Consider the following 141239-nt stretch of genomic DNA (forward strand, 5'->3'; position numbering starts at 1 on the left):
TGGCCTGGCCTGGCCTGGCCTGGCCTGGCCTGGCCTGGCCTGGCCTGGCCCTGGCCCTGGCCCTGGCCTGGCCTGGCCTGGCCTGGCCTGGCCTGGCCCTGGCCTGGCCCTGGCCTGGCCTGGCCTGGCCTGGCCTGGCCTGGCCTGGCCTGGCCTGGCCTGGCCCTGGCCTGGCCCTGGCCTGGCCTGGCCTGGCCTGGCCCTGGCCTGGCCTGGCCTGGCCTGGCCTGGCCTGGCCTGGCTGGCCTGGCCTGGCCTGAGCTGGCCTGGCCTGGCCTGTGTGGCCTGGCCTGGCCTGGCCTGGCCTGGCCTGGCCTGGCCTGGCCTGGCCTGGCCTGGCCTGGCCTGGCCTGGCCTGGCCTGGCCTGGCCTGGCCTGGCCTGGCCTGGCCTGGCCTGGCCTGGCTGGCCTGGCCTGGCCCTGGCCTGGCCTGGCCTGGCCCTGGCCTGGCCTGGCCCTGGCCTGGCCTGGCCTGGCCTGGCCTGGCCTGGCCTGGCCTGGCTGGCCTGGCCTGGCCTGGCCTGGCCTGGCGGCCTGGCCTGGCTGGCCTGGCCTGGCCTGGCTGGCCTGGCCTGGCCTGGCCTGGCCTGGCCTGGCCTGGCCTGGCCTGGCCTGGCCTGGCCTGGCCTGGCCTGGCCCTGGCCTGGCCTGGCCTGGCCTGGCCTGGCCTGGCCTGGCCTGGCCTGGCCTGGCCTGGCCTGGCCTGGCCTGGCCTGGCCTGGCCTGGCCTGGCCTGGCCTGGCCCTGGCCTGGCCTGGCCTGGCCTGGCCTGGCCTGGCCTGGCCTGGCCTGGCCTGGCCTGGCCTGGCCTGGCCTGGCCTGGCCTGGCCTGGCCTGGCCTGGCCTGGCCTGGCCTGGCCTGGCCTGGCCTGGCCTGGCCTGGCCCTGGCCTGGCCTGGCCTGGCCTGGCCTGGCCTGGCCTGGCCTGGCCTGGCCCTGGCCTGGCCTGGCCTGGCCTGGCCTGGCCTGGCCTGGCCTGGCCTGGCCTGGCCTGGCCTGGCCTGGCCTGGCCTGGCCTGGCCTGGCCTGGCCTGGCCTGGCCTGGCCTGGCCTGGCCTGGCCTGGCCTGGCCTGGCCTGGCCTGGCCTGGCCTGGCCTGGCCTGGCCTGGCCTGGCCTGGCCTGGCCTGGCCTGGCCTGGCCTGGCCTGGCCGCCTGGCCCTGGCCTGGCCTGGCCTGGCCTGGCCTGGCCTGGCCTGGCCTGGCCTGGCCTGGCCTGGCCTGGCCTGGCCTGGCCTGGCCTGGCCTGGCCTGGCCTGGCCTGGCCTGGCCTGGCCTGGCCTGGCCTGGCCTGGCCTGGCCTGGCCTGGCCTGGCCTGGCCTGGCCTGGCCTGGCCTGGCCTGGCCTGGCCTGGCCTGGCCCTGGCCTGGCCCTGGCCTGGCCTGGCCTGGCCTGGCCCTGGCCCTGGCCTGGCCCTGGCCCCTGGCCTGGCCTGGCCTGGCCTGGCCTGGCCTGGCCTGGCCTGGCCTGGCCTGGCCTGGCCTGGCCTGGCCTGGCCTGGCCTGGCCTGGCCTGGCCTGGCCTGGCCTGGCCTGGCCTGGCCTGGCCTGGCCTGGCCTGGCCTGGCCTGGCCTGGCCTGGCCTGGCCTGGCCTGGCCTGGCCTGGCCTGGCCTGGCCTGGCCTGGCCTGGCCTGGCCTGGCCTGGCCTGGCCTGGCCTGGCCTGGCCTGGCCTGGCCTGGCCTGGCCTGGCCTGGCCTGGCCTGGCCTGGCCTGGCCTGGCCTGGCCTGGCCTGGCCTGGCCTGGCCTGGCCTGGCCTGGCCTGGCCTGGCCTGGCCTGGCCTGGCCTGGCCTGGCCTGGCCTGGCCTGGCCTGGCCTGGCCTGGCCTGGCCTGGCCTGGCCTGGCCTGGCCTGGCCTGGCCTGGCCTGGCCTGGCCTGGCCTGGCCTGGCCTGGCCTGGCCTGGCCTGGCCTGGCCTGGCCTGGCCTGGCCTGGCCTGGCCTGGCCTGGCCTGGCCTGGCCTGGCCTGGCCTGGCCTGGCCTGGCCTGGCCTGGCCTGGCCTGGCCTGGCCTGGCCTGGCCTGGCCTGGCCTGGCCTGGCCTGGCCTGGCCTGGCCTGGCCTGGCCTGGCCTGGCCTGGCCTGGCCTGGCCTGGCCTGGCCTGGCCTGGCCTGGCCTGGCCTGGCCTGGCCTGGCCTGGCCTGGCCTGGCCTGGCCTGGCCTGGCCTGGCCTGGCCTGGCCTGGCCTGGCCTGGCCTGGCCTGGCCTGGCCTGGCCTGGCCTGGCCTGGCCTGGCCTGGCCTGGCCTGGCCTGGCCTGGCCTGGCCTGGCCTGGCCTGGCCTGGCCTGGCCTGGCCTGGCCTGGCCTGGCCTGGCCTGGCCTGGCCTGGCCTGGCCTGGCCTGGCCTGGCCTGGCCTGGCCTGGCCTGGCCTGGCCTGGCCTGGCCTGGCCTGGCCTGGCCTGGCCTGGCCTGGCCTGGCCTGGCCTGGCCTGGCCTGGCCTGGCCTGGCCTGGCCTGGCCTGGCCTGGCCTGGCCTGGCCTGGCCTGGCCTGGCCCTGGCCTGGCCTGGCCTGGCCTGGCCTGGCCTGGCCTGGCCTGGCCTGGCCTGGCCTGGCCTGGCCTGGCCTGGCCTGGCCTGGCCTGGCCTGGCCTGGCCTGGCCTGGCCTGGCCTGGCCTGGCCTGGCCTGGCCTGGCCTGGCCTGGCCTGGCCTGGCCTGGCCTGGCCTGGCCTGGCCTGGCCTGGCCTGGCCTGGCCTGGCCTGGCCTGGCCTGGCCTGGCCTGGCCTGGCCTGGCCTGGCCTGGCCTGGCCTGGCCTGGCCTGGCCTGGCCTGGCCTGGCCTGGCCTGGCCTGGCCTGGCCTGGCCTGGCCTGGCCTGGCCTGGCCCTGGCCCTGGCCTGGCCTGGCCTGGCCTGGCCTGGCCTGGCCTGGCCTGGCCTGGCCTGGCCTGGCCTGGCCTGGCCTGGCCTGGCCTGGCCTGGCCTGGCCTGGCCTGGCCTGGCCTGGCCTGGCCTGGCCTGGCCTGGCCTGGCCTGGCCTGGCCTGGCCTGGCCTGGCCTGGCCTGGCCTGGCCTGGCCTGGCCTGGCCTGGCCTGGCCTGGCCTGGCCTGGCCTGGCCTGGCCTGGCCTGGCCTGGCCTGGCCTGGCCTGGCCTGGCCTGGCCTGGCCTGGCCTGGCCTGGCCTGGCCTGGCCTGGCCTGGCCTGGCCTGGCCTGGCCTGGCCTGGCCTGGCCTGGCCTGGCCTGGCCTGGCCTGGCCTGGCCTGGCCTGGCCTGGCCTGGCCTGGCCTGGCCTGGCCTGGCCTGGCCTGGCCTGGCCTGGCCTGGCCTGGCCTGGCCTGGCCTGGCCTGGCCTGGCCTGGCCTGGCCTGGCCTGGCCTGGCCTGGCCTGGCCTGGCCTGGCCTGGCCTGGCCTGGCCTGGCCTGGCCTGGCCTGGCCTGGCCTGGCCCTGGCCTGGCCTGGCCTGGCCTGGCCTGGCCTGGCCTGGCCTGGCCTGGCCTGGCCTGGCCTGGCCTGGCCTGGCCTGGCCTGGCCTGGCCTGGCCTGGCCTGGCCTGGCCTGGCCTGGCCTGGCCTGGCCTGGCCTGGCCTGGCCTGGCCTGGCCTGGCCTGGCCTGGCCTGGCCTGGCCTGGCCTGGCCTGGCCTGGCCTGGCCTGGCCTGGCCTGGCCTGGCCTGGCCTGGCCTGGCCTGGCCTGGCCTGGCCTGGCCTGGCCTGGCCTGGCCTGGCCCTGGCCTGGCCTGGCCTGGCCTGGCCTGGCCTGGCCTGGCCTGGCCTGGCCTGGCCCTGGCCTGGCCTGGCCTGGCCTGGCCTGGCCTGGCCTGGCCTGGCCTGGCCTGGCCTGGCCTGGCCTGGCCTGGCCTGGCCTGGCCTGGCCTGGCCTGGCCTGGCCTGGCCTGGCCTGGCCTGGCCTGGCCTGGCCTGGCCCTGGCCTGGCCTGGCCTGGCCTGGCCTGGCCTGGCCTGGCCTGGCCTGGCCTGGCCTGGCCTGGCCTGGCCTGGCCTGGCCTGGCCTGGCCTGGCCTGGCCTGGCCTGGCCTGGCCTGGCCTGGCCTGGCCTGGCCTGGCCTGGCCTGGCCTGGCCTGGCCTGGCCTGGCCTGGCCTGGCCTGGCCTGGCCTGGCCTGGCCTGGCCTGGCCTGGCCTGGCCTGGCCTGGCCTGGCCTGGCCTGGCCTGGCCTGGCCTGGCCTGGCCTGGCCTGGCCTGGCCTGGCCTGGCCTGGCCCTGGCCTGGCCTGGCCTGGCCTGGCCTGGCCTGGCCTGGCCTGGCCTGGCCTGGCCTGGCCTGGCCTGGCCTGGCCTGGCCTGGCCTGGCCTGGCCTGGCCTGGCCTGGCCTGGCCTGGCCTGGCCTGGCCTGGCCTGGCCTGGCCTGGCCTGGCCTGGCCTGGCCTGGCCTGGCCTGGCCTGGCCTGGCCTGGCCTGGCCTGGCCTGGCCTGGCCTGGCCTGGCCTGGCCCTGGCCTGGCCTGGCCTGGCCTGGCCTGGCCTGGCCTGGCCTGGCCTGGCCTGGCCTGGCCTGGCCTGGCCTGGCCTGGCCTGGCCTGGCCTGGCCTGGCCTGGCCTGGCCTGGCCTGGCCTGGCCTGGCCTGGCCTGGCCTGGCCTGGCCTGGCCTGGCCTGGCCTGGCCTGGCCTGGCCTGGCCTGGCCTGGCCTGGCCTGGCCTGGCCTGGCCTGGCCTGGCCTGGCCTGGCCTGGCCTGGCCTGGCCTGGCCTGGCCTGGCCTGGCCTGGCCTGGCCCTGGCCTGGCCTGGCCTGGCCTGGCCTGGCCTGGCCTGGCCTGGCCTGGCCTGTGGCCTGGCCTGGCCTGGCCTGGCCTGGCCTGGCCTGGCCTGGCCCTGGCCTGGCCTGGCCTGGCTGGCCTGGCCTGGCCTGGCCTGGCTGGCCTGGCCTGGCCTGGCCTGGCCTGGCCTGGCCTGGCCTGGCCCTGGCCTGGCCTGGCCTGGCCTGGCCTGGCCTGGCCTGGCCTGGCCTGGCCTGGCCTGGCCTGGCCTGGCCCTGGCCTGGCCTGGCCCTGGCCTGGCCTGGCCCTGGCCTGGCCTGGCCTGGCCCTGGCCTGGCCTGGCCTGGCCTGGCCCTGGCCTGTGGCCTGGCCCTGGCCTGGCCTGGCCTGGCCCTGGCCTGGCCCTGGCCTGGCCTGGCCTGGCCTGGCCTGGCCTGGCCTGGCCTGGCCTGGCCTGGCCTGGCCTGGCCTGGCCTGGCCTGGCCTGGCCTGGCCCCCAAACCCTAAGGGCCGGGACCCAAACCCCAACCCTGCAAACCCAAACCCAAGGGCCGGGACCCAAACCCTAACCCTGCAAACCCAAACCCCTAAGGGCCGGGACCCAAACCCTAACCCTGCAAACCCAAACCCTAAGGGCCGGGACCCAAACCCTAAGGGCCGGGACCCAAACCCTAACCCTGCAAACCCAAACCCTAAGGGCCGGGACCCAAACCCTAAGGGCCGGGACCCAAACCCTAACCCTGCAAACCCAAACCCTAACCCTGCAAACCCAAACCCTAACCCTGCAAACCCAAACCCTAACCCTGCAAACCCAAACCCTAACCCTGCAAACCCAAACCCTAAGGGCCGGGACCCAAACCCTAACCCTGCAAACCCAAACCCTAAGGGCCGGGACCCAAACCCTAACCCTGCAAACCCAAACCCTAAGGGCTGGGACCCAAACCCCAACCCTGCAAACCCAAACCCTAAGGGCCGGGACCCAAACCCTAACCCTGCAAACCCAAACCCTAAGGGCCGGGACCCAAACCCTAAGGGCCGGGACCCAAACCCTAACCCTGCAAACCCAAACCCTAAGGGCCGGGACCCAAACCCTAACCCTGCAAACCCAAACCCTAAGGGCCGGGACCCAAACCCTAAGGGCCGGGACCCAAACCCCAACCCTGCAAACCCAAACCCTAAGGGCCGGGACCCAAACCGTAGGGGGACAGAACATGAGCAGATGGCATTGGGCATATTGTCCCATCCCACTCTTACCACTTCCTTCACACCTTTCCACCATGTTTTGAAAGCAGCAGAGACACACACAGCACAGTCATCTCAAAGTACAATTTTTTATTTGGCAACACAGAATGTTACAATACATCCACCACATACACTGTGGAACAGTCTTATACAGCTGACACACATGATGTCATGTAAGCCTGGCATAGTAGTCTTCAATTACCCTAGTCAGCCTATGGAACGACACATATGGTTTCCTGCCCACATACTCATTGAAAACACGACCTGCTCCCAGTACACAATCTCACCCCACTCCCACCTCTCCCACCTGGTGGTAAAGCACACCACGACTAGCCTGCACGCTCCCTCCCCACCTCCTACAGGGCCAAAAAAGTTAAGTCAAAGACTGTCCGGGACAGCCCCAACCCTGGTGCGGTGCAGCGAAACAGCCGAAAGGCTGACAAATTGCAACAAACGTCAGCCTTGGGGCTGTTTGACTGCACCGCACCAGGGTTGACAATCATCACAGAGATGATTGCTGACAACTGAGAATGCTACTAGGTGGATGACTCATAAGTCATCTGACCTAAATGCAAACCTGACTGATTACAACAGTGCAAACAATACAGCAAAGCATTCCATGTATTAACACATTACTATATCTATCTACAAACATTGTGAGACAACTGTGTGTCATAGTGAACACAGATATAGTCAACACATTACATCTATCTAAGTGACCCCCAATGGCAAAGACACATGTGATTTACAACACCCAAAACATTACACATGAGACTACAGATGTCAACAATGACTTCCAACCACTTCAGCTTTTTACAGAAGTTAATACCCCAAATACCAGTATCCTCAAATACTTGTAGATATTACAAATCTCTACACAATGACAAGCCCATTGCTCCATTACAACCTAGCCCTGAAATTAAGAAGACGCTTCATATCAAACCCAGAAACACACATTATACATTTTAGCTCCCAAAAAAAACAAAAACAAACAAAAAAACACACTGCAATCTTCTCCTACAAACACTCATATCACAGGGTGATCTTCAGCTTCAAACTCCTTGCCCCTGCAAAGACATAGAACATTTCTCAACACCTGCAACCACCACACGGCCACTGCAAAACATCTCAAATACAACCAAAAACACAACTGTGATACCCACTGCCATGCACCCAGTGAAAGACCTCAACTGTGCCACACACAAACATCAACATCAATAAACGTACACACCTAGCAAACCTCTCAAGCGATCCATGTCCATGGAACTAACTTCATCCGCAGCGCACTTTGACTTCAGCTGTTCTTTACCACAGCTGTCCACATCTTCTTACAGAACCTAGAAAGACACCACACATCATGACAACCATTTAACTTGCACGATGACAATCTCTCAAATCCTCTCCAATTATAAATATGAAACCACACTTTCAAACATGCCCTTATCCCTTTCCCCACACTCCAAATGGGATGCTCACGTCCTCTCGAGGCAACCGGCACCGAGGGGAGGACACCACAGAGAGGGACCGGACACCTGTGATTCAAAGCCGTGGTGGGAAGAGGGGACCTCTAAGAACGGAGCATCTCCACTGGCCCTACGGTCCTGGGCCCCGGGAGACAAAGGCTCCCCCTGCACACGGCCCCTCAACAAGGGCTCGGACCCGCCAACCCTTCAGCAGATACGTATCTTTTACGTGCGGATAGCGGCGGCCTCGCCCCAGGCATCGCACTGGGGCATCTTCATGCATGCAGCGAAGCCAGGACGCACGGACGGACATCAGCTTCACGACCCTCGCCGTTGCGGGACGACTCACTACCGGAGGTGGCGGCCTCTGCAAACAAACGGAGGAGGAACAATTTTCACGTCAGGCTCCGCTCACGAGGCTCCACGCGGCACAATATGCAAGGTAAGCGACGCAAACCAAAGCGTCGTTCAGACAACACACCCCCGGCCAAATATCAACATCCCCTCAGACCCCTTCCCACCTCCCTTCGCTAAGTGGGATGCTCACGTCCTCTCGAGGCAACCGGCACCGAGGGGAGGACACCACAGGGAGGGACCGGACACCTGTGATTCAAAGCCGTGGTGGGAGGAGTGGACCTCGAAGAACGGAGCATCGCCACTGACCCCATGGTCCCTGGCCCCGGGAGACAAAGGCTCCCCCCACACAGGGCCCCTCAACAAGGGCTCAGACCCACCAACCCTTCAGCAGATACGTATCTTTTACGTGGGGACAGCGGCAGCCTTGCCCCAGGCATCACACTGGGGCGTCTTCACCGAGCGGCAGCACGTCCGCTGGACGGATGGACATCGGCTTCACAACCCTCACCGTCATAGGACGACTTGCTACTGGAGTTGGCGGCCTCTGCAAACGAACGGAAGAGGAACAATTTTCACGTCAAGCTGCGCTCACGAGGTTCCACGCGGCACAATACACAAGGTAAGCGACGCGAACCAAGGCATCGTTCAGACAACACACCCCCAGCCAAATATCACCGTCCCCTCGGACCGCTTCCCACCTCCCTGCACTAAGTGGGATGCTCACGTCCTCTCGAGGCAACCGGCACCGAGGGGAGGACACCACAGGGAGGGACCGGACACCTGTGATTCAAAGCCGTGGTGGGAGGAGTGGACCTCGAAGAACGGAGCATCGTCACTGACTCCATGGTCCCTGGCCCCGGGAGACAAAGGCTCCCCCCACACAGGGCCCCTCAACAAGGGCTGGGACCCTCCAACCCTTCAGCAGATACGTATCTTTTACGTGGGAACAGCGGCGACCTCGATCCACGCATCGCAATGGGACGTCCTCACTGAGCGGAAGCGCGTCTGCACGCACGCAGTGACGCTGGGACGCACAGACGGACGGGCATCGGCTTCACGACCCTCGCTGTCGCAGGGCGACTCGCTACCGGAGGTGGCGGCCTCTGCAAACAAACGGAAGGGGAACAAATTTTCACGTCAAGCTGCGCTAACACGGCTCCACACGGCACAATACGCAACGTAAGTGAGGGGAACGAAGGAATCGTTCAGCCAACACACCCCCGGGTAAACATCACCGTCCCCTTGGACCACTTCCCATCTCCCATTGCTAAGTGGGATGCTCACATCCTCTCGAGGCAACCGGCACCGAGGGGAGGACACCACAGGGAGGGACCGGACACCTGTGATTCAAAGCTGTGGTGGGAGGAGGGGACCTCGAAGAACGGAGCATCTCCACTGACCCCACGATCCCTGGCCCCGGGAGACAAAGGCTCCCCCCACACAAGGCCCCTCAACAAGGGCTGGGACCCGCCAACCCTTCAGCAGATACGTATCTTTTACGTGCGGACAGCGGCGGCCTCGCCCCAGGCATCGCACTGGGGCGTCTTCATGCATGCAGCGACGCCGGGACGCACGGACGGACATCAGCTTCACGACCCTCGCCGTCGCGGGACGACTCGCTACCGGAGGTGGCGGCCTCTGCAAACAAACGGAGGAGGAACAATTTTCACGTCAGGCTCCGCTCACGAGGCTCCACGCGGCACAATATGCAAGGTAAGCGACGCAAACCAAAGCGTCGTTCAGACAACACACCCCCGGCCAAATATCACCATCCCCTCGGACCCCTTCCCACCTCCCTTCGCTAAGTGGGATGCTCACGTCCTCTCGAGGCAACCGGCACCGAGGGGAGGACACCACAGGGAGGGACCGGACACCTGTGATTCAAAGCCGTGGTGGGAGGAGTGGATCTCGAAGAACGGAGCATCGCCACTGACCCCATGGTCCCTGGTCCCGGGAGACAAAGGCTCCCCCCCACACAGGGCCCCTCAACAAGGGCTCAGACCCACCAACCCTTCAGCAGATACTTATCTTTTACGTGGGGACAGCGGCAGCCTCGCCCCAGGCATCACACTTGGGCGTCTTCACCGAGCGGCAGCACGTCCGCTGGACGGATGGACATCGGCTTCACAACCCTCACCGTCATAGGACGACTTGCTACCGGAGTTGGCGGCCTCTGCAAACGAACGGAAGAGGAACAATTTTCACGTCAAGCTGCGCTCACGAGGTTCCACGCGGCACAATACGCAAGGTAAGCGACGCGAACCAAGGCATCGTTCAGACAACACACCCCCAGCCAAATATCACCGTCCCCTCGGACCGCTTCCCACCTCCCTGCACTAAGTGGGATGCTCACGTCCTCTCGAGGCAACCGGCACCGAGGGGAGGACACCACAGGGAGGGACCGGACACCTGTGATTCAAAGCCGAGGTGGGAGGAGTGGACCTCGAAGAACGGAGCATCGCCACTGACCCCATGGTCCCTGGCCCCGGGAGACAAAGGCTCCCCCCACACAGGGCACCTCAACAAGGGCTGGGACCCTCCAACCCTTCAGCAGATACGTATCTTTTACGTGGGAACAGCGGCGACCTCGATCCACGCATCGCAATGGGACGTCCTCACTGAGCGGGAGCGCGTCTGCACGCACGCAGTGACGCTGGGACGCACGGGCATCGGCTTCACGACCCTCGCCGTCGCAGGCGACTCGCTACCGGAGGTGGCGGCCTCTGCAAACAAACGGAAGGGGAACAAATTTTCACTCGCTACCAGAGGTGGCGGCCTCTGCAAACAAACGGAAGGGGAACAAATTTTCACGTCAAGCTGCGCTCACGAGGCTCCACACGGCACAATACGCAACGTAAGTGAGGGGAACAAAGGAATCGTTCAGCCAACACACCCCCGGCTAAACATCACCATCCCCTTGGACCACTTCCCATCTCCCATTGCTAAGTGGGATGCTCACATCCTCTCGAGGTAACCGGCACCGAGGGGAGGACACCACAGGGAGGGACCGGACACCTGTGATTCAAAGCCGTGGTGGGAGGAGTGGACCTCGAAGAACGGAGCATCGCCACTGACCCCATGGTCCCTGGCCCCGGGAGACAAAGGCTCTCCACACAACGGGCCCCTCAACAAGGGCTGGGACCCGCCAACCCTTCAGAAGATACGTATCTTTTACTTGGGGACAGCAGCGGCCTCGCTCCAGTCATCGCAATGAGAGTTCTTCACCGAGTGGGAGTGTGAGACACGTAAATACAGCAATGCCAGGACGGACGGACATCGTCTTCGTGACCCTTCCCGTTACAGGGCAACTCACTACCGGATGTGGAGGCCTATTGAAACAAACACAAAAAGAACAATTATGAAAAAGTTTTGAAGTTTATCTCCACTCACTCAACTGACTATGCAATAGAAGCAAGGGAAATGAAGTCACATTAAGAGAAAACTCTCCCGTTGAACATTACTAGACCAATCCCTACCAAATGCAAAGACTCCAACCCATACCGGAGGCGACTGCTATGCTTTTACAAGAGTCCAATGCTATTTACGTGTTACTGATATAGCTTCTTTTAAAAAACACATTTATAGTGTCAGAAATAACCCACACTTTCTTCCCCCCAAAGAAAAACTAGATAAGACAGTAATCATGCACACTATGCCCCACCTGAAATCATGGAAAAGTACACTACACACAACTAAAGAGACAAATACAGTACATTATCCACAAACACATCCCATATTCTAAAATGAGAAAAACAACACATGCCACCTTCAACTGTTAGCCCACAGCAATACTTTCCAGGAGACCAAGTGCCATACACATACCTTGCTACATCTCCTTGGAGCACCAAGAGGATGAATGACTCCCTCTCACAGGAGGCCAGCTTAAATACCGCTCAAGCTCCGCCCCAATTTCCCATCATACCTTGCAAGCCAAAGGAAGCTATAAATAGAGGCTCATGGGACACAGAAACCCTTTAGTTCATTCTTACATCAGCAACAGCAACATGTGCTCACCTTCATTGCAATTCAAATTGACAGAGGATTCAAACATTCTCACCAGGTAAGACTATGGTTACCTTATTTCATAATTCCTAAAATGAAGACACTGCCAGGAGGGTGGGGTACAGTCAGGGGTTGCCGCAAGGGTGTGTTTGGACTACGAAGGGGCATTTGCAGGGTGCTGGGGAGGGAGGGAAGATGCCTACCACCTCAATCTCAAGGTGGAGGGCAGTGTCACTCCGGATCACAGTGTCAGGGGAGCTGACACAGGCCAGGGACACAGGTCAGTCAGTACCTCCTTGCAAGCCTCTCCCTGTCCCCAGGGCATGTATTGGTAAGATCCAGCAGCTGAACCTGCACAGCAGGAACCAAGATACAAATCAGCTGCACATGCAGGATAGAGAGCAGACCAAGCAGAACTCTTTCTGATGTGCAACAGCTACTCCACACATTGCCTCTTATTTGACAAATCCACCTGGCCAGAGGATCAAAAAAGAGGCCATGTCCAGGAAAACCCAGACCAATGGTAACCCTTCCGGGCTGACCAATTCACCCAGCATGTCAGAGACACTCCCATTTGAAACTCAAAACAATCCCCCTTCGAATGGCCTCATGTTAAGTTTTGCATTAAAACACAGTTCTGTGTAAGATAATGTGTTACCTACACTTATGCTCCAGCCTCTCTCTCTAAAGCACTGAGGCAAAAAGACAAATGTACAGATCCGGCTGACACACGACATTTACTGTCATTTACTGACCCTCTGTTCTTAACACTACAAATCTGGGACTGGCAGCAACTTTCTAATCTGTGAAAAACAGACCCTAAGCACCAGAACAGGCTCCACTCCTTCCCCGAGGCCCCTCCTCTACAGGTCTCTTCCCCTTCAGGCTTCACCACGACCATCACTCCCTGATCTCTCCACCTCCCGCCCCTTGCCACCTGAGCAGGGCTCAGGGTGCGGCTGACTGGGGCAGGGGAGGGGAGGGAGGTCAGGCTCCAGGGGATTGGGGCAGTAACTAGGGCAAGACAGGGGAGGGAAAGCAGTGACTGGGGGAAAACAGCATGGGGGGAGCCACACTCTAGGGTTGGGGGAATGACTGGGGCAGGGGATGGAGAGCTGCGCTCCAGAGGTGGGGGAGGACAGGAGAAGGGGAGCCATGCTCTGGGGATGGGCGGAATGACTGGGGGAGGATGAAGAAGAAGGAGCCATGATTCAGGGGTGGTTAGGAGTGACTGGGTCAGGACAGAAGAAGGGGAGTTGTGCTCTGTGGGTGGAGGGAAGTGACTGGGGTGGGATGGAGGATGGGGAGCAGTGTCTGGGGCAGGCAGGAAAGGGGAAGGGAAGCAGTGACTGGGTCAGCACAGGAGAAGGGGAGCTGTGCTCTGTGGGTGCAGGGGAGTGATTGGGGCAGGACAGGGGACGGAAAGCCAAGCTCCAGGGACGGTGGAGTGATTTGAGCAGGACAGGGGAGGGGGAGCAGTGTCTGGGTAAGGATGGGAGAAGGGGAGCCGTGCACTGAGGTGCAGGGGAGTGACTGGGGCAGGACATGGGCTGGGGAGCCATGCTCCAGGTATGGGGGAGTGATTTGGGCAGGACGGGGGAGGGGGAGCTGTGCTCTGTGGATGGCGGGGGGCAGTGACTGGGTCAGAACAGGAGAAGGGGAGCTGGCCTCTGTGGGTACAGGGGAGTGACGGGGCAGGATGGAGGAGGGGGAGCAGTGTCTGCGTCAGGCAAGACGGGGGACGGGAAGCAGTGACTGGGGCATGACAGGGGAGGCGGAGAGGTGACTGGGTCAGGACGGGAGAAGGGAGCCGTGCTTTGTGATGCAGGGGAGTAACTGCAGCAGGATGGGGGAGGGGGAGCTGTGCTCTGTGGGTGCAGGGGAATGACTGGGGCAGGACAGGGGTGAGGGAGCTGTGCTCTGTGGGTGGAAGAGGAGCAGTGACTCGGTAAGGACAGGAGAAGGGGAGCTATGCTTTGTGGGTGCAGGGGAGTGAGTGGGGCAGGACGGGGTGGGGAGCTGTGCTCTGTGGGTGGCAGGGGAATGACGGGGCAGGAGGGCGGCGGGGGCGCACTGTCTGGATCTGGCCGGATGGGGTATGGGAAGCAGTGACTGGGGCAGGACAGGGGAGGGGGAGCAGTGACTGGGTCAGGATGGGAGAAAGGGAGCTGTGCTCTGTGGGTGCAGGGGAGTGAATGGGGCAGGACAGGGGATGGGGGGACATGCTCCAGGGATGGGGAAGTGATTTGGGCAGGACAGGGGAGGGGGAGCAGTGAATGGGTCGGGCAGGCCGGGGGAGGGGAGCTGTGTTGTGTGGGTGCAGGGGAGTGACTGGGGCAGGACAGAAGAGGGGAAGCAGTGACTGGGGTAGGCCGGGAAAAGGGGAGCTGTGCTTTGTGGGTGGAGGGGAGTGACTGGGGCAGGACAGGGGAGGGGGAGCAGTGACTGTGTCAGGATGAGAGAAGGGGAGCTGTGCTCTGTGGGTGCAGGGGAGTGACTGGGGCGGGAGATGGAGAGCTGTGCTACTGGGGTACGGGCTGAGTGGGGCAGGACGGGAGAAGGGGAGCCATGCTCTGGCGAATGGGGGGAATGACTGGGGGAGAATGAGGAAGGAGGAGCCACGCTTCAGGGGTGGGTCAGGATGGGAGAAGGGGTGATGTTCTGTGTGTGTGGAGGGAAGTGACTGGGGCAGGACGGGGGAAGGGGAGTTGTGCTCTGTGAGTGCAGGGGAGTGATTGGGGCAGGACAGGGGTGGGGAAACTGTGCTCTGTGGGTGGAGGGGAAGCAGTGACTGGGGCAGGACAGGGGATGGGGAGCCACACTCCAGGGATGGGGGAGTGATTTGGGCTGGACGGGACGGGGAGCAGTGTCCAGGTCAGGATGGGAGAAGGGGAGCTGTGCTCTGCGGTTGGAGGGGAAGCAATGACTGGGTCAGGATGCGAGAAGGGGAGCCGTGCTCTGTGGGTGCAGGGGAGTGACTGGGGGAGAACAGCGGTGGGGGAGCTGTGCTTTGTGGGTGGCGGGGGAGCAGTGATTGGGTCAGTACAGGAGAAGGGGAGCTGTGCTCTGGGGTATAGGGGAATGACGGGGCAGGATGGAGGAGGGGGAGCAATGTCTGGATCAGGCAGGATGGGGTATGGGAAGCAGTGACTGGGGCAGGACAGGGGAGGGGGAGCAGTGACTGGGTCAGGATGGGGGAAGGGGAGCTGTGCTCTGTGGGTGCAGGGGAGTGAATGGGGCAAGACAGGGGATGGGGGGCCACACTCCAGGGATGGGGAAGTGATTTGGGCAGGACAGGGGAGGGGGAGCAGTGAATGGGTCGGGCAGGCCTGGGGAGGGGAGCTGTGTTGTGTGGGTGCAGGGGAGTGACTGGGGCAGGACAGAAGAGGGGAAGCAGTGACTGGGGTAGGCCGGGAAAAGGGGAGCTGTGCTTTGTGGGTGGAGGGGAGTGACTGGGGCAGGACAGGGGAGGGGGAGCAGTGACTGTGTCAGGATGAGAGAAGGGGAGCTGTGCTCTGTGGGTGCAGGGGAGTGACTGGGGCGGGAGATGGAGAGCTGTGCTACTGGGGTACGGGCTGAGTGGGGCAGGACGGGAGAAGGGGAGCCATGCTCTGGCGAATGGGGGGAATGACTGGGGGAGAATGAGGAAGGAGGAGCCACGCTTCAGGGGTGGGGCAGGACGGGAGAAGGGGTGATGTTCTGTGTGTGTGGAGGGAAGTGATTGGGGCAGGACGGGAAAAGGGAGCTGTGCTCTCTGGGTGGAGCTTTGTGACTGGGGCTCGATGAAGGAGGGGAATCAGTGTCTGGGGGAGGCACGACGGGGGACGGGAACAGTGATTAGGGCAGGAAGGGAAAAGGGGACCTGTGCTCTGTGGGTGCAGGGGAGTGACTGGGGCAGGACAGGGGTGGGGGGGAGCAGTGTCTGGGGCAGGCAGGATGGGGGAGGGGAAGCAGTTACTGGGTCAGGACGGGAGAAGGGGAGCTGTGCTCTGTGGGTACAGGGGAGTGATTGGGGCAGAAGGATGGGGAGCCGTGCTCCAGGAATGGGGGAGTGATTTAGGCAGGACAGGGGAGGGGAAGCAGTGTTTGGGTCAGGATGTGAGAATGGGAGGCATGCTCTGTGGGTGCAGGGGAGTGACTGGGGCAGGACAGGGGTGGGGGAGCTGTTCTCTGTGGGTGGAGGGGGAGCAGTGACTGGTTCAGGACACGAGAAGGGGAGCTGTGCTCTATGGGCGCAGGGGAGTGACTGGGGCGGGATGGAGGAGGGGGAGCCATGCTCCAGGGATGGCGGGGTGTGATTTGGGCAGGACAGGGGAGCGGGAGCAGTGTCTGGGTCAGGATGGGAGAAAGGGAGCCGTGCTCTGTGGGTGCAGGGGAGTAAGTGGGGCAGGTTGGGGGAGGAGATGTGCTGTGTGTGTGCGCAGGGGAGTGACTGGGGTGGGGCAGGACAGGGGTGGGGGAGCTGTAGTCTGTGGGTGCAGGGGAGTGATTGGGGCAGGATAAGGGAGGGGGAGCTATGCTCCAGAGATGGGGGAGTGATTTCGGCGGGACAGGGGACGGGGGTTGTTTCCTTTGAAATAAACAGCAGGATCTTATTCAGGGGATAAGGCAATATGCCGTGTTTATTGTGAATACAAAAACATATTTGAAAAAGCAGTTACCTAAACAACTCTCTCTCTCTCTCTCTCTCACACACACACACACACACACAGTTCTAAACAACACTCTCTCTCTCTCTCTCTCACACACACACACACACACACACACACACACAGTTCTGCAGGAGGTATACAATTACCAGTCCCTTGTTGCTCAAGCTGAAGTCACTGGCCAAGAGCCAGGCTCTTGTCGGTCGTGACACGATGCTCCTTGCGGTGTGCAGAACGAGCCTGAAGTCCAGGTTTCTCCTCCCCACTTTTATACTTATCCATTCCCATTCGGGTCTATGGATTTTGCCATGTCAAACAAACAGTCTCCTTGTTTGATGTAGTCATCAATTACGTTTGATACTGCAAGTGTGATAACTTTCCCATCATTCTTTTATTCCTGTTTCACACTTTGTCTTGTTCTTATCCTTGGATGTTAACTCCCCTGTTTTCCGGGGTTATCTTGATCTTCGGCCATCTGGATTGTAAAAGTTCTTTAAACAAAAGCATCTTCTCTCCCTCCTGCCCTTGAAGACTGAGAGCATTGCCTCAGCAATTATTTTCTTGTCGTCTTATCTCAGCAAACTCAAACTGCATTCATTCCTCATTCATACTTACTAAAAATCATTACCGTGGACTCAGAGCAGCCTGAAAGGCCTTAGCTTTAGGATCGCAGGTCTCCAGGAGCAGAGGAGTTGCCTCAACCGAGGAGCGGGGGCAACCAAACAAGAATACGAACAGGGCTTTTTAATTGAAGAAATATGGCTCATTTATTTAGTCATTAATATTATATTAAGTAAAAAGCATAAATAATACAAACATGAAACCAAAGAAGGATACAAAGGCCTAATATTTTTCTGTGCATGCAATCATTTCTCATAGTACACAATTCTACTATTGATCGTTTCACGTTTACAGACAGATGGTCACCTGCAAACTCACTCTTATAGTACACAATTCTATTACTTACTACCTTGTGCTTACAGACAGATAATTGCTTATGAACTCTTAGTTATCTTAAAGCAAGCGTACTTTCATACGTTACCAAAAGTGCTTCTTTCCATAAGCCCCTTGGGCCGAGTCGACTCTGATAAGTGTTAGCCATCCCTTGGATGCTGCTGGTTCATAGAAGGGCTCAGTCCAGCTACCAAGGATCCCAGCGGGCTGCAGTCCAAAGTGCAACCGACTTTCTGGGTTTAAGTACCCACAGGCTGATCACCAAACTAATTAGCTTGATCAGTATGTAACCAACCAGTGAACAGTGTCACTTTTGCAGTCAGCTTAACCAATCAGTGAGCATTTCTGCTGAGTCATCCTGATTTGTAGGCACTTTCAAGAGTTACTTAGCCGGGTGTAGTCAACTCTGGTCAGTTTTTGTTTTTATGTTTGCCCTCCATTTGTGCTGTGCTAGCGCCCGGACAGCCCTTAGCAGGTCCTTCCAGCCCTTTTCCCAAGCTATATACTTTACTATTCTATCTTAAAGCACAAAACCCATTAACTATTCTTTTTATATTCTACGATTACATTCTTATTTCATTTCATTAATACATTATCTTATACTTACTGTGGCAAACAGCCAGCTCCTCCCTAGTGGGTCTCCCTAGTGGCTCCCCTTGTAGTGGGCCAGGGAGTCCCCAGGAACCCTGTCTCCCCTTGGAGGTACCTTGCTCCAGCTTCCTTCTGCTGGCTGGGGCCAGGGGTTTTCTCCTTCTGTAGCTGCAGAGAAACACTGTCTCCTGGCATAGGAGGGGAGGGGGGGTTTCTCCTCCAGCTGTTACCAACCTTCTGGCAGCTTTCTCCTCCTGTGCGTCTCCCCTTCCCTTTAGGGAAGGCAGGGTTTAAGTACACCTGGACTAGCCCTTCATTGGGTCCAGGTGTCTCTAATTGCCCTGCAATCATCTCTCCCCTGCTTGCAGGAAAAAGGGTTTTTGGCCTTCTAGGGCTCACACTCTGGCCCTGGTATGCCCTTTTGAGGCCCTCTGGCCTGACTTTATCGCATTATTTACAAACATAATAAAATCCTTATACCTACACCAATTCTATAATAGAAAATATAAGAAATCTTCTTTGCTCTCTCACTGCCCCATAATTTACACATCAGCCACACCCAATGATACACATTGAACACTTTCCTTCACTTGTAAATTATCACACTTCGATTCCAGGATGTTCCCAAACATTCTCTTACAAGCAAGGCCCCAATGTGTCATAAATGTTAAATCACAAAATGTTTAGGCAGGATGTTCCCCCCCATATGTTCACAAGCAGTCAGTTATCATAGTGGAGCCTGGGGTGTCATGAACCAATGATCAATGTGTCCGGAACATTCTTATCTATAATGCCTATGCCTAGTTTTGTTCTCTTCCCAGTGTGAGGATTTAACCCTTAAGCTCCAAATACGTATCCATGGTCAGGGCCTGCTTTGGTTCAGGCCTACATCACAGTGCTCACAGTGCTGGGGCCTACAGGAGCAGTGACTGGGGCAGGCAAGACAGAGGAGGGGGAGCAGTGACTGGGGCAGGACAGGGGGAGGGGGAGCCATGCTCTGTGGGATTAGTAATGATGGCATTTGTGTGGAATGAGATTACCACAATAGGGCTGCACCATGGATTTAGCACTGCGAGCATTTCAAGAATCCAGTGGGATTCACAGTAAAGGGAGCTAGAAACCCAGGATGACCCCCGAAATTATTTTACAAACATCAGTCACTATGACTAACGCTACAGGAAATACGTAGGCATAACTAGACTTTAATCACACACACACCTCGTTTCAAGAAATGATGCTATTGAAAATGAACCCCTTGGTTCTGCATGGGACAGCATTGATAACACACCCCTTCTTCCAGAAGAAGCATTTTGACAACACACCCTTTGTCACTAGCACTTTTCCTGAAAATAACACATCCCCTAGTGTCGGGGGGACGGTATTCATGATACACTTCTTGTTTCTGGGAGACACTATTGCTGACACACCCTTTGTTTCTGGAGGGGACGGTATTTATGACACACTTCTTGTTTCTGAAGGGGACGGTATTAAGACACTCCCGTTTCCAGGACAAGTGCAATCTGAACAACGCATTCCTTGGGCCGCATGCCGTTCACCACAGAACGACACGCACTTTGTTTCTGCGGGAAATGTGATCAGCAAGACATTGGACACATTTAAATCTAGGAGGAATCATATTGGTGCAGTACAAATTACTCCCTCTGCAAAGCAGACTGCTACTGAAGGGATTAAATTGCTTTCTCTTTCTGGAGAAGACTTTACATGGAATGAAAAGTAGTGTCTTTTGTTAACTATTACTGACTACACATAGGTCATTTCCTCTTTTAGAGAGGATACCAAGGTGCTATTGGAGTATTACTATCAAAATTTACTTCACAAGCAAGAGGATTCTGGTTGGGGCTGCAATCTAATTCATGTTTCAAATAACTGCGCCCTCACATCCATTTGAACCCTATGTGGAGAAAAGCACTCTCCAATTGATCACCGCCCCCTTCCTGGAACAGGGCAACGTATCAGACCTATTGGAGCACTAACTCTCTCACTATCCCTAACCCAAATTCATTCCAAAGGGGCAGGAAGAGGGAACAACATAGATTCCTACAGCTGTGTTTTGTCCTCTTCCCCCAACCCCCAAAGCCTTTGAAGGAACAGTTAGGAAGTCCCTCCAGAAGGAAGGACAATCACCCTGCTGCCTTCCTCCCCTGCCTGGTATGAGCATGTGTGAAAAACTATGTCCCCCCAAAAATTGGCTCCTTGAAATAAGAAATTTCAGTAATAGGATTCCCTACCTCCTTCCACCAACAATTGTTTCTACTCCATCAATGGACACCCCAGTATAAACAAGAAGTAGCCCTCCTCCCATAACCACATGTCCCTCCAGCCTTCACCCTTGAAGTGCCCTGGATTTCATCAACAGTAACCTATCTGAAGAACATAAAATGCCCCTGTCCCATCATTGGTGTACCCCATGGTAAACAAGCAATGCCCCAAATTCACTGTATATAGTCCCCTGCAGCAATAAGAAATGGCCCTTTTACTGGTCTATTCAAAATCTCCACATACAGGGGTCACTGCTGTTGGTATGTGGGCTAAGGACCACGTGACAGCGTATCATGCTTGTTGCTAACATCGGCCAACATTGATACGCCTTTCAGCAGGCCTCTGCAGCCTTGGCATGACTAAGCTAGGAGGGGCAGGGAGCCTGTTTATCAACCTTTGCCTGACCCTGTGCCGCTCCTTGATGCTCTGATGGACGTGCTGGGATTTGTGTTTCAGGAAATGACCAATAAGCTTATTTATGCATGCCCTCTCAGCCAGTGCCCCTCACTCCCAACCCGCAGCTCCCAGACCTCGGCCGGTGCCCCTCACTCCCGACCCGCAGCCTCCCTGCCTCGGCCAGTGCTCCCCACTTACAAACCGCAGCCAATGAAAACTCCCTGCCTGGGGCACTGTCAAGACCAGAAAGCCCTCAGCAAACCTAACGCTTACCTTATGGACAGCGATGGCTGCTCCATTTCCAGCTCGATGGGTCTTGCCTGGCATCAACTATGTTCATGCTCTCACTGCTCTGCGCTTTCCATCTCACCTCAGGGCTGGGCTCTAGTACCAAGGGGAAAGAAGTGGCGGGTCAAACAGGGAAAAACGAGAAAGCAGTCCTCGTAGTGTGCAGTGCCATACAGGCTCTTCTTCTCACTGCTCCCACAGCGCCCTGCTCTACCCTCAATCTCCTTCCCATTACGACATCATAGCTACACTTAGAAATGTCGTGTTGCCTCAACCCCCAAAAGAGTCACTCTGCACAGGTGAATATTGTCCCTTCCGCTGCTCTTAATCCCACAGAGCTCTGACTCACAGCCAGTGATGCCAACAAAAGAAAGCTCAGGACTGCTCATCTCTGATTAGATGGTGTCCCGTCTCCGCACCTGCACTTCTTCCACCTTCTCCTCCGGTAGGGCCTCCTCGACGATTCCCCTGCAAGCACAGCAAATAACCTTTTCTTAGAAACCAAGCACCAGCTAAAGAGAGGCAGCATTCTCGACTCAAACCTTATCAGACATTTATCTTAGCGGCCACTAAGGGTGATGCACAGAGTGCAGCTGTCCTGGAGCAGCAGTGACCCTGGGGGGACGGTCAGCATAATAAACTGGCCCTCATAATAGTCACTCTGCACAGGAGATTATTGTCCCTTCCGCTGCTCTTAGTCCCACCCAGCCCCGTTTCCACCCAGGATGTTCACGGCCTCTAAAGAAACCTGTAGGAGATACAGATGAGGAATACCGTGCAATGACCGCTGACTCACAGCCAACGATGTGGAAGGCAGAAACTGGAGGACTGCTCATCACTGCTTAGATGTACGTCCAGGCTTCGCAGGTCCCCTTCTTCCAGCTTCTCCTCCAGCTGGGTCTCCTGGACGATTCCTCTGCAAGCACAGCAAATAAGCCAAGCATGAGCCATCACTGCCAATAGCTCGACTGGTACATGAGATCCTGCCCTCCACTCTACGTCAGCCCCAATGGATGAAGAGATGGAGAAGGCGGATGGCTCTCTTGGCTGGTCACCCCACCTCCAACCCCGGAACACCAAGAACCCAAAATGATCCTCACTCCCGCCTACATCTTACAGGCTCTGGAGAACACGCCTCGGGGGACACAAACCTAACACACCCACCCTGTCCTATGAAGGGAGATAGTAAAAAGAGAGGCAAGGAAATAGAGAGAGTGTGCTGGCCAACACAATAGACAGGATGAGAGAGAGACCCCACAACCAGGAGGTGCAGAACCAGGCCCGGGTGGGGAGGCAGCTCCGGGGCAAGCACAGCCCTAGGGAAGCAGGAACCGTGGGGGGCAGGCCCCAGGAGCCACGGCCAGAGCAGGTCAGCCTGGGATGCTGTGCAGAGCCCTGGATCCTGCACCTGCCCTGAGCGGTGCAGCCTAGCAGGGAGAGACACGGGCCAGGGGCTATTCTTGGGCCCCCCCCTCACGTCCTCTGAAGCAGGCCAGTCAGTAGAGAGGAGGACTAGGGTGCCGTGACCAGGGGATCTCACCCAGTGATGTGGAAGTAAGAGAATTGGGGACTGAGCATCTCTGGTTACAGGCAGGTTGCTCTCCACGAAGTTACCATATTTCAGGACAACGCCATAGCACCTGTCAACTCCTTGAGAGGGCACAAAGGGCTCCCCCAAGCTTATCGTGCCCCAGTTAGATGGAAGGGCCTTTTCCCAGGGAAATCACCTCATGCTTGCTTAACATTCTTGCCATCAAGAGGTGTCTTTGCAGCCCTCTCTTAATTCTTACCTTAAGGAAATTTCCATTTGCTCTTACTGCACAGCTCACTGTCTGACTGCCATCCCCTGGGATGGGCTCAGGGCACTGTTCATTCTTTCTCTCTGCTACAGGTTCCTCAACCCATCTCTCATCTCCCCATTCTCATCAGGAGTTGAAAGTAAAATAAAACAAAGCAAGACTCAGCCCACCATGGGTAGCGTTGGGATGCTGGGAAGCAGACATACATCCTTGTGCACCACAGATGCAAGGCCTTTACCAGCTCCCCCTGCAAGGGCCCGCACGCAGGGATCTGCTCCCTAGAAGTGACCTCTCACATCTCTCACTGAGGGCTCTAGACACCCAAGTACACAATTTTGGGGAAGCAGACAGGCTCTAGATCACAGCCACTACTTTAGAGGCAACAGCAACAACAGGTCACTTCCCTCCTCCCACAGCAAGTCTATACCTAATGAAGGGCGGCAGGAGAAGAAAAAGCACTGAGTGTGCGTGTTGGCCAACATACAAAAGAAGAGACAGTGGAAGGAAGGGGGAAATAAACTCAGAGCCTGTGGACACTTTCGGGACCCAGCCCTCTATTGGGCAGAGGCATTACTATCTGTCCTGGGCATCAATGTCCCACCCCCCACCCCACGGGACGTTCTCTCCCCCTGCAGCCACAGTTAATCAGGAACCTTTTCCTAGAAACCCAGCCTGGATCAGGGTTAGTGGCCTCCAAAGCTCCCTCTTGTGACCTGGGGTGGGTCTGCAGAACCCTTCCTTGGTTTCCCTGTCTGCTCATGGCCCTTTAACAAGCCCTCACAAGCTGGGTAATTAAAGCATTCCCCTTCTGGGGTCCATTTTAATAAAACCTTCACTTCCCACCTCCCTTCAATAAAGGCTTCACCTCAGTTCCCAGCTGAGCACGCATCCTCAAGCCCCGAACGTCTGTCTTTCCTGCAGAATTAAAAAACACTCCTCTCCCCTGAAGCCAAGAGTCCCCAGCCCTCCTTCCCAGAACTGGGTTCAATTCACTCTCTCTCCTCCTAGCTGGAGCCCCCAGCTCTCCTTCTCAGAGTTGGGTTCTGTTCCTTCCTTCCCTGCAAGAGCCAGATTTGCCCCATGCAGCACACTGCTAGTTACTTCCTCTCTCCAGTTCCAGCTTCTCAGGCATCTGCCCCGCCTCAGACCCACCTAACTGACATAGACAACCACTCAGCCAAAGCATCCATTGGTAACTAACCAGCCAGCCAGTGTTGCAAAAACATTAACAAAAGCTGGTTTTCCCGCCACTTTGTTCTGTCTGTTTATTAAAAACTAAACAAAGAGTAAACATTCTTCACACCTCACAACTAAAAGTAAAACCGACCCTTTCCTTTTCATCTCTGAAAATAAAAAAGGAAGCATTTTGCCTCCAAAAAACCCCAAAACTTTAAAAGTTGTGATTACATTTTTGCATAATCACTCAAATTCAGTATAAATGTGTGTTTTAATTTCTTGTTCTTTCTTGTGTTTAGTCAATAAACTTTCACCTTCAAAATAGGTATCTTTAAGTAGCTGCCAACAAAAATTCAAAGGAAGTTAGGGTCTTTGTACCCCTCTGTATCACCGCTTTTGTGTTAAGCAGTTGCAATATGAACACCTTTAATCTGAGATCCCAGCATAAGAATACCAGCGAGAGCAGACCCTCGCTAGGACACTCTTGGGCTATAGCCAACTTGGTCCCTGGAGCCCACCTCCAGCCCCACCGCTTGGTGCTGGTCGCCTCCCAGCATGGACCTGTGTGTGAACCGTACTGCAGAAGGGAAGGGCAGTTTTGCTGAAGAAAGTCACCAGCACCTGCCTCTTCACCCAGCAACAAACTGGTACAGGCCCTAGGCGCGCACACATATCCCGGGGGTGCAGAGCAAGTGGCCCACGGCCCCACAAGACATGCCTGCCTGGGGGTCACCCCCACCGCGGGGAGACGGACGGACAGGAGGTGCCCATGCAGGGCACAGGTGCACTAGGGTGAGACACACGGAGCCCGGGCTCACAGCCCAGCCCAGCCCAGAGCAGGCGGTGCAGTGACCGAGCCGCCCATCCCCGCTGCCACAGGCGCCGCGCCCAGCGGGCCCCAGGCACCCGCCACTAGCTGGGACAGAGCCTGATGCAGCCGGGGGAGCCGGCCCCAGGCCAGGCGCTAACACGGACCAGGGCAGGGCCGGGCCGGACTGAGGTAAATCCGCCCCTGCGCTGCGCCGGGCCGGGGTAAATCCGCAGGGCAGGGACTGGGAGCACGTGCGCCAGCCGCGGAGACGAGAGCGGGGCTGGAGGCCCCGGCCAGCAACGGCCGCTTAGCGCTGGCCTCACGAGAACTGGCGGGGTGGTGGGAAACTGCGTCTCCCATAGTGCCTCGGGCCCCGCACTGGCTGATGGGAGATGAAGGCCGAGAGAGATACTACCTCTCCCATAGTGCCTCGGGCCCCGCACTGGCTGATGGGAGATGAAGGCCGAGAGAGAGATACTACATCTCCCATAGTGCCTCGGGCCCCGCACTAGTTCAGTTAAATTACCCACAATTCCGCCTTCCTCCGGCTGCTGCCCGGACTCCGCTCAGCCCCGGCTCCCCGCAGCGGCCTGTGCCCAGCAGCCGCTCCGGCTGCCCGCTGTTTGTAACTGCTCCACAGCCGCCATGGTGCGCGGCGGACAGACGTGCACACGCCCCAGGGACTGGCCGGCGATGTTGCCAGCCTGCCCCGCCCCGCCCCGCCGCACCCCTCCCTCTGGTTTGTTACTCGCCTGGCCTCAGGCGCAACTCGGAGCCGACCTGACGGCTGCGACCCGCCCACTCTGAGCGGTGCCAGCACCGGCTGCTCGTGCTGTCTGCTCCGCCCTGGCTGCCTGTCGCCTTTCACCTCCCCAGACAGCCCCGGCGCGTTTCTGCCAGGCAGTGACTTACTCGGGGCCCGGGCATTGTTCCGACTCCTCACGGATTTTCTCTGAACCTGTTCAGTCCGGACTCGTGCTCCCGGCCTGCCTGCGCTCTCACTCACAGTCCGACACCCTGGCTTTCCTCTGCTGGAACTGTAACTAGAGATTGTGACAGGCGGATCTCACAGACTGGGGCTCTGGCCTGTTTACTGGAAGGAAGTCTGTCACCTGGGAAATACTCCACCAGGAAAAAAGCACAAAGATCGAGGCTTTGGTTTACGGGGATGTTCAGAAATAGCCCCACCTTTGCTCTGGCACTGATGCAGCTACACGTGGACTAAACCAGTGGCATGAGAATTGCTAACAATTCTGTGTAGAGAAGGCTTCAGTCCTCACCAGCAAGAGTTGGGGAGACTGGGAAAATACTAGCACCTCTGGGATGGGAAAAGGGAGGGCCCTGTGCTGCTGCAATTACTGTGACAGCTCTTACGTCTCTCTTCCTGACACAGCCAGTAATTCAGAAGAGCAGCTTGCTTGCTCTGCTGGCTGGAAGCGATTGCTAAGGTGGAAGACTATGTGGAAGAGTGCTCAAGAGCTGACTGTGTGTGAAAGGAGGGAAGCTGGTTAAGGGGAATTAAACTTAAATTGTGTGCGGAAAGGGAAATAAAGCATCGTAAGAAAGCAAAAGGAAAGGATTTGACCCTTCTTCCCCTACTCTCATTACTGATGTTCACGAAGGACTAGTGTGTTTTTAGTGAGGAACAAGAACTGACCCTGGGGAAGCCACTTGTGAAGGGAGGGACACTGTTCACGCAGGAAGACGAGTTCTCCTAAAATAAAACCACACTCATTCCGGCTATCATTTAATTTATTTGTGAGAAATTTAGGTTTATGATGCAAAAAGGATGAGGGTCTGAATTATTTGGAAGTTGGAGGGGGCTAATTCCTGGGAAAACTATCACTTTAATGAAGGATAGTAAATAGCATGGCTGGAACCTAGGACAGGCAGAACTTAAAAATTGTTTTTGACTATAAAGCAGAGTCAAGGAGACCTATATCACCAGTGATGGGGTAAGACAGCCATGAAGATGCACTTCGGAAGGGATTTGAGCTTCAGGACACTCCAGAATGTCAATGCAGTAATGGCCAGAAAGACAAGGTTTGGGAAGGAACTAAGATAAATTCCAGATATGTCTGTTATAGACCATTTCTTTTAGCATTTATATAACTTTGTGATCAAAGCCTTGTACAAATATTAACTTTTAATGAATCCTTATTACACTATTTTGAAGAGGTAAGTCTTAAGTCCATTTTAATAATGAGGAAACGGACAAAAAGTTTAAGTAACATGTCCACAGCCACAGAGAAAGTGCGTGGTAGAGCTAGGATTTTAACTCAGGAATTCTTGACTCTCAGCCCTGCACTCATCATGCATCTCTTTGACAGTCAAGTTGCAATGGGACTTAAGAAAAATGATTTATGGCCTACATGAAATGCATTAATGGTGTAATAAGCAGATCATATGGACAGTGTTGATGGGAAATATACAATGATAAAAACAGTATGTACCTTATTTTTTGTCTAACTTTCAAATATGAGGACAGAGCAGTTTAAGGTACACATGTAGGCTCTCCACTTCCAGTGTCCTGGGTGATGATTCAACACGACATTTGAATGGCAAAGCTCTCAGTGAGGAAGACTCCTTTTCTGGTTGGGGATATTGGAGGCATGTCAAATTCTGCATGGAATCAGCTGGAGATCTGTACTCCAGTTCCAATTAGTCAAGTTAAGGCAATGTGATACGCATGACAGTAAAAATACCAAATTTTGTGAAGACAAATATTCTGTAATTTTACTACTAGTATAAAAACCCCTAACTTCCGTCAGGATCAAAGCAGATCTATAACCTAGTTTTCTGAATGAACACTAGCTTCGAACACTTTTGTTCCCCTGTAGGAAGCAAGAAAGGTTTTCCAGCAGATATTTGACTCAAGCAGGGGTTATTTTGGCAGCTGCCTTGATCCTAGTGATAGTTGCAACTGGATGCCAGAGCTAACCAGACAGTTTTTTCTATATTCCCACCATCCCAGGGATAAATGTTTAGTAACTGGCAAACTAGGCAACATGAAACACTCTCTCTTGGAGCACAATTAGCTGTGAAAAACAGATCTTAGAACAAACCATTTTGCAAAGGGACTATGGAGGGCAGGAAATGCAGGTGATTAGCAGTGTCTGCCTTTGATACAAACATCCTGCTCCTCTACCGTCCCTTTGAACTAACTTTGATATGCAATAATTAGGAGTGGCTCAGCCCCCGAGGAGAGGCTGCTGCCGCCCTACCTCCTTGTGCATTCTATTGAATCCTTGTTTTGAACTATTAATCAAACGGCTTTGAAGAGATTTGTTGACGTTTGTGTGGGCTGAACAGGAAGGAAATGAGGGGAGAGGAGGAGGAGATGGAAAGGAGGGCAAACTTGGCTATACAAGCACTACGAAGGACAGAGCTCCTCTCCACAGATTCTCCTCTTAGTTTAGAGATGCAAATTGTAAGAAAAGGAGTTTTCTTCAAGAATTTTTCTTTTAAGAGATTCACAAATATCCCATATTTGCTAAATCTGTATTGCTTGTTTTGAAGCTTCAGCACATTTTAGACAACAGCGGTAAGCGCTGTAGAACTCCCAGGGTGAATCACAGATCAGCATGCCTGAACAATGGTGGCAGTCTTGCTGCTGGGGCTCAGCTGTGTCTGTTCCCCATTGGTAGCCCTGGTCCTAGACTACAACACCATCAAGAGTTCAGCTGAAGTGCAGGGCACCAGAAAGGTGAGAACTTGGGAGCTCAGTTAAGGGTCTGAATGGAATTTCCACGGGTTACATGATCTCAGAATATTAGTAATATTTTGCAAAAATCTCATGATTGATTTCAGTTTTTAAATAGAAGCGTTGCAACTGCTTGGAGTAGTGTTAGAATTGTTAGAGGAAACAAAAAATACTTATATTCCTGACCCTAATAGACCCAGTTATGTGATAATTCGAGATGGATCATCCATCCCAGCAGACAGGATTCTAATATTGTCAGAGCTGTTGTGTATTTCTAAACTGGAAAAATGTGTCCCTTTGGGAGAAGGGGAATGACATGAAGAAATCACCCTCTGAAAATACAAATGAGGAGCAAGTGGTGGTCTGTCAGCAGGGATCAGCTCTTCAGCAGAGCACTATGCTCTAATGCACTGAGTGCAGGACTGGGTGAACAAAGGATGCTAGAGTTCTAATTCTGATTTGGAAAGTGATTTGCTGTGTAGCATTAGACTAGTTACACTAATGCCATGAACAGCAAACACAAACAAACCCTCTTTAATTATTGGTTGGTTGAAAATGAACTGCTTTAAAAAACACGTCAGTTTTGTTCACAAGATGTTACTGTGACTTGCTGAAGATCACAACTGTACTGGTCCCAATACAGGTACAGAGAGGTGCAGCCCTTGTCCTTGAGAGCTGACAATCAAACCGGAGATCATAAACCAGACCCAAGACAAATTATTCCAAAAATAACATGTTGGACTGATCAGTGAAGGAGACAGTAGTTTTTCTAGTGTGAGCAATGTATATTCTATTCTAAATACTGCTGATTTATACAGCATTTTCCCCCCTGAGGAAAGTAATTTTTTTCTTTGTAGAGTTCACAGTGCATGATGGACCAGGACTGTAATGCTAGCAAATTCTGCCTCAAGCCTGAAGATGAAGTGCCCTTCAGTGCTACTTATCGTGGCTTACGAGGAAGATGCCAGTGTGATGCTATGTGCTGCCCAGGGACTGTCTGCCTAAATGGTAAGATAACATGATCTGGTGTCTGTAATATTTAAAGACTGGTAGAGATTAGAAAGAGTCCATATAGATTATAAATACATAAATGGTCAGTGCCTGTTTTAAAAATTCTTTTTTTCCCCCCTGACCTTCTGCTAATGTTGAGGCAATTGAGCTCTCCAGCATTTCTTTAAAACAAGCAATTATCTTTACCGTAAGGCATCTGTAAATTAACACAAATATTAAAAGTCCTATACATGCAGCTGAACACATTTAGACTAGGGAAGTTGATAGTAATGAGTTCAAACTGGTGGTTAGGAACTGCACACAATTCATAAAGGAAGCTAAAGGTATTAATGAAAAAAAAATCTATTGCCATTAGAGTTAAGGACAATCAGAAGAAATTCTTTAAATATATCAGGTACAAACTAAATCTGAAAATTGCATAGGTCTGAAATTAGATAATGATGGTTCAACAAGGACAAGTGCAGAGTCCTGCACCTAGGACGGAAGAATCCCATGCACAGCTGCAGACTGGGGACCGACGAGCTAGGCAGCAGTTCTGCAGAAAAGGACCTGGGGGTAACAGTGGATAAAAAGCTGGATATGAGTCAGCAGTGTGCCCTGGTTGCCAAGGCTAATAGCATATTGGGCTGCATTAGTAGGAGCATTGCCAGCAGATCGTGGGAAGTGATCATTCCCCTCTATTCGGCATTGGTGAGGCCGCATTTGGAGTATTGTGTCCAGTTTTGGTCCCCCCACTACAAAAAGGATGTGGAGAAGTTGGAGAGAGTCCAGCGGAGGGCAACAAAAATTATTAGGGGGCTGGAGCGCAAGACTTATGAGGAGAGGCTGAGGGAACTAGGCTTGTTTAGTCTACAGAAGAGAAGAATGAGGGGGGATTTGATAGCGGCCTTTAACTACCTGAAAGGGGGTTCCAGGGAGGATGGGGCTAGGCTGTTCTCAGTGGTGGCAGATGACAGAACTAGGAGCAACGGTCTCAAGTTGCAGCGGGGGAGGTCTAGGTTGGATATTAGGAAAAAGCTTTTCACTAGGAGGGTGGTGAAGCACTGGAATGGGTTACCTAGAGAGGTGGTAAAATCTCTATCTTTAGAGGTTTTTAAGCTGCGGCTTGACAAAACCCTCGCTGAGATTATTTAGCTGAGGTTAATTCTGCTCTCAGCAGGGGGTTGGACTAGATGACCTCCTGAGGTCCCTTCCAACTCTATGATTCTAAGTTACCAATTATTATGTAGAAAAAGGCAAAAATATTCAATAATAATCCTGGAGAGTAGTACAATGATGTATTAATATCTTAAGTGAGGAAATGACATGTTAACATCTTCCCTATTCCATCAGTAAGTAGGAACAGCAACTATTAAATATTTTTTAAATTGTCAGGACTGGATAACCTGCATCCAAGATTATTAGAGGATCATCAGAGTTCTCTGAACTATTAATATTTAACAAATCTTGGAATACTGGAAAGTTCCAGAGAACTGGAAAATAAGTTAGTGTGTCAATGTTCAGAAAGGGTAACTGGGATGATCCAGAATAACCATAGACCAGTCAGCTTGACACTGATCCCAGACAAAGTCATGGAAAGGATATGGGAGGCAATCAGTAAAGAATTAAAGGATAGCAGAATAACTGGTGATGCTCAAGATGGTTTTATGGAAAACAGATCTTACAAACGATAAAGTGGGTCTGAAATGACCAGGTTCGTTGATAAAGATAGCTGTATTGACATGAGATACTTCCACTTCTGTAACGTTTGTCTTTATCTCATGTGACATTCTGATTAAAAGAAAGCACTATACAAAAATCAATACAGTCCATATTAAATAGATTAGAAACTGGATTAACTGACAAAACTAGAGGGGGAATCATCCTTCTGTGTGGAATGTTTCTAGTGAAGTCACACAGGGATCTGTTCTCAGCCCAGTGGTATTCAGTATTTGTATCCATGATCTGGAAAGAAATGTAATATCAAGGGTAAAGTTTGCAGATGACATAAAAATTGATGGCGTGATAAACGATGGGAATGGGTGAGTTATATAGACTGACCATGAATCACTTGGTAGGGTGGGCTCATTTGAACAATGTGTGTTTTAACACATCCAAATGCAAGGTCCAAACATGTAGGAACAAAGAATGTATGTCACACTTATAAGACGGGAGCCAGTTTTCTGGAAGGTAGTGATACTGAAAAAGATTTGGGAGGAATGGGAGATGCCTTGATCATCGTCTACAACTACCTATATAGGAAAGACTTTGGATAGTGGAGCCTCACCCTCACCCCTCACCCGGCCCCGGCCCCCTGGCCCTGGCTCCGACCCCTCATCTGACCCGACCCACCCAACCCCCACCCCTACCCTTCACCCTGACCCTCACCCTAAACCCCTCATCCTCACCGCCACCCTAGCCCCCCACCCTAAACCCCCAGCCCTACCCCTAAACCCTAATCCTTAACCCTACCCTTCACCCTCACTCTAAATCCTGACCCTAACCCTCTAACCCTAACCTAACCTAACCTAGACCCTCACCCTAACCCAACCCTCACCCTACCCCTCACCCTATAATACTAGAGCTGACATCCAACTTTGGGGAAGGCCCATCTCTAGTAATTATGCCAACAAAGAGAATGTGAGACTTTTATTCTCAGTGGCAGTTCTAGCTGCACATGGACTGCAATTCATTTCACTAGAGGGAGCTATTGCCATTTCATTGCAGTGAGTTAGCAGCTACTTCACCACAACCACAGAGCCAGAGCATAAAGAATATGACTTGGTCATGACAGTAACCTTCAATCAATGTTCCCTAAGTCTAGAGCTTTCCATTTTGTAGACAAGGACCCTTACAAATCTGAGAGGGAGAAACAGGCAGAAAGATGATGATAATTTTCTAAGGAAGTGGCAGTGACTTTGAATGCTAGAGAGCAGAATCATATCCACAATATCTAGAACCATCTCCCACTATATATACCTGGGGGTTACCAGGGAAGGGAAGGCTTGGGCAGGGCAGGGCAGGGTTCTCATGAAGGAGAAAGCTGATGAAAGCAGAGAGAACGGGGTAGGTGAAAATGGGTGGGTGAGGGATGATTGTCAAACCAGGAGGGAGGAAAGTAGGAGCAGGAGACCATCAGAGAACTGCAACTGGAGAGCGAGCCAGTAAGGGGAAGGTTGGGGACTGGAACACAGGAGAGGAAAGGGGGAGGCCAGGAGGAAGGCAGCAGTGAGGACTGGGGTCTGGCAACTCCAGAGAGAATGGTGGCAGAGAGGCGGAATGAAGAGGAAGAAACTGACAGTGGTTGGGGGCAGTAGGAAGGAAGGGGGAATTGGCAGCAACAAGAAAGGAGGGATTGTATATGGAGGTGGAGACAGAAGCAGCAAAGTCTCCTACTGTACAAAGCCTGCGTACTAAAGAGCTGTTGCAGCGCTGCCTCTAGTGAAGTGCCCAGGCAGCCACCCTGTACTTGAAGGAACATTAATACAAACATGCAGCTTTTAGGAGGTTATTGTGTTTCCCCAAATTCTGCAGGTCAGGTTTGTTCATGTTTATGCTGATAAACAGGAAATCAGCCCTGAAAATCTGTCAGAAAAGCCATTCAGTCTTTCTGACGCCTTCCCCATCATGTTTACTTTTTCAGGCTGTCCCATGACCTTTTCTTTATTTCATGCGCTGGTTTCTCAAAAAACAGAAATATTGTGTTTGAATTCACTAGGTGGCAACAGTGAGCAAGTAACTAGCTCTGCAGTTTTCAATCAGAACATCTGGTTCTTTTCTTTCCAAACAAAGGCAAGTGCTGGTTGATCAAATGACCACGCTCCAAAACACTAAATAAAATGTGTTCCCTGCAGATGTATATATATTGTCTCAGTTGGCCATTGCTCATACTGACTGACTTTCACCATGTTTGTCTGGCTTCACTCAGAGCCACCTTTGGTCTGTTTTGATGTGGTACTGAGGCTACCAACTTCGAAGTCTTGAAGCTGTAGCCTTCTTTGCTGCCTGGGAGTAGAGCAATTACTTTCCAATCAAGCAGCTCATGAAAAGAGGAAAAAATCATTCACTTTCTTGGAGCATAAATCTATTACATGTGTTGAAAAGTTTCCACTTTACTGAACATGTGTTTCAAAGGAAGAAATGGGCTTCCTCTTTTCTTACTGTCCTGGGGTAGTGGCAGCTTTAAAACATTATTAACTGAGATTACAAAGGGACACAGTTATTAAGGGATAAAATGTGGATTTTTTATTTTTACTTAAAATACGCATTTCTCTCCTGCTCAGTTGAGAAATTTGTAAACTTCTAGATGAAGCAATATATTAAAAGAAACGGTGAGACACCTTATCTGCTAGTATAAAAAGGTTAAGTTATCAAAGTTACTCCATCTGTTTGTGCTTTCATTTCACACCACTGTAAATCAGCCACTGAATTCTATAGAGCTAACAGTGCAAAACTCATTCAAGGGTACGTCTGTATAGCAAATTAAATAGAAGCCTCGGTACAAGCCCACAGGAGACCTTGGGGACCTACTTGGGTTGCTGGCCCACCCTGAAGTCCAGGCTACCGCATCTTCACTACTGTTTTTACCCATGCTAGTTAGATTAATGCTAGCATGGGTATGCCTACCTCCGCTACAATCACACCTTCATTTGCTATGCAGACATATGCTAAGGAAAATCAAACAAGTGGACAATCTAGTGGACAGGGCATTCGTTGAGGATTCAAGAAAGCAGAATTTAATTCCTAGCTCAGTCACAGAATTCCTTTGTGACCTTTGGTTAAATCACCTAAAATATCCTGTACCTCAGGTCCCCATCTCACAGAGTTCCCTATTCAGACAGGTAAGGATAATATCCATTAATGGTTTTGAGGCACTTATACATAGTGGTGATGACAGCTATATAAGTACACAGATCAAACTGTAAACTAGTGTGACTGATTCTATCATGCTTTCATCTAAATAAATGAGAGAAGAACAGGACTCAGACTCTGATTTGCCTACACTTCTATAGTTTCATTGAGATAAATTATTCTCCACTTCCAGAGAATTCTCCAACTGTCTAGAGTGCAAGGTCTGGTAAATTTTATGTGCATTCAATTTAAGAGGTGGCTGCAATTTCAGTAGAGTAGATGTTCTGTTATTCTGTTCTGTAATGGGCTTTATTCCCAGATCTGTCAGGGGCCTGCTATGTGACCCTGGGTTTCGTTTCTCTCTGCCTCTATTTCCTCCACTTGTAAAATGGACAAAATCAGTGCTTAGCTTGTGCTAGGGCTGAGTCCTGGCACCTTTAGGCACGGCAGTTCATAGCCCTGGCACTTCTGGGTTTGTGCATCAGTTATGAATGTAAAAAAGTACTTGAGTCCCAGCACCTCTTTCATTACAAATTAAGCACTGGGCAAAATTATACCTTCATTGTAGAATGCTTTGAGATGCGCAGATGAAGAGTGCTGCATGGGCCCAATCCCAGTAGTTACTAAAATCAGTGGAAAGACTCAAGAGTTTATGTTAATAATATGGTGTAATATGTTTAACAAAGGAAAGAAGAACAGAAACTACTTATACATGCAGTATGACTGAGTAACTTTAACTAGCACTTTAACTATCAGAAACTCCTGACTTGGAGAGCTCCATCTCAGTTCTTAACAAGGCATTAATTACCAATTAAATACCTCTTAAGCTTGTTACTGTTACAAGCTTGATGGCTTTGCCTGTGGAACTTGCAAGTCTTTTGATCCAAGGAGTGCAACCTTAACATGCAGATATTTCATTTGCCTACCACATTGGGGTCCTGATCTCTCATGCAACTTCTAGCTACTACTGAAATACAAATAAAAAAATTGCAACGCAACTTAGGCTGTATTTAATGTAAAGCAATGAGTAAAATTGCTTTTTTAAAAATTGTGATTTGCTTCTTTCCAATATTATTTGGGTTTATGCAGTCTGTGATATATAGCTGTCTGTCATTTTTCATTCTGCTATTCAAGGCCCATCTAACTATTTTTGTATTTTTCTTGAAAATTCTCTTAAAAGTAGAATTCTTTCATAAAAAATTAGACTTATAAATTAATTAATTAGCATCAAAATACCTAAAGTACAACCCCAGGTTCAGGTAACTAGTATTCACAAAGCATAGTATATGAGATGAGTTTCTGCTCTTTGCATGTTATACTAACATTGCAAATATATTACATCTAATACAAAAATCATAAGTATAATACAGAAGTCTGTGTTTCAGTCATATCAGTATAGGCACTGACCCCTGCACACATGTGAAACCGGTGGCAAGGGTCTGCTCATATAGATCTGATTGCAGGATTGGGACCTATATGTATGCATATACATGATCACGCACATATAAGCCCTAAATTAGAACTGCTGGGAGCAGGTGCAATTCCCCTTAAATCAGTGCAGCTGCACCTGCTTACAGAAGCTCTGGATTTGGCTCAGAGCCTATAAAACAATTTGGCTGGGGTCCTGTTTCATCCGGGTGAAAGAGTGCTATCTAAATGTGAGAGATTGTTGTTGTTATTAAACCTTATCCCTTCAGCTATCTCTTCATCCATCACAGGGTATTTTGGTGCAAGGAGAGAAGATGATCATTAAACTTCAATGGTGATACTAACTTAAGTTATAAATATTTTCAGTAGATGAAGAACTCGTCAGGCCGGTGCTGCCAATAAGATATTAAAAACAAAAAAGTGTTCTCTATTTCTTTGCAAAGCCATTTTTCTCTTCAGATGAGCCATTTCATAATGTCAGTAAGATGCTTAATAGTGATACTTCAGGACACCGGCAGGTGGAAGGTGTTCATACTTTACTCTCATGACTCACAATACATATACACACACACTCCACTGCCATAATTATAGTGCATGTGTATCTTGTTTGAAAGTTTGTCAGCAAGACTGATGAAAAGCCCGCTGAGGAAAAGGGATTCTTTCCATTTACCTCAATGGGCTTTGGATCAGGTCCTCATTGCTTAAATTAAACAAAAATGTTTGTTTAATAAAAATATGGGACTTTCTTCAAAGTACTTTTTTGTAGTTATGATTATACTCTGCAACTACTGCAAATAGCAAGTTCCAGTCCAAAGCACTTTAATTCAGCATTACCACATCCTGATGAGGTTGGCAAGTATTGTACTATTGCCATTTTACAAACAAGCAAAGTGAGATAGAGGTTTAGGGGCCTATTTGTGCTTTTGTTTTACTACTCTAAATTGAGTAATTTCACTGAAGTTAAAATCCAGATTTACACCACTGTAACTGAAAGCTGTATCTGACTTCATTTTAGAACTATGAACCAATCCCAGAGAACTCCTATTTCTTTATAAATGCAGGCAACTTACCCCGCATTCCAGAAGTTATAAAAAGAAAAAAAAGAGAATTTTAGTTTATAAATGAACTCAGGAAACCAATATAATTGAATTTAGAGATAATGTAGGGCATCTCATTAGAGAAATATTGCTAGCTTCTCTGCCTTGGCATTTATAGAGATCCTAATGTAATTAATAATTAGTATAGAATTAATTATTTCATGTAATTATTTGTACATTTGTGGTAATATAATTAATGTGATTTTTAAAATGTAGATGTTTTATTAACAACAGAACAAATCTTGATTGCTTTTTTCAGGGCCACTACATTTTAGCAGAACAACAAGGAGCAGATTGATGGAACAATATAGGTCTCGATTCTTACTCAGCCTTTACTCAGGAACATTTCTGATGGATGTTAATTGCAATTTAGCTTGTGATACAGAAGTTTAAAAATTTTAGGTAAGGTATTCTGGATATGGAATAATAATAAATAATCAGTGGTTACCGGTCAATAGTAAATTAAATTACCATATAAAACCAAAACATGGTAATTCTAATTTAACTGCTGATGGGCTAAATTCTCTGCTGTCACAACTTCCTTGAGGTCAGTGAAGTTATACCTGCAGAGAAGACCGCTCTTTACATCCAATCATCCATTTCCTTATCTTCTGTCATCAGTTCCTTTCTAATATTATAGTGGTTCCTTTCTAATGTTATAGGTTGGGACTAGTTCTCTAATGCCCCAGGCTGCTCTTCCTAACTTGTCCTTTATTATGAATATACATGAACCCTGCTTTGTTGTTAGTTGAAATATTCTCTGCAACTCAGTGTTTTAGTATTCATCTTTGCTGCTCTATTTATCTTAGCAACTTGCCCTTTTTCTTTGCAAAAAACAGATCTCGCTAATCCATCACATGACTGGATTGTTTATATTTTTTGAAAAGCCCTCTCTGTCTACTGCTTATATGGAGCTTGATCCTGCAAAGGGCAGAAAGCCATATTCAATGAGTCACAGGTGGAGGTTGGGGATGAAAGTGCTTCACTTAGGATGATTCTGCTCACGCTGCTGGAAGGCCAATGGTGATTCAATGATTCCTACAGAAATATCGCTTATACACATGGGGCCTACTAAGTACCTCACTTCCATAGCATGGCTGAGGCCTCAGCACCATTACTGCAGCCATACACAGTCTCTTGCTCCCCTTACGCTCCTTTTTGGGGGATATTATAGAGGCATAAAAGCAGGCTCACCCTATTGAACATGGGATGTTTTTCAGAACATCCTACTATTGCAGTCCGCTGAGCATATATGTGTATCAAGAGATGCTCATCCCTCCTCTGCATTCCACTCTGAACCATATGCTGGCCCACAGAAGCCACTCCTTTCTTTTAACCACAATGAGTTTCTTTCAGCTACAGCCTCCCCAGTGCTTTCCGTAGCTATAGGAAAGTGCCTAATCAGTAGGTATTTGACATGTGAGAGAATGGCCCTGGCCAAGAGCACACTATTAAGGAAATCACTAGAGAGTGCCATGCTTGAACCTCCTGCTGCTCTTGAGTCCCGAGCTGCCCCACCCCCATACGTATCTTATCCGCAAAACAGACATTCTGTTCCGTCAAGTCAATACGATGTTTCTTTCCCCTTTTGGTTTGACTCTGATTCTAGTTTTACCAGACAGACCAGAATGGTTCATTGCTAAATTTTCTACTTTGCATTTTTAAGATATTTTCCCCCAATATTAATTCTTAATTACTCAACAGATCAACACACTTCCAAAAAGCCACTCCCAATTTGTGGGTTAATAAGTTTTTAGTGGAGATGCCTCCAGAACAGAGCTGGGAATTTCTCTAGCCTCCTTCGGTAAATATAAACATTAAGGAACAGATTATTTCTCTCAGTCATATTGGAACAGCTCTTCTGACTTCAAAAACAAACAAAAAAAAAAGTGGCTCCATTTCATTTATTTCTTTTTTTCCAATTTAAAGAGTATTTTAGGTTAGAATAGCACTCGGAGTACCTGGGGTCGAATAGCATAGGTTTCCATCACCTTTCTCCCTCCCTGCCCAATCCCCCCCAGGGAAGCCAGGACTCAATTTAGACTCTCAGCTCTCTTCTAAGTGACTCCCCCTTCTAGGCGCACCCAAGGGGCCATTACAGTTATGGGGATTACTTCCTTCCAACTCCATACCCCACCACACCCCCATACTCTGAGGGGAGAGAGGGAGGGAGCAGAGGCGCAGGAGAGAGGGGCATAACTTGCTATACCAGCTTTACACCACTTAGGGACCCAGCTGCCACCATACAGTGTCAGAGAGGCACAAAGAGGATTTAGCAGGGCCAATGATCTAGCCCATTATTTTTTTGAAAAAAATGAGAAACAGAGTGAGAAAATAATATATAGGGAGGGATATCTCTAAAAGGAGAGTGAGTCCATTACCTAATATTAAAACTGTAGCACAAAACAATAGATATTGGCAAATTCAAACATAGGAATTGCAAGACTGGATCAGACCCAAGGTCCATCTGTTCCAGTACCTTGTCTCCAACAGTGCCCAGCATTAGATGTTTCAGAGGAACAAGATGTTCCCAGATTAGATGTTTCAGGTACAGAATAACCTGTCTCCAGAGAGAGTTTCTTCCTAGACCGCCATTAGTTAGAGCTTGGTTTATGCCCTGAAGCATGAGTCCCATAACAATCTTGGATTTCTTTTCATATTCTGCACGGCTGCATTTCAGCCATAGCACCTGTTATTTACTCCTCCCCTCTCCATTGACAATGGCAACACTTATGAAGGGGCCCTCATTCCATGAAAAGTTGCAGCTAACAGATCTTTCTTCTGCAGACAGAGATTCTCAGACATCAGATTTTTCCATGAGTAGCTGTGGAGTTGGCATAGATGAAATGGAAGGACTCTTCTTTACAGTCCTTCTTAATGCAGTGAGTGTTCGACAGTTGGCATAGATCTTATTTTATACAAACCTCCTTGCAGTCCTTCTATTGCAATGGTAAGGTTGGCCTTTTAGCCTAAATGCATAGCCATGTTGAGTCACTTCATTACTGAAATACACTGACTACAAGGTGGCTAGTGACAGGCAGACCAAGTAGCATTTGTAACATAGCTTTAACATTATATATGCATGGCTTTCCATGTTAAATATGCAATAATGTAATAATCACAATGGCAAAAATATACTTTAAAGTGTATCTGTCTCCCTCGTTTTACATCACGTCATAGTAACTATTCTATACGTATTGCTACAGAACAATACAGCTATTTTTTAATTAGCATCATAAATGAGCATAGCACTTCACAAAGCAGAGAGGGCAAACTGAAGTCAATGGAGCTATATGAATTTATACCAGCTCGTAAATCTTTAGACAGGTCCTCAGAAGCATTTGCTCTAAACTGGACAGATTCGGCGCAAGCAATGAAAAGGTGAGGCACAAGGAAGGGGAAGGGAAAGCCATAGTATGTACACGGAAAGGCTAGGTAAAAGAAGGAAAAAAGTCATCTGTGCAGGAGATAGAGCCTTTCTCAGAGGCTGGTTCAATAGTATGGAACAAACTCCCCACAGGAACTATGACCATCACAGATCTCACCACCTTCTGTTCCATGTTCAAGATGCACTTCTTCAATATTACCTTCTCTAATATAAACATGTAACAGCCTGTACAGCTTAAAAAGAAAAAATCAGAAACAAAACCCTACCAGAACAAAACATCACAATGCATACACAATTCTCCTGTGGGGAGAAAATAAGAGAGAGAACAAACCACACATGAGGGCTATTGATCACACTTCTTAGTGTATGATGGGAAGGCATTCAGATACTACAATGGGGAGAGTGGTATAAGGCTCTGAATAGATTTTCAGGAGCCATTTGGAGGAGGATGCTTTGAGGAGGAAGTGCTGGTAGAATGAGGCTTCGAATCAGATGGACAATGTTAATAAAAAGGCCTGGAGTCAGAAGTTGGAGAGGGTGACAGAGGGCTGATCCAAAGCCTACTGTTGTCAATGAGAGGGAAAGTATTTCAAGCAAGAAGGACATACTATTTAGATTCAAAATGGAGTTGAATCTGTAATTTCTTCACCTGTCAGTTTTATTTGTCCATAGAGTACCCTGCACGCCTGTGATGCTGTCTAAGTAAAAACAATAATATTACTGGAGTGGTGAAAAAGGAGACAGATTTCTGTAAGAAGAGCAGGATTTTAGCCAGTCAGAGTAGAGGAAAAAGGAAATATTATCCTCTCACTAACTTCACTGAAATAAGTATCATTTGCGAGGTAGTATGGTCCAGTGGATAGGGAACAGGATTGGGAATCATCAGACCTGCATTTGATTTGCTATACTGTGACCTTGGGCAAGCCACTTCTCTTCTTTGTGCATAAGTTTCCCCACCTATAAAATGGGCAAAGCCATACTTGTCTCCTTTGTGAGATCTACTGATGAAAAGCTCTACAAAAGGGATACATAGGGTTGGCATTATGGACTGGACTCTACACTCACATGTCAATCTGGAATAACTCCACTGACTGCAAAGGAAATACTCCAAATTTACACCAGCATAACTGCAGGGTGGAGTAGGGGCAGTTTACCCTGGGCCCCCCATTTGAGAGGGCCCTCAAACAGAGCGGCGTTGTGACCTGGCTCATGGGGGTTGCAACACCACTCACTGAAATTTGGCCTGGTGGCCCCTCTGTCATAACAAAGGGATGGCCAGGTCAAACCTGCATGGTGCTGTGACCCCACATGCTGGGTTGCATTGTCTAGAGCGGAAGCCAGGCCCAGCCCCACAGGATAGGAGCTGAGCTGCTGCTTCAGAGTGAGTGCAGGCTCACTCTCCAATCACACCCCCCTCTCCTCCCACCAGGGACTTCCCTCAGTGATAAGTTTTTTGGAAGGGTAGGCAGCCTCCATTTCAGATTTTGCCCCAGACCCAAAATCATCTGTGCAGCCCTGAGATACCAGCAGCACATAGGTCAAGAAAAACATCCTTTCACTTTTATTGAATGTTGGGGTTTGTTGAATGGTCTTTCACTTCGTAATACAGAAGTGGTGTTGAGGGTACTGGAATATAGCGTAGAAATGTCTTCTGCACTCTCATGTGTGGGCTTCTTTTCTGCATTCTGTCACCTATCAATGCTATGTATTGCCATATGCACATGTCCAGCATACACATCATCCCAAAGGTGACTATAGAATGCACTGAAGCAACTCAGTTTATCATGAGCTTGAACCCTGTGTGTCACATTAAATCACAGGTTGACAAAATAGAAATGTGTAATCCATTATCTGCATTTCTGTTCATCAATGCAATTCTGATTTCAATGGAGTTACTTCAGATTGCACTAGCGTAAATTCTGCTCCCCCCAAACCCCTTTTTCTGCTCATCTCTCAAGTGTATTTTTGTAACATAAGAGGCCTAGGGCCATCCTTAATGAGAGGGTATTTGTGGGAAGGTGTTGTGCACTGATACCACGCCATGGGGATGCATTCCTGAAAGAAACAATTTTTTGACTTTGCTCATAGAGTAACAAATAACTCAATACAAGTTTAGTAGCATTCCAATCTTACACATGCCCATGGTTTTTATTCAGGTTAAAAGCTAAGCAAGAAGTGCCTAACAGGAGTGTAAAAGGCAGAGGGTAGTCTTTGTAACATCGAACTGAAAAAAATACCCAGATGAAACTGAAGTACGATATTGTAACATCGTCCTTTGCAGTTTGTACAACAAACAGAAACTCATTTTATAGAGGACCAAATTCTTAAACAACATGCAAATTTCCCCTAAACATAAGTGCACATATCCTGCAATATTGGCATTACACTGCACCTAAATCTTGACCAGTAGCAGACACACTCATAGTCTCCAACCTTGTAGATTATTCCTGCTTCCAGCAAAATCTACTTAAGGGGCATAGACACACATAAATATGCTGATCCTACCCACACCTTCTAGAACTGCTTCAGAACACCCCTCTATAATTCTGTCATGGAGACCCTATGAAAGCGGGGGCAGGGGGGCATGTCTCTGTGGACATTGAAAGGAGCCAAGATCTGGGTAGACTATATCTGAGCCACATTCTCCCCCCCTCACCCTTTTTTTTTTTCTGGTTGGTACTTTTCAACAGCATTCTACCAGAATATATTTAGTATTTACTCTAATGCTTCCAAGTAGGTATATCACAACACACAAGGACTTTGGTCCAAGTAGCCCATTATTTGTTATCCTTCAGGAAATACTGAAAAGCTTATCTTTTTAGCCAAGCCTTTGGGAAGGAAGAGGTTGACATTAATGGGAAAGGAAATTGTTGGAGAAATTTTGTTTGTATTGGGAACTGATGTGGTCCTCCAATGCTGTAAATTGGCATGGCCTGATTGGCTTCGATGCCAATTTACAGCTTCTCAGGATCTGGTCCCAAGTCTTGTCTTTCTTGACAGTTATGTTGATCCATCACATATGTGCATGTTAATTTCTGATTGTTGAACTCAAATGTAGGCAGGCAGGGCTGCTGGCAGTATTGTTATCAGAGCTGCTCAAAAAACTTGAAAATGTCCAACATTTTTTGAAGAAAATTCAGTTTTAGATGAACATTAAAAAATTGGAGAATTTCAACCAACTCTGGTTATAATTTACTTTACTTTTACCAAAATCATCAGGATCTTTTTTCTGAGGAAATTACAAAGAAGAAAATGACATGGGCTTTTCAAAAAAGAAAAAGCAAACCAAATCATGGTCGTTTGAACTATTATAATATGAGCCTAATTCACCCCTCTTTCACATCACTTCCACTGGAGCCTATCAGAACTAGGCCCATTAGCTAATTAATCTGCTATCAGTCACACTGGTGTAAATTAGCACTAACTCCACTGAAGCTGAATAGAGTCACAGCAGTGCTAAACTGGTTGAACAGAGAGATGATTAGGCCCTGTCTCTTTCAATTACATGGTTAATCTTCAGATGAAGCAATTCAGATTTAGACAGAAATTCTGTTCTTCTTAATAATAAAATATTTGGAAGGGATGAGCCCTATCTTTGACCTTGATAGACAGATCCCTTACAGGTAAACTTCACATATTAATGGAGTTACATGTCTGCAGGATTCAGCGCATGGATTTAGATTTCAAAACCTCTTACGCCCCTATCTGCACTAGCAGAAAACTAAATACTGTTAATGTTTAGAACTCATTTACTGAATAAGAGTAAACCACAAAGGCTTCCTCTATCACTTGAATGCTGTGGGGTTTCCTGGGGAGGGGGCAAAGACCTAGCCGTCACCTGTCATGGAGAGGGTTATTGCATTGACTCAGCCTATGCCATCACAAAGGAGGTAGATGGGGGTGGGGCAGGAGAGTGGCCACCAAGATCCACTCTTGTATGAATATGAAGACCTAAACCCTGACATGGCATAACCTATTTGCAGGTTGGTTGGGTGTATTCCACATCCCACATCCCTGCTTAGTTCCTCATAAAAAGCCCAATTGTTTGGGCTTTATGCATAGTGCATTTCATCATCAGAGATCTTTGCAACCACTGGATCTGATTCTCTTATGCAGTTTTACACCAGTGTACCTCAATTAGCTTCAATCAGGATTTACTCCTCCTCTGTACCAATGTAGAAACATGCCTCTTAACCAGTAATGAATTTCCTGAGTTAGGTACTATTATTATCCCCATTTTGCAGATGAGGAAATTGGGGCAGAGAGTTTCAGTGACTTGCCCATGGTGGACCCCCCCCTGCAGAGATTAATTCTGAACAGCCTTCAGCCAGTAAAGGATGCTTACTCTTTACTATGGTTATTTATACTGCCTCATAAGCCCAGGCATTTTGTAAAGGAAAGAGTATTTTGAGGTTGTTTCTTAGTGGCTTTTAACAGCACAAAATTCCAGTAACATAATATTAGATTCCAACCCATTTCCTCCTCATCAGAAATAATAACAACTCAGCCCAAGCACAAGAAAGGGAACTTTCATTTTTAACTCCTAGCAGCTCCATGTTACGGATGTTTCAAAAGTTTCAAACTTCTTAGATTTTACTAGAGTGATAATATCTCTTACATGAGTTCTGTCATGAATACAAAAAATAACTGGGGCCAGATCCTCAGCTGGTGTAAAGTGATTTCAGTGGAGCTATATTAGCTTACATCGGCTGAGGGTCTGGCCTGTTATGTTTCTTATGTAAAAGTCTGTCTTTCCTTTCCTCATGCTTTGTCTGATTTTTCATTTGCACAAAATTATTTATCACTAATGATTTACAAAAAAAAAAAAAAAAAAGACCAAGTGTCTCTCTTAAGAACTGGCTCCTGTTTCCTCACAGACACATGAAAGATTTTTAAGTTGGGAGGTCGATGGCTCAGTGAATCATGCTGCCTAGATCTGCACACAGATGCGATGCATTCCGCATGGAACTCTATTTCTAGAGCCCTGCACAGCTGCAGTCCACTTTATATCCGCGGACCATGTTTGTAGATCGCAGATTGGATGCAGATACAAATTTTGTATGGAGAGGTCTCAGAGGTAGCAGTGGACAAGAAGCCATGCTTCCAGGAAGCCAAAGGTATATGCAGGAGACTCCCAACTAGAACTGGGCAAATAATGGATTTTTTGGTTTGCTGGCAATTTTGGAAAATAAAAAATATAAATAAAGGTTAATTTTCGCATCAAACCAAAAATGAGAATTTTCAAGTTTTGGGGGAATTCATAGGTTGAAAAAATGTTGAGTTGTGTCAAAATGAAACATTTCACTTTGATTTGACCTGAAAATGTTCATTTTGATTTTGACAAAAGCAAAGGACTAGATTCACAAAACACCAGGGGAAGGGGAAAGAGAAGGTCAGTTGTGACCTTCAGCTTAGTGGTTAGGGCACTAGTCAGTGGGAGAGACTCAGGTCTAACTTCCCCTCTGCTTGATGGAGAGAACAGATTTGAACATGGCTTCCCACCTCCTAGGTGACTAGCCTAACCACCAAGCTGAATAATTCTCACACTCTTTTCCTGGCCAATGATTATCCATTGTCATTCTGAATGACAATGAAGAGTCATTGGATGAAGAAAAGCGTGCAAGACTGACTCTGTACTCTAGAATATGGGAGACCCAAGACACTGCTCCAATGATTTGTTCAATTATTTATACACAGTGGACCAGTTTCAACAGGAGAGATTGAGAAATACCCAGACTACAATTCCCATAGCCCAGTGGCTAAGGCAATCTCCTACAACGTAGAAGACCCACAGAAAAATCCCTTCTCCATCTCAGCCTTCCATTCTCTCACATCTTGACTGCTTCTGCATCCCCCGCACCCACATCTCTGTACTAGTCATAAGCTATAGCTGATAAATAATCTTTGTTAGCTCTTTCTCCAACTATGTCATCCCCACTTTAAATTGTCCCACTGGCTCTTCATTTTCCAAATTTGAGCTTCTTGTCTTCACCTTCGTGACCCTTCACAGCTTTACACCTCTGTGCTTACCCATTTTTGTCTATAGGCACATCTATATTTGAGCTGTGAGGTGAGAATCCCAGCTCATGTAGACATGTCTGCTCAAGCGAGCACCTAAAAATAGCAGTGTGGCCACACTGGCACAGGAAGCAAGCCTGAACTGCTACTGGTGGACACATTGCTGTTTTTAGACGCTAGCTTGAGTATGTCTACGTGAGCTGGGAATTACATCTACCAGCTCAAATGTAGACATACCCTATGTCAGTGTCGCTCTCTGCCCAGCCTTGATCACCCACGTGTCCATGTCTTCTACAACCATCTCTGCACTCTCAGTCATGCCACCCTTTGCTCATGGAATGCCTTTCCTGAACTGATCCATAAAACTGCTACCATGATGTCCATGGTTTGGACAAAATGTTTGTTGCTGAATGTAAAATTGTTATGAGTGAGGATGGAATGGATGAGTTTGGCGATGTGTTTGGGGTGGATATCTGAGGGTTGTCCATTATCTTGTAATATTTGAGACAGGCAGCTATGCCATCATTGTGAGAGATGTTGGTGTATACGGAAGTGAAATCCATGGTGGCAAGGATGGTGTTCTGAGGGGAGTTTGTGGAGGAAGTTGGTTGTGTTCTGGAAGAAACTGGTCCTTTGTGTGGTGAATGATTGGAGGATGGTATCTATAGTCTCACTATTCCTTCAGTAAGAGTGCCATCGTCAGATATGATGGGTCTGCCTGGATTCCCTTGTTTATGTATCCCGGGAAGCATGGAGATGGTTCCTCAGGTGGGCACATGGGAGATGAGTTTGTAGAGTTTCTCTTGGAGTTGTTTGGGGAAGGATTTGATGATATCCTTAAATTCCTAGGCAAATTCTGGTGTGGGGTTTTCTTTGAGTTCTTTATAGTAGGTGGTGTTGGAGAATTGTCAGTTGGCCTGTTAACGTAGCCAGCACTGTTGAGGACCATGAGAACAGCCCTGGGTACTAGGATGGCTCCCCAATATGCCAACCTTCTCATGGGCCACCTTGAAGGAGAATTTGTGGACAAATGCACCACAAAACCAATGAGATAAGAGAGATATATCAATGATATTTTCATTCTCTGGACAGATGACTTAAACTCTCTCAGAGATTTCCACCATAACTTCAATAACCACCACACATCCATTAAACTCTCTCTGGAACACTCCCACACTAGCAGCAACTTCCTGGACACCACAATGAACTGCAACAATGGAACCCTACAGACAACCACATAAAGGAACCCATAGATCACACCTACCTTCATAAATCGAGTTGTGACACTGTCTCGATGAGGGAGACCATTTATAATAATATGTAACATCAATATTTCAAAACTACAATAATTCATATGAGGTATGCCATGTCAGGTACCGTTAGAAAGGTTATAGTTTGCTAAGTATAATGATATTGTTTATGTGTATGTGTCATATTTGCACTGGAAGTTAAGGATATGTTTGATGTATCTGTATTTCAACTTGTGCTGTGTTTCTGGGTGACTCCCCAGACAGAATGGCAGCAGCAATAAGCTGCTTAATAGCCCATTAAGGGAAGTCAAAGGTGCAATAAGCCCAGGGAAAGAACGCAGGGGCTAACACCTTATGAGTCACCTGTTTACTCATGTGACCCTGGACTCCATCTTATTTCTGTAAATTCCCATAAGCAGCATTGCAAAGGGACATAAAAGGCAGCTGCACACCACATCCATATTGTCCTTAGTCTTCAGTCCTGCTTCCTACTTCTGGATCAACTCATTTACAACTGAAGCTGTGAAACAAAGGACTGAGACTCATCCAGGTACTGGATTTACACCAGAGGGACTATACAAGCCTGAAAACACCACAATTCTCCTGAAAATCTGATATATATGGACTTTCAAATAATTTGATTGCTTTAATCATTTAACATTTCTCTTATAGTTTGTTTCTTTCCTTTTATAATAAACCTTTAGTTTTGGTTACTAAAGGATTGGCTGGCAGCGTAGTGTTTTGGGTAAGATCCAAACTCATATTGATCTGGTAATGTGGCTGACTCTTTGGGGTCAGGAGAACTTTTTGGTAAAGAGTAAAGAGTTTAATAACTTTGCTCTTTACTGGACCTAGTGGCTGATTGGGAGCCAGAGACTGAAGTGCAGTAAAGGGGGCTGTGTATATTTTGCTTTAGTTTCTTGATAACCAGCGTGGGGAATCTGAAGTCTTGTTTGTGGTTGGTTGGGAAGTCTAACTGCAGTGTTACCCACCAGTGCTGAGAGAATCTGCTCTCCTTTCGCAGCCTGCCCTGACCTTGGCATTTTCAGGTGGTCTGCCCTAGGCACGGATGGGTCACACTAGTAACCACCCCAAACATAACAAGAAATCTGTTATCTACAGCCAGGCACTCAGATACCACAGAATATGCTCTGAGGAGGAAGTCTGGGATATACACCTTAACATACTCAAAAACACCTTCACAAAACAAGGGCACTCCACAAAAGAAGCAGATTGCATCTGGAATGGGCCACCCAAATACCACAAGAAAACCTGCTTCAAATACAGAAATAAAATCCCCTCTGACTGCACAGCCCTAGTTGTCACCTACTATCCCACACTGGAACCCAGACAGGGTATCATCAAACATCTACAACTCATACTCGATGGGTCAACTCATCCTGAAAGAAATGGTTCCTGAACTTCCACTTCTGGCCTTCAAATAACCCTCCCAACCTCTCCGAGCTTATCATTGGAAGCAAGCTCCCCACAAACCAGGACACACCAACTCAAAGAGGCATCACACCCTGCATGGATCCTATACATGCCGATCACAATATGTGGCGTACCTCATCCAGTGCACTAAATTCCCCAATAACAAAAACATGGGTGAAACCAGACAATCATAGTGTTCTTGAATGAACTCCTGTATCACCTGTGGGTCAACACTTTTCACAAAGCAATCACTCTATATCTGACCTATCAGTCCTCATCCTTAAAAGAAACCTGCACAACACTTTCAAAAGTCGAGCCTGGGAGCTTAAATTCATGACTTTACTAGACACTAAAAATCATGGTCTTAATAAAGATACTGGATTTATGGCTTATTAAAACAATCTGTAACCCATCAACACCCTCACCCACCTTGTCTCTCTAATATCCTGGGACTGACATGGCTACAAACAAACAAATCCAACACATTTGAAATAATACAAAATACATAATAATGTTCTCCTTGTTAGTCAGTGGCACTGGCAGACAAGATGGCTTCATACTAAACTAAACATAAATAAATCTCCCTGTATTTGTCCTTAGGAAAAATAATGACTAAGGCCCCGCTCCTGGAAACATGTATGGAGGTGCTTAACTTTACTACTATGAGCAGTCCCATTAAAATCAGTGGGACTACTCATGATAATAAAATTAAGCATCTGTATAAGACTTTGCAGGATCAGGGCTGAGGAACAGATACCACAATCCTCACTCAAGCAAAACTCCCATTGCAGTCAATGAGAGTTTTGCCTGGGTTATGACTGCAGGATTTATCTGTTTGATCATTACAAATCAAAGCAAAGAATTATTTTAAAACAATAAGATGACTTTTTCTGGACCTTCATTTGTTGATTTTGTTTTATTTTTATTCTTAACTGATATTTTGTTAAAATGCAGGAAAATGTACTGTGTGGAATAATCACACAATGGTAACGGGTTGTTTGAGATGAAATAGAGGATATTTCATCTCTATTTTCCTTGATTCCCTAACTTAATTGTTTGGTCTGCAAATAATATGTCTGACTCCACATACTTTGGTTGGCCAAAACTCACAATGCAAGTTTTATCTGAGAGAGGAATTTGAGATCAGCTCTAACAGGGCTAGTAGTTTTAAGAAAGCACTAGCTTCCCTGAAGGATGAAGGGAGCCTAGGGTTCAGTAAACACTCTGTTTCTGCTGAATACTCAGAATTTTTATCGTTTTTGGCCTTACTTCCCTCTACATCATATGTATTGACTTACGTCTTAAAGGCCAAAAATACTCTTTAGCAGATCAATAAAAAGGTTATGCAAACAAACCTTCCAATGCAAATGTTGTTATCAAATAGCATCACAGCAAATAAAAATAGTATCACAGAAATAAAAGAGGAAAGGGATGAATTCTTTTCTGGTTTAATTCCAATTACTTCAATGGAACTATTCCAGCAGAGAATTTGGCCCAGAAAACATTACTATGTAGTAAGAAACATTGAGACTGATTCTGATCACACAGACACCAATGTAAATCAGGAATAACTCCCTGTAGTCAATGGAGTTATACCCTTGTAAAAGTGGTGTGAGACATATAAAATGTGGAAAGAATGAGATACATAGAAGGAGGAAGCTACATTATAATCATTTGATTACAATCTCACATAGATTACAGGGGCAGTTGTTTTAACCTAAAAAAATACAATTAGAGAGAAAAAGTTGGATCATAATGAGAGTGGTGTAAATCTGTAGTAACTGCAATGGCTTCAGGAACAATTGGGCCCACTAATTCTGTAATTTTTTTAAAGATCTGGGATAGTTGTTTCGCTTTGTTTTGTTTAATTTAAAGTATGGGATTATCAACTCTGTGATCAGAGCTGGAACCCCATAGAACATCAATGACAGCAGAACATAATAAGGAAGGCACAGAATCCTCCTACTTCAATAAAACAGGTTTGATTCTCCACTCACACTGGTTTGCCTTTGGTGCAATTCCACTGACATCAGTGAATTTACCTCTGATTCACATTGGTGTAACAGGAATGAGAATCAGACCTATTGTGTTTTGTACAAAATAATCCCAAGAAGCAAAACTCACAGCTGGATTCAGACAGATGATAGGAAACACATTGCAGCTGCTGCACTTGTGGGAGATGGATTGTCTCTCTCTCTCTGAAACTTGTGAAATAGTGTTGGGTGGGGACAGGGTCTCTATCCCGCTTCACCTACAGTCTAGATGCACCTGTGTGTGCTGGCAGAGGGGAAGGCATGCAAATAGGCTGAGAAAGGAAGTGAAAAGGTAACCGCTGATTGGCTGGAAGGAGAGGCTGTCCGGGTAGTTAGGGCACAACAGTGGAGGTTACTTAGTGGCAGGTGAGGCGATTTAGATGTGCTCAATCCAAGTGCAGAGGATACAAAACAACGAGCTGTAGCAATTGCTATTCTTTAGCATAGTATCTGGGGGATTCTCTACAGTGCCTGAGCATGCAAGACCATTGGGTTGTGCTAGCTCTTTGCTGGCTGGGGCAGCTGTGTGTGGGTAAGTAGCATCTATCTGCCTGTGATCTCTCCCACTGAAATTCTAGTCTTCCTAGCTTTCTGGTCCATGATTACAAGCAGTGGACTGTCTTTATTTCCTCCTTTCTTAATTTAAAGACTTTAGGGGTCTTTTCCCTCCCTTCCTGCTGAGCTTTGATGGGGTAGAGCTGGGATGATTTGGGATTGCAAATTTGTATTTAAATGATATTGCTTCAAGCTATAAAGGGGTCCCAAGTGAACCTAATCTTGCCCTTGCTCTGAGTTGGTCCAGTGTTAGAAGTAGCAGGAAAATGGGGGAGGGGGAAACCAGGCTCTCAGACTTGAGCACAAAGGTCACTGCAGGAGTTGTTGCTTATGCTGCTCCAGAAAACTTGGATGGGGTGAGGTGGGGGAATGTAGATACTAATCCCTGCCCTCTATCTTTTATTGTATTTTTGGTACTGCTCTATTCTCAAACTGCTTTTCATCGTTAGTCTAATTTAGGAGCTCTACAGAATGAAATATATCCTTTTCTGCTCCTCTACTCAAGGCTTGATAAAACTGCTCTCTAGTTCCACGGGGGAGGACATAGCAGATTTATCTTTGAGCTCATTGCTAGCACTAATTGTGTCCAGAGGTTGCAAGAAGTGACTCTATTGCTTGTGGCTTTGTTCTCTTTCCAGAAAAGAGGGTGGGGTGTGAGAGGGATGGAGCATGGCTCAGAAGTATTCCCAATACAGGGTTTTAACTCACCTTTCATTTGAAATTGTCTTAATATTTAAACTTGTTGGTTATATCTTGAGGGGGAAAAGGAGGGGAAACAACTGGTTAAATATTACACTTTTCTATTTCCTGTCCTCTTTTAGCTCAGAATTTGAGGCCTCAGATTGCAAATCCCAAATTTGCTACAAACAATCCTACCCTTACTACAATTGCTCTAGAGAAACCTTTCTGTGTGTTTGATGGCTCACTGTCTCCAGGCAGCTCTTATGCAGTCTACTTGTATGCAATGGTTGACACTGGTAAGTATCTGGTATTATTTCCTTCCTTTTTTCCCTTCTCTCCTCTGCCCTCTTTGGAGCTATTTAATGTAATTCTTTAAAATTTGATGGCCTCCATTTTGGGTGTGTATGTGACAAGTGTCCACTTGTAATTGGAAGCTAAGGCAAAGAGGACAAGAGCTGAAGAACATATAGAACAAAAGCCAGATCCTCTGAGGGTGTAAAATGGTATACCTCTACTAGCTTTGCTGTAACCCAGCTGATCAATACCATTTGAGGATCTGTTCCCTCTTCTCTGCTAAAACTGGTCTTAACAAAGAAACTTTAGACATAACACTTCAGTATGATAATAATGAAGTTGGTGACGTTATATTGACCATGGCTGACTTGTCAGCATAGACAAGAACTAATAATCTCTAGCATTGTCAGCTAGTCATGGGTGCCCTAATTGTGCTAATGTTGCACGACTGGTCCTTGTCTATGCTGACAACTCGGCATCATGTCAATTAACTGGACTGTTTAAACATAAGTACGCTTTCCGATGAAGGTGAGGCAGCTACTCGTGGTGAGGGGGATAAAGAGGAAGCTTGGATTGCTGCTACTTCCAGCTTTGCTGCTAAAGGATGCAAACTGTAGGGGCAGTTCACTTAGCAACACTTGAATGCGACGTGGACCTCAGAGCCAAACTAATACCAGGAAGCTTGAATCTAGCCAAAGAAGGATGAGCCTTCAAAGAACATGCGAGTACAAACTGTCTCAAATGAGCCACATAACAGTTCAGCAACTGAAGCAGTGTCAGCAGTAACCACAAGCTTCTTTTTCTCCTCAATTCAGACATGAAGTCCTTTACCTTATCCCTCCCTCACTACTTTTACAACCATTGTGTCTCAAAGGCTAGCCAGAGCCACTCCTTAAATTATTGATGAGTGGCATGACACAAGGAACTATCTCCTGGAACCAAATGCAGTAGCCTCTCCAGTAGGCCTAGGAAATGCTGCCTACTCTGGCAGCAATGAACTAATAGCACATAAAATGCAATTAGCTGACACACACCCTGGTTCCTGTGGCTTACTGCACTTCTGGAAGGATGGAAGAGGAGCTGCTTCCTTAGTACTAAAGAACTTTACCTCTGACTGAATACTTGTCATAACTCTTGCAAAAGACCCAACTGTCCTGAGTAGCTGTGAATGTACTGGTATTATGGAATGTCTTAGTCCTAAAACACAACAGTGCACTTCCTGTAGCCATTATGTGAAACAATCTGTGGAAGTTTTTATAATGACTTTCCTGATGTCTGGCTTGGCTCAAAAAATTCTACCTTAAACTATCTGTCAACCCTCAACCTGATCTATCCCTTTTCCATACAGTAAATTCCATAGCATGTACTCCATCAATAAAACACATGCACAGCTTCAAAGGAAGAATTTATCCTTGGAGGAGCTGCATTCAGCCATTCAAATGAGGAAACGTTCCTTGACTACTTGTTGAACTGGGACAATTTCTTCAAAGTTTACCTCTGCCTTAGAAAGCAGCATGTTTCATCATCCTAAAATGCCCCATGGGATGAGGGGAGGCCTTATTGACATGGATTTAACTTTCTCAGATCTGTATGTATGTTGTATAGCCCTCTATGGTTTAGGAGTATTTTCTTGCTTCCCTGTCAAAGAAACCTACTCTGCCTTTATAATGTGCAGAGATCCTCTGCTGAATGTCTGAGAAGGTAATCCCAGATAGGTGTGAGGCTCTATGCTAAATTGATCAGTGCTGAGTTCTTACTAATGTCTGACACATGCATTTTTTTTTCTGCAATTACATTATGGAGTAGATGAAACTTGAGCATGAACTATCCTAGCAGCTACTCCATGGGTGACTCTTTGGGGGGAGGAGGTGGGAGGGAGTTGGAGGACTGATTGGCAAGTTTAAATGTACTACATACCAAATGCTTAAAGCCGGGCCTTAGTGTGGCTGCACTCTTATTACTGACTCTCTCCCTGGTGAGGAGAGGACTGGGCTGATACCTTTCATGGTTTGAAATATTGGGGGAGGGAAAGGGAGTGGGTTCAGATCACTCTCCTTCCTACAGGGATAATCCTGCCACCACCGGCTCTTGGTACAGTCATTCACCAATGGATTTGCAGGGCTCTAAAGATAGCAGCTACATGAAGCAAAGAGCTGTTGCATTCTGCATTGAACCTTCAGCATTGAGGAAAGGGGGTGAATGAGGTGGGGTCTCCCAAAGAACCTTCTGCCATGATTGGTGGTACAGAGAAGCTTGGCGTGGGATGAGGAGGGATTCTGTACTTCCTGATTCCACCCCCACGTATCCTGTTGTCGGAAGGGGCTGAAAGGCTGCTCCTCAGTGTTTGTGGTGGCAGACCCCTACAGTGGCAGGAATGAGCGCGCTTGTACTCCTAAAAGTGGCAGAGGCTCAAGTACAAGAGTGTTCATGGGGGTGCTGCAGCAGAGCTTGTTGGGCTGAGCACTGAGCTTACCCCCCACAACACAAACACCTTCTTGATCACTATAGTGTTGACAGCGGTCCCTCTGTGTGTCTCCTGAGGGTCCTTCGATCTAGTGCTAGGAAGGAACTATGGAGCTTGTCTTATGTATGAATGAGAATTTTACAGCCTTCTCTGAACAAGGGATCCACCTATCCCACCCAGAAGTGGAGCAGAGAAGTCTCACAGACCAGAACATCCACTAGGAAGGAAGCTTATCACTTGAGGGAGAACCTGGTTTAATTAACCAGACTTCCAAGCGCCTTCAGCTTTCCCCTGATGATCCTTTTCAGGCTGTTGGGGGGGGGGGGGGGTAATAATGCCCCTATGATCTACCCCACTCTGAAGGAGAGCAGCCCACAGAGGCACTCCTTCCTTGCCCCTGCCAGTCTTGTGGGGCAGCTACAGGAGCCATAGGGGAGATAGGGGCACAGGTGCTTCTTACTTCCCTTGTGACGGAGGAGACCAAGGTGCCTCAGAGTAGACTGATTCATGGCTTGGGGGGATAGGTGTGCTACAGAAAGAGCTTCCCAACCATCACCACGGCTGCTCTTGGGTCTGTAGCCCTTAGGCATCTGCTGTGGCTGACCACGCTGCTAGGGATGTAGTGGAGGAGTTGGGGGGGGGGGGAATGGGACGAAGGAGAAGAGGGTCTGTTAAAATTGAACATGGTGGGTTTGTCCGGATACTTCCTTTGGACAAAGATGAGGGTTCGGTGAATGTTACAAGAGTCCTTCCCATCCAAACATTATACTGAAGCATCCAATATCTCTTGCAGCAAGTGCCATAAGCTCATCTGTGACTGACAACAGCAGCAAACCCCTCAATACCACTTTCCAAGACACCAATGGAGGACAACTTGGACCTTACAAGGCTGCATTATTTAGTGTACCCAATTGTGCATCTCCACCCAAGATAGCTGATGTTATAAATATGAAAAAAGTTTCAGATGTCTTGAAACAATACCTCTTCAGAATGGGAGATGATGTAACTTGTTTATATGACCCAAACTTCCCAGGTGTCTGTAACCCACCTCTTGCTGAGGATACAACATACAGGTATAGTTCACAATTCTCTCTTGGATAAAGGTGTCATTGTAACAAGGCTAACTTGGTATGAAACTTACTTGCAAGCTCTAGTAATTGAACATAGTGAAAACTGTTCCTTGTCTTAACTGGCTCTTGTAGAAGCCCCTGAATGTCTCCGACACAGTGCCTGGGGGAACTACACTTATTCATCTGCTCAGGTATAATTCACCAGCTGGTAACTTGACTGCTCATCCATGCTGTCCTGTAGCAAGGGAGCCCTGCAGCACTCAGTCTTTAGACACCATCCCAGAAACTTACTGTAGGTCATACTGAATTTAACTGGGACACACTGCTGTTGGAAGGCTGTCAGCTGGCACAGTTAACTAGTGCACTCAGAACAAACTGAAAAACATATCATGACAGATAGAAGAGGATTTTGTACTAACTCTCCTCTGTTCCCTTCTAAAACCTCTGGAACAGCCTTGATTACCTGTCTCTCTATATGTATCTCGAACACAAATTGAAGACTAGGTAACATCTTTTGTCAGCTGGACTGGTTTATATACCAGATTGTCAAAGCTTCTGCTAGAATGACTAACCTTCCTGTCTTTCCTTCCAGATTTAAGTACCTCTTAGTAGATGTAGTTGCAGGCCTTGTGAAAGAACAAACTCCATGGTCTGATCCAATGAAAACCAAAAGGAGTAAGTATCTCCAAAAAAAAAAAAAAAAGGGGGGGGGGGGGGGGAGAGTCAACTGCTCCCTCTTGGGGAAGAATTAAGTATGCTTTAGGACATTTAGCCAGGATCATGGCAGGAGATGACTAAAGAAACAACTTCCAGTCCTCTCTGACCAGAAAACTTTAATGATGCATAAAGTCTTAAGTGGTAGAAATGACCCTCTGGAATAGTACTCCTCATCTGATACCCTCAGGGCAAAAAGCTAAAACCAAACAAAGATAGGTTTTTGTGTAGTGGCTTGAGCTTAGGAGATCTGGATTCTATTTCTGCCTCTGCTGTAGTTACTAGTTAAGTCACTTAACTTCTCTGACCTCTTTGTTTAAAGTGGGTATATTTGCCTATATTACAGGAGTATTTTTGAGGCTTAAACTAATTCTGTAAAGAACTTCAAGATTTCAGATGGAGCATGTGGAAATACCAAGAACTGCAGTACATAGACTTCAAAAGTAATACCAGATACTGTGGGATGGGGAAACCTTGAGCCATTAATTTCCATAGCTTATGCTGTCTACAATCACTCTTTCTGGTCTCTTGGGATCTCTAAATATGTAGAGTAATACTTGCTGCTGTTTTTTGCTTTGTTTTTTTTTTTCTTCCCAATCCACCTTTCCTAGTAAAACAGTCTTCAACAATTGATACCTGGCCTGGGCGAAGGAGTGGAGGAATGATTGTCATCACATCAATCTTAAGCACTCTTATGTTCTTTCTAGTTGTTGGATTTCTTGCCTCCATATTCTTCACTGTTGCGTAAGTTACTATTACACTTTACAGATTGCAGTCTGAGAGCAGAACTATCCCCTACCAAGTGTCTAACCGCTTGAATGATTGGTCTGAAATCTCATTATACATGTCTTAAGCTAGAAAGTCTAACTTCTCAGCAAGTATAGTAAACAAATGTTGTCAGGGACAAAATCAAGAGCACATGTCTCAACCTTCTGATCTTCTCATTGGAAGATACTACTCTCAGGTGGAGGATCATGACAACAGTCCAAAAAAAGCTGGCGATCTGTCCCTGCTAGACACTAAATCCTCATCTAGTTAAAAAAAAAAAAAATTAAATCTTGGACTTAGTACTCACATGACTTAAGTGGGGTGCAGCCCAATAAATCAGAGTTGCACTTGGTTAGTCTGAATGTGATCTTGTTACTAGATAATGGGAACAATTTCCAGTCTCTTGAACTTGGTACAAGATTCTAAAGGGAGGCTGGAGTTCACTTACTAAATGGGTTGTATACAGACCAAATGCTGCACCTCCTAAGGATGATTACTTGGGCCTTAGATCTTCCTGCCTTTCTAAAGACACTAATGACAACCATCACTCTGGAATGAATAACAATTTGATTACACTCCTTTCAAGGCTCCTCTGACGTGAAACCATTCTCTGCATGAATGGCCTCTTGACTTATTAGAGGAGGAAAAGAACTAGTAATCAAGGGTCAGCTTAGGCCCTGTGAGGCTTACTTACCTAAAGAGTTCATTCCCTGATCTTGCATAATGGGTAGCTTTAAAACCTTAAATGTGTAGACTGTCTCACTGTTCTTCCAATGGAAAAAAATCTGTCATTGTTGGAACTGCTGCCTTAAAGTCCTTGTCTTGCATGCCATGAATTCTACCTGACTTTTGGACTAAACAGTATAAGATTAAGTCCTCAGTGCAGTAACTGAAGAGCAAACAATCATCTAAAAAATGAGTATTAGGTCTTTTGATACTTACTATTTTTATCAAGCTTGGTGATAAGCAATACTCTAATCCTTTTCAAATCAAGTGTGACTGGCTAATAGCTTAAGAAACCTCCCATCGGAATTAATAGCTCTTTCTCTTCAAGCAGGGCATCAGGAGAGGCATCCACAGAGACCAGACATGAGTCTCAGACTACCCAGCAGGGTGCTCCAAGATCTCAAGATAGCTCTTAGTGAGAACCAGTGAGCCTTGATGGAAAGAAGAGTCCACACCAAGGCTGAACTTCAGCTGATCAGCTACAAATGTACTAAAATTAAAGAATTGCCTTTTTCTACTGAACTCTGAATAAGTCAAATTGATTTAGATACTCAAGTTCAGTAACTTAAGCTGAACAGCACATGTGCCACAATCTATATCATGTTCTGTCAACTCCTACAGTGTGGCACCACTATCTTCATTGGGCTGCAGTCACAAATTATGGTAGCAGTTAATCTTGTCATGTGGTTAATAGCACTTCTACCCTACAATTTGTTGCTTTTTGGTAGCACACCTCAAAAATGAAGAGTGGTAGAGAGTTCTGAGTGTGGTTCATAGTCCTCAGTGATGGCCTGGATTCGTGGCAGGAGAGAGAAAAAGACCTCAAGTATGTATTAATGTAGGCTAACTATTTTCCTGGCATGGACTAGGGTTATTTTGTACATAATTATCCTTGCTATATGTTAAAATCTAAGTTCTAAAGCTGGAAACATTAGAATCATAAACCTATTGGAGTGAGCTCTAGCTTTTGATTCTTATTTAGCTTCTATCTAGTTCAGAATGTGATGTAGGTAAGGAAAGGCTTCATGTTGAGAACAGTATTTATTTATGTATGCAGTTAACGGCTTGACAGCACCTAGCCTTGCTGATGTGCTAGAGAGCAAGCTCTTTGTTGAGGACCCCATGAACTGAAATTTAGTACCAAACTTTCATTTAAAGAGGGGCAGACTGGAAACTAGAAAGGAGGGATGGGGATGTCATATGGCATCTGCAACTCTCTCAGCTCTGCACCAACCCCTATCACACCCATCCTCTCACTAACTTGCCTGCAAAGGCCAGACTGCACGTCTCTAGTTCTGCATACCTCTCTGGATTAGCATCTGTACACACCACTAAAGCATCTCTCTCTATTAGTAGAGCTAGGCACCCTTATTTCTTATGGAAGTTGTTAGTATCCGACTGCCTGGCAAACATGGGCCTTAAACGTTCAGAGAGCTTCATCTCACTACAGCACTAGTGCTGGGAACTAAAATAGAGGTGGAAGTTACTTCTCCTGGGAGACAGAAATTCACTTTATTTAAAAAACAAATTAAAAGCTGAGTGTCAGACTGTCCAGCCAGTGCTGTTGAGAGCAGGGATTTCCAAGATACTTCATACTAGAGGCTTATTGGAGAAGGATTTGGCTGGTTCTATCAACTGCTAACCCTACTCCAGTAACTTGAACTGTTCAAACAGTGCATTCTCACTTGCTACTGCTGAAAGCAAGTTCAAGCCATAGGTATGCCTGATGTATTACTTTCCTCTATTACGGTTCTGTTCCACTAAATAGTATAAGTGGAAAAATTATACTAACATGAAATTTCTCCTCCTAAGTTGCCCTGAATCCATGTCCACGTTGATATCTCCTAAACCTTATGTATACAAGCAACTCCTACTGTACCCAACTAAGCATTCATGATATGCACATAGCTGTCACTAATACACACTTATAATAAATTTGTCCTAGATTAGTGCTGAAGTCATTTTAAGCCTGTCTCAGATTTGTAAACATCAATCTTTATGCAGCTAACAGTAGAAATGGTGGCTAATGAACCAATCAGTGACACATTATCCAAGTCTGTTAGTCTTATGTTAACATATACTGAAAGAAAATCACATTTTTGTTGGGTTTTAACTGTTAAACTCCCTTAGAAAAGTGTACACAGGGCATTCTTTTAATGTAAAACTTCAGCATAATAAAATGCTTCTTCCTAGACATCCTACTGGCTATTGTGTGTGTAATTTTTGTCTGTAGGACAGAAAAATCAGGTTAAAGATGGGTGTGGCCTACTACAGTTAGGATGACCTATGAAAAAGATCCATGAGACAGTGTAGCATTCGCTTGTGTATTAGTGTAACTAAACTAAAAGCCACCCCAAGCCCATCCCATTCTCCCTAGTCCCAGGACTGAAGAAGTAATAAAACATCTAAACTGTCACTTCATATGTGGGAAACACAAGGTGGGTGAGGTGATATCTTTTATTGAACCAACTTCTGTTGGTGAGAGAGACAAGCTTTTGAGCTTACACAGAGTTCTTCTTCTGGTCTGGGAAACACCTTCAATGTCGCAGCTAAATTCAAGGTGGAACAGATTATTTAGCAGAAGTAATTAACACACATTTTAATATTTCCTTGTTTCTCTAATTCCAGGGACCAAGATGGCTACAACATGTTTCAAGGAACCACTTAAGGTGAAGTGGCCAAGTAATACCCCTCCAGTCATAGGGTTACAGGAATTAAAACTGGAAGGTTAGAGTTAGCCTCCCCAGTCCTAGGGGAGAAAGGAGCTAAAATTCATAACTTTGCTAGACACTAATAATCAGGAAATGAATAGAGACACTGGATTTATGGCATATTACAACAAGCTATAACCCACTATCCCACCCCCACACACCTTTTTTCCCCTCTCCTTCTGTACACTAACCAACCTGTTCCAACTTGTATTTAACTGTGACACTCTGAGTACTTTTGCCAGACCTGAAGAAGATATCTGTGTAATCTCAGAGGCTTGTCTCTTTCATCAACAGAAGTTGGCCCAATAGAAGATATTACCTCACCCACCTTGTCTATCTAATATCCTGGACCAATACTTCAAACTTGAGGTACTCTCATTTTCAGATCTTTGTTATCTTGGGCTGGGGGTGTGTGTGTGTAGAGAAATCTAGGCAATAATAAGGGAGACTGCACAACAATGTTCCATAACAGCAATTAAGATAAAAGGGGAACGATATAATATCATCACCACATCTAACAGCACTTAACACAGAGAATCCCACTATATCCAAGCTTATTTAGGTATATTATAAACAAGTATTGTCTGGATTAGTAGAGAAATTTAGACCTGTGTAAAAGGATTCATGTCCTTTTGCAGTATAATATGGGAGAAGAGGTACCGTATTTCCCCATATATAAGACGCACCTTTTTTCGAAAAATTTGGGGTCTAAAAACTGGGAGCGTCTTATACATGGGGAAATACGGTATATACTGAAGTCTAGGCAGGAGGAGGAGGAGAAATAATCTACTTCTGTATTATTGTAACACCTACAAGACCCAGTCATGGACCAGGACCTCATTGTGCTAGGGCTGTGCAAACAGAAAAAAAAGGTGGGCCCTGCCTTATAGGGGTGTACAATTCAAGTATAAGACAAGAGGCAACAGATGGGGGAGTAAAAGGAAGCAATGAGACAACTTTTTCTAAATGGACCAGACAGTCACAGGGTGGGGGAAGGTGTACAACAGTAGCTCTCAATCTTTCCGAAGTACTGTACCCCTTTCATGAGTCTGGTTTGTCTTGCATACCCCCAACTTTCAGCTCACCTAAAAACTACTTGCTTACAAAATCAGACAAAAATACAAAAGTCTCACAGCACACTATTACTGAAACATGACTGACTTACTCATTTTTACCATATAATTATAAAACGAATCAATTGGAATATAAATATAGTACTTACATTTCAGGGTATGGCATAGAGAGCAGTATAAAGTCATTGTTTGTATGAAATTTTAGTTTGTACTGACTTCGCTAGTGCTTTTTATGTAGCCTGTTGTAAAACTAGACATATCTAGATGAGCTGATGTACCCAGGGGTACGTGCCTCTGGTTGAGAACCACTGGTGTAGAACACACAAGTAGAGTGAACCATGTGATGGCAACAAACAGCAGATTTGTGCCACAATTTTTTTTGTAGGAATGTATTACTTTGGAGGGGGATCCGCTAACTGGGAAGGGAAGGGAATGTGAGGGGGACAGGATGGGGAGAAGAGGTTAAGAGGGGCAGGTGTGGAGTGAAGTTGAGGTGAAGAGATAGTGAGGAGAGAGGGGGAGGGTGGGAGCAAACAGCCTGTCAGCAGAGAGCTGTGAGAGAGAACTTCTACAGTTGTGACTGGAATGTCCAGAGGTCCCTGCCTGGGCTGTTTCTGTTCCTATAGGATACAGTCTCTAGCTGGCTTCTCTCTGTAGTTCCCCCACAAGCCACATGGTGGGTGTGGGAGGCACTGCTGAGCTCCTAGCGCCCCAGTGAAGCAGGGTCTCCCTTGCACAGTTCTGGGTTCAGAGGGCTGCTGAAGGGAGGATAAACAGAACTGGGCCCCATTTTACCCCTTTCCTCTAGTGCATCGGTCCCTGTTTTGGTTACGCTCCTATGGGTTAATTTTCTGTTTAACCAAAAGAAAAACAAGATGTGTGCATACAGACGTCTTGGACATTATGTATAAGCACCGGGCAGTGTTGCACTGACCCTAACAGCAAGGAACAGGTGCCATCTAATTAGAGCTACATGAATCACTGATTTTTCAGTTTGTTGGAGGTTCCGAAGAAGATGAAGAAGAAGAAAAGAGTTTGGTTCAGGCTGAACAGAAACCAGAACTGGAAAACCTGGGAAACTTCTGATTTGGGATTTTTAACAAAAGAAAGGAAATGAAGGGCTAGAGTCAGAAATACCAAGGAGAAAGAGGACGTAGTGCCCAGGAGGCCTAATAGCCCAGTAGTCAGGTCTCTCACCATGGGAGACTCAAGGTCAAGTTTGAACCAAGGTGTCCTACATTCCAGATGAGTGCCCTGACCATTGGACTACTAGGGAGGCATGGCACCACCATGCTGTTTTTGTGAATGGCACCTGAATCCCATTGTGAATCTAGCCCAAACATTTAAAATGTTCTGTTTTGGAAATCTTGAAATGGTTCATTTTGACACTTTCATTCCCCCCTCCATCTCAATTTTTCTAAATTGACACAAATTTACAGAATGTTTCAGTCAATGCAAAGCTGCATTTTTCAGCCAAAAAATTTAGCCTGGCTCTACACCTAATATCCATCAGGAAAATAGGCACTCTCAAATTAGTTACAACACTGAGCTTTAGGGACAATTGAGTACTTCATGTGCATTGTGCACAGCAAGTATTGAATACAATAAATTAGATTCCATCTCAGTCATTCCGAGTTCAGTGTGCTACCAAAATAAACTCTCCCTAGCTTTATTTAGATGAATTGTATCACATATATCTCAAGATTTCAATACCAACTTACTGCTGTTGTTCAAGGTCTAGTACTAGAACTAAAACTATCAGGTTTTCTACCAACATCTGTGTAAAGAAATAGTCTCATTGAGCAGTGGATCAATCTCCCATCCGGAAGAAAGCTGCCTTTAGACAAAAAGGGCCCAATCCTGCAAGTAGAACTAGTCAAAAAAACTGGGTTTGTGTTTTTTGTTTTAATTTTCCAACTCCTTTCATTTGAAATTTGTTTCAATTTTTTCAGGAAAATTCCAAAATGAAACTTTCAAAAATATTTTTTGAAAACTGAAACCCTTCCCTTTTCTTCCTTTTTTCTTACTGAATGAAATATCATGAACGCCTAGGTCTTCGCCTGCCCCTTGTGTCCCCACCACAAGTTCTGTTTTCTTCACTCTAAAACTTCTCCAACTTTTGAAAAGTTAGGGTGGCAAAATGAACTATGTCCCTCTATAAGTTTTCAAAAACTGAGGTAATTTTGAAAAGTTATAAAGGTGAGAAAGGGAAAGAAAACCCCCTAGATGATATTCTCTCCCCCTACTCCCACCAAAAAGTGAGGAAAAAACACCCCAACACTTTGACAAATTTTTGTTGCTCAAAAATCAAAATGAAGATTTCAATTAGAAATGAAGTTTTGTTTAGCTTTGAAATTTCTTGTCAAAATATTTTGATAAAAATACATTTTTCCAGTACAAATTTCACATTCTAACCACCCCATTTTTTAACAGGTAAATGTTTCAGTTGAAAAATATTTTAGTGAGTAGCTCCATCTGCAAAGTGCTAAATGCTTCCTGCAAGATCTTAAATGTCTATATCTACTTATTTCAATGGGAGGTGAGGGTGCTCAACCCATTTAAGATTGCCCAAACCTAACAACGTCATGACAGCGCACAGAATAAGGTCATTAAAGGATACTCAGCAAAACCATCTGCATCTCTTCACTGCTTACAATGCCTCCCCCACTCTGCTCCAGCCACTCACTTGTTTCCCTTCCATTTCTGGTTTCTTGCTAAGTAAAGAGGATGGATGAACCTCCTGAGGCTCTCAGAGGGACATTGTTCTCTCTCTGGATCCGGGCCCAGACCACGTCTCTCTAGGAAACCCAGAATAAACATGAGAAAGAGAAACTATTATTGCAGCTACAAAATGCAACAAAAACACAAAAATCCACAAGAATTAAAGAAACCAAGTGAAAGTTGTTTTTAAAAAAAAATTAAATAAAAGAGCATAAGGAATAAAATCAAGCTCCTTACCTCTTCATGCATCCCTACCCAGACCTGCCTGTACTCCCCATATTGGCCAACCCCCCACCCTCAGTTGGCTGCAGCTCATGAATCATAGCAATTCCAAATGCGGGGATAGAGAAGAGTACAGTCACTATCCCTCATGGTGCATGTGCAAATCTTTGCCCTGGGCAGAACCATTCAAAGTATCCATTGGAACAAACCAAAACTGCACAAAGTGCAAATACAAGGTATAGAACACAGGTATTATGCATCTGCTTCTGACTCTTGTTTTGGGAATTATGTGATAGTCTCACCTATCCCACTGGCTCTGCAATGCACATAGAGTGCTGTAAAACAGGATGACTAGTGTGGCTGCACAGAGCAGAGTTGCAGCTGGCGTTGGTTCAATAAAATTGCAACAGTCTCTTTCTCCAGTGCAGATAGGGCTCAGTGAGGCAATTTAAAGAAAGTAGCAATTCACTTGTTTATCTTTTAGGATATATCCAAGACACTGATATGAAAGGAAGGGAAAGACTCCAATAGTAAACTTGATTCAGTTAAATAAATTCTTCTCTTCTGTTCTCTTCTTACATTTGTTTAACTTTTGAATAATGTATTTGTGAATTAATTTAGTGTTTATGAAAGTTTGGGGCTAAGGGTGAAAATCAACATCAGTGTCAAGAGCCCACACAAGGTCTACACAATGTTGCTCCACTTAAGCCTCACTTTGAGGAAAAAAGTGGTGCTCAGATTTTACCAATAAATATTTATATGATAGTAATGTACAAAGACCCCAGCTGGAATGGAAACTCCATTGTGCTGGCCACAGTACAAAATAATCAGAATAATCTCTTCTTCTTAGGGCTTCTCCGGACAGGAGTGAATAAAAACCTAACTGCATTAACTTGGTGCCAAGCATACTACAGATATGTGCTGCTTATGTTTTCCAACACAGTTCCATAAGCATATTTCAGTCCGGATCTTCTGTTCCTCTCTCGTTCTAGTCCTGAGGCTCTACTGAGCAGCAGAGACTGCCAATCATGCTAAATCATTGCAAACAGAGACATGAAAAAACGGGTGCTAGGATGAGACCACCAAGTATATTTGTGTCTGGAATGAAAATCAAGATTCAAATTCCATTCTCTGAGGGTGAAAGTCAAGCACATTAATTTCACCTCATGTAGCTAATTAGAAAGTCCCCTCAGTTCAGGCTCTAGCTGGAATGTTGTGGAATGTTGTTCTAAACCTGTGTAACAGACTCACTGTCCTGAGACTTGTGGTTAAAAATTACAGCCACAGCGATTAGCCAGCAGATATGTGACCAAACTTGTCTGTGGAGCTTGTCAAGTTTGGGTGTGGAAGGCAGGGGAGTGAGAAGGAATGGGTGGGAGAGTTAGACAGGGATTACTTGTGGTTTCAAACATTTCCATGATTAGACAATGGATTATTATGTCTCCTGTTTTGCACTGGGATTGTCAACTGCTAAAATGTGAGCTACAAAGAGTGCATCAGGTGAACACTGAGCACTGAGTTAGCTAATAGACTGTCTGTGCTAATAATAGGTTCATACTGTGAGACATTTAGGAGGCTATTATGTAGCTTTGTGGCAGGGGCAATCTTCGAAGAGTATCAAATCAAAATTACTTTTATACAGCAAAGGTACACCTAATGGTATCTCAAAACTTGGATAGGTGGAGAAAGTTTTTGTATTCTTTGACCATGCACTATCCCTAAAGATAATACAGATGCACTCTACCTCTACGAACAACCAACTAATTCCTGTATTCCACAGGGAAAATATATAATTGTATATGAAGCATGAAAATGGGACAGCAATGTCAGTGCATGCCAGCCTACCTACATACCTTCAGTTTAGTAGATTCATTTACAGCTTCTTTAACTAACGATTTATGAGGAGTATTGAGAACAGATCTTTATTTGTAGCCACTGTTGGATAAATTAGTTGCTGGATTGTGCTGGATATATTCCAGAGGCCAAGTTCATACATTGTACCGTCTCAGAGGTAACTGGTGAGGCACGGTGTATTATACAGCTAGTCATCCGATATTCATCAAAACTAAGATGTAAATGTAGGGTCTCATATCACTGATGCAAAATTGATATTTTTTAATTGGAGAGGGGGTGGATGAGGCCAGGATGATTATGATACTAGAAGTACCGCAGCCTATTTGGTAAATTAGTTGTACATTTGTTTAGCATAGGCAAAAATACAGACCATTCACTAGACATAGGGTGGAGTAGGCATTGGGGGACCTACAGTGAGGAGAAGGTTGGTTGAAGGTTTTGCTCTGGGATGGAGGCATATTCCCTTTTGTCTGTATTTGAAGCTGGCCTCTTCATTGTTCCTCATCAAGTCTATCCCAAAATCAGGTGATCACTGTCAGCACTAGGCTGAAAACTACCAGTTTTGTTATTGCTCATTGTTACTGAGCACCAACAAAGTGCTTGGTGCTCTACAAATGAATAAGAAGACATCACACCTTCCCACTGAGAAGATTACAGTCTAGTTCAGGCACACACAAAATGGATCAGACACCAACAGAACACAGTTTGGCCACATGAGTTACAGGAGGCGTTAGGGATCTTGCGCCTAACTGAATGGCCTGATTTTCAACAGTGTTGAGCACCCAGCAGCTTTTATTGATTTATGGACTTAGGCATCTGACTTAAGCACCCATTTTTTTAAGTCATGACCCAGGTGTTTTTTCAGCAGAGGAACAAATCTGGAAATTAAATGGCCCCCTTACCTCCTGCTAAAATCTAAATGGTTCCCACTGAAACACACAGATCTGGCTGTAAGGGAGAGCTGGTCCAAGTTCCACTGGCAGACAAAAACCACTAAAACTAGCAAAGGACTGGTTTCCCAAAGAAAGAAAGGAGAATTCATATCAAGTTCCTTCTGTTTTTAAGTTATAGAAACCACAACTGTGCAATTGCAGCAGGATGGTGTTTATTGCCATAATGAATCAAAAGTTAATACAGAAATGACCTTTTACTTTAAAAATATGTAGACAAGTACTGCATATACTTTGTAAGGAAATGTATTCGGTGCTGCAGTTCACCGCCAGTGAACCAGCCAGTGTTGTCACGGACAGAGAATCTGAGCTGGTGATCAGGGCTGCCAGCTCACAGCTGTCTGCAGTGTAAGGCCCAATACGACTGCACAAGTCACACAGCCTTATGGATGATACTGCAAATAGAGTACTTGAAAGTTTGAATAAAAACTTGTACAGTTTCAAAAAAATAATGAATTAGTGCAAAATTGTTTCAATGTGAAACTTCATCTCAGAGTTTTAAGCAGAAATAATTACTTAAAAAGCAGTAGGTGTCATGGAAATCTTTCTGAATATGCTAGGATAACCAATGCGTAGATAACGGCACACATCTGCAGATATTCATCCTAAAAATAATTTAACAGCCTCAGCGAGAAGGAATTAAATAAATCAGGGGGAAATACCCATGCATTGTCACAGAAAGCCTGGGGCCTTGTCTGAATTTCTTACCAGGCTGGTGGAAATAATGGAGTACAGAGTTCAAGACACTCAAACTAACATCATAATTAATAGCAACACCTCAGAAGTGGCTAAATTCACCCTCTAGAGTCTATAAAAATTACGTATGAATCCCAAGAAAACAATGGCTACTTCAGACACCTTCTGGCACTCCATAGTGGGGAGACTGGCTGGGAGCACAAAGTTGTTCCTCTGCACAGTTTCACACTCTGCACTTTCATAAACACATGCACACACAAACACAGACTTTTGTTTTGCTGTGGTATGTAACATACTGAATAAATCAGGGGAAAGTAGCCATGCATTGCCACAGAAATCCTGAAGCCCTGTCTGAATTTCTTATCAAAGTGGGTGGAAATGATGGAGCACAGAGTTCAAGATACTCAATGTAAAACCATAATCAATAATAATTAATAGCAACACCTCAGGAGTGGCTAAATCCATCCTCTAACAATTACCTATGAATCCAGAAGAAACAACAGCTACTTTGGACACCTCCTGGCACTCCACAGTGGGGAAACTGGCACAACTGTTGTTCCTTTACACAGCTTCACACTCTGCACTTGCATAAACACACACACTTATTTTGCTGTGGTATGTAACCTATCATTTAAATAATTTAAATCAGCTTCTGTACCAGATGATTGGAAGATAGTTTATGTGACACCAATTTTTAAAAAAGGCTCCAGAGGTGATCCTGGCAATTGTAGGCTGGTAAGCCTAACTTCAGTACCAGGCAGATTGGTTGAAACTATAGTAAAGAACAGAATTATCAGACACGTAGATGAGTATGATTTGTTGGGGAAGAATCAACATGGTTTTTGTAAAGTGAAATCATGCCTCACCAATCTACTAGAATTCTGTGAGGGGGTCAATAATCATGTGGACAAGGATGATCCAGTGGATTTAGTGTACTTAGATTTTCAGAAAGTCTTTGACAAGGTCCATCCCCAAAGCTTCATAAGCAAAGTAAGCTGTCATGGAATAAGAAGGAAGGTCCTCTCCTGGATCAGTAATAGGTTAAAAGATAGGAAACAAAGGGTAGGAATAAATGGTCAGTTTTCTGAATGAAGAGAGGTAAATAGTGGAGTCCCTCAGGGGTCTATACTGGAATGAATACTGTTCAGCATATTAAGAAATTATCTGGGAAAAGGGGTAAACAGTGAGGTGGAAAAATTTGCATGATACAAAACTACTCAAGATAGTTATGTCCAAAGCAGACACTGAAGAGTTACAAAGGGATCTCACAAAACTGGGTGACTGGGCAACAAAATGGCAGATGAAATTCAATGTTGATAAATGCAAAGTAATGCACATTGGAAACCATAATCCCAACTATATATATAAAATGATGGGATCTAAATTAGCTGTTACCATTAAAAAAAAAGATCATTGTGGATAGTTCTCTGAAAGCATCCACTCAATGTGTAGTGGCAGTCAAAAAAGCTAACAGAATGTTGGGAATTATTAGGAAAGGGATAGTTAATAAGACAAATAAGATAAGATAATAAGAAAATATCATAGTGCCTCTTTATAAATCCATGGTATGCTCACATCTTGAGTACTATGTCCAGATCTGGTCATCCCGTCTCAAAAAAGATATATTGGAATTGGAAAAGGTACAGAAGAGGGCAACTAAAATGATTAGGGGTATGGAAAAGCTTCCATATGAGGCTAGATTAATAAGACAGGGACTTTTCAACTTGGAAAAGAGATGACTAAAAGAGGATATGATAGAGGTCTATAAAACCATGACTGGTGTGGAGAAAGTAAACAAGGAAGTGTTATTTACTCCTTCTTATAACACAAAAACTAGGGGTCATCAAATGAAATTAATAGGCAGCAGGTTTAAAACGAACAAAAGGGAGTATTTCTTCCCACAATGTTCAGTCGACCTGTGGAACGACTTGCCAGAGGATGTTGTGAAGGCCAATACTATAACGGGATTCAAAAAAGAACTAGATAAGATCATGCAGGATAGGTCCATCAATGGCTATTAGCCAGGATAGGCAGGGATTGCTGATTGCCAGAGGCTGGGAATGGCCAATGGGATGGAACACTTGATGATTATCTGTTCTAGTCATTCCCTTTGAAGCACCTGGCATTGGCTACTGTTAGAAGACAGGATACTGAGCTAGATGGACTATTCATCTGACCCAATATAGCCGTTCTTATGAAGTCTGTGGGCTTGCTTGGACTCCTTTCGGATAGATGTATTCCCTTGCCCTTATGTCTTCCCCATATTATCTTGCACCACAAAAGATGATGCAATATCATTAGGACATAACACCAAGGACTATGCCAACATCAACCACCTAATCTGGTGTGCTCCCCCCTCCTATTCTGATCTACCTTAGCCACTGGCTACATTGGATTTTTAGATAAAAAGGCTGAGAAGGAAGATGCTGCTGTCACTACTGCATGTAGCCTTGTTACTAGAGCCTTTTGTCTGGTTTTGTTGATTTTTATTTTCTCCCATCCTGTTTTCCTTTTTCATATTTTGGGGGTTATCTTGGAATTTAATATAACTGAATTTGTCACTGGTTTGCTCTGCAGAGGAATCTTTATATGTTTGCACTGTACCTACCACTGGGCCCTGATTCTGATCAGGGATCTCTGAAAGCTATTACAACACAAATAATAGATCATCTTCTATTGAGCTGTAGGCATTGGTTTTTCTGCTAGCTGTCATGGTATGGTGTTTCCACATTTTGTGTTGGGTCCCAGTTGGGTGGAGGGTCAGGTGGTGGACATTCAGAAACTACAGAGACACTTAGATAATATGACAAAAGGCACCAATATAGAATCTAGATAAACAATTTGGCAGATCTGGCATCTTGGTCATACAATGGCATCTTTTTTTGCCCCATTTCCCCCTTCTTGAATCTTGTCCTTGCTTGCAACATTTGTATGGTAGGACTAGACTCTCTTGGCCCTGCTCTGGAGAATATCCAGCTGCGGTACTATATGACTGTGTGAAATGATAATGGGGAAATTAGTCTTTCATGATAATGGGGAAATTAGTCTTTCATCTCTCCCACAGATCACCCATTCTTATCCAGCCTATGCTGGTTATGACCAAAAATTACTAGACTCTGTCAGTCATGTGATTGTGAGATGAGCTTGTTAGTCTCACATCTCACATTTTGTCAGCACTCAGCCAATAGACGAAGGATGGAGCAAATTTGGAGATTATTTTTTAATCCTTCTTCAATTGCTCTTGCCGAAACCATACTCTTCTCAATTTGTGAGTTATTGCAGGGTCTGCTCCTCAACCCCTAAGAAAGAAAACAACTTTCAAGTCTGTGCACACTCAATTTGAGTGCTGATGCTGCTCCTTGAAGAAATGCTCTGACCTTTAACATATTTGCCTGCAAGGGCTGCATGCCTAAGTGAGCATAATAAAATAATTGAGACGCAATTATCTCTCATGCTTATATCTGGGCTAAGGAAAAAAGAATTCCCCAAATGCAGTGAATTCATCTTTCAAGTTATAGGAATGAAAGACCAAAGATTATGTGATAGATACATACTAGGGTGTAGCAGTCTGTTGTATGCTGAATGCTAGGCAGAAGTTTCTCTCAACGTGCTATGTAAATTCAGGGTTTTCCATTTGAAAAATCAAACAACCTATTTTAATTCCCCACAAAACCAGTTTTAAAGGAATGTTGGGAACAGCCTGCAGTTCTTTCCAGGTGTCAGTATTTATGGATGGGAAAAGGAATTGCAGGTGCATCATCAGGAATTTAATTGAGCAATTACCATAAATATCCCACATTCTGATGCCACAGAGGCACTATTAGCCCAACTCCTAAGTCATCAGGTAAAAATATTAACAAATATGTAATATGATCAGACCCACCCGTTACTGCAACCCTACTAAGACCTGAGATGAACCATGTCTCACATTTAGTTGGGAAGGTAATTAACCTGCTAAACAGAACAATCTGAACAAACTGTGACCATCTGGAACTGCTAGAGAGAACAGCTGCTGGCTCATTGTGTTCACACAGTGTGAATTACCCCGAGTTGAGGATTCTGGATGATAAACAGGAAAAAATGAACTATTAACTATATAAGACTTTTCCTCCAGAGGCATCTCAAAGGGCTTTATAGTCAGCATACCCCCACACCCACCATTGGAATGCAGCAAGCTCTGGAGTGGAATGTGGCAGGCATTTTTTGCTAGCACCACTACATTACACCATAAGCAAGAGGAAAAGACCTATGCAGTGATGTCTACAACATTGTGACAATGGTGAGGTAGCTGGTGTGTTGTGACTGCTGCTTATTATACTTATCATAATTTTCTTCCTGTTACATTGTGCTACCTCCTGCCCCCATCTGTTTGCCTACCACAGTGGTTCTCAACTTTTCCAGACTACTTTCCAGACTCCCTTTCAGGCAAAAATTTAGATGAGCTGATATATCCCTGAAAGATCTCTGCATATCCCCGGGGTATGTGTACCCCTGGTGGAGAATCACAAGCCTAGCACAATAGGCCATTGATCCCTGACTGAGGCTGCAAAGGCACTACCACAATACAAATAACTATTAATAACCTTTTCGCCAATTGACCCTCCTGATGGAATTTACATGAAGAGAATGAGATTATCCGCACTGAAGTTTGACTAGTGCACTGGGATCAACACTTCCATTTTGTGCCTTGTGACCCTTATCAACAGAAATGGATTTCTTGTTTCTTACCTCTCATCTGAAAGACATATCAGGCAATAATTCATTACAGTCTCATAGGATAGACTTCCATTTAGTCAGTTCCATTTACTCATGAATTTCCAGCACCAATGCCTACATACAACACCACTTAGCGTGAAGACCTTCCGTCCTAGCTAAGATTAGTATTCTTGATCCAGAAGTGAACTGGAACATTTGACTTTTATTCTACATGCAGCTTCATCAAAAATCTAGTAGGATGTTCTAAGCAATTGCTTCCAATTCCTCAGTTTTCTCTGGAGGATTGGAGAATATGTCATCCAGGCTTCCTCATTTGTCCTAGTTTATAGCAGATTCCAGAAAATGGGTATATTATATTATAGCACTGAGAATTTTGAGTAGGCTATTGTTTCATTGGTATGTGTTTTACATCAGCTGTGTGCATCATCTTTAACACGAGCACCTTCTGTCCATTTTATTTAAAGATGAAATTGGGTTGTGATTTTCTCTGTGAAATGGATCTGTTAGCTGAATGTCATTTAGAAATTATTTCCCATGCAAAGCTCTCTGAGCACGTTGGTCATCTCCAGTGGGCAGAAGTCCTCTCGCTGCTCTGTTGAGCTTTTAGGCCCAGATTCAGCAAAGGACTTAAGCCCCTGCTTCCAAGTCCTTTACTGGATCGAGTTTTTAAAGTTCCCATTACCTTTACACCTATGTTGTTGCCTCACTGTGTGGCAAGCATTGCAGCTTTATCTAGCATATGCATCTCCCTTGTCTCTTCCTTTTCTCCCATCCCTCTTCCCTGCACCTGTTTAATGAATGCAAACCCCTCCCACTTGTCTAAAGCAGAAAATCTACAGACCAAGAAACATACTTCTCAGTTGTCCAGCAAGCTAGACTAATCCCTTCACATTACAGCAATGAAGCTAATTCTGCTGATGTGCTTTGCTGGCTGCCTTGGAATAGGATGGGCTGTTCAACTGTCCAGTTTAGACAAAATCTGTAAGTACCACATTTCTATTCCAGCAGTAGCAGCTACATTGGGTTTTATGCTTTGAATTAATATATTTATGTTTAGTACTGCTCAGCTGAATTAATGCTGTAACAGCACAACCAAGGTTTAGATGAGCAGGAAACAAAATTGCAATATTTAGTTTTATTTCAGATGTTGCTATTATTATTTATGTAGAGCGGTACATATAAGGAGTTTTACAGGCAAATAAATGTCTGTATTAAAAGATATACTTATTCCCATACGAATCCTTGATTATAAAACATAATTCTATTTGGTTCAGAATTTTGAACTACTTAGGACTAAATTCTGCCATCATTTACACCAGCATAGGTCTGAAATATCTCCATGGACTTCAACTTCCACTGACATAAGGTGGGCAAGAAATTATACCTTTTTATAAAGTTCCAGAGGGGTAGCCATGTTAGTCTGTATACAGCAAAAACAACGCGAGTCCTGTAGTACCTTAAAGACTAGCAAATTTCTGCGGGCTTAAGCTTTCGTGGGCTGCAGCTTTCGTGCATCTGACGAAGTCGATTGAAGCCCACGAAAGCTTATGCCCACAGAAATTTGTTAGTCTTTAAGGTGCTACTGGACTCTCGTTGTTTTTACCTTTTTATAAGAAATTTACTTGTATGCACAGCTCTGTGCACACATATGGCATTACATAAAACAATAAGAATAAGGAATAATAATAAAGTTAAAAGTTACTCTGGATTTACACAGGTGTAACTGAAGAAAATAATTTTGTCCTTTAAATCTGATATTTGTGTGTGCTGAACAATGAAAAAAATTAAAACTCCATGCTTCATGAATAGGTCAAAAGAAATCATCTACATTGAAGCCAAAATAAAAACTGGTACTAGGAAAGTACCAGAACATATGATCTCCTTTCTCCTGTAGTTTGTAAGAAGAAAGGAAAATGTGCCTGAGAAGTTGTTGGTAATGTCCTGCACCGTCTTATTACAGGGGAGATAAATAGTGCTCATGCTTAAGAGAAATGTGTAATGTCACTACATTTATCTATATAAGCATTTCAGTTATGACTCCAGTACAAGTAGAACAGATAGAGGTCCTATTATTCTTTATAGGAGTGTGACATTTTTAAGGTCAAAGACACCTACTCTTGATCCTTTCCTTCACCACTAATTCAGCATTCATATAGGTCTTAATTTTCAGCAGTCATTGGAGCTGCAGGCGTTCAGCACCTCTGAAAATCAAGTCCACAGCATATTTCATTATGCATAATAACATGTTCATTTAGCACTTAATCCAGTACTGCCTGAAGTCAATGAGAGTCTTTCCATTGCTTTTAACAGGAGTTGGATCAAGTCTTTGATGTACGTTCTTTAAAACTCCGATTCCTTCTGAATGAAAGGAGGTATTGGAATATAATGTACTGTTAGTATTTCATTAATAGCATTATTTAATTTTACATTTTGGGCCAGATTATGCTCTGTAATACACAAAGTAAGTCCATTCAAGCCAATCAAGTTGCTCTGAGCTTATACACGTGTAACTCAGAGCTGAGTCCAACCCTTTGGCTCCAGCCCTGAAGTCCTCAAGGAAGAAAAATTACATAGGAGTTTTGCCTAAAGACTGAAAGATCAAGGTTTTCAGTATAACAAAATAAGCACAATTGAAATCAGAGTGCCAGTGTGGGTGAGATAATCACTTTTACTGGGCCAACTTCTGCTGGTGAGAGCAGCTTTCGAGTTACACAGAGCTCTTTTTCAGATCTGGGAAAGGGACTTCCAGTGTCACAGCAAAATGCAGGATGGAACAGATGCTGGGAGTTCCTTTCCTAGACCTGAAGAAGAGCTGTGTGCGTACTGGTGTACCGAAGGTATCCGGTGCCTGGGGGCCAAGCCTACATCTGCTTCCCCCGAGGCCTCACGCCCTCCCCCACGCAGGGCAGGACGGGTCCTGGTGCCGCCCCAACTCCCCCGGGGACGGGGGGGACGGGGGGGGGGATCATCTGTAACTGCCCGGGTGGAGGAGGGCGTGAGGCGCAGGGGTGTGTGCGCAAATTCAGGCTTGGATCTGCCACCCCGCTCTCCCTGTACTTACCCAGCACGCAGCACCCACCTCTCTCCCTGCAGCAGCAGCCCTGCAGCCCAGCGCTGGCTTGGATGGGGCAGCTTGGATGGGGCGGCCTCACCCCCACAACCTGGGGGAGGGAGGGTGCCGGGTTGGCCCTCCACAACAGCTGGAGGGCACACGAGGTTGAGGGGTGGCTGCTCCCACTTTTGCTCCTGAGCTCCACCCACCGCACATCATGAAGGGGGTGAGGCCGACCCCGTCCAAGCCAGCGCTGGGCTGAGGGGCTGGAGCAGCAAGTAGGTGCGCTCCAGGACAGCCTTTCATGGAGGGCAGAGAGCGCAGAACTGCCTTCTGTGCATCGTGAAGGGCCAGCCCGGAGCCCCCCCGCAGGTCAGTGCCCTTGTCCACCCACTACCCCATTGGTACACCACTGTCTCTGTATACAACCAGATTCTGGTCCAATAAAAGATACCACCTCACTCACCTTGTCTCTCTAATATCCTGGGACTGACACAGCTACAACTACATTGCATACAACAATTGAAATCCGTACATCAGAATGCAAAAAGAAAAAGAATCAGCATTATAACAAATGTCCAGAGGGCATGTAGAGAGCACAATGAACTGGCTCACATTTCATCGGTATCCAGGCTGACTAAAATGCCATACCAGTTCTTCCAGCAACCACAGGAGAGTCTCAGGCTTTATCTCAGATGTGGCTAAGGAGAATACTGTGGGTTAAAGTCACATGTACAAAAAAAAGTCATTTCTTGTATTACTAAAAGTACATAAGAGGGTTAAAACTGAATATTAAGGGCCTAATTCTTCACTCTGTGACATTAGTTTTAGGCCCAGTTCAGCAACATACTTAAGCACGTGTCTGACTTCAGGCATTGAGTAGTCTCACTAAAGTCAATGGTAATATTCATGAGCTTAAAGTTACATAGCCTTAAGAACTTTGCTGAACTGGGGATTTATGTCAGATAGTTTTCTGGCCACAGTGTCAGCAGAAAATCTAATTGACTTTCCATTAGTTAGGTTGTCTATTCACACTTTGCATTTCATTCATCTTGGAGAGTGAAATTAGACTAGATCATTCATTTTTCTTTGTAGTCCCTTTCTAGTCAGTTTCACTTTCTGGTTCCTTTGCAGTGACATTGTAGGAAATGTCTACAGCCTGGGCAAAACCCATTTAAGTTAAAAGATTTACTTAAACAATTTATATATCAGGTTATTTAAACAAAAGCTAAGTTTTAGACTAAAGTATTTGATAGTGTCACTCAAAACTACAAGTTGAGTTCCTCAAATTCACATGGTATAAAAGTAGATGGAATAGTGTGCATCCTCATATTGCAATTTTAAATTGTGTGATAAATGTGTGCTTAAAGAGGCATCTGGCATGATGAGTAGTGTGGACTTGCTGACTTGACAGTAGTTGGAAACCCATTTTCAGAACCAGCTTAGCTTTCTACTAGTACAGATAGGGCTATCATCTTCTAAAGGAATGCCAGGCCTACAGTTGTTGACAAAATAGTCAAATCCCTCCCCTCTCCAGAGTGGGCATCTCTAGCAATCCTGTGCCACTGGAACGGTCCTTAGGAGACTGTTCCAGCTGTGGAAGTTAGAGCAGCCCGGTAGCTGCCTTAACTTATAGCTAACTCCAGGATGGGGGTGTGCTGAAAGGTAGTATAAAGCTACCTTTGCCTCCCTCATTGACATTGGTGAGAATTGAGTTCATGGTGTTTTGAAAAGTTACCTTCTCTTCACTTTTATAAAAACGTCTGTTTTTGTTTTGTTTTGTTCCTCGTATCTCCCAAATGGCTCCACATTTGTTTTTCTTGCTAACGAGAAGCATTTTTTACTTGTTTGGGGGCATTACTGAGGAGGAGGGATGTTATTAAAAAGATACAAAGAGCTGTTTTTAAGTGTATAAAGGCTGATGCTCAAACTATCTATAATATTAATGTTTATAACTACAAATGCTTCTCCATATGACACCCACATACACAGCTTGAAAAACTAACTTGCCCACTGCAAGTAAGAAATTTTCCCAGATGATTATCTACAACTTCTGAAGAATCTAAGCTTGCTTTATTTATTTTATTGTAAGGGTTCTGGCCCTTTCTGGTTGTGCAGAAAATCTTCCAGCTGTGAACAGAATGTAACCCACTGCGGCGCTATCTTCTTAAATCTTTCACAGCTCCCTGAAGCCTCAATAGAGTGAAAACTGACCATGTCAGTTTTCCAGCTGCTGCTCAGAACCATGTGGGCAACAATTAAGCTGACAAGAATTAGCTCAGTTTCATTCTGCAGCTGCTTGGGAAAGTAGTGGGCATAAGCAGTGGCAGGTGCTGGAGCTATATGCTAAGAGGAAGATGGAAAAGCAGAGCCGGGGGAGAGGCAGAGTAGCAAAACTCAGCAGCCAGAAAGCTGAGGGAAGAGCGGAGCAGTGGAGGCTTTACTACCCCTCATATTCCTTCACCACAGCAGCCAGGAGGCTGAAGGTTAAAATAGAAGGAGGCTCTGAGAACAGAGGGAGTGAACAGTCAGAGGAAATTTTCCTTCTCCTTTCCAGAATCAGAGGACTGAGTAGGGTTCAAATTTATCAGTGACATACTACCCAGTGGTTGATAGGAAAGATGGGGCTCCCAAATGGATTCAAGGTACAGCACCCTGGTAGGAATCCCAGCATTCTCCTCTTTTTCAGTAGCAGTGGGAGAGAGGTTGGTTTCTCACCTGGGCTCTGAATTTAGACTGTGGGAGCCTCGGAGCTTTTGAGTTGGTGCTGGGGCCACAATTAGGGAAATGTAAACATAGCTTTAAGCCACCTTCCTCTGCCTCCAGGGGGCCCTGTGTTCAAGGTAGGACTGGAGTAACAGAGAATCCGGCCCTGTATTTTTAAAATTGATTATTTAAAAATGGATTAACAATTTATTACAATGAACACAGTGTGTTACTGTTCAATTCCTTTCAATTGCAAAGTTGTGGCTTTGGGGGAGTGGCAGCACACCTCTTTTTCACAATGGGTAGTAGTCTTAGGTTAGTAGATGTTTATGTTTTTCAAAATAGATATATAGCGCAATAATTATATTATCAAAGGGGTTGTGGCAGAACACAAGAGGGGCCTCTGCTGCACCCCCAACCACACTCCCAGAAAAGAACTGGAAACCAGTTTGGTTACTTTAGTAGTTAATCAGAAACCGTAAGTTTCATGGGTGCATTCACCTAATTAAGATAACTAAGATTCTCTCCTAAACGTTTGATCTTGTTCTGTGATTGCCTGTAGCATTAGAAAAGAAAAAGAAAAGAAAAGCACAAGATAAATAGCAAAGCTGTTCCAAAACTGACCATCGGAGCATTTGTACTGGGGAAAATGGCTTTTCAATTAAATGGACATTCTAGTGAAAACTTTTCCATTTTGTTAAATAATTTTGGGTTTTCATCAAAAAAAAAAAAATTGAAAAATGTCAATAAAAATGAAAATATTTTTGTGTTTCCAGAAACTTTTCATTGGATGGAAAAAGCTATTTCCCAACCAGCTCTAATAAATATATTATATCCATTTGCTAAATTTCTTGGGCATCATAGATTTACATTGAGAAACATTTGCTCTAACATTATCTTTTTTTTCATTTCCAGCACTGGATTTCCTTCCAAATGCGAGCATGATTTTAGCCACAAGAATGAGTACATCTTTCATTGTTAATATACCTAAGTGTATTCCTTCCTCCCAATTCACACCCACCATGATTAGACCAGCGGTAGCAGCTGTTGGTGATAAAGTTGCTATGCCAGGTACCACATATTCTTGATTTTTCTCTTTAGATGTGTTGATTCTTTTAGCTTGTCATTATTTTATTGGTTATAAACCATGACAGACTAACACCCTAAAAGGCCAAAGTCCTCCAGACATCCACTGAAGACCAGGCAGAGTATGAGCAACAGCACTGAAAGCTTCCTCAAAATGCCTCAATGATGTGACTCAGCCATGTCTTAGAAGGACCATTTTTATGTGCGATGGGGCAGTTTGATCTCCATGCCCATCATTCCTTGCCCTTTAATGGGGCTGTCAAAAAGCTGGACAATTACAGCTGGATAACTTTTATATATATATAGCCAGCTGTCCAGCAGGAACTAAACTAATACCAGCAGGTAATGTCTCAGAGTCTGCTGCCTTCAGATAACAATGACTTCCAGTCATTACTAGTACTAATTCTGGTTGGATTTCAGTATTGAATTTTTGAGTGGAATCCAGGCTAGTTTAAGAGAATTTTCACTAAATATTTTTCTGTTTTCCAGTCAGTACTTCTTGCCAGTAGCCATATTATCCAGTCCATGGCCTGTAGGTATCCACACTGCTCAGTCCATACACCTACTGTGGCTCCTGGGTAGTCACGATGATATACTCTGAGTAGTTACGATGTTGCTTAGTCCGTGCATGATGGTTGTGCTGTGTGAGTTATGTGCACACTACAATTTTGGGAGAGAAAATCAGTTTCAATATTTAGTTCTATTTTCACACCATACCTTCTTCCCTCATTAATACAGACAATTAGGACTAAGTGGGCACTTTACAATCTGTTCCTGGGAAAGGGGCAAGACATAGTTGTTCTGGCCCAGGAGTAGAGAACAGAGACTAAATTATGTCACATAGTCCCAGTTCAGACTCTGCTTCCTGGTTGCTCCATAAATATGGAGTATGTAAGCTGCGCCAGCCTTTTCTTGCAATCTACTTCCCCCTCTGCATCAGTTAATCCTGTGCCAATGCTCTACACACTCCTCGCCTATCTGCACTGGCAAGGGAATAATACCACCAGGAAGGTTACTTCCCTCATACATTGCCTACACAGGGGAAAGAACGGGGCACCTTATGGTTCCTTACTCCCCTGAAGGGATGCTTGAGCCCTTAGATAATATCTTAAAACCACAGTGTCACTAACAGGTTATGGTCTTGCTTCATTGATTAATCATGACCAATGTGCAGTTTTTATGTTGTCTTTTTTCTAGCTGTGACAGACACTGATCAGATCAAATCCCTCCAAGCTTCCTCTACTGCCCAAGTTTACTTCGCAGGAGAATTCAAGAGTGTCTCATGTAGGATCGCTAGGGATCTTGTGCAAATGGACATTGATGATGGGAACTACAAGCTGACCACAGTTATAGGCTACCAAGTGGGGGTAGAAGTGTGTGAAAAAACTAAAGGCCCCTTCTGCAATCGAGCCCTTCAGCCATCATCGAGTTATAGGTACTGTATGAGTCAACTGAAACAAAAATGCATTCAGTAGGGCTAAAATATTAGATTTTGATAAGTCAGTGCTCTTATACAGGGTGATGCTGGCAACATGAAAGCATGAGAGGATTTTCTTTCTCTAGCACATAAAAAAAAAAAGAATTGACTATTTGGTTTTGGTTTTTATAAAGCATGCTAGGCTCAGAGTTGTTTTCTTTCCTGGGTAGTTTAGTCATTTTAGCTATAATTCAGGAAAGGTGCACTCCAAAAAAATGCAACTGATTGATTCATGATCCTTAGCGTTTAATACATTTTGTTTAGACACCCACTGAGACCAAACACAGTGAGATGAACCTTTCAGGTGGAAAAAGCTCCACAACTACCTTAGGGCTGAGATATTCAGGGGAAGGCAAAATGAGGGCTCCTTTAAAAAATATGTATACACATTCAGGAATGGGCTCTTATGTACACAGGGACAAATTCTGTCCTTTGGTTCCAGCCTATTCGCAAAGTGTCCAGAATCTGGGCATAACTGCTGGGTTGAGAATACAGCTAATTAGGAATTTTTGGACAAAATATTTTTTCATTGAAAAATGATGACTTGTCAAAACTGAAACTTCATGGGAATGGGTCAGTTTTGACAAATGTGTGAACTCAAAAAATGTTGAAAAAAGTTTTGAAATTGTTAAAACATCCCGTTTTGACATTTTCGAAGGAAAAAAAAATCAGTTTTCTGGTCTGAAACCCCATTTAGTTTTTAAATTTAAGCTAATCATAGTATATTTTTAAAATTTAAAAAGTCAATCAGAAAGAAACATTTCAAAATGACTGAAACAAAACATTCTGATTGCCCCAAACAGACTCCCCACATATCTGATTTGCAAAAATTTTGAAAGTCTGACTTTTTGTCCCAGTTCGGGATAGGAACATTTTTCAAAATCTCAAAAATTTTTGCAGGACAGAAAAACCATTACTCACACAGCTCTAGTTAAGAATTCCACTGATAGGCAGTGGGGTGGGGATTCAGAGCTGGCATAAAGCTGGCAGACCTGGCTCCCATGCCAACCAATCCCCCCTCCAGACTAAAAGGTGTTTGGGAATTGAAAGGGCTCTGCACAGTGTCACACTGTCTACACAGTGCAGAAATGCATACTAGAGGGGTGTTATTTCTAAAATGCACCAAGGTGTTGTGCTCTAACTGGCTAGTGTAGACCTTGTCGGTGTTAACTAAAAGTTCCCTAGTGCACGTTAACTGAGTGTTGTTTGAGAAGATCTGTATGCTAATGCATACAAAGGAGCTTTTAGCGTGCATTAGCAGGGTCTACACAGGCCAGTTAGTACACAACACATTGATGCACTGTATAGACAAGCTTTAGAATCCATAGCCAACTGTTGCAAGTTAGAGCAGTCCCATACCTATTCTAATTTATGCTGAGGCTAGGGCAGTTTAACAATTGAGAAGGCAGTTTCCCATTTTGCAAGTACTGTATATATGGGCATCTGAGTGCACAATGCCAGCTTGTGAAGATGCAATCGCTGCATGCACTGTTTTTCCTTTTTTCTCATTTGCACTGTCTTCTGAAAATCAAAATGCTCTATGTAACGCAATTCATTATCTTTAGAAAGCTTCCTTATTACCAAATACCATAAGTGATAGTTCATAACATAAAGTCAGAAAAAAAGAAAAGTTACAGGTGGAGAATGAGGGCCTGATCTAAAGCTTACCGAGTTCAAAGAGAGTCTTTCTAGTGATGTCAGTGGGCTTTGAATCAGGCCCGTAAAGCGACTCAGAGAGAGATTAACGAGAGAATTCCACTTTCAGGTGAAGTAAGAATGGAATGTGTAGATAGAAGAGTGTGGGAGAGGTGAATCCAGGGAGACTTTTGAAAAATGAGGAGTTTCCTAGGTGGGTATGAAATAGTGACAGACCTAACCTAAAACACTAGGTCCAAAAACCCTCCTTTCAAACAAGGGTGAGGTTTAGATCTGAATGCCGATCCAACATTTTGGACGTGGGCCCATCTTAGTAAGGAACCATTTCAGATAATGGTGGGATGGGAGCAAGATGGTCCTACTTTATGAAGAGAGAGAACAGGTTGTGACAGCAGTTTTTTACCATAAAAGAAGTTTTTGCCCTTGTTTATGTTGGAGCAATATTATTGTAGGTTTAAAAACAAAACAACTGAATGGAACAAAATACAATGTATTTTGTATGATCCTGCTAAAGTTAATGTCTAATGTATATTCTTTTTCATGCTTATTTAAGGGTAAATTTCTTTATTCTGGATGAAAATGCGGTAATAAGAGCTCACACAGGCTGGTCAGATGCCATACAAACGAACAATGGTGAGTCCCTAACTTAGTGAAATAGTCACTTCAGTCATTCTCATTAAGCTCCTGTCATTTTGAGTCATAAAATCACCCATTTACACGATAATAAGCTGCTCTGTGAAAGGTGTTTTAACACTAGAGCCTTTCTTTGTTCAGTTCATAGCACTGTACAAAAACAGCTTCATTGCTACTTGTAGCTGCACTATCTAGATCAGTGGTCTCCAAACTTTTTAGGTCACCCCCACCCCTTGCCCCTGTCTGCGCCCCTGCATCCCTGCCCCAGGTGGAATTGGGAACAGGGCCATGGTCGGGGCCAGGGCTGGGAGCGGGGCCACGGTTGGGGGCCAAGGCTGGAAGTTGGGCCCGGGGCTGAGTTGGAAACAGTGGCCAGGGCCAAGGCCAAGGCCAGGCCAGGCCAGGGCTGCAGCCCTGGAAGGGCTAGGGGCCAGGGACTGAGGTTGCGAGCGGGGCTGCAGAGGCAAGAGGCCACACCCATTGGGGGCTGGGCAGGGAACAGTGGCTGGGGGCTGGGCACCAGGTGGGGAAACAGTGGCTGGAGACTGAGGCCAGGTGTGGGGCTGTGGTGACTGAGGCTGGGAGCAGGGCCTGGCTAGGAACTGCAGCCGGAAGCCAGGGCCATAGCCTGGCCAGGGGCCGCAGCTGGAGCTGAGGCCGGGGCCACAGTTGGGAGGCAAGGAGCAGAGCTCGGGGCTGGGTGGTTCTCCCTCCCCGGTTGGCCCTTGCCCTGCTGTGTTTGTGTGTAGATGAGGCCAAAGCATCTGAATGCACCTAAAAACCACATGCTTACATGTCTAAATAGTATTACTTACACCCTCACACTGTGGTGCAAAAGGGAAACATGAAAATCTACCATAATAGCTTTAACTCCCTAAATATTTTGTCTTTTACATTTTAGTGACAAGCTTCACGGCATATGATGGGTCATTCGAAGGGCGGGCTGGAGGAATGATAGTGATCACAGTACTGCTTTCTGTTGGTATGTTCTTGCTGGTAGTTGGCTTAATTGTAGCAGCAGCTCTTGGAGGGAAAAAATCATAAATCAGGCAAGCCAAGATTGCCTTTCTGAACAAAAACTTCTACAGATCTGAATGAACTGCTTTCCAGGGATCAAGAATATTCTACAATAATGAGAACTGCATTAAGGAAGGAACATGAAAAATTAAAAATAGTATAAATCAGAATTGAAGATGTATGATGTAACAAGTTTAAACTGTATATAGCCTGATTTACAATGTGACAATTTTTACATCAAGACTAATATTAGAGTTGGGCCCAAACCCAAACTGTAGGTCTAAATAACCCTGACATTTGGCTCCAAGTTGGCTTGGGCCTTTCTCTACCTAAAGTGCTTTGGTGCCATAAACTGCAATCCATTGTCAAGAATCTGAGACATTCAGTTAGGGAGGTGTGTATCGTATATGCCACAGTGCATGACTTAATTCTAGGAACAACATTTCTGAAGGTGCTTGGGCAGCATCTTAACACATCTGCTGTGTTACTGATTGCATGGTGTGCAATGGTTGATTATGGGTGCACTGAGGGCTATGGCTCATGGCTTGTAGTGAATGTCTATTTACACCCATGAATCAGAGGCCACCATCTTTGAGTTTGATATTTCATGTTGGCTGGACAGAATATATGGTGTATTGTGCTGACTGGCACAGGAGGTGATTTTAGATGCCTGATCCTTAGAGATGTTGAGCAGCTATAACTTCCATTAACCCAACTGCACAAGCTTCTCATTGATATCAATCAGAGCTGCAGGTCCCTGGTGTCATGACACACAGATCTCAAACCTAGGTCTGCAGAGGCCATGGGAACCACCACACTCCAACCCTCTACCTGGCATCCGGCTGATAATGGCTTATCTGGGACCCATGAAGCCCAGCTCCAGGTGAGGCTCCACTCCTGAGGTCCAATTGGCGGAGCCACGGAGCAGCTGGTTGGCCCACTGGCCCTACTTAATGGAGCAGAAAACAGGAAGCTGTCTGAACAGCTGGGCTGCACTCTGCTTGGGCTATGTGCCTTGTGCTTTCTGCTCCCTGATTTCTTGGCATCTGACTTGTGGTTCCGGTTTGTCTTCTGCTTCTGACCTTCTGGTATCCTGACCCAGCTGACTCTTGTGTCCTGTCTTGTGACTGGACTCTGACTGCAATGACTAGGTCTGGCTGCCTATCACCTGTCTATGACACCCAACACCCCTTAGGATCAGGCACTAACACTGTATTGTAGATGTCCTCAAGAGTTTCAATGCTTTATAAATTGATCCATAGTGACCGTTATTCTCCTGAAGGGTTTGTGCCCGTGGCCACTCTGAAATTTTTCACTTATGCTAATGAAACTTGTCAGGTAACCACTAAAAGTGAGCTGAAAGAGATTTTATTGCTTTGAGCTGAGAGGCCGCATCTCAGCAGTCAGAATTTGCTTTGGTGTTTTGGCAACTACACTCAGACCTTTGAAGTTGTCCAGCTGCGAGCCCTCAGAGGTGTAAATATTTTCAACTAATATTTTCAATATAAATGATAATATCAATAACAAAATTTTTTTTTTTTTTTTGAGTATCTGGGGTGGTTACAGATAAATTTAATTTAGTGTAGAACTGTGAATGACACCATGAGTGATGGAATTAAAGACTTAATTTAAAATAGAATAGTTGGTTAACGCAAGTAGGAATTATGATATAACCATACAATGCATTTTTATACTCACATTCCAAAATTAAATGGTGCGTACAAGGGTGAGGATTCCCTGAATGAGAAGAATGGGTAAATAATCCTCTCTCTGATGGTGGATGAGCATGCTGATCTAAAATTAATGTGCCACCCTTTTTAAAATAATTTACAACAACACTCTTGATTAATTTGCATTAAGCCTACATTTTACCCTATCTATATTTCTGCTACCATAATTAAAATACTTCTACTCCCTCATGGGCTATTTATGATTAAACATTATCTTTAACAACTGATTAAATGCCTTTCCAATAACTGTTTTGGAAGAATACTATCTATATTGACATTCACATTACATCCAAAACTCTTATTAGAGCCAAACATGTTTACAACATGGCCTGGGGTTATGTCCTAATTTATCTCTAACTTGCCTCCGAGTTGTCTTTCTTCACTTCACACACCATTTACCAGGCCTCACTATTGTCAAGCCTAAACTTAGGCCTCAAAACCTATTCATTTTAGCACATTTCTGTGTACTGTACTATAAACAAACTTCACTTTCATACTTCACAGAGGACAGGTTCCCAATCATCATGTGGCCAAAGGAAAAAAAAATTGAAAAAAATAGACTGAGAACACGGATTCTGAGTTTAATGGAGACGTGAATATGGCAGACCCCTACATAATTAAATACTAATATAGCCTATAACTAAGAGAAAGTGGGACATGATAGAAATACATTGGGCCAAATTCTAATCTCAGTCAAACGCACGTAAACACATTGACTTCAAAAGGATGCACGGGTATAACTGTGAGCAGAATTTGGCTCTTTGGACTCATTCCAAAGCCCACTGAAGTCAATGGGAAGCTTTCCATATGACTTCAATGAGTTTTGGATCAGGCCTTTTATGTTTGGTATCATCAGGTAAATGAACCCCTCCAAGTCTTACGAATAAGTATAAATGTAATTATCAGTAATTACTTTTATGAAATATGACTGTGTCAAAATGAAATAAATGACAACCTGTGATGAGGATTTAAAATCAATAATAGTGGAAATTCAGCTGCAGTTTCATGATGCTGAATTTCATAAAACCCATATTAGTGAGAGTGTGATATATCAGCAGAAGGAGTTCAACAACTGCTCTGGAGCAGTTATTCATTTGTTAGGGGGATAATTCCTACCAACAATCAATTAGCAATGGTGTCCTGGGGCACTGGTGTTATGTTTTACAATCCTAAACACCTCTTTACCATATTTTCATAAATTGTATTCAGGTCCAGGGTTTAAAAGAATTCGCATAATCTACATTGTACTGTCCTGATACATTGTTATATGTTCAAACTCAAACAAATTAGAGCATTTTTCCCCTTACCCACCTCATGTAATAAAAAGGGTTTGGGTTTGCTTTCTCTATTCTGAACATTACGTTGACTTTCAAATAAAAATATGAATGCTGCATGTAAAATAACGACCTTCATGAATATGTTCTGATTTCTTTTGCAATGCAATTGAATTTGGGTTGAAAGGAAAATCATTTTTTCATTCACGCTCAAGTTGAGTCGGATTATTTTTCTAGAAAGGTGACCTGATAAAGAAGAAAAGATCTAATACAAAAGTAATTTGTTATCTCTTTAGACCATTCTCCAAATTTCAGTGAAATACATTTGAGACTGAGGCTTGGTCTACACTTATAGATTCCAAGGCCATAAGGGACCACTGTGATCAGTTAGTCTGAGCTCCTGAATAACACAAGCCATAGAACTTCCCCAAAATAATTCCTAGAACAAATCTTTTAGAAAAACACTTGTATAACTACATTGATTAGGGATGTGAATTTTTTTTTAAACCAATATATTTATACTGGTACAAGACCTATGCCATTTCTACACACTATCAGTTATGTCGGTATAACCTATGTCACTTGGGTGTGAATAAGATTACCCCCAAGCAACAAAGTTACACCAAATTTCTCCGGCCAGCATAGCTGCCGACGCTCACTGGGGGTGGATTAAGACAATGGGAGAGCTCTTCCCCATCGGCTTAGAGTAGCTACACTAGAGAGCTTACAGAAGCGTAGCTGCATCAGTGCAGCTGCGATGCTGTAAGCTCTCGAAGTATGGCCATAGCCCTAGTGTGAATGCAGTTATACTAGTATAAAGGTGCCTTATACTGATGTAGATTATTCCCCTTTCTGTAAGGGGTTCGTTACACCTGTAAAAAACACCTTTAGACTGGTATAACTGCATCCACAATGGAGGGTAGGAAGGGGAGGTTGTATGTGTACTCCTTTAACTATATCTGTATGGTCAAAGCAATACTACTGTCTAATGTAGACCTTATCCTCCTTTGCTTTGCTTGTTGTCTAGTCATTTACACATGTTCAAAGTGAATGTAAAATGCTACTGAAGCAGAATGGTAGAGTTATTTAACCACATTTACCCACACTTTGCACTGGTATAAAGGATTACGCTAGATGCAGTGCAAGAGAGAATCATGTCCTTTGTTTTAATCATGGGAAAAGAGCATTCCCCCTGATTCTAACTCCAGGATGCATGACTGAGAGAGCACTGTAGCATTTCCCAGGCTTCAACAAACAGTGGTATTTGCATGCCTTACTCCAAAGAATGCTTTGTCAGTTGAGACCTATTTTCTTGTTAATTTTCAACCTTGGGAAGATTGAGCTACTTATTATTTACTATGAGCATTTAAAAAAAAAAATCACATGTTGATTATGAACATGTATTGTTAATTAAGGGACTGATCCTGTGTGGTGATGAGACCTGTAGAACACCTTCAATTGCTAATGATGTCATTGGATGGTGCTTAGCACCTCTCAAGATACACACTGCAGAATTGGATTGTGTAGAGGAATCTGAGCAATATACAGAAAGAAAACTAAAAGACCAAATTATTTTAACTTGAATTGTAAACAGGAATATTTTAATGAGAGCTTCTGGAGTTTCCTTTCTAATGGTCTAAAATATTGTGACTGAAATCCTGACTCCAGTGAAGTCAATGGCAAAACTCCCATTGACTTCAATGGAGACCCTGTTTTTTTTTCTCTCCAAACTAAAATAAACTTGTGCATAAACCATAGGAGTTTTTATCAAGGTGAATCATTAAATAAAGAAAGTGTCTGTATGTTATATGTTATGCAAGCTGATGGATGTATTCCACCACCCTTACTATCCATGAGTAGTAATCTCTTTCCACCATTAGCACCATTCATTTTAATAGGACTGCTAGCACAGTAAAGTGCTACTCAGCTCTATATAAGAGAATAGACTCTAGTCCTGAATGTTACACTGTTTACATGAGTTATACATCTTATATATAGCAGGAACCAAGTACTTATCATGATTTAACACAAAAATAAACCTTGTATTCATCCAGTCCACGTGAATATTATGGTATAGAACAACCATGCTCAGACTGCGGATCGCAAGCCGCAAATGGATCTTTAAACTGCCTCCTGTGGCTCTGTGCAGCACATGATCTTAAAACACTCTATGATTTAATTATTAAACAATCAGGATGCTTTTATTATGCTATTAACCAATTAAGTTATCACCTTGCACCAAGTTATTAACTTACTTGCTGTGAGAATTATACATATATAATGTATATAAACTAAGTATTTCCCCTGTCAGACTGTTTAAATATGAATAGCACCATAGTAAATGAAACAATGAATTCACACTATTGTGGTTCTTTTGGGCAATGCTGATCGCTAATATGGCTCCTGAACCACTGTGGTCTGAGTATCATTGACGTAATAGTAAATACAATACAGAGTAGATAAGCCAACAAATACAGTAGAGTTGCCACACACATATTAACATATTGTAATATACATGACAAATTATCATGCAAAAGGTCTCATCTGATTATTATGACTACATATGGTATGTTATTTTTCTCTGGACTGGTGCATCAGCTGCCTGATACAGTGCCCAAGAATGTGTAAAACGCCTTCAGAGTTACAAAGAACTTTACATAGATTTCTGCTATGAAGAGAATTTCTCCACTTAGTTACAGTGCATAGGAACTGCTAAGAGACAAAGGGCATAGATGACTGAACCGACATAGCTAACTTGTGCATGTACTATTATTATTAATATTATTTATTATTTTTATTGTGATAACACTTAGGAACCTCAGTCATAGAGTGGAAGCCCATTGTGCTAGGTGCTGTACAAACACAGAACAAAACCCCAAAAAGCTTACTATTTCCTGATGTCAGAAAAACTGCTCCCATACTGCTGAGGAATGCTCTGGATTTCATATGTGAAGATGAAGACAGTCATTCTCAGTCCTCCTCACTCCCAGACTCACTACCTGACATACTTCCCTATAGAGGATTACTGTTAGAAAAGAGCAGTAATCAGTTGCACTGGAGTCTTGAAGGGAACTCTTTCAGAAAAGATCGGTTACTTGCATTACTGAACAGAGGAAATCACACATAAATGAGATTCCTTTTTATATTGTTCATGCTAACTAAACTTGTGGGGAAAAAAATACATTGAAAAACACGACTTGCTGAAAGCAATCAGATTCCTGCCTCTGACATTTGTTCATTCAAGTAATTTATTCCCCCTTTTTAAATGTTTCCACTTCCTTTTGATACAGGTGCACTACTCATGCCTGGCACATTCCCTAAGCTGTGCATCATGCTTCAGGAAGTGGAATATGAAGATCGCTATTTCCAAGACCTTATCTATGCCACAGAATGGAATCACTTGTAACAACTAGTTTAAGAAAAAATGTTAGAGTGCGTCCATACCCACTGTACTGATCCAGTTTAAGTTTTGCTCCACATTCACAGTAGTACTGAACTAAACAACTTCATTTAAAATGCTTTCTGGGCACCTAGCCCACAGTTCCTGGCTCAGTTTCCAGAAGCAATGCATTCTGGGAGATTCTGTAAGGCCACCAGGGCACTGTAGAACACTAGTGGGAGAACCAGCACCAGTTTAACTAAAATCATTTTATACACGTTTAGTTAAATCAGAACAAACTCACGGATCCACTTAAATCAGTTTAAGTGATAACACTGTAGATTAATTTGGTAAGTTATCCTGGTTCAGGTTCACCATGCACTGCCCCTAGTGAGCTGGAGTCTGCATGTTATTATTTATTATTATTATTACTGCTGTCATCATAGTACCTAATATAGTGGTTCTTAACCAGGTGTATGCATAGCCCTGGGAGTAGGCAGAGGTCTTCCAGGGGGTACATCAACTCATTTAGATATTTGCTTAGTTTTACAACAGGCTACATAAAAAGAACGAGCAAAGTCAGTACAAACTAAAATGTCATATAAGCAAAGACTTGTTTGTACTGCTCTATATACTACACCCTGAAATGTAAGTACTATATTTATATTCCAATTGATTTATTTTATAATTATATGGTAAAAATGAGCAAGTAAGCAATTTTTCAGTAATAGTGTGCTGTGAGACTTTTGTATTTTTATGTCTGATTTTATAAGCAAGTAGTTTTTAAGTGAGGTGAAACTTGGGAATGTACAGGACAAATCAGACTCCTGAAATGAGCACAGTACAGAGATACTGAAAGATTGACAGCCACTTACTGAAATGTTCGTTGGAAGCCTCCCTGCTCAGTGCTGATCTGTTTAGCTTCTGACTGTGGCAAAAGCACAATACAAAGTAGAATGGCTGCAAACTACAGACTGGAGACTACCCACAATCACTGAGAACCATACACTACTACTGCATACTCTGAGTTCTTTCCCAGAAGTTGAGAGGCCATAAATCCATCTTGTAATATCACCCAGACAAATACTTGTATGTACATCACTGTGCAGTTTGATTTTTCTATTAGTTGTAGAAACAAAGAAAATCACCATAAAGCAAAAGACAGAATCCTAGGTTTGCTGAAATGTTCAGGACTGAGATGCAAAAGCAATTGATTTATTTACTAAAGTTTGTAGAAAGCCCTGAATCCCAGTATAGTTCCCTTTGAGACATCAGGTCAATTTTAGAGTCTTTAATTCAGTTGTAATAGAATGTAATTGTACAGGCGTTTTGCCCTGTCCTGGCATCTCAGTACCTCCAATACAAGTATGTGCTTTAGCAAGTGGAGGGAGAGAGAGAGAGGGTGAAACTGATGAATGAGTCTGAAAAAGATTGTGAGAAATTCCTGTTAGTCTGGCTTTTTGACTCTCTTATCTTTCTGCAAAAACAGGAACACCACCTAAATGAAACTATCTCAGGCATCTGTAGTTTCTCATTATGCAGTACTTCCAGCACCAGTTCATTACATGAGAAGATTGTTCTTACTTTATTTTTTCATCTGCACCATTAAAATCCAGTGGATGGGGAGGGGCAGATAAGTGTGTGGAAAAGTGTTGGAGGGGTTATTAATCACTTGGAATGTAAGTTAAACAACATCTTAAACACTGGAAAAGTTTTATTAGTAGGCTGACTTTTGCTGAAAAAAAAATGCAAAAAAAGCCCAAATTAATTTGTATGCCATATAGTCCAAGACAGAGGATTCAGGACTCCATCCATGTAGTAAATTAAATTCTATTTTTATTGTTACCTATTAAAATCAAGAATCCAAAAAAGTGGGTCATATTGCAACATAATGCAATTCTAGAGTTCATAGATTAAAAACACACATATTATGGAGCTCTTTACATTGCATTCAGTTTACTGTGTTCATTGTCACTTACAGAAATAATGGCCTCAATCTAGGCAAAAGTTTCACAGTGCATCTCTCAAGTAATGTGTTAATAGTTAAAAGTTAAAAATTTTCCCATGCAGACAGCAGGTACTTTCAGATTACAATTTTGGAATTTGGATATTTTCAAGGATCCTTAACTAAGTATTAAGATGAACAGCCTTTGGCTCATCATCATCATCTAGTTTGACCTCCTGAATAACACCCAGTAACTTCTGCATCAAGCCATTTGAGCTATAGCATATGGTATGGCAATAGTCCCTGTCTTGGGGAGGGCTTTTATGGGATTTTGAACTGTGCCATCTTGTGAGAACCATACATGGCTCTCATCAATCGTAGATGTTTCTCCAGACAGGCATTTAATACTTGAAGTGTAGGGTAATACTGAGTGTATGTCTACACTAAGGGGGGAAAAATGCATCAGCGAATCTTAAAGCTTGGCTCAACTGACTCAGGCTCATGGGACTTGTGCTATGGGGCTAAAAGGTTCCCACTTGGGCTGGAGCCACTCACTGGGTTTCTGTATTCAGGCTCCAACCTGAGCGAGCATATCTATGCTGTTATTTGTAGCCCCATAGCATGAGCTCTGCAAACCTGAATCAGTGATGCAGGCTCTCAGACTCGCTGCTGTGGGATTTGTGGGATTTTTTGTTTGGTTAGTTGAGGTTTTTGGGGAGGTTTTTTTTGCTTGCTTCATTTCTGCCCAGTTGTAGTCCCAGGTACAAGGTGAGGCAGCTGCCTGGAGAACATGGGAGATGATCCTCTGCTTTTTGGTTTCTCTTCCTGGGACTGGTCTCAAGTACTAAGTTAATGACTTTCCCCATATGGATTCTGGACTCTGCAGGAACTGATGGACAACTTCAGCGGTCTTAAATAATATTCTAAAAGTTCAGAAATGCCTCTCTCTGACCTATGGGTAATTCTGTGTCTCACTTAAGTACTGACTTGTCAGCTGAGCAAGGTCTAAGAAGTACTTTTAACTCCCAATCTATCTTTTTCCCTGAATATTCTTTGTAATTACCTACTGGCTAGTCCAGTTGCTAGATTGACTTACATTTGTTACTTTCAACCTCACTCACATTCTATTTCCTTTCATTTTTTCTCTGTCCTCTTTTTCTAGGAGTCTTTCTCTGTCTCTTTCCATTAGCCTTCTGCCTCCATCCTCACAGAAAGAGTTCTTTTCTCTTTCATGCTTTCTCACAAAACTATGTTATAAGGATCTTCTAAATAGGCTCCTTTGTAGGAAAGGTGAAAATGTCCTTTTTTTAATCCAAGGACATTCAGATCAGTTACACTCAATTTTTTTGCAAGACAAGCTCATACTCTTCCTTTGTTTAAAACAGTTCAAACTAAACCCAGAGTCAAACCAAGTTCAGCTTACACAGCTAAAAACATATTTAACTATCATTTCCTCAGTTTTAACCCTTTACTAGAGTTATTCATAAGACTACAACAAAAGTAATAAGTCCTCATTGGTGCTGGTGCTACTTGATTTCAGAGCTTGTGTGTTTCAGATTGCTGTGCTAAACTTAGAGAAACTGGTGAGCAGAGCTGAATGGGTCACACTGGAACCTCAAAACAAGTAAAGATATGCTTTACCAATCCGTACAACACTAGCATATTGTCATGGTGTTCATTGTACAGCCATAAGAATGGCCCTAGTGGGTCACACCAATGGTCCAGCTAGCCCAATATCCTGTCTTCCGAGTGTGGCCAGCATCAGATGCTCCAGAGGGAATGAACAGAACAGGCCAATTTATTGAGTGATCCATCCCTGTCATCCAGTCCCAGCTTTTGGTGGTCAGATGTTGAGGGACACCCGAAGCATGGTGTTGTGTTCTTCACCATCTTGGCTAATTACCATAAATGGACCTATCCTCTAATTTTGGCCTTCACAGTTACATTTTTGGTCTTCACAGCATCCTCTGGCAATGAGTTCCACAGGTTGACTCTATTGCGTGAAGAAGTACTTCCTTACGTTTGTTTTAAACCTGCTGCCTATTAATTTCATTGGGTGACCCCTGCTTCTTGTGCTATGTTAAGGGGTAAATAACACTTTTTCTCCATATCATTCATGATTTTATAGACCTCTAGCATATGCCTCCTTAGTAATCTCTTTTCTAAAATGGACAGTCCCAGTCTTCCTAATCTCTCCTCATATGGAAGCTGTTTCATATTCCTAATCATTTTTGTTGCACTTCTCTGTATCTTTTCCATTTCTAATATATCTTTTTTAAAATGGGGCAACCAGAACTACATGTGGTATTTCAAGGTGTGGGCATACCATGGATTTAGATAGTGACATTATGAAATTTTGTCCTTTTAACAATCCCTTTCATTATAGTTCCTAATATTCTGTTAGCTTTTTTGATGGCCACTGTACATTGACCAGATGTTTAGAGAGAACTATTCATGGTGATTCCAAGATCCCTCTTTTGGTGATAACAGCTAATTTACCTAGATCCTATCATTTTGTATGTATGGTTAGGATTGTTTTCCAATGTGCATTACTTTGCATTTATCCACATAGAATTTCATCTTCCATTTTGTTGCCCAATCACCCAGTTTTGTGAGATCCCTTTGTAAACCTTCACAGTCATCTTTGGACTTAACTATCTTGAGTAATTTTGTGTCATCTGTAAACTAATTACTCTAATACCTTTTTTTCTCATCATCTATTAATATGTTGAACAGCACTGGTCACACTACACAAAACATACAGCTGTACTGTATATCAGTAAATGCATGAATCTTAGTTTAAGCTGAGTGAAGTATTTATCTTCCGTGCCTGTTCAGTATATCTTATTTATAGGAAAACCATCCTCACACACTAGGATCAAGTTTCAGCAGCTTTGCTGCTAGTATTGAAAAGATTAGCTGAGCCTTTATTCAGTTAGAATGTCTGCATCAGTGTGTGTCTTGGGGAAAAAAAAAAATCTATTCTTTGTTGTTTGTCTGTTGTATGTTGTTTTGAGACATACTAAGACCTTAATGGAGTTGCACCTACATATTCCCAGCCTGAATATGGCTCTTGAGCACACTGTGTGTTAGAGAGCCATGGGTGGTCAGTTGAGCCATCATGCTTCTCTTCTCCCCTGCCTCCTTTTCTCACCTTGTTTCCTTCTTAGGTCTGGTCAGAGGAAACTAATTGTTGAACATCTCTTTTTTACTGTGCTTGGAGTCTTTTTACAGTTATGTATGGCTTCCTCTGACTCTTAAGGACTATCTGTCTCTGACTGAATTCCTCAGTTATAACAATAGTTCTCAGCCTTCACTGCCTGGTACTTAAGAGAGAACTCTTCCTATTTCAGTATCTCCAGCTTTCAACACACTATACCTTTCTCATACTGTGCCTCTCATTACTGAATTTTACACTACATTTCTTATTGTTGTTCCTGTCTCTGACATACATATACATTGGAATAAATGCAGGCACAAACTGCAAGATTCTGAAAGTTACTCAAAACATCTTCTAATTAATATACTACTATATAAGTATGGGTAGGGGCATATCTCAAAAGCTAATAGTCTTTGTCCTTGGTTAATTTTCTAGTCCTATGACAAGGAAGAAAAGTGCTGATATAATTTAGTATTCTACTTACTACTTTTTAAATTAATGTAAAGCAAAGAATAGAAAGTACTGTAAGCTAGTAGCAGGTGACCTTCTTGAGCACAGGAAAATATTTAGTTAGTATTTATGACTTATCTGCTCTTAGCAAAATATTATAAGATAGTCAACAAATTATTTAGAGCTGGTAAAATTCCAGTTTTCTAACAATGCAATGTCAAATGGAGTTTCATGCACAGTGACACTGAGTTCCAGGCACAGTAATGTGTTATAGTGTAGGCTGTCACCACGTTCCATGTGAGGTGACAGATTATTGACCCTGAGGTTTACTCAGGCATATTAATATGCTACAAATTAATAGTCTATAAATACTTTTTTGGTTGAGCTGACATCAGAGAGTGGAGAAGTGCTCCAGGCAAAATAAGCACCAACCTGAATTTTTGCACATCCCCAAATTGAACCAAACATCTTTTTCAGATGAGGATAGATTTCATTGTATTCTTTCCTATCTCTTTCCAATAGATCTTGGGTTTTCTCCATTATCTTATTCGCAGACCACTATATCTTGTAGATATAGAGACATCAAGCTTGATTGCAGGGCCCTTGATTCCTGCACCATCAACAATACACTAATTTTATAGATGACGAAGTGAAGAAAAATGTCCACTATAAATTACATAACAGTTTTAGGGAGGGAAAATGTAATCATGCAAACTGTAATTTTACCAGAGTTAATACCATTATTCTTGCAAAAATTGTCATGGACCTTTAAGGACCCCAAGAGGTTAGAACACTTTTTTTTTGTCTTGTCTACAAGACAGCTCTTTCATCAACACAATTCTCCTAACACCAAACTGGGACTCTGTTTCAATACTAACTACCCTTTCCACTTCCTTTTGCTTCTTACAGGTAGGAAGGGAGCAAAGAGAATGTTCAAACCCCATCCACAGGTCTCCCTCTTGACCCCTCTGGTCATAACCCAAAATTTCAGGAATAGTGGAATTTTTAGGAATAGTGATTCATGATTGACCACAAGAGACAGGAAAAACATGCAGTCATATCATGGGGGAGTTTTATGCCAGTAAACACAGTCAGCCTGGAAGAGTCTGTTTAAAAAAGTAGTGTAAAAATAAGAGTCTGGCATCAAAAACAGTTTTTAAAACTACAGTGTTGTTGAAAAACCACTCCTGCCATTTAGGTGATCTAAAATAGAAAGTGCCACATTTTCAACATAGCTTTGTACTTGAAATTTGTGGGTATAATTTTGCACTGTTATTATTTGCAGGCACAATTTGTGTCACTTAAGACTTCTTAACTACCTGACTTTCAGACACAATCACATACTTACATGAGGTGGCCTAAATTAAGCCCAGAAAATTGTAAATACAAGACTGGAGACCAGTACTTTCAGAAAATTTGGCTGAAATCATCTAAATTTTCTGAGCCAAATACTGCACTAACCAAAGAGACTGTCCAGGATATAAATCAGAATTCTGAACTTTAATGCAGTAGTTTTAAAAGTTTCCACATTAACAGTGAGCTTCCTGGTAAGTTCTAACTATTGTCTCTTAAAAGTGACTCTCCAAACACAACAAGCTATGAAGGAAGGTATGCTTCTCTATCATTACAGATAACATATGCCACATACTGTTAATACTCTGAGTTAATAATCTAATTCATTATCCCAACGGACAGTCAAGCCTAACCTTGAATATGTCCACTGAAGGCAATTCCAGAGTTTCCCTTTACAGTTAGTTCCATTGCTATCCTGCTTTCTTATAGTTCTAATGCTTTTCCTAATACTAGCCCCAAATATCTCATTGCCTAGCTTAGGATGATTAGTTCTTGTTTTTTCTTTGTTGACTAGTTACTGTAATAATTGATCTTGCTCTGCTATTTAACACAGTGTTATAGACTGTCAGTTTACCCTTTTTGCCTTCTTTAATAGTAAATAGCACTTTTCATCCATAGGTCTTAAATCACTTTTCAGACGTGAGTAACATTACCATCTGCCTTAGAGAAACTGAGGTACAGAGTGATTAAGTGGCTTGTTTTCAGAGCTCACACAGCAAATCAGTAGCAGAGAAGGGAATAGAGGTAGATCTGCTGAATCCAATCTGGGGCTCTTCCATGAGACCATACTGTCTTTTTATCTCAACAATTCATTGGAAGGGGCAGAAAAGGAGATGAAGGGAAAAGAAGAGAATAGTGAAATGAGGCAGCGGAGAAGAGGGTTTTTAATCTGCCTTTCCTAATATAGATGAGGCTTTGAAAAGTCTCATATAAGATCCAGTTCAGTGATAAGAAAAGGGCAGTTCAAGGGGCTTAGAACTTTATAAAATAATAAAAGTATTATAAAAAAAATAAATAAAAAATCTCCACCTGTTGTGACTCCATAATTGCACAACAGTTTCTGTTTTAGCCTCCCAAACAACTTTCAGAAATAATACTCAGTGAAGGGCCAGTAGACTTGAGTGATTTTTTTCCCTAAAAAGCAGGGGTTACAAAAAATCACAGTTCCCCTCCAGCTGTGTACTTTCTAGCTTTACAGACCCCCTCTAAATGTGTTTACACTTCCTTTGTTTCAGCAAAATAAAGTATTTTTGCTGTGTGTGTGTTTCAATTAGACATCTAAAAATCTCACAGTTTTAAATCCTTTACACACATAAGCAATCCCATTGACTTCAGTGGGAATGCTCACGTCTGGAAACCTCATTTGCTGCTTACGTGAGGTTACCTTTCTGAAGCATCCTTTGCTTACTTGGATTGTAAGATATTAGGGGCAGGGACCATCATCCTGTTCTGTGTTTGTACAGCACCTAGCACAACAGCATCCTGGTCCATGACTGGGGCTCCTAGGTGCTACAATAATACAAATAATTATAATAAAGGAAGTACATTACAATGCTGAATTCAGTCCACTTTGCCACACCTACTGCAGCAAGACAATTTTTTTAAATGGCCATAGTGGCACTATTAATTAAATTAATGAATTTATTTACCAAAAACTGAGTTTATTTAAAGTGTCCTTTCCAGCCCTTGAAACTACTGATGAGAAAGTATTTGTCCATTTGAAATTAGATTATTTATTTGCATTGACTGAAGAGGTGGATAAAATTGCCAATAAAGATTTTTTTATGAAAAACTGAAACTGTTTTGAATCCCCCCTTTTTCCTTTTCTCCTCCCTTTCCTAATGGCAAAATAGAATTAGAAGGGTGGGTGGAAAGGAGAGAGAGCATGAGGAAGTAAACAAAAAGCCCATCCACAAAACATTATGGGTTTTCTTTTTTTCTTTTAGATTTTCATCAAAGAAACAAAATTTCCCCCAAAAAAATGTTGGTTGGGTGGAAAAAGACCATTTTCTGTAGAAAAATGTTTTGGAGGAGGATTTTTTCCACCAGCTCAAATATTCCGTTTCTCTATTATGATTAGTAATAGTTGGCCTGCTGTCGCACACTAACTAGTCAATGTGTTTTATACCTGTTTTATACCTGTGTTTTATTCACAGGGCACAGGAGTCTATTGTTACTCCAGGGGGAATTTTGCACCAAAATATTAAAAAAATTCTGCACACCATTTTAAAATTCTGCATTTTATTTGTCAAAGTAACACAATATAATCATGCGAGTTTCAATTATTTTGATAATTTATTTAAAAATACTTGTCAACGAATAGGTCTGTAATAATACAGACAACAAAACAGATTCAGGAAGTGGGTTTTTTTGACAAATAGATTCCTTGGTGCGCATATTAACACAGAACTTTGCGTAATCATTCATTTAAACGGACGTACAGAAATGTATTCGCCGCATCACTCAAATGCGGTGCAAAGGCCTGGGGGAGTCGGGCAAGGGAGGAGCTGAGGGAGAGATGGAAGTGATTGCTGGGAAGGAGCCTGTGAGTGAACCTGGGGGTGGGGGGCGTGGGTGGCAGAGGTCTGGGACAGGTTGTCTGGAGGGGGAGGGATTGTTAGCGAGTTTGGCGAGAGCCTCCCCCATGCGGACCCTGGCTGAGCCCCCGCCTCTCCCATTCGGTCAGTCAGGCACCCCTGCCCGTCCCTTGTATCCCTGCATCCACCCATGCAGCCAGGCACAGCTGCCCCTCCCCCTGCACCCCCACATATCCCACAGCCCCAGCTCCCACTCGGCCCCTGGCTGAATGTTGTCGCCCCACAAGTAGCAGTACCTCTGCCTCTGCCTGTCCCGTCCCCACGGCCCCGGGTCTGTGCCCCGCTCTGTCCGTTCCCGCCCACGTCCCGTGCGCGCCTCCTTCTCACCTCAGCAGCCGCCACCTCTCCCCTCGCGCTCTGTCCGTTCCCGCCCACGTCCCGTGCGCGCCTCCTTCTCACCTCAGCAGCCGCCACCTCTCCCCTCGCGCTCTGTCCGTTCCCGCCCACGTCCCGTGCGCGCCTCCTTCTCACCTCAGCAGCCGCCACCTCTCCCCTCGCGCTCTGTCCGTTCCCGCCCACGTCCCGTGCGCGCCTCCTTCTCACCTCAGCAGCCGCCACTTCTCCCCTGGCGCTCTGCCCTGGGCCAGCTGCCCTTCGCCCTCCTCTAGCACCACCCGGTGGGCGAGAGGTGCAATTGCAGCTTCCCTTCGCCTCTCCCTCAGAATAATCCATTCTTCTGCGGGAGGAAGCGGGGGGGGGGACGGGACAATTAATTCTGCGCTTGCGCAGTATTCCCCCAGACGCGGGGTTCTGTCACAGCCTCCCCCCCGCCACAGGGTCTGGCAGTTTATCGCAGGCTGGAAGCAAGGGCTCGCCTGCCCCAGCCTTCCAGCTCGGAGGGGCCCGGGGTGATGAGTCCCTAGTGTTGGTGACGGCGTAGCTGCGGCCCCCTCCACCCCGCCGCAAGGTGGGGAGAATCGCGTTGGGAGAGGGGCGGCGTCAGGGTATTTAGAGCCAGAGCGGGTGGAGGCGAGTGAATCAACCCGGGGCGCGGCGGAACCGTTGGCGAGGGGCGGCGTGTTCCATCCCCGGGGCACGCGTTCGGGAGGACACCACGGCCGCGCGCGGGGGGACGGGCGATGATGGAGGAGGAGCCGCCGCCGCCGCCAGGGCTGTGAGCTCGGCGGCCGGCCCCGCCCCTGGGGGCCGAAAGGAAGAACTTCGGGCGTTCCCGCGTCGAGCCAAGCCGAGAGACTCCGCGCGAGGCGGCCGCCGCGCGTGATCCGGACGTTGCTGGCGCCCGGCAGGTCGGTGGCGGGGTCTGGTGCCCGCCGCGGGCAGGGGGGACGCGGCCGCGGGCGGGTTCCGCGCGCAGCGCCTGAGGCGCCTGAAGGAAGCTCGCTGCGGCGCGAGCCCCTGGGGGCGAACGAAGGCGCCCTCCCGCCCCGGTCGGTCACCCGCGCCCCGGTCGCGCTGCTGTCACTTCCCCTGAGAGGGAATACAGGAGCGTTGGCTGCGGGAGATCAGTCGGAGGCTAGTCTCGTCTAATCTAGTCGGATACTGACCCCCTCTTGTTGCGGGGGAAACTGGTGTGCGTGTGGGAGGGGCGGGAGAAGGAGGCGCACTTGAAACCCGTGTTCTCCTCTGCTGTAAACTCCGCAGCTGTTGTCCGCAGAGCGCGTTCCAGCAGTCCGCGAGCTCTCACTCGCTGACAGGCCAAATCGCATTCACCAGATCTCAGGCCGAGGTGCCCGCTGCAAGGAGGCTCAGGCTAGCTTGACGAAGAGATCCGGCAATAGAGGACAGTTTCCGGAGGAGAAAGGACACCAAGCTAGCTAGAATACGTAACAACGACCAAGGAACCCTTCTTGAGTTGGAACAAGTCACACAAGTAGAGGCACTGGAAGCTTTGAGGGATGTGAGTCACCAGTAGAAACCTGCTCCATCATGAATAGTGAGAGAGTAAAAAGCAATTGGGCCTACTACTGACCCAAAATAGTTTGTCTTCTCTGCAGGAATCATTATTTATCTTCTTGAAGAAGCTGTGATAGTCCAACTGGTTCTCAGGAAACCAACTCTGAATGCTAATTCCTATCCCAGCTCTACCCTCCCATTTTCTAGACATAGTCACTGAAAAAGTCTTGACAGCATCTCACCTCTGTTAGTAGCTTGGGTCCTTCATGGTCAGGATCTAGACCGGGCAAAGATAGCTATAATAGCAGTGATGAATTACCCCCTTATGGCTATTAAAGTCCAATGGAGGCTACTTCCTCTTAGGAACACAGCTTCTGCTTCGCAAAGAGTTGCTATTAGGTATGGTAGAGACAGAAAGATATGATAGGAACTGGGATGGTAGCACTGACAGCTAGTATTGTAGTCCATACTGTGATGATACTCTGCCTATTGTGTTACAACATTTTATATTTAGTCATTTTGGAAAGTTACTGATATATTGACAGTTACAGTTATCAGTATTTTTAAGGATTGATTTCCGTCAAAATTGCATGAGAGGTTATGGTGTAGTACAGTATTTTTCAGAGTAAACAAATTATGCTTTCTTGTTCAGATATTTTAGACTTATTACTTGTGTTGTGGCCTCACACCTGATGTATGTGGAGAAATTATTGATTCATAGATTGCAAGGCCAGACCAGAGGAGACCATTATGATGTAATCCGACATCCTGTGTAACACAAGCCATAGAACTTCCCTAAAATAATTCTTAGGTCCTACCTTTCAGAAAAACATCCAATCTTGATTTAAAAATTGTCAGTGATGGAGAATCCACCATGATCCTTGCTAAATTGTTCCTATGGTTAATTACTCACTTAAAAAAAAAACTTATTTCCTGTTTGAATTTGTCTAGCTTCAATTTTCAGACATTAGATTGTTGTATCTTTCTCTACTAAACTGAATATCCCATTATTAAATATTTTTCCCCATGTAGGTACTTATGGACTGTACTCAAGTCACCCCTTAGCTTTCTATCTGTTAAACTAATCTTGCTCTCTACACTTTTTTAATCAGATTTATTCTAACTATAGTCAAAATTAAAAATAACCTGCTGTAATTCTCCAAGTGATGAGATGATACAGCATTTCCTGTAGGGGTTTGCCATGGAATTTATGAAAAGAAGCACTGAATTATTAAATGTAGTGGCAAAAATGTTTTCACTTTAAAAAGACATTTTTAGAGCTAGAAGTGACATGTAAGATTAGACATTCTACTGCCACCCCCTCCAAAAAAAAAAAAAAAAAGTATTTCTGTGCTTGCAGCAGATACTTTTAATTTTTGTCTAATGGTCACATAATATGTCTCAACAACAAATTAAGCCATAGATCCTGTAATAAGTTCTGTGCAAGTAGACCTGAGAGTCTACAAGGAGCCCCATGGGTTATGTGTCTGGGTAATAACTCGTTGCACAGTGAGAACCTACAGTACAACAACCACACACGTTTCCAACCAAACTAAAATCTATTCTTCACCCACTTTATTAAAACCAGTGCAATAGAATTAATTTCTATTCCTGGAACTTTCGAAGGCACAGGATCCCAACCTGTTGGTGTGCCCCCCTAGGGAACATTCAGTGAGGCACAGCAGAGACCAGGCCAGCCCTCACAGGGGGCAGGGAGGGAGCGCCACCCAGCCCTGCACTGCCCCAAGTTCTGCTCTGGCCCTGCCCCCCAGCTGCAGGCACGCCACCTGGTTGTGGTGCCCGGCCCCCGGTGACAGCACTCAGTTCCTGGCCCCCATGCCTCAGCCCCTGGTCTTAGCCCCCAGCTGTGGTATCCAACCGTGTCCTCAGTGCCCAGGCCCTGTCTCCCAACCATTGTGGCCTGATCCCAGCCTTGGCCGTGACTGCTACCCCCCAGACCATGGCCCCGCTGCCAGCTGCAGCCCCTGGCACCGATCATGGCCCTGCTACCAACTCAACCCCAACTGGGGGATGACAATACACAAATGGGGTAGCAGGGGGATGCAGGGTAAAAAGTTTGGGCACCACCATTCTTAGGGATGATGTTGTAGTTAAATTAGCCTGCCAAGATGTAGTCCTGACATTATCTGGTGTTTAAATTGTCTTGAGAAGGCTGTTGGAGGGATACATAGCTTGGAAAGGTTACTTTTTCAGCATACATCTTGAGGTTGCAGTAGGATGGTATTTCAGACTTTACTTTTGGTAAGAACATTTCTTGGAAGGAGGGGATTCTATCAGTTCACTATTCCAGCAGAGAGACAGAAAGTGGTTCTGTCCCAAATAAAAGATCAAAAAGGGAATGGAGGGGAATGTTTGGAAGGAGCAGACTATTTGACTGAGTGGAATCAAATGCGACCAGAATCATGGCTATTTAGGTACCATCTTTGTGTTTTCATATACTTTCATCTTTTTCCTGTATATTTGTCCTTATTCTGAGTATAGTGCTCTGTTTTAAAATGTTTTTTTGGTTCCATAGTCTTGTTTTTACAATATATAAATTAATTCAGACTACATTGTAATCTTGCTTGCTCCGGTATAAATGTAGAGTAACTCCTTGAACATCAGTGGATTAATATTGGTGTAACTGGGGGAAAAGGTTGACGTATTCAGTGTAGTTTAACCTTAACTTTGTATTTAAGTGAATAAGTAGCTTAAACTGGTTCTACCTTCTAATGATGCTATTTCTATGAACTGTGTAAGTAGGATAATGAAATTTCCTTTATCTTCTGTGATCTACAACTATCCTTCAAATCCTTTCACGTCTCCAAATGCAACTATTCTGGTGAGCAAGGTTTCCATGACAGTCTGAAATGTTGGGAACATTAATTTAAGACAGTGATCCCCAAACCTTTTTGGTCCACACCCCACTCCTGGGAAACCGGAGCTGCAGCTGAGGCCAGGAGTGGTGCACTTTCTTTGCCTGTGCACTTTCTTTGGCTAGCACTGTAAAAGCAGAACAATTCTATACTTTGCACTTCAGAATCTATTTACTGTGAGAAAGAAAAAACAAAAAATGCTGACAGTTTGTTCAAGTTGGGAGATTCATAATGGAATCAATAATGGAAGCAATAATGATGTGTATATATTTTAAGTGTAGGATTCTAAAGAAAAAGCACAAAGCCCAGAAAAGGTGTTTATGACATTTCTAGGACAGAAAGCTCAACTGGGATACGTGCATCTAGATATCGTGACAGTAAATAACTTAGAAATGTCTGTAGATTTTGCAAAAGGAGGCAGACAAAAGATTATGGAGCAGATCCTCGGATCCTGGTATAAATTGTTACAGCTCCACTTAAATCAACTGACAACTTGAAATCAAAGTTCCTCTTCTGTAATTACACTAGTTGTTCTACTGTCTAATGCTACACACACTGTTATTTGTTTAACTTTTGAAAATGCAAAGAAATGATCAAATACATCAATTTTTAATTTTGGCAGTAATCGTTGGGGTGTTTTCAGGTATTGCATATATAAGCTAAAGTATTAAGAGTTACTAAACTTAATTTTTAAATAGGGTTCAGAGATGGATTCAGAAGAAAGGACAACCAACAGAAGTGAACAAAAATCAAGGTAAATATAGTGGTAATTAGTGTGTGAGAGAGAGTTGGAGGAAGAGAGCTGGCAGGGGCCTTCGGTTTCTTGGGGGATCACCCACTGGAGACTCTTGAGTCAAAGGTAACTGTGCCTTTTCTTTGGAAAGGATTATTCCAGGGACCCACCTATCAAAGGGAAGAGATGGTTGCAGTAGAAGTGAGGATGAAGCTTAAAGATTCTGGATGCACCTTTGTTTGTGAAAAGTTATAGATCTTATTTGCTGCGTTAGCCTTCCAAAGCATTTATTTGTACACTGTTTTACTTTTCTTCCTACTTATTTAGCCTATAATCCTCAAAAGGTATTGAGTTTTCATGTAGACAATAAAAATGTGCAAAAGTCAAGGACACCAACAAAAAGGCCAAGGGTTAATTACTGTCCATGATGGTCTCCCCTTATATTGGCTTAAAGGCAACATGAAAGTAGTTTCAGTACAGCCTCCGACAATAGTGTGAGGGGAAAAAAGAGAAGTTATTAGGAGAGAAGGTTACTTTATAAAACTATCCAATAAAACCTAACTTTAATATTTTAAATAAGGTTTAAAAATGGCACCACATATGCTCAAAAATCTGTCAACTTTTACCTGAGAATATAACTTTTCCATTGCCAATATATTTCATACTTGGTTAAGCTGTTCATGAGAAATAGATAGCATGCATGTCTGGAGGAAACGAACAATTTGTGTATGCTGTAGCTGAAATAAGTGGGAGAATAAAAGCAGTATTTTATTTGTATAAACTAGCACCTTAGCTACTTGCCCAATAGTTGCTGTGCCTGAGGCAATTTCAACAGGGATGTTTAACTTGTTGCTTATAGCTTGTATTATATAGCCAGGTAATGAGACCTAGAAATTCCAATTGCTCACCCACCTCCAGCAATGATATAATGGTTGATTTAGAGTTAAATATTGCAGACCAAATTTAATCTTGAATATTTATCAAATTACTGTTTGAGTTCTTTCCACATAATTGAAGTCAATTCATCCACCTCTCTATCAAATAATCATACCAAAGATTTTTCTCAAATTTGTAATACATTTGCATATGATGTAAATAACCAGAGCTTTGTAGATTCTGTCTGTGGTAACTTTGTATTCTGTAACTATGTACAGTTTTGGCAGAAAAAAAGGTCTTCAAGCTTGCCTATTGAAGCAAAGATGAGAAGCTACAAAACTTTCAAAACAAATGAAAAAAATTCAGGGAAGAAGAATTTTTCCTTAAAATTGCATGAACTAATTGAAAATGAGTCTTCCCTCCCTCAGTAATTATATCCATTTTACCAAGCCTTCTGCATTCAAGGATGGTTTTGGATTAGTGGAGATATTTCTTTACAAAGACCAATTTTACTTTGTTTTGCAGAAAGCCTCCCAATCAGACTTGTCTAAGAATTTCTTGTGCTTGCTGTTGTACAGCTAATGCTGAGGGGCAGCTCATACAGGCAACATTTTTGGGTGAACCTGTGTTCAGAAAGCTTCATGCTTCACATAGCCTTAGAGGAGATAATTAATTGACCATAAACAGAAAACAACTAAGGGAGGTTTTTAGGGGAGGGGGAGCATGTATGTGACTATCTTTCACACCACAACTGTACATAAATTACTTTCTGCTGCAGCACTTGATTAACATACAGATGCAGATGAACTAAAACCTTGTTCCTTTGTCTTTTTAAAGTATTTCTACTTAATCACTGGTGTCTCTACATTTAGTAGATCTTTCAGTGGTACCATGAAGTACAGCTCTCTTAAAAGTACTGTTGAAAGGATGACTGGGTGGCCAAAGGTTTGATGATTGAGTGCCAGTTTAAATCCAGCTAAGTACGTTAGTGAATGAAAGTTGTTGCCATTTTATGGCTAAGTAAAAGTAAATTGTGTGAAATTAATTTGGTCTCAGTACAGTTTTTGATCACAAATCCCATCATCCCCATTTGCAATAATTGTCACATTGATGGGAGTCGAAGCATACAGGCCAAAGATAGAATGGGTATGAGACTTCTTACAACTCTCTCCCCCAGAGGCGTGGTCTCTCCTGGTTAGGGTTGAGGTACATTGATCTGTCGCTTTGGGAAGACTTGTGCTCATTCTGCTTCTGCCAAAGCTATTCTGTTGAGAAACAGAGCATTTCTAATGTAGGGCTGTCAATTTGGCACTTTTTGCAAGCATTAACTGTTCACCTGGATACGTTAAATTGCTCTTCTAACAGAATCCTAAGAAACTTTGACAAGATAAGTGTGTAGAAAATGTAGATCTTCTGTTTTTATTTTAGGAAGATTTTAAAAAGTCTAATAAGGAAGCAGCCCTGGGACCTTCTTTTGGTAATTGGAACTGGAGTGAGTGCTGCTGTGGCACCAGGAATACCAGCACTGTGCTCGTGGAGGAGCTGTATTGAAGCAGTCATTGAAGCAGCTGAACAGTTGGATGTGCTTCATCCAGGAGACATTGCTGAATTCCGCAAAAAAGTGATCAAAGACAGAGACTTGCTTGTAGTTGCACATGATCTCATAAGAAAGATGTCACCAGTGAGTGTGTGTATATAGTACTTATTATTTAAAGACATTATAATAATATTAGTAGTAGTCCTAGGTTGTGAGCTGTTTGGGAGCAGAGACAGTCTATATAACCACAGAGTGCTTAGCACAATTGAGCCTTGATCTCTAACAGGGACTTGTAGGGGTTACCCTGTATAAATATTATTACTTGCATTAATTTGAATGTTTTATTTCAAATCTCTCTCAAAACAGTGGAAGCAGGTTATTTTAACTGTCAAAACTCTTGCTTGTGTTATGATAGGTAAGAGTCTGTCAGTGTTGTTCTGAACTCAAATAGGAATTTATAGCTTTGCTGACAAACGAGATTTCAGAGAAATGTTGACAGACCTTGATGCTATTGATAGCCTTAAGTCACACAAGACAACTATTGCCCCAGCTCCCTTTATTTCAAATCGGGGAAGTCCACACATGTCCAATGTGTATTGTGGCGAGGCGAGCCTACTGAGCCTTGTGGGTCTGCGCTCCTTTCGGCTATGCTAGTGGTGTGGCTGGGTGGGAGTAGGGGGAGGGGACCAGTCCCGCCCTCTACCCCGGGCCCCAACCCTGCGAGGAGTAGCCTCAAACAGCTTAGTTCAGGGGCTACTACCTTCCCTTGGTCGCTCGTCTGTAGCCTCCCCCCGGCTTGTGGTCCTCCTTCAGGCTCTTTGGGGCCGGCGTCCTCTGGTCTGGCCTGGCCGGGCTCCTTCTGAGAGCACCCAGCCACGGGCATTAAGAACACCCACACTAGCTCCTCCACTGGCTCCACACCTTGCAGCAGCTCTGCTCCTCCACTGACTCCATGCCTTGTAGCAGAGCAGCTCTGCTCCTCCACTCAACTCCTTCTCAGCTGCCCCCATTTGCCTGATACAGAGGCTTTTAACTGCTGGGGGCAAGTTCCTTGATTGGCCTCAGCTGGCCTAATTGGCCTAACTGCCCTGGAGTAGCCCCAGCTGGATCACCCAGGGAACAGGGATTTGCTAAGCCTGGGGCTGATACATATGCCTTCCAGCACCCTCCTATAGCCGTCAGGGCTGGCCCCATCACAGTATCTACATCATTGAGGTTGAAAAGGCTTTTTCAGGCTGTTTTTAATGGATTTCCCAAAGTCTTCCAGCAGAAATGACTCTGGTGGCCATGGATTGATACAATGCAGAGAATACTAAGAACTCTGTAGTTCTCCCTCTGTATTTCAAACATATACTAAGCATAATATTCCCATCCCCTCAGGGAAAATCCTGCATATAAAGATGGGCTTTGCAGCTCATCCTAAAGATTAAGAAATTCTGGCTTGGTTGAGCAGCAAAAGTGATTTGCTGAGACAAGAACTCTCCACAAGCACCCAAGACTTGAAATCTAGGGAATGGTAACTTTAGACCTCAAAAGCAATGACAGCATTTGTGATGTTTGCCTGAAGCTAGGATCCTAACTATATACAGCTTCTAAACATGAACATCAGCACACTGAATTGCACCTGGAAGTGAATAGGCAGCTGATGCAGTCTATGGAACTCTGGTGTTTTGAACTCCCTCTGGTCTATCCTATCATGCGGTTTGGGCACGAGCTAAAAGGCTGAATGGAGCACATTTTAATATTTCAGTTTGGAAGTGTCAGAGGCAAGTTTAATGTGGCAAATGACAGAAGAGATTCCCCTCCTCAGGCCTATATATTGCAGAATTTGATTCCTGTCAGAAAGCTTTAGAAAAGTGGATGACCTTACTACATGAGCTATATAAATAATACAAGAATGTGGGAACCCATTCATATTTATCTCTGACATTTGAAACCCTTACATTTTATATACTATAGGATTTGCCTAAATATGATTTTAGTAAATTCCTTTTAAAGAAAATATTGGGACAAATGGTTAAGTACCATTGCTATCCTGCTGAAGTCCATTACAGTATTTAACTTTATCCATACAACATGTTTATCTTTTTTCTTCAGCGCACAGGTGATACCAAGCCCAACTTTTTCCAGGATTGCTTAATGGAGGTGTTTGATAACTTGGAACAACACATTCAGAATCCTGTTGTTCTGCAGTCAATCATCAGGCTAATGGAGAGAGGCACTATGGTCCTTACCACAAACTATGACAATTTACTTGAGATTTTTGGTCAGCAACAGGGTAAACCCATGGAATCTTTAGACCTGAAAGATAAGGATAAGGTATGATAAGACAATGAAATGTCTGGACTTGTTATAGGGGAAAGGAATTATCTTGTGCTTCTATAGGTTTTTTCACTAGTTACTGATTTGAAAATCTTTACTCCTGACAGTTTTTTGTAAAACTTTTCAGTGAACTAAAGTAATAGGCATGGACAGAAGGTTATTTTTCATTCTGTTTTGAACAATGTGATACAATTTACCAAAAAATCCCAGTGGTAGATTTATCTACAGAAACAGTTCATGTGGATGAAGTAATTGTAACAATCACCAATGTAACATAATCTAATGAAGTGATTAACTCATCACTCATACACAGGAAAGAAAGACTCTTATGTCTGATAGATGTGAAGATTTTTCTATCTGATTTACTCTTGGTATCTTAGCTTTTTGTAAAAAGCTAGAAAACCCTTGGTCAATTAAAATAAGTTTCTTTTGGTGAAAAGAGCAAAAAGCCTTTAACAGGTTATTGTGTATATTGCATTCCTGATCATTTTACAGTCTACTGTTTAGGCACTTCTGTTTCAAAGTTTCAGTAGTTTAACTGTTTCTTCTGTAACTTCTGCAAGTGGTGGCTAATACTGTAACATTAGTACACAAAGGGCAAAAATGAACAACTGTGCTTTATATGTTTTGGGCACTTATACAAGAATATACAGCTTCCCCATTCTCAGTAACATAGTATAATCAAAAGCAAATATTACATGCATGATTTGCTTTAGGTTCTTCAGTGGGCAAGAGGCCATATAAAGTATGGAGTTCTTCATATTCATGGCTTATATACAGATCCCTGTGGAATGGTGTTGGATCCTTCAGGATATAAAGATGTTACTCAAGACCCTGAAGTAATGGTATGTGATACCTTTTAATCCAAGAACCTATTGTGTTTTGCCAAACTGGGTTTTCTTGTACAGCCTGCCAGGCATACTGCCTTCAGATGTAATTGCATCAGATCTTGCAGATTAAACATGCCCAAAGTGGACGGTGTTGGAGACTTTCAAGGAAACCCCCAGTGGGCTACAGGAGGTGGTGGTGTTCAGAAAGCTGTTCTCTTCAAGTCATCATTTAAACCAATGCTCCACCATAGTGTTAGAGAACAGTGTGCTTTTGTGTACTGTCTTTTGGATGAGACATAAAACACAGGTCCTGACCATCTGTGATCTTAAAAATCCTATGGCATTTTTCTCAAGGCTTGATCTGGTAGTCCAGCATGCTGTTTCAAATTTCAATGTGGGTTATTAATTCATGTACCTAAATTTTATCTGCGACTTACTGCTAACAGTTAATTTACATTTATATAAAGGCTCTTCCCTATGTAAGTTTTTGGATGCTTATGCTTTAGTCAAGTCTGGATCTTTATTGTCTAACTTTGAATAAGTGGACTTTTTAATGTTCATGTCATATTTGGTATGTTAAGAGAAGTCAATCTTTTCAGACTTTGCCCAAGAATATTCACACTTTCTTTTTGCAGATACACTTTAGCAGGATAAGATATTATCCTATCTCCTAGTTATTGCTTCCCTTTCTCAAAACGTGGCTACAGCTTAAGGCCCTGATCCTGCAAATTTTGCATATGTGCTTATCTTTACACTGTTAGTAGTTCCATTGATTTCTAATACACAAATCCTTGTGAGATCAATGGTTAAGATGTAACTTCTTGGAATTGCAAAATAGTTGTGAGGTATTTATTTGACATAATCTTAAAACAAATCCTTATTCCTCTTGAATAGTCCTAATTCCATTTCTCTTCTATGTGTGTGAAACTTTAAAAAACTTTCTTACTTTTGATCCATGTGTCTTTGGCCAAATAGTTAACATTTTTCTTTTGTGATCTTCATATTCTTAACAGGAGGTTCTGCAGAACTTGTACCGAACCAAATCCTTCTTGTTTATGGGCTGTGGAGAGACCCTGCGTGATCAGATATTCCAGGCTCTCTTTCTGTATACTGTAAAGAATAAAGTGGATTTAGAACATTATATGTTAGAGCTTAAAGAAAATGAAGACCACTTTTTTAAACTCCAGGCAGATATGCTTCTGCATGGAATAAAAGTAGTGTCCTATGGTGATTGCTTGGAATATTTCCCGGAGTATGTCCAAGATCTAACTGCTCAAATCTGCAAACAGAGGAGTCCAGGTAATTTTTGTTTTGTTTTGGTATAATGAACCTCTGTGTGTGCATGCTCAATAGAATTCCAGTCTCGGTATATTCTTTGTACAAGTGGCCCTTGATTTGAGATGTTAATCCAAGGGTAGTTACCAGTATATGTATGAAAATCTCTGCTGAGTGACATACAGAGTTGGAGCATATAATGACAAAGTTGTAACTGAATTTTGTACTTTCAAACGTTTGGATTTCTTGCAAATTTACCGTTAGCTCTGAATTTCCTGCTTTCTTAATGTGTTTGCTAGAGCTATAGTGTTCTTGTAAGTATTTTTACCTTTAAGTTTTTTATAGGTATTCACAAACTTCACTTTCATTCTTTTTTTTTTTATCTGAGGTACTGCATTCAGTTGTAGTCATTATGAGAGTTCAGAGGAGACAGCAAAAGTAGTTAAATTTCCTCATGAGTCAATTCATACAGCCTTTTAACAGTCAAATATGTATAGCCTAGCTATGCATAAAGTTAAACATGAAATTACAAGTGTTTGGTGTAAACAGAAAAAATATACAAGATTTATATAGGTTAGTACACGGGATCTGACTAAGAGTAATGGGGGGGGGGGGGGGGGGGGGGGGGAAGGTGCAGAGTGTGAACAATTAATCTGAGCATCAGGGAAAACTGACAGACTGAATAGGCTGCGGAATAATCTTCCAAGGGTAGTGGTAAATTGCTTATAGCATGAGGCATTTAAAAGTAGATTAGGGCAGAACTAAAAAATGTAGGTAATAGTCCTGCATTGGCAGGGAGATGAACTATATTAATTAGTAAATCTTTACATCTCTCTGAAATCTGTGTTCTTACTGAAAGCTTACTGAAATAATAGTCTTTTAAAAAACAAAAGTAGAAAAAGGAGACAAAGGAAAAAAGTGACAAATATTTTAGAAGTGCTTTTCCAGCACTCTTATTTCAAGTGTTGGAGCATAGATGAGGTTTATTCTGCTGTGGCCTTCATCAGGGGAGTTGGGAGAAATATCAACATGGGAAGCTAACCTTGAGGAGAAGATAACTGAGAACAGCTGTGAAATAATTTTGTCTCCGAAACTGTTTTGACTAGAATTGTCAAAGTGATTATAAAACAGTAAGTTTAAAAAAACAAAACAAAAAAGTGCAGGTGGATGCTTTATTGGGGTAATTTCTGGAATCTGGCTAAAACTACATTTACAATAGAGATTAGGCATGGAGTGGATTTCTCCAAGAAGACTATTGAAACCTCTAGGTTTTAGGTAGGTTGGATATGTAAGACATTTAAGAAAAGGATGGACGTGGTGGTGTTTGATTACATCGTACTAGGACACATACTGAAAAGCAGTTCTTTGCAGATATTGGACAGAGACCTAAGTGAACGTAAGAGTCTGCCCTTTTGACATACTTCTACTGGTTAACGGTATACACAATCTTTTAAAATGTCTGAACAGTAACTGATGCCTAGTCAGTCAGATGCAAACCAAACATTGATCTGATGACAGCCAGTGTAACATGCTGATTAAGCTCAAAAGCTGAGATAAAAGGAAAAATGCCACCCACCCGCATCAACAGGTGGAGGAACTTGATGGGGACAGTCCCTATAGCAATGGAGGGAGATCCTCACCAAGGGACAATATGTAGCTCTTCCCCCTGGGAGACTCTAGCACCTATTGGCCAGCTGGGGGAGAGGGGTGCTGATTGTCCAGCTCTGAGGATTTAGCCCAGCAAAGGGACCATGTGGAGCCTCTTTCGGCTCTGTTCCAACATGCCACCCTACCTCCCTGACGTAGGAATGCCTGGCATGACAGATGCTGTGGTCTTACAGATTGCCTGGTTAGGGAATTAGGAAGGAAATTCTTCTCCCATGAGCCAATCGGCAGAGGACCAGGGAGTATTTTGCCTTCTTTGCGGTACCTTCAAACCACAGTGGGTTTAGTAGGAATGTGCTTAGTACCTAACTGAGGTACTGGGGTAGAATTGTTTATTTGTCGCAACTTGCGGCTGGTTTCCAGTGTGATTGAGAGAATAGAATGAATAGGTTCCATAGGTAAAAGACCTAGAATTTTGGTGATGAGCCCTTGGACTCGTGATAGGGTCAGACCTTGTGGCCCTCATGGGCTGAGGTCCCCACTCTGCTGCATGCTCTGTCCCTCTCATGGGTGGGGGAGAGAGAGAAGCAGGTGCTAGGACTTCAGACTCAGATCTCTCTGAGGGGGTAGGCTCAGGGCAGCCTACCCCATATTATGGGTTATATGGTAAGGAGCTCTGTAATCCCTGTACTGGAACCAATTAAATACCTGGTGTAGGAGATGTGGGTGATGGGTGGATGGCACCATTCCCTTATGTTAAAGTTTAATTAAAGTTACATTCTGCAACTTAATTCCATGCATGTATCTGTCCTCATTTTGCCTGTGTCCACATCAAAGCATTACTGGCACTGACTGCCAAGTTTAGACCACAACCTTGCAAACACACACACAAGTAATCTTGTTAAATTCAGTGGGACTATTCACAAGCATATGTGTTTGCAGGATTCGGGCCTTAGTTTGAGCGCGTTTATGGGACTAAAGGGTCTTCATCTTTATTTGAATGGGAAGTTAAGAAGGAACACACACTAAATTGGTTATGGATATGGAAAGCTGCTTTTCAGGTTATACAGGGGTCAGTGAGAAACTGACATTTCCCTTTTTGTTCTGTGTGGTAGCAAGTCTCCTGAGTTTTGATGTGATGGATAAGTGTGTATTATAGCCTCATTTTGTTTGTTCTCACAAATTTTCATTAGTTGTTAATTGGCACTAAACTTTCTTCTCAATCATTTGTTTATCAAGATTGAAAGTGAACAGGATCACGGGCTAGCTTTACAAAAACACATTATAAGGTAGGTCTGGTGCAGATGGATCATGGCTGAGGTCATTACAAACATATTTTGAACAAGCTGTGTCAGTGCCAAAATTTTGTTACAAACGGATATAATTCTCTCATTACTATTAGTATTTTGAGACTACTTTAAATGTCCCTTGATAATCTGTTTGAAAATTCAGTGTGTTTGGATTCTATCATCTGGTATATAGTTCTTTTGATTGCTGTGCTGCTCACTTTATAGAACTCCGCCTAGGTGTAGTACTAGTGCAGCTTCCTGTCTGTCTTAAAAAGCCAAGCCAGAGTTAGATATTGTATAATGATTGGGTTGTAAGGTACTTGCATTAAGCATGCTTTATATATATATATAAAATAAAAGGAACAGACTCTTAGTTGGCAGAATGCATTATATAAAAGATACAAAAAATCTTTCTAGCAACTATTTTGTCTGGGGTGTCAGAATTTTATTCCAAAGCTAGTACAGTTTTGTTGTAACATTAGTTTATCATATAAAGCAAAGAATATCCAGACTCACAGCTGAACTATTCTCTCTTTCTAGATGCTGATCGAGTGGATAGCACAACACTGTTGGGTAAAGAATATTTTTATTTTTATAATACAAGTTTTATAAGCTCTGACATGGGTTAAGTCTTATTTAGACAGTAAATTAAGTAACAGATAAGAATGACATGATCACTGCAGAGCTGTGATTTGACTATGAAAATCTTGATTTTGAAATTTGTTTCCCTAATCGTTTTCCCCTCACAAGTTGTGTTAGGGGGAGATGACTGCTATCTCAGTTTGCGATTCATGCTAATTAGACTGATTTAAAGCAAACTAAGAATGTACAAAGGTAAAAGTTGTCACCATAACTTGTTAACTAACGTACTCCACGTTTGAGTTCTTTCCATCATATAGTTGGGATTGAACAAATTTCAGACTTAAGTACTGAGCTCTGCTGCTGTTTTCTTGCTCTGAAGAAATGCTGAGCAGTGCAAGGATTAAATAGTGACCCTGTGGAAAAAGTAGAAAATGTCAATCTTTAATCCTATTTATTGCTGCTTCCCTATAACTCGTGTTTGTTGGGCAAATAAGGATGTTAAAACTCTACTCAGAATTTGCTCATTCATGGATGTACTCTCTTATCAGAGATAAGGACTAATATATTTAAATATATGGTATAAGGGAGTTAACATTAACATTAAAACAGCACTGTCAACTTAAAATTGCACTTCTGACAATTCTTTAACTGCTGTTGCTATAAATAACATCTAAAATTACTAATTGAAAACTTACAATTAAAAAAAAAATCCTCCTGTTTGTTTACTGTGGACATTTTAAAGTACTTTGCATCTAATTACTCATTTCCCCAGTTATCTGTGTGGGTCTTTCATGCTGCAAGCAGAGAGAAACATTTAATTATAGAACCAGCCATTGGTGGGGAGACTTAAGGACAAGTGTAGGATCTAAAACTGCATTTAACTTACTGTACTAACTAGATTTCATGCTGGTGTTCCTTTCTGGTTAGTCCCTAAATCTGTCTTTCAGAACAGAACAAACAGAAAGGGCAGTGAGAAACTGAAAATATTAAAACAAATGTTACCGCTGCCCCATATAGCACATTCACTTATCTCCCTGTAATAACTTAACCACCAACCCTGTCCCGCCAGCAGATTAAATGTCCATCATGTGCTCACTTTGGGAATATCACGTATGGAGGTTAATAATGATTCCTTAACATAGGCTTGTCGCTTTTCAAGAAACAAATCTCTAAAGTCAGGACATTCTTCTCCCCACATGCTAAAGGGACATCCTCCCTCTTACACTAAGGAACAGAAGCAGCTGCCATGATATGCAGTTCTAAGCAGCCCAAAGCAGGAATCCCTCCAATGAATATAGATTCCAGAGTTTTACAGAGCGGTGTGGTGTGCTCATTGCAGGAATGGAACTTGCCATATGATATCACTGCAAAAGCAAAAATGTATTCCTTTCACTTTTCTTAGTTCAAACAAAGGGGGGCCTACTTTAAGTGCTGGTATCCAGTGTAATGATGGCAGTGTCCCCAAGTGGTTCAGGCCCAGAGGAACTCCCCACTCTGAGGAGGTTGAGGAGGGAATATTTGAGATCCTCTGGCCAAAGGTGCAACTGTATATTATTGGTCAGCATTATGGCCAATAAAAGTAAAATTTACTTACCTATTCATAACTTTTCCTTCTCCCTTGTGAGCACCTGGTGCTTTGTGATCCATTACAAAAGGTTATTCCTTCTTGTCTTCCAAGCATAGAGGTTTTTTGGTTTTTTTTTTTTTTTTTTTTTTTTAAACTCTCTAGTTTTCACAACATATTGCCAGTAGGTGGAGCTGTACAGAGAACTGATTGTCTCTAATTCCCCAGCTGAGAAGACAAACTATAAAATCTAGTTATTAAATACTATGAAAAACTATCCTCCTTAAAGACTGCCAATCTACTTACTTATTTATTATACAAATGGAAATGAAGATTTGCAGCAAAGTAGGATCACAGTATGAGGGAATCCCAAGATTTTCCCATCTCTCTCTGCAGGAAGGATTGAGTTTTCCCCCTTCAACTGGAGTAATGCAAATTAGGTGATGCCATGAGTGGGGTCTCATGGAGCATCAGGTGGCCACTTCACAGAAGGAAAAGTTATGGGTAGGTAAGTAAACTCTGCTTTTCTCCCCAGTGGGCAGCTGGTAGGTACTCTCTGATCCATTATAACTGGCAATAGCCAGCAGTAAAACACATCTCCACAAATGAGAGGGGAAACTTAAAACATCAAGTAAACTGAACGTAGTGGAAGTGCCAGTTTACTGTTGCTTTTCATGCGAATGATAACCAAAACCAGGGGGAATCTAAGAGTAGAGAGAGAAGACCCACCTTCTTAACTGCATGTAACTCTAGAAAGTTATTCTAATGAGTTTCCTGGGACAGCCAGTTGCCTTAAATTAAATTGAGCCTATCTAAGCTCTGTGTGATGTAGAAGATAATCTGGTTTCCAATCTTGGAAATTCCATTTACAAATGAGGAATATTTGTACAATACAGAAGTGCATCCCCACCATGGAACAGTTTCCACATCCAGTTACTGTTACATAAAATAATAGCAGTCCCTGGAGAGCAAATACTTGAAGTTCCCAGATGAAATGCAAATTGTGAAATCTTTCCTTGGGCAACTGGACTAGAATCAAGAATGCCTGATGCCTAGAGGTGGGCCAGATTCTGAGAGCGGACTGAGGCACTCCTCTGAAAACTGACGAAGAGTGGAGGGACGGGAGCAGTTAAAAGGTCTCGTCAGTAAATACAGCTATTATCTCATATAGGTGGGCTATCAGCACATGTTCTGTGACCTTTTTGTAGACTGGCCATCAGAGTTACCATAAAACTGGAGAGAGAACAAGGAATGGAAGGGGAGCCAAAGCACAGTGCCTGGAATTGGAAATAGGTCAGCAAATATCATCAGGTAGCAAACTGGTACATGGAGACAGGTTTCCTTGTAGGACAATGAAAATCCTGAGAAAAATCTTTTCAAAGATCTGAACTCCATGCCGTAGTGGACCTTGCATACAGTAAAATGGTGTAATTGTTGTTGTTCAAGATATGATGTGGGTGAGACAGGGATTCCACTCAGGTGTGTGGGCACCCAGCTCAATTTTGCCTAGCAGCACCTGTAGAGGTGGTGCTTGTACCCTCTGGCCTTTGCCTCTCCCATGGCTATATAAGGGCAGTGCTGCCTTGAACCCCTTCAGTTCCTTCACACTGAACATCAAGAGTAGACTTCAGTGCAAAGGGGACAGGTTGGGTCATGGAATACACATCTGCATCCATATCTAGAAGAACAATAGTTAAAGTACAGGAAGATAACCATTTTTTCTTCTTCGAATGACTGCTGACATATAGTCCTTTTAAGGTGACTAGCAAGTAATACTTATAGGAGGTGGGCTCAGCATCTACCTAAATAGTGTCTGCAGAACTGTCCTCCCAAAGTTTGCATCTGACCTGGAAACTGCCATTATAGCATAATGCTTGGTAAATGTGTATGGAGGACCATGTAGCAATCCTGCAAATATCCAAAATTGAAATAGCATTAAGAAATGCCACTGAAGTGGCTTGAACCCTTGTTGAATTAGCCTGCATAGTTTGTAGGGGTATGGCCTCAGCTACTCAGTAAGCTGTATTAATGCGGGAAGTTATCCATCTGGAAATCTGCTGTACCGCTGCTGGCTGACCTATCCTCAGATCTGCAAAAGAGATGAAAAGCTGATTGATGACTGAAAAAGCTTAATCCTTTCCAGACTAAAAAAATCAGACGCTGCCTCATATCTAAGGTATGAAACTATTGTTCATCAGGATTGGAATGTGGCTTGGGAAAGAATAAGGGTAAATTAAATACCTTGGTTTAAGTAAAATTGTGAAATCACTTTTGACTAAAAACTTCCAGTGTGGTCTCAAGGATACTTAATCCATGAAGAACTGTGTGTTCAGGGGCCCTGCCATAAGGCCTGTATTTCACAGACTCTCCTTGTGAAAGTTATCACAACAAGAACAGCAGCCTTGTGGGAAAGAAGGGACAAGGAGCAGTATTCATGAAAGCAGCTAATGCAGTATTAAGAACCCACAATGGAACCAATTCCTTCACTGGTGGGAATAGGTGGATATCATTCAGAAATCTCCCTTCCATAGGATTTGAGAGAACCAATTTTGCTTGGATAAGAGGATGGAAAGCCAAGATTGCCATCAAGTGACTCCTTAAAAAGCTAAGAGCTAGCCCCGAAGACTTCAAATGTGGCAGGTAGTGTAAAATGTCATGAATAGGAGCTGACCTGGGTTGGATTCCATTTGATATTGTCCAGACCAGAAAATCTTTCCGTTTGGCCAAATAAGTAGACCTAGTAAGCTTTTTGACTGTTTTCCTGAACTGCTTGAGAGCATTGCCCTTCTCCCTTATCTAGCTATGCGCCAACCACGCTGTGAGGTATAGTCTGCTCAGCACTGGATGCACAACTTGACCATGGTGTTATGTCAGTGGAGGAAGGGATATGGGACGTCAAACTCTCAGACTGTGGAATTCGAGAACTAGCACCATCTTGGTCAAGCTGGCACAATGAGAATCATCTCGGCCTGGTCACAAGTTCAGCTTGAGGATCACCTAAGGGATGCGGGCAGTAGGAGGGAATGCCTACATCAGAGCCTCTGTCTATTTCAGATGAAAGGTATCGGTTAGAGGCCATGGACTGCGTCATGCTTACAAACAAAATCAGCAACACTTCTTGTTGTCCTCTGTTGCACAGAGGTTGACCGACAGGATACTCTATTCCCTGAAGATGAACTTGACCATGCTGCTTTTCAAGAACCATTTGTGGTTCTTGGAGAAAGTCCTGCTGAGACAATCAGGCAGCTGGTTTTGAGAACCAGTAAATGCAAGGCTGTGAGCGTGATGCCCTCACCAATGCAGAAGCATCAGAACCTTACTGCTTCCTGACAAAGTTGCCTGGAATGAGCTCCCCTCTGCTTGTTCACATAATACCTCACGGTGGTATTGTCAGTAAGCTTGTGAACTGGTGCTCCTTTGATCTGATCCCAAAAAGCTTGACAGGCATTGATGATGGCTTGAAGTTCAAGAGTGTTGATATGCAAGGATGCTTCCTGTTCAGACCATGAGCCCTGGACTTGTTTAATGATTCTTTGTGTCCCACAACCTACTGAGGATGCATCGGTGATCAATTTTGGTTGGTGTAGGATGGGAAAAGGGGGACACCCTGACATAAATTGATCTGATCTGTCCACCACTGCAAAGGGTCTGGTATCTCTGGAGGTAGTCACACAAGCCTGTCTGAAGAGTGGTAGCTCGGGGCAGCGGGAAAAACCAACTCCAACCAAGAGTGGAGAGGCCAAAGACAAACCTCGCATATGGACCACGTACATGCATGCAGCCACACAGCCTAGTAACTTCAGGCATACCCAACCCACAGTCAAAAATTGAGATCAGTGGTCCATGCACAGGCATCAAATATTGTGGACTCTCAAATTCATAGTCTAGTAGGACCCCAGAGAACTTGGGTTTTTTTTTTTAAGTAGGATTCAGCATTGACTGTGTCTTGTTCAAAATCAGTCCTATATGATTAAAAAGATCCAGTGTGAAATAAACCTGACTGAGAACCTGCTCCTGGGATGTGCAACTCTGCAGCCAGCCATCTTGATACAGGAAGATGTGAATTCCTTTCTTTCTGAGATTGGTTGCCACCACTGCTGTGCATTTGGTAAAGATTCTTGGGGCACCTTCTAGGAATCTCAGGAACTTCCTGTGGCTTAGGAGAATCACCACATGAAAGCAGGCATCTTGGAGATTGAAGTGGCAAACCAATCAACATGATTCAAGGCAGAAAGTATCATAGCTAATGTAACCATGCAAAATCTGATGTATTTGTTGAGACCACAAAGATTGAGAATGCGTTTTCCCTTTTCCTTCGATGTGGGAATAAGGAAACACTGGGACTAGAATCCGCTTCCCTAATGCTCCAGAGCTGCTGAAGAAGCAGTGACTCATGATGAAAAGGAACAAGGTAGAAGAGTGTGAAGGAGGAATGGATAGGAATTGAGTGGCATAGCCCAGTCTGTCAGTGCTTAAGATCCACTTGCCTGAGGTAATCAAGCCCCAAGCAGTGATGAAGTGGGCCGGTCTGTCTCCAAATAGGGAAGGGGGGATGGTATGAATGCCTGCAACTGGTGTGCAGGCCTTGACTGGCATGTGCAAATGACTGCTTGCCAGTAGCTAATGAAAGACGTGCTGTCTGTTGAAAGCTAGAACCTGAGGGTCTTCTCCAGTGAGGCTTATGCTTCCTCTTGGAAGAGTCTTGTTGTCTCGTGGAGTAAGAGCTGTCTAAAATATGTCTGGGGGGTACTGGCAAAATTGTTGCTGACCCCCCCCATAATGGAGTCTTAACTGCTGGGGTATAACCTCCTAATGATCGTAACATAGCCTGAGAGTCTTAAACTAATGTAATGTTTAATCCATTTTAACAGAGAGATTTCATCAATTGGTCAATTTGCGGTATATCAGGAGCAATGAATTCTGCTGAATTCTACAGCCAGGATGCCCATCTCAAGTTTATAACTGAGGCCATAAGCTTGGATGAGGTGTTTGCCACATCAAGCACTGATTGCAGTGAAGTCTTTGCTACTAGATGGGCCGCTCCCAGGAAAGCTTTAAACTCCTCCCTAGTATCCTCAGCAGCTTCTTTCTAAATATAGTGTGATGCTGTCTGGATGAGGGGTGACCATTTATAATATTACTGATATCAATATTGCAAAATTACAACAGATCTTGCAAAATATGCCATGTAAGGTATCACTGGAAAAGTTGTGAGTTGCTGAATACGATAAGCTCATCTATATATGTATCTTTGTATTGTAAGCTATGAGTGTGTGTAATATTTCTGTATCTAAAACTTGTGCTGTGCTAATGGGTGACACTCCCAACAGATTAGGACCAGCACTGTCCAGCCTGATTGAAGGCCAATCAAGGACCCTCAGTTATACAGTGAGCACAGGCAGAGAAGCCAGGGGCTACACCTATAAGTGATCAGGACATGTAGGGACATGCCTGTGGACAAGAACTCTGAGCTTTTCCATGATCATATTCTATGTGCTTGTGTTTGAAGCACAGGATGAAGCCACACGATAGAGATTTTAAAATGCGACTTCACTATGTCCATTTTGTCTTCATTCCTGCTTCTTGCATCTGGATCAACTTTTCTACATCTGAAGCTGTGAAACAAAGGACTGAGACCTATCCAGGTACTGGATGTACACCAGAGGAACTGTACAAGCTTGCAAACTCCATATTTCTGCTAAGAATCTGATATATATATATATAGACTTCGAAATCATTTGTATGCATCTGATTGCTTTGATCCTTTGACATCTCTCCTTTTTTTTTTTTTTTTTTTTTTTAATAATAAACCTTCAGTTTCAGTTACTAAAGGATTGGCTGGCAGCATGGTATTTTGGGTAAAATTCAAACCAATATTGATCTGGCAATGTGGTTGATCCTTTGGGGCTCAGGAGAAAGTTTTGGTAAAGGCCATAGAGTTTTTAAATAACGCCTCACTTTACTGGACCTAGTTGCTGATTTGGAACTAGAGAATGAAATGCAGTAAAGGGGGCTGTGTAACTTCTTGTTTTTAGCATCTTGATAACCAGTGTGGGGAATCAGGAGCACTATTTGTGACTGAATCTTACTGTGAATCTTACTTCAGTGTTAGCCACCAGTTTTGGGAGGATCTGCTCTCCTTTTTGCATACTGCCCTGAGGGTGTCATTTTCAGGGGACTACCGTAGGCATGTACGGGTCTCATATGGATACTGGTTTCCAATTTAATAAAATTGTATTTAGACAAGAGTGTGCTGATTAATGATGCGTATCTGCAAGGAGGTGGAGTAAACTTTTCTACCCATTAAATCCAATTTCTTGACCTTTTTGTTATTTGGGGTAGACTTGTATCTTCCTTGTCACATCCTCTCATTTGCAGCAGTTACTACAAGCAAATTAGGAGCAGAGTGTGAATAGAAACATTCAATTCCCAGCATGGGAACATAGTAACATTTATTGGTATGTTTTGGTGTGGATAAACTCCATTTGGATACCGAAAGCTGCGGATCTTCTTAGAAGGTCCTGACAAGCCTTAAAGTCCTCTGGAATTGGAAAGGATGAGTTGGAACCATGGAATCATCAGGTGAAGAGTATGATGAGGGTGGAGAAACAGGAACCCCTTCCTAAACAAATGGTTAATCCTCCTGCTGTATTGGAATTTTTGCTGCTGCTGCCATATCAGCCTGTGCCTCCTTTCCAGGTGGGACTGATGGTAAAACAACCAGATGGCTCAATGATCTCAGTCTAGAGTTGCTGACCTTGATCTTGAAGGAGGTGGGACACCCCACAGATGTCACTGTGGAAATGAATACAGCAATGGAGGCCAATAAGCACTGGGCCAAGCACCCTATCCCAGAATGATCTTGGTATTGATAATGGTTCTTCAAAGGAGAGCTAGAGGATTTGCGAGACCAGACTCTGGGAAGGGATGGAGATGATGATGCTGATCCCGAGCTTGAGCATAATGAGTCCCCCAAATAGTCTGCTGATAATGGTGGAGCAATACCTGCAGTCCAGTGCTGCATCAGAATTTTGGCCAGTACCAAAGGTTGTGGTGTCATCAATCAGGTACTTGAAATCTTAACAAAATTCGGCACTGGGAAAAACATCAGTTCCAGGATCACGGTCAGTGCCAAGGCCGAAATCAGTGCTGGATTGGGAGGGGTTACACAGATGTTGTTGAGGAGGTTAACAAAGTGTTAGGTACCAAAAACAGCATCAGTACCAAAGATGGATGCTTTGGTAAGAACCAAAATCGCTTCTTTGGTAGACTCCTGTGAAGCAACAAACACAGTGTGCTGAGACTGACAGGAATATCACTGCAGAAGACGAGTTCCGGAACCAAAGGAGAGTCCAGGACTGCCAGGCGGAGTAAATTAGGTGCTACCTGGTAAACAAGTAGAGCTGAGGATAAATGTCAGCACCACCAGACTCAACAGCAGTTCAGCAGATGGTGCTGGAGTTGATGCTATGGTGTCAGTCTGATACGTTGTATCAACACCAGAGAGCAGGTGGACAGCCCTGTTCTATCTATGGTACCAGAAGAAGCATGATGATTGCCCCTACTGTGTCTAGAAAAGGGGGAAGAATCTCTTTGAGCTGTGGAATGGCTCTGATTTGCTTTGTGTCTTCTTTCTCAGGGGACCAGAGGAAGGGGACCAGTCCCTTCTTGTCTAAGGTGGAGAGTCTACCTCAAGCAGCCTCTCAAGGGTCTGTATGGACTCTAAAGACATACTGGGGGGGAAGGGCCTCTGTGGACAGAGATAGTCTGGCCTCATGGCTTCTCCATGAGATGCTGTTTTAAGTGTAAGTTTCAGGCCCCTTGAATCCTGTTTAAAGGAGCAGCTCTCCTAGGCACCACAGACAGCGGATGGGAGGTCATTATTGGGAATAGCCACTCCACATGGACAGTGCTTAAAACACTGGTGAGGACATAGTACTTTATAACAGACCTAAAGCTGGCACATAACTATAGGGTACTACTAACTATTTACAAATAACTCACAAAAATGTGAGGGGAAAAATACCATACAGGATCTCTGACTTAGCCGCAGGAGGTGAGAAGGCACTGAAAGGGGGATGGTGACACCACTGCCCTTATGCAGCCATGATAGAGGCGATGGGCTAGAGGCTGTGAGCGTTGCTCCTACAGATACTGATAGGCAACTCTTGAGTTGGGCATGCTGAGTGCATGCGCACCTGAATAGAATACATCTGCAACCACTCAAACAGCCTGGACAAAAGCAACATTAAGTGAAATCTGTCCAGTCTCTTCTACCAGGAAGAACACCCAAAAAAAATTCCTAAGGAAAAAGAATAGTGCTGGTCTTCACTGCCTGCTTTCTAGTTCAGAGGAAGGTGAGAAGATAGGCTGGATGAAACAGGACTGCTTCATCCATCCTATCTGTCTAATGTAGAGATGTTAAAATTGGATTTGGAAGGCTTGAAAACTGTAGAAAAAAGTTATTTTCTCTTATAGAATAGATGGCAGAAATCTCAGGTTGGTTTGGGAGTTATTTTCTTACCTTTTTGGGGAGTTTTTGGTCATGGTACACAAAGGCATCTTATTGAAGGATTGAACTAACCATGTCAAATGTAGAAGAAACCTCAATCTATTGGGCTACTCTTCTCTCCACTGTAAAGACTCTGATGCTTTTGCATCTTCAGCTTTTGTTGCTGCCCTAGTATATGACTTGCCCCTTAGAAGCAGGAATGCTATTTTAAAAAACATATTACAGAGGCTATGGAGCAGGGGAAGAGCAGAGCTGGGTATGAGTGCTTATGCTTGAAGTCCCTTGCTCATGCAGTAAGCCTCTGAGCTTTAAAGCCATGGTGAAGTGGTTTTACACCTGTATAACAATAGTGCATTCTCCTCCCTCATGCTAACATTTCAGTGTGTATATAGCCATTAATCTTGTTGTTGGAGCTGGCAGGCCAAAGGTACGAACTAGACACTTCCACCAATGTCACTTGGATGAAAGCTACTATTGGGCTCAATAAAATAGCAGGTTAAACTGATCTGGCACATAGTTAGTGAAACTGGGAGGAGAAAAGCTTCACCACACCTTTACGTGCAGATTCAAGATGCTATTGAAGTGTAAGATTGGAAGGAACCACGAGAGGTCTTCTTGTCCAGTCCCCTGCTCTCAAGGCAGGATTAAGTATTATCTAGACCATCCCTGACAGGTGTTTGTCTAACCTGCTCTTAAAAATCCCCAATGAAGAAGATTCCACAACCTCTTTAGGTAATTTATTCCAGTGTTTAACTACCCTGACAGGAACTTTTCCCTAATGTCCAACCTAAACCACCTTTCCTGCAATTTAAGTCCATTGCTCCTCGTCCTATCCTCAGAAGTTAACAAGAACAATTTTTCTCCCTCCTCCTTGTAGCAATCTTTTATGTACTTGAAAACTGTTATTGTGTCCCCCCCCTCAGTCTTCTCTTCTCCAGATTAAACAAACTCAGTTTTTTCAATCTTCCCTCATAGGTCATTTTCTAGATCTCTAATCACTTGTTGATTTTTCTCTGAACTTTCTCCAATTTGTCCACATCTTTCCTGACATGGGGCACCCAGAACTGGACACAATGCTGTAGTTGAGACCGTATCAGTGTGGAATAGAGCTGAAGAATTATTTCTCATGTCTTGCTTACAACACTCCTGGCTAATACATTACAGAATGTTTGCTTTTTTTGCAAGTGTTACACGGTTGACTCATAATTAGCTTGTGATCCACTATGACTCCTCCGCACGCCCCCCCCCCCCCATCCCTTTCTGTAGTACTCCTTCCTGTAGTACTCCTTCCTGTTCAGTCATTTCCCATTTTGTTCAATTCAATTTGTTCAATTTTGTCCCATTTCCCATGTTCAATTGCTACTAAACTTTTTGGTGAAAACTGAAATGAAGTCATTTAGCATATCTGTCGTTTTCACATTTTCTGTTGTTGCTTTTCCCCCCTTGTTGAGTAATGGGCCAACCCTGTCCTTGGTTTTCCTCTTGCTTCTAATGTATTTGTAGAATGTTTTCTTGTTACCTTTTACGGCTCTAGCTAGTTTAATCTCATTTTGTGCTTTGGCCTTTCTAATTTTGATCCAACATACTTCTGGTGTTTATATTCATATCCTTTTGTAATTTGACCTAGCTTCCACTTTTTGTAGGACTCTTTTTGAGATTCAGAAAAGTAATCCACGGTTAAAAAAGCAGGCTGGGTTGCACCACAGTAACTAAAAGGAAGCCAAAAAGAAGGGATGTTCGTCCTGAGGGATTAGCAGTATAAATGAGATCTTGCTGCTGCATCTTGCATAACATGAGAAACCAGTGGTAAAATAAGACCTGGACTAGGCCACATTTGAGGGAGTAATGGGAAGAGAGGGTTACCTGGCATCAGCATTCCCACAGTATAGGCCAGACATGCTGCTAACAGAGGAACACAGCGAAAGGAGTGGGAAAGTGTCTGGTGCACAAACCCACATTTGAGGAAGTAGAGGTGGAACAGAATCACTGCACAGAACCTTCAGGTTGCCCTGATGTGTTCAAGTTTTTTAAACTACGATGTCCAGTGTCAGAGCTGTATTCAGAGAGAGGGGAGTGGAGTTAAGACTGACCACAAGTAGGACTAGCTAATGGTCTTTCTGGAATAATGGGGGAAGAACACCTGGTTGCTGTGGCAGGCTGAAAGCAGTGGGAAATTCAGTCTTTTGGGTTTTGCCTGCCTGTCTGACATAACAGCCTGTTGGGAACATTCCTGGATACCATATTTCACCCCAGGCAGAAAAGGAAAAAATAGCCAAGGACCTCTTGCTTGTTACTTCCCAAAGGCCAAAACTTGCTGCTGAATTTCTGCTCCCAGGTAATTCCTGCTTAATTTTGGCCTAGAACATGACTAGCCAGCATAACAACTTTCTTGGCTTTGCACAGTCTCCAGGTCCCCCTGCTGAATTTCTGCCCCAAACAGCTTAAGGCTTTCTTGCCACATTGCCATACAGTGGAGTGTGGGAGTTGGCATACTATTGCACAGCAGGGCCAGGAGCAGAAGCCCTTTTGATCCTAGCTAGTCCTGTTACACTGCCATGTTTTCTCATCCAATACTGGTTTCCTGCAAACTCCTGTTCTCAAAAATTCTCTTCCTACGAGGCAGTACTAAGCAGAAAGGGACACATTTAAAAAATATAATGGAAAAGATCCTGCCCAGCAACAGAGAGAGGAGGCAAAGAGAAACTACCTGCTTGAGGAGAAGTGAAATAGTGGGGAGTTGGAGGTAATCAGTTCTCTGAACAGCTCCACCTGCAGTACATTGTAAAGATACAAGTGTTTTAAAGCCTTGCTTGGAAGAGGAGAATAACCCACCTGTAGTGAATGAGGGACGATCACCAGTTATCCACAAACCAGAGTAGTACAGTGTCACTCACTGCACAACAGGAGTTACAAAATTTCTATAAGAGCTTCAAAGTAGTACAAAGGCCCTACCTTCAATCAAAGGTCACGTGAGTGGAAGGCCCACCTCCTCCGCCCTTCAATCAACGGTCCTGTGACCGGACGTCCCACCTCTGGCACCAGAAGTCCCACCCCATCTGGTCACCTGACATCTGGTCCCCCCTCGGGTTATGACTTTCTGGTCAAGTTGGGCGTCTGCCCGGAAGCAGGTGGTGCGACCACCCTCCGAGAACACCCCCCGCCCGCTCCCCACCAATGGGAGAGGGTTTTGCCCCAGGGGACCACCCCGAGAACAGGATTGGACCCCAGATGGGCACCTGACTGGAAGTGAACAACCTTTTTACATCCAAAACACCATAGTAACGCTCATTGTGCAGCAGGATAAAAAATGTCTTGGGGTACACAGGACCCCCCGTTTTTTAAAAAAAAAACACTTTCCTTTCATCATGTAAAGCACCACCTGTATATTGACATGCAAATGCTGTTCAAATGCCGCCACGTCACAAAACCTTTTTTTGATCTGACCAAGCCAGTTTTTCATGCAACTTTCTCACCCCATCTAACAATGCTGCATCTGTAGGTTTGCAGTCAGACATGATGGCCAAGAGCCCGCCTGCAAAACACAGATTGGTACCGGCGTAAGCCAGGTCCACTAAACATTGTCTCTTTTTGTGGATGATTTGACTGTTGAGGATAGAATTTAAAACCCTATGGGCACCCCTGCCTATGTTTTTCACAACCGTCACAACGAGGCGTAACGTCCCGTCGACGTGCACCTCTCTGTTACTCTGCAACAGTTTAGAGGCCTGATTTAAGAAATCCTCAGCAGACAGGTCATCCCTATTTCTTCTGACCGAAAACAAAGGATTGTTTAAATTACGACCCCTCTAAACGTAACTGAATGTAATCGTCCGGGTCTAGCCTGACGTTAATATCATCGAGAACCATCTGTATCCCCCTGTGCACAGCTTCAATGACCTGCTCAGCTGAATTGATTTGGTCAAGATTGACCAAACAAAACTCCTCACAATATACCGAACCCCTAAATCTAGGAAACTCCCTTTGCCAGCTTCTCACCCGCTCCATATACACATCGGGGGTGGGGTCATTTGCGGCTTCCTCTATGGGACCGTCTTCTATGTCAGGCTCCAAGGGCGCAGCTGGGGACCCACCTAGAGAACTGATTTCCACCTCCCTGTTCTCAAACACTCCAGTCTGCGAATCTCCACTAGGGGGCATTTCTTTTTGTTTTTTTCACCTCATCACCTTTTTTAAAATTTTTGCAATGATCCTGGTCTGTAACTTTTTGGCAGCCGCCCGTCTATCCCTCAAAGGGCATCCCCCTTTTTGGTTACACTTTAACGGTCAGGTGCCCCTTATCGTGACTAGCTGTGCGGCTTCAGAACCATTCTCTGGAAAACTGAAATATTTTTCAGCGTATTTATTAAGAGCTTTTGCATTTTTACATGGTTTCTGGAAAATACAGCGTCCATCAGCTCTCTGAACGAAGTGTGATGTTTGCCCATTTGCACTCATATTTTTCCCATAGCTCTTTAGAATAACAAAGAGTTGCATCAGACATATCGAGGCAGGGGCCTGGTTTGTAATAATTCTCCAATACTCCAGCCTCGTAGGAGCTTTCAGCCCTTGGTTTTTGATTCACAACCCCTAGAGCAAGTGCTCCGGGTTTGTGAATGCTTGTGTTTTTGCTCACAGCTATCTCAGGGTTTAGTGTGGTGTTGACCTCTGAGAAACTGGAGGTGTACTGGTGCTTTTTACCAGAGTCCTTGGGCTTGACATATCTGAGCTCGGAACTTTTCTGTTGTTTCATCTGGGCTCCTTCGCTGTTTTGAGCTGACTCTGGAGAAGATTTCTGGTTCTTTGGAGGTGTCCTTGGAACTCCAATTACAAAAGCATCAGGAAAGCAGTCCATGCCTGATTAGGAAAACGAATGTTCCAATTTAGCATCAAATATAACATTTTTAGAAGGGGGAAAAAAAAAAAAAAAGTAACTTTACCACACCAGCTAGATATTTGTTTAAAATATATTTACTGAACTTCATCTTTCTGTCAGGCTCTGACAGTGATGAATTTTCCTCTTTTCTTTTTCTGCTTAAACTTCTTTCAGGTTTTGACTGTACTGTAAAGCAAAAACAACATTATTATAAAATGGTTTTATCAGCTTTTAAAATAGTATTTTATTTCAGTCTGTACAGCAACCATGGATTTTACCCCTAGCTTACCACTAGACCCCAAAACCAAAATGTGCAATAAAATCACCCCAACCATAAATATTTCTACCCCTAGACCCACCAATTTTTAAAAACATATCAGCACGTGTTCAGACTATGTTCCTCCAAGCAGTTATTAACCCTCAAAATACTTTAGCCCACAGCAAAATCAAGCCATCAAAACACTAAAAAAAACCCTCCACTGGCAGTTTTAAACACATAAAATAGACCAATTGCAAATATTTACCTTCCACCACAGGATACAAGCAAGCTGGCACAGGTGTATCTACACCTTTTAAATAAAAAAATAATAATAAAAAAAAAAAACAAGCATAATTTGAGTTAGTATGACACCCTGCAAACTATTAAACCCCAACTATATAGTTAAAATGGAGGATTTACCTTGCCCTGGTAAAAAGCTGCTTGAAGGTTGGATTCCATAATCAATAAATCACACTGCAATAAAAACACCTATCATTCTTAGTAAGGTAGGGCCTTTGTACTTGGATGCAGCTTAATATGTGATGCTTGAAATAATGTGTTAAAAATAACATAAGAAGAATTTTAATATAGATGTATACAATTTTTTTAATTCAAGTTATCTATTTTGCAGGGGCTTCATGTGTGGACTGTGCAAAGAGAAAGTTAGGAGAAAATGACATTGATCTTCCTAAGAGAGTCAAACAATCCGATAATGGTATTCTTACCTCCTAATAAATAAAATGTTAAAACTCCAAGATGCTTAAATGTACTCTATGCAAAGTTTTGAGAGCTAATTATTTCCATGGTTAAAGTGGACTAAAAAGTTCAAATCTCTCAATACTTTTCTAGGGAGTGTAAGTGGTTTCATGGCAGTTTAAATACTAACTGGATTAGGTAATTGGCAGATGACTTCTCACAGTTCAAATTGCAATCACTTATTACTAAGCTGTGTGTGACTTATCTACAATGATTATTTTTTAGCAGTTGATACCTTTGCTGATGAGGTGGGCATTGTAAAGAAGTTTGAAACCCAAGTCAAGGGCAACAGTGCGGGATCTCCGAAGAGGGAAGCAGAGAACTGGGCTCTCACCACCCCAGAGCTTCAGTAACTTTTTCTACTTGGCACTGACAGTAAAAAGCCTGGTTCCTGGCAAGAACAATCAAATGGAGTGGCAGTAAGAGCTGACCTTCACACATCTTAGTAGTCTGTAGCTGTCAGCAATTTTATTTTTTTCTCTCCCAAAGTGAACGGTTCTCACTATCACTAATCCCAGTCAAGAGCACGGAGAAACTGGGGTAGAAAGTAAGTGAAAGATATTAGGTTACAGTCACAATATTAGTTTCTAAGGTTAAAGAAAAGTTTTGAAATAGACAAGGATTCATTTCACACCACCAGAAAAAGGCAGTGTTAAGTATAAACTAAAAGCTAAAGGAGGCTGGGGTTCAAATGCTTAAAAGTGAAACAGGCACACCCTATAAAGAGACATTTTAGAAGTAGAAAATAAGGTTGAAATTTATTTTTAAGAACTACAAAGAATAGTAGCACATGGTGGGTCTGTCATCATTCAAATGCTTGCATATTTTATTCCCTCTCCACGCCACCCTTTTCATCTGCTGTCTCATTCCTGGTCCCTCTTCCAAGATGCTCTTTGTGGGCATCCCTCTGCACCTTTTGACTAGACCACAGGCTCCATATGCCTAGAGGTCTGTCTGCACAAAGCTGTTTCCAGGATCTGAACCGTAAACTGTAAGCTCCTTGGAGCATGCTCAACCTTCACGTGTTTTATATAGCATAATAAATACCTGACCTATACAACTGTACTATGAATATTTCAGTTTTCACTCATCTGGCACCTTTCAGTATTTAACATTGGGGCAAATGAGGATATAAATGAAAATTGCCAACAACAGCATACAGGCTGTTTTTTATTCACTGGGATTCACTGCCATACTTACTGTACTTTGGAATGGAAATGTTTGTTTGAAGGACAGGATATGCTGTTGGTATCTCAAATAGTGATTAGTGGGAAGTTTTCATTGCTGCACAATTAAAGCAGGCCACTATCTAATTATGTGCAGTATAGAATGGCTACAAGTCCCAGCTCATCAAAACTTTAACCACGTGTAACTTGCTAGTTTCACTGAAGTCAATGCGACTTTCATATGTTTTAAAGTCGCTTAAGACACTTGCTGAATCATGGCCTTAAACTACCAAATTTAAATTCTATTGCAAGAGCTAGGATTTCACAACAAAACAGGAGTGTGTCCAGTAACACTTGTTCATTTTCCCCAAAACTTTACTGCTCTGGACCAAACAATTATATTTCTCATGTAACATCTTTAAACAAAATTCTAAAATGTTACAAAAATGGATTAATATCTCTTTGATCAGCATCAACAAGGTACTTTGGTGCTGGATTAGGCTGTCACTTTTGCATCCATTTTCCTAAGGCTGCTGTGAACACTCTGTAGTTCTGAGATTGTTTTAACAGAGCAGTTGTAGGTGAAATTATCTGCAATAAAGTTTATTAAACTCTATTCTATGGTACTTTTACGGCCCCTATCATCATAGTGTATCAGCATCTCACCCACTCGGTTTCTGTAATACACCCTATTGAATGTGTGTTGCTCATGGGAAAACTAAAATGAGATTACATAATCAACTTCCTCCCCCCTCCAACACATTTAAAGTTAGGATCAATCTAAGTAGAACTGTTTTTAAATCACAAGTAAACTTAATTTTATTTTTTAACCAGATAGTAAAGCAACTCTTCATTTCTGTAAACACTATTGAAAACTAACTTGTAAAACAGCCTTTTCTGGCTATTGTGCTCTTCACTTGTACTGTGAAAAATGCACACAGTAGTAGTGATTGGATTTTTTACAATTTTGTGTATGCAAATTAAAAGCAGAATTGCTGTGTGGCCCATCATGGCTCTGTGTGATTTCTTCAATGTGTGTTCTGTTGCCAGGAAACTGCTGTCAGTAGAATAGGTAGGTTTCAGATATCTTGAGGACTAATTTGCAGCTAGCTCAGGGATAATGCATAGTTAAAAGGGATATACCTAGAACTTACTGTTCAGTGTGATGCATTCAGTTAATTGAAATATTGTAACTTGCTTTGAAGCCTTGTTTTGAATAAGACTATTTGTCTGGATTTCCAAGCAGAGGAAATAGGCCATAAACCTAGATGTTCAATAAATGATGCATTTGGCTTTACTAATGCTACTGTAGAAGTTAATTTACATGTATTTTCTGTACTTCATTTGATAATTTTTTAATAAACATATTACTTGAGGATATTAGCCTGGGGGGTAAGGCAATAAGTTTATTAGACTAACTTCTGTTAGTGAGACAAGCTTTTGATCTTACACAGCTCTTCAGGTCTGGAAAGTGCTCTTAAGTTCAAAAGCTTGTCTCATTCACCAACAGAAGTTAATCTGCTAAAATATTACTTCACCCACCTTCTCTCTCTATTTACAGAGGAGGCAGTTTGGTCTACCATGCATTATTATAGTATTCTGAATGTGTAGTGGATTTCTCTGCTTCTTTGATGTTGTGCACTATTTTAATAAATTTATTAAAATACATAAATTGAAGGAACTGTTATTCCTCTCCAGTACTTAGGGGTTATGCTTGCCTTTTAATCATCTACCCTAATTCAGAATGGGGGTAGTGGTTAGAAATGCACAAGCATAGGGATCTTCTACATGCAAAAGCAATCTAAGCATTTTACTTTTACAATGTAGGTTGCTATACTAAGTATTCTCTATTGAGATGAGTTCAGATGTTCCCTGAATAACAAGTGATAGGGGCTAGTAACTAGTTAATGTCTAGTATTGTAGATAGGACCATAACTTTTAATGGCAGGTAAATAGGACAGGACTGATTCTAAACTTTATCCACCTATATTAATACTATATAAATAACTGACCGCTGAATTGTTTTGCTTTCCTAGAAGATAGGTTTACTATGTGGTGCTTTTCTATAACTAGGATGTATCACTTGCACTAGAATGTGATATGCAGTCCACTACCCATTCTGTGTGCATATCATCTAGACACTTTATTCCTGGTTAGTTAGCAGGGGATAGATAGCCAGACATTCCTAGAATACACAGTGAGAAAAGATAATTAGGTCAGATATATACAGGTTCAAACGCTCTGTGATTGGAAAAAAGCTGCTGTGTGAACATAACTGGATTTATAATCAGGTCAAATGAACATAATTGGTGCATTACAACCATTGTATATGTTGCAAAATGAAACATGGGTCAGTTTGACTCAATTAGTGGCCTTCACTTCAAAGTAGGCTTGGTGCAATAGTAAAGCTGTATGTAGAAGCTTAGAAACTGCATTCCCATTGATTTAGATACTACTAATCACTTTCATAAGTATTTAACTGACCATTTTACAGTTTAAACTAAATTAGGTGTGTTTAATGGGCATTCAGTAATAGCAAATGAAAAGACAGTTACTAGCCTTCTGTAACAGTTATTCTTCGCAATGTGTTGCTTGTATCTATTCCACATTAGGGGTGTGTGTGTGCACCAATGCCAGAGAACATTTTCCCTCAATGGTACCCATAGAGCTGGCTCTAGCACCCTCTGCAGTGGTGCACATACGCACAGAGGGCGCTCCTGGCCCCCTCCCTCCAAGTTCCTTCTTGCTGGAACTCTGACAGCCGGGAAAGGAGGGTGGGTTGTGGAGTGGACATAAGCAGTTCATCTCGAAGAACAACAGTTAGATAGGTTACTCACCTGTTTTCTCTTCTTCGAGTGCTTGCTCATTCCACACTAGGTGACTAACTAGCAGTACTTCTGGAGTTGGGCCAGGAGTTCAGATGTGCTGTTTGTAATACTGCTCTGTCAAAACTCACGTTGTCTTGTGCCTGCTGTATGATTGCATAGCAGAACGCAAAGATATACAGAGGACCAAGTTGCAGCCTTACAGATCTCTTGTATTGGCACTTGAGCCAAGGCGGCCACTGAGAAGGCCTGAGCCCTCATTGAATGGGTTGTCAGAGAAACAGGGGGTAACCGTAGCCTGCTCATAACAGGCATGTACACAGGAGGTGATCCAAGATGAAATTCTTTGAGATGACACCGCTTGGCCTTTCATGCAATCAGCTACTGCCACAAAGAGCTAACAAACTACTGATTAACTTCAATCCAACAATTAAAAACAAGGTTACTTACCAGTAACTGTTGTTCTTCGAAATGTGTTGCTCATATCCATTCCAATTTAGTTGTGTGCGCGCCCCGTGCAGATTCCTGGAACTTTTTTCCCTAGCAAGCCCCGCAGGGCCAGCTCAGGCACCTCCTGGAGTGCCGCGCTCATGTTGCGGTATAAAGGGCGCTGCTGGCCCCGCGGGTCCCCAGTCCCTTCTTTCTGCCGACTCTGACAGCGGGGACGAGGGATGGGTTTGGAAAGGATATGAGCAACACATCTCGAAGAACAACAGTTACTGGTAAGTAACATTGTTTTCTCTCTTCGAGTGATTGCTCATATGCATTCCAATTTAGGTGATTGAGTAGCCATACCCTTGGAGGTGGGTAGGAGTCACTGATGAGCGGCTCTACTCAGCACTGCCCTGCCAACCGCTGTGTCTTCTCTTGCCTGTTGAACAATGGCGTAGTGGGTCGTGAAAGTGTGAACTGACGACCAGGTGGCTGCCCTGCAGATGTCCTGCAGTGGCACATTCCCCAGGAAGGCCGCCAATGAGGCCTGAGCCCTGGTTGAATGTGCCGTTACTGTTCCTGGAAGTGGCACTTTCGCTTGCTCGTAACATGCCTTAATACATGACGTGATCCAGGAGGAGATTCGCTGGGTGGAGACAGGAGAGCCCTTCATCTGGTCTGCCACTGCTACGAACAGCTGCGTCGATTTACAGAAGGGTCTGGTTCTCTCCGCATAGTGTGCCAGAGCCCGCCTGACATCCAGCGAATGCCATCTCCATTCCTCCTCAGAACCATGTGGTTTTGGGAAAAACACAGGGAGGAAAATATCTTGGTTACAGTGGAATTGGGACACTACCTTGGGAAGGAAGGCTGGGTGGGGCCTCATCCTGACCTTATCCTTGTAAAAAACAGTATGGGGGGCTCCGAAGTTAGCACTCTTAACTCAGAGACCCTCCTGGCTGAAATAATGGCCACCAGGAATGCTACCTTCCAAGAGAGGAGGAGCAGGGAGCATGTAGCCATAGACTCAAAGGGGGGTCCTGTCAACATGGCGAGGACCAGGTTTAAATTCCAGGGAGGGATAGGGTCTCGAACCTGTGGGAACACCCTCTCCACCACTTTCAGGAATCTGTCCGACATGGGGTGGGAAAACAACAACCGCCCCTCCATCGGCTGGTGAAAAGCTGAGATAGCTGCCAGGTGTACCTTCAAGGAGGCCAAAGCCAGGCCTTAGAGTTTAAGATATAGAAGGTATTCTAGGATCACCTGTATGGGAGAGCAGGTAGGTGTGATACCCTTGGTCTCCGCCCAACTCGCAAAGCGCCTCCACTTAGCCCGGTATGTAACCTGCATGGAGGGTTTTCTGCTACCAAGCAGAATCTGTTGGACCTGTAAGGAACAGGCCCTTTTCACTCTCTGTCAGCCAGAGAGTCTCCAAGCTGTCAGATGGAGGGAGTCCAGGTCCAGGTGCAACAGCGCCCCTGGTCCTGGGAGAGCAATTTGTACCGGTTGGGAAGCGTGACCGGCGTGGCAATGTATAGGTCAAGCAGCGTACTGTACCAAAACTGCCTCGGCCACGCTGGGGCGATCAGGATGACATTCGCCCTGTCCCTCTTGATCTTGAGAAGGACTTGAGGGAGGAGTGGGATGGGGGGAAAGGCGTACATCAGGGACCCCGACCATTCTATTAAGAACGCGTTGGACAGGGAGCCCAGCTCGTGACCTCTGAGAGAGCAGTATCGTGAGCACTTCCTGTTGCACGAGGACGCAAAGAGGTCTAGAAGGGGAGTGCCCCACACACGGAAGATTGAAGACGCTACCTCGTGGTGAAGCGACCATTCGTGCCAGGGAGAGAACGACCTGCTGAGGCAGTCCGCCTCGTCGTTCCTGATCCCCGGGAGGTGTGAGGCAAATAAATGAAAATCGTGTCTCACTGCGAATTCCCACAGACGCGTAGCCTCCTGGCACAGGGCCGAGGAGCGCGCTCCCCCCTACCTGTTCATGTAGAACATGGCTGCTGTATTGTCCGTAAGGACCCGGACCCCCTTGCCCCTCAGAAATCTGAGGAAGGTCTTGCAGGCCAACCAGACCGCTCTAAGCTCTCAAACGTTGATGTGTAGAGCTCTCTCCACTGGTGACCATAACCCTTGGGTGCTCAGGTCTCCGCTGATGTGGGCTCCCCATCCCACATCCGAGGCATCCGTGATAAGGGTCACGGACGGAGTCAGGTCTCTGAATGGAACTCCCTTGATCACCTCTCTCAGGTCCCTCCACCAATTGAGGGAGGACAGCACCTGTGGGGGAACCGTGACCACCTTAGTCAGTGAGTGTCTGGAGGGTGCATAGACCGAAGCTAGCCATGCTTGTAAGGGCCTTAGCTTGAGATGGGCCAGCCTTACCACATACGTGGAGGCTGCCATATGCCCCAACAGCTGCAGACAGCGTCTGGCTGTCGTCATGAGGGACGTCTGTAAGTCTACGATAATGGATCCCATAGCCTCAAAACGCAGCAGTGGTAGGAAGGCTCTGGCCTGTATGGCATCCAGGGTGGCCCCTATAAAGTCTATGCGCTGCACCGGGGCGAGTGTGGACGTCTGCTCATTAATGAGCAGCCCCAGTCTGGTGCATGTGACACAAACCAGCTCCAGGCTGTTCTGTACATGCTCCCGTGATCTACCTTTGATGAGCCAGTCATCCAGATAGGGGGAATTTTGTACCCCTTTACGGCGCAAGTGGGCCGCCACTACCGCCATACACTTAGTGAAGACTCTCGGGGCTGAGGACAGGCCAAATGGGAGTGCCGCAAATTGGTAGTGGCCTCCCTGTATCCTGAATCTCAAGAACCTCCTATGTCCGGGTAAAATGGAGATATGGAAATAGGCATCCTTTAAATCGAGGGCAGCATACCAGTTCCCTGGGTCTAGGGCAGGAATTATGGAAGCAAGGGAAGCCATACAGAACCTAGTATGTCTGATATATTTGTTCAGATGACGGAGATCCAGGATTGGCCTCAGCCCCCCTTTGGCCTTGGGGATCAGGAAGTATCTAAAATAAAAACCTCCTCCCCTCTCCGCCTGCGGAACCTCCTCTACCGCGCCAAGCCCCAGGAGTGAGTGGACCTCCCCTGTAGCAGGAGCTGCTCATGCGCAGGGTCCCCGATATGGGATGAGGTGGGAGGTGTCTCTGGAGGAAAAGTCGTGAGCTGTAGGGCGTAGCCCTTGAGGACGACTCCCAGGACCCAACGGTCCGTAGTGATTGCTTCCCAAGCATGATAGAATGGCCAAAGCCTGTTCACGAAGGGTTGGTTAGGGCCCAGGGGGAAAGAAAAAGTGCCACCCTCATAAATCGCTGTCAAAAGCATTTATTACCATTTGCGCCGCCCGCTATTCCACCATGCTGCGCCCGCGCTGAGGAGCCCTGCCGTTCACGGCGATTAGGCCCTCAAAAGCGGTCCCGCCCCCTCCTTTGCTGAGCGGGTCTAGGGGCTGGTCTTGGCGGGGGAGGTGGCTGCCATTGTGGTTGTGGGCGAGACTGGCGTCTTGCTGCTTGAGGGGTGTACAGCCCTAAGGACCTAAGGGTGGACCTCGAATCTTTAAGGGCATGCAGCTTCTCATCCGTCCTCTCTGAAAAGAGGCCGAACCCCTCAAAGGGGAGGTCCTGAATGGCCTGCTGGACCTCCACTGATAGCCCAGACGCCTGTAGCCAAGAGCAGCGGCGCATGACGATGCCAACGCCATCGCCCTTCTGGTGGTATCAGCAGCATCACTGGCTGCCTGCAACGTTGCCTGGGCCACGGCCTCTCCCTCCTATGCCACCATGGCCAGGTCCGCCGCCTGATCCGGGGGAAGAGTGGCAATCAACTGCTGCAGCGAGGCCCACAAATTTTGGTTATATTTACCCAGTAGGACCTGATGGTTAGTCACCCTTAATGGTAATGCCGCCGTAGAGTAAACTTTGCGGCCAAACAAATCTAACTTTCTCCCCTCCTTATCTTTAAGGGTACTCCCGTGGCCACCTTGGCGATCCCGCTGATTCGCCGCATCGACAACTAGGGTTCCTGGAGCAGGGTGACTATAGAGGAACTCGAAGTTTTCCTTGGGTACATAATATTTCCTCTCTGTTCCCTTGGATGTTGGGGGAACAGAGGAAGGAGTTTGCCATAGGGCCTTGGCAATACTCATGACCCTGTCATGGACAGGGAGGGCCACCCGTGAAGGGCCTGAGGACCCCGAAGGGCCAAACAGAGGATCGTCCTCCTCAGACATCTCCTTAAGTGGTAGCCCTAAATTATTAGCCACACGCTTAAGGAGTTCTTGGTGCACCCTAAAATCAAAAAGGGGCGTCTTATGGTCCCTGGAGGTCCCTTCATCAGGGGATGAAGAGGAGGACAGGGGGAGGGGCCCTGTGGAGTGACCTTCCTCCGGGTCTGATTCCCTATCAGAAGGAATGTGCGGTGGCAGCTGTGAAGGGGGAGGTGGAGGCT

The 141239-nt window shown here is 44.9% G+C and overlaps 3 protein-coding genes and 4 long non-coding RNA genes across 12 annotated transcripts; 4 read left to right on the forward strand and 3 right to left on the reverse strand.

Annotated features, from left to right (window-relative positions):
• Positions 1-5971: 5971 nt before the first annotated feature.
• LOC137141912 (uncharacterized) lies at positions 5972-7762 on the reverse strand. The gene is made up of 2 exons (XR_010916782.1): positions 7134-7762; positions 5972-6969 (listed from the first exon to the last, which is right to left on the reverse strand). It is a non-coding gene; the product is annotated as an uncharacterized lncRNA (long non-coding RNA).
• A 17466-nt stretch (positions 7763-25228) lies between these two features.
• LOC137141876 (uncharacterized) lies at positions 25229-37456 on the forward strand. The gene is made up of 3 exons (XR_010916755.1): positions 25229-26711; positions 29229-29379; positions 36997-37456. It is a non-coding gene; the product is annotated as an uncharacterized lncRNA (long non-coding RNA).
• A 13754-nt stretch (positions 37457-51210) lies between these two features.
• On the forward strand, positions 51211-60328 carry UPK3A (uroplakin 3A). 2 transcript variants are annotated; one of them, XM_067531033.1, is made up of 6 exons: positions 51211-51392; positions 52237-52392; positions 55648-55927; positions 56517-56599; positions 57250-57382; positions 58461-60328. In XM_067531033.1, exons 1-6 carry the CDS (start codon positions 51338-51340, stop codon positions 58546-58548), a joined length of 795 nt encoding a protein of 264 aa, XP_067387134.1. In that variant the 5' UTR covers positions 51211-51337; the 3' UTR covers positions 58549-60328. The 2 variants fall into 2 exon arrangements, with proteins under 2 accessions (XP_067387134.1, XP_067387135.1); XM_067531034.1 differs by having other exon boundaries at positions 51241-51392; positions 58464-60328.
• Positions 60329-73949: 13621 nt separating this feature from the next.
• On the forward strand, positions 73950-85239 carry UPK2 (uroplakin 2). The gene is made up of 5 exons (XM_067531073.1): positions 73950-74056; positions 79749-79904; positions 81117-81354; positions 83606-83685; positions 84587-85239. The coding sequence occupies exons 1-5, from the start codon at positions 73975-73977 to the stop codon at positions 84727-84729; spliced, it is 699 nt and encodes a 232-aa protein (XP_067387174.1). The 5' UTR covers positions 73950-73974; the 3' UTR covers positions 84730-85239.
• Positions 85240-101099: 15860 nt separating this feature from the next.
• Positions 101100-134506, forward strand: FAM118A (family with sequence similarity 118 member A). 4 transcript variants are annotated; one of them, XM_067531087.1, is made up of 11 exons: positions 101684-101837; positions 102193-102448; positions 105602-105697; positions 106019-106074; positions 108358-108610; positions 110564-110785; positions 111505-111633; positions 112632-112917; positions 116328-116360; positions 132209-132292; positions 132559-134506. In XM_067531087.1, the coding sequence occupies exons 3-11, from the start codon at positions 105641-105643 to the stop codon at positions 132684-132686; spliced, it is 1248 nt and encodes a 415-aa protein (XP_067387188.1). In that variant the 5' UTR covers positions 101684-101837; positions 102193-102448; positions 105602-105640; the 3' UTR covers positions 132687-134506. The 4 variants fall into 4 exon arrangements, with proteins under 4 accessions (XP_067387191.1, XP_067387188.1, XP_067387190.1 ...); XM_067531089.1 differs by lacking the exon at positions 105602-105697 and having other exon boundaries at positions 108358-108616; XM_067531090.1 differs by lacking the exons at positions 101684-101837; positions 102193-102448; positions 105602-105697 and adding an exon at positions 101100-101497 and having other exon boundaries at positions 108358-108616.
• On the reverse strand, positions 105907-109721 carry LOC137141964 (uncharacterized). Of its 2 annotated transcripts, XR_010916793.1 has the most exons (3): positions 109227-109721; positions 108092-108194; positions 105907-106223 (listed from the first exon to the last, which is right to left on the reverse strand). It is a non-coding gene; the product is annotated as an uncharacterized lncRNA (long non-coding RNA). The 2 variants fall into 2 exon arrangements; XR_010916794.1 differs by lacking the exon at positions 108092-108194.
• Positions 110056-116896, reverse strand: LOC137141965 (uncharacterized). The gene is made up of 3 exons (XR_010916795.1): positions 116658-116896; positions 112565-112728; positions 110056-110767 (listed from the first exon to the last, which is right to left on the reverse strand). It is a non-coding gene; the product is annotated as an uncharacterized lncRNA (long non-coding RNA).
• Positions 134507-141239: the final 6733 nt, after the last annotated feature.

This window comes from Emydura macquarii, unplaced genomic scaffold (assembly GCF_026122565.2).
Source record: "Emydura macquarii macquarii isolate MOO-44397 ecotype Brisbane River unplaced genomic scaffold, CSIRO-AGI_Emac_v2 contig_3122, whole genome shotgun sequence".
NCBI lineage: Eukaryota > Metazoa > Chordata > Testudines > Chelidae > Emydura > Emydura macquarii.

Excerpts from the sequence above, each read along its gene's own strand:
- FAM118A (XM_067531087.1), top strand. The coding sequence starts at position 105,641 with ATGACATTTCTAGGACAGAAAGCTCAACTGGGATACGTGCATCTAGAT. Across the intron at positions 112,918-116,327 it reads CTGCAAACAGAGGAGTCCAG|ATGCTGATCGAGTGGATAGC; the intron begins GTAATTTTTGTT and ends CTCTCTTTCTAG. Across the intron at positions 116,361-132,208 it reads GGATAGCACAACACTGTTGG|GGGCTTCATGTGTGGACTGT; the intron begins GTAAAGAATATT and ends TCTATTTTGCAG.
- UPK2 (XM_067531073.1), top strand. The coding sequence starts at position 73,975 with ATGAAGCTAATTCTGCTGATGTGCTTTGCTGGCTGCCTTGGAATAGGA. Across the intron at positions 79,905-81,116 it reads TGATAAAGTTGCTATGCCAG|CTGTGACAGACACTGATCAG; the intron begins GTACCACATATT and ends TCTTTTTTCTAG. Across the intron at positions 83,686-84,586 it reads TGCCATACAAACGAACAATG|TGACAAGCTTCACGGCATAT; the intron begins GTGAGTCCCTAA and ends TTTACATTTTAG.
- UPK3A (XM_067531033.1), top strand. The coding sequence starts at position 51,338 with ATGCAAGACCATTGGGTTGTGCTAGCTCTTTGCTGGCTGGGGCAGCTG. Across the intron at positions 51,393-52,236 it reads GCTGGGGCAGCTGTGTGTGG|CTCAGAATTTGAGGCCTCAG; the intron begins GTAAGTAGCATC and ends GTCCTCTTTTAG. Across the intron at positions 56,600-57,249 it reads TCCAATGAAAACCAAAAGGA|TAAAACAGTCTTCAACAATT; the intron begins GTAAGTATCTCC and ends CACCTTTCCTAG.